The 144179-nt window shown below is 36.0% G+C and overlaps 1 protein-coding gene across 2 annotated transcripts; it reads right to left on the bottom strand.

Annotated features, from left to right (window-relative positions):
• Positions 1–28972: 28972 nt before the first annotated feature.
• PRKD1 (protein kinase D1) lies at positions 28973–133089 on the bottom strand. 2 transcript variants are annotated; one of them, XM_065753777.1, is made up of 19 exons: positions 132757–133089; positions 77285–77423; positions 63783–63914; positions 62855–63015; positions 59602–59625; positions 51231–51441; positions 49639–49716; positions 45909–46113; positions 44861–44984; positions 44020–44097; positions 42918–43197; positions 40545–40597; positions 39934–40006; positions 38823–38929; positions 38171–38332; positions 36774–36872; positions 35482–35749; positions 32869–32954; positions 28973–29953 (listed from the first exon to the last, which is right to left on the bottom strand). In XM_065753777.1, the coding sequence occupies exons 1-19, from the start codon at positions 132946–132948 to the stop codon at positions 29735–29737; spliced, it is 2691 nt and encodes an 896-aa protein (XP_065609849.1). In that variant the 5' UTR covers positions 132949–133089; the 3' UTR covers positions 28973–29734. The 2 variants fall into 2 exon arrangements, with proteins under 2 accessions (XP_065609849.1, XP_065609853.1); XM_065753781.1 differs by lacking the exon at positions 59602–59625.
• Between the last annotated feature and the right edge of the window lie 11090 nt (positions 133090–144179).

The following is a 144179-nucleotide window of genomic DNA, read 5'->3' as shown; positions in this document are numbered from 1 at the left end:
TAGAAAATTTCAAATCTAAACTTATTTTTCCTTCAATTATTAATAAAAACATCAAATAACATCAGATTGTAGATGAGTCCTAGAGAAAACTGGCAATCACTTAATTTAACAGTTCATTTTCAGTACCGCACTTTCTCTCTTTTAGGAATCCTGCAATCATGCTTCTCCAGTTAAGTTAAAATAACCAGTTAAAATAACCCAAGCTGTTTATGGTAATCAGCTACATTTTTACATTAGAACTAGTGTGATGTCATTCTATATTGTCTCTTTCACTGTTCCTGTATCCCAGGTTTAAATTCATTTTTTGAATTCCTTCTTTCGGATTCCATTCCCATTTCTGTTTCAAGCCAAACTTTACCTTTTCTTTCCAAACCACAAAGCCTTCCTTCTTTAGATACTTTCACTGGGGTTGTTCTGTTCTTGCCATGTCTTCTCTCAGAGTAAAAGCTTAGTTATGTCACAGACATCTCAGAGAAATAACTATGTGGCGAATAACACCAACTTACACTGGTGACACTTGAATTTTGTTTATGACATCTCTGACGACTGCATGTATTTAAAGTCTTTTAACAATATCTTTAGCTCCTCTTGGTAAAATATTCTAGAATCACAACAACCTCATTAATTTCAACCCATGATTTAAAGATTCACAAATGTTAGAAAAAAATCTAAAAGAAATCTGCCTATTTCTTAAGTTTGTAGATCTTCAGACTTTGATTTACATAGTGAAGAACAGAAACTACCAATTGAAAATTTTTTAGCATGTGAATAGAGAACAGCAATGCTTTCGTGTATAGGTCCATACATATATATGTATGTAAACCTATGATATTCTTTAACAAGTTACTCAGAAACAGTATGTATAATGTGTATTTCCTATGAGGTGTCATATAGCATTCAGGGAACTAGAGAGGAGACTATGCAAGATACTATAGAATTCACATCTCTGGAAGTTTTTGTGGGCAAAGAAAGGAAAGAGCAAATCTATCACACATTTTTTATTAAATTTGTTTTTATGTTGAAAATGGTTATAGTATTAAGACCTTAGTCACTATAAGAATGCTTTGATTCTGAGTACTTTAAATATAGTCCAAGTAAAACACCTATCAATAATGTATATTTATCTAGAAGACAGTTAAGAAATGGTTTCTATTTTCGGTTTCAGTAATGGAATTGTGGCAGTCAGTGAAGTAGGTCGTTTTATATATTACAAGAGGTATTTTTGATTCAGAACTCTGCAGATTATCTGGTCTGTAGTTATCCTGATGGCAACCTGCAAGATCTCCTTTCGTTAAATGAAACAACAGCTAAAAAGTCCTGAACCTGCCTCCTGAACCAGGGCACTGTCAACATTAATCCCTTATTCTCAGTCATATTTCATGAAATGGTTTATCAGGGTGACTCTCCTGAACTTCAAAGCAATTAATGCATTAACTCTAAACATCACAGAGAAATACAGATAAACTGTAATTTGAAGTTTCCTTGTGTATTATTTTTGATAATTTTGCCTTTCTGTTACGTAATCAATATATTTATTGTGAATACATTTGACTTGAAAAGACCTGGTTAATATTAACAAAATAATTTTAATTCATTCTGAACATTTTGGAGTAATATCTGGATTCACACTGAAGAGATGATTGTGGGAAATGAAAGGGTGACATGGTGACACTAGACTCCTGCAGCAGGTTTGTACCAAAGAAGGGTGTAACAAATGGAAGGTCTGGGAAAATTTTGAACTTCAACTGGAAGTTTACACACTACAGTGAGTAAACCTTATTTTAAATATGGGTATTAAAATTGTACATTGCAGTAAACAAAATATAAGCTTTTCCAAACAAAAAATTAATGTGGAAAATAAAAAGCATACAATATAACCATGTGTCAAAATAATAGTAATGATGATGATGATGATGGTAATAATAAAAATAAGAAGAAGCTTTTGGCCTTAAATATATTATTACCTACACCTCTGATCACTGTGGATCTGTTAAAGTTGTTTAAGCTATGTTTACCAGTATGAAATTTTAAATCCAAAATTTCTACTCTGGTATTCGATAAGTTCTACTCTGGTATTTGATAAGCACTCACATGAGACCATGGACATTTAAACAGAACTTTAGGTCTTTTCTGTTAATTTGGATAATGTTTTTCTCTCCACATTTTCTTTCAGTTCAACTCTCTTACTAAAAAATAAAAGTTAGAATTGCCTGGTTTTGGATCCTACTACCTCAGTATTTGATTATTACCACCAAGCCTAGTATTTATTTGTAAGATGTCCTAATTAATAGGTATCATTGCAGGATTTATGTTATAGTTCATGCAGTTCATGCAGACAAGGTCTCTATTTGGGGAAAGTCTTAACCAAAAAGGCATTCTCCTTGGTAAAAAAGAAAAAAAAAGAAAGACAAAAAAGTTATTTCATCTTGAACTATGGCTGTACATGAAATGCAGAAGTACTTCGGAAATCCACAGACATTAAAAAAACAATTGTTTAATTTTCTGAACCTAGCCTTGGAATATCACATCAGTATTTATTACCTGGTTGCTAACCATTTTGACAAAAATTTTATTTAATTAGATTATTTATTGTAATGTTCATTGAAAGACACTTATTTAATAATATCAATTAACATGACTCCAGCACAAAAGATGAAATATCCTTAAAAAAATACTTTTATTCACATTCTAGACTTAAAAAGAACTGGTTTATCCACCACCTATATATTAAATATTTATTTATAAAATTCAGAAGGAAATAAAACAGTGTTTACTCGTTTCTCTTTTTTTTCTTTTCTAGTTGCATTTTATTTCCCTGAGGTCATGTGAAAATTCATACTATCTGAACTATACAGAGGCCATAACATTTATTGCTCCTGTCTCTCTCTTCCCTCATTGTAAATAAAATCTTAATTTAAATCATTTTTTTCCTCTATTAAGTAGTGATTTAGTTTTCATATCATTATAATGTAATTCTTAGCATTCCCACAGTAAATGCAGAAATATGTCTTGAGTTAGTCCATAAATGCCCTCTGGTGACTGTCTCCATAAATGCAAGCAATTTTGACAATACTATTTTCAATATCCAATACATTATTTCAGTCAAATGATGTTGAAATCATAACAGAAAAGAAGGAGAAAGGAATTTTAGAGATCAAACCATTATGATTAGTGAGATTCTTATAAGAAGCTATTTTCTTTCTCCAACCTGAAGTTTCAGGGGGAGCAATTTCATTCCTGTGCTTATCCAACTATTAGTTGGATAAAATTCAAAGACATAGTATAAAATAGGTATGGTAGATTATTTTAATTTACATTAAGACACATTTAAAAATATAAACAAGGCCAACAGATCAAAGGTAAAGCAATGCTGATTCATTCAGAAAAAAATTACCTAAGCCATACAAACAATAAATAAAAACCACTATGGATCTTATACAGAGGTTAGATTTGTGAACTGAACAGAAATTGACTTCCTTAAAATTTTAGTTAAACTAAAATGTTTCTGTGTGATTAAAGCCTATTAGTTATTTCACTTAAAAATTCCAGTACATATTATAAATCATTGTTCATGAGGTTGTGACAAAATTACTGCATTTCTCTCTATTCATCACATGCACAGAAAAGAGTTAAGTTCCAGTTCATTCTTATAGACATGTTCACATGTCCTGTACTGTATTTCAAAAATTGAAAATAAAATAACTTGAAAATTTCTTTAGAAAAGTCAGTAGAATAGCTAGAAAACTCTCTATCTTGTACGTATGCACTTTGCTTCATCTGTATTACTCACACAATTCAAATTTTTCCTTAGAATGATTCCTCTAGTTTAAATCTTGTCTGAGTCTGCTCTAGCAACATTTCTGAAGGAGGATGAAGATCAGCATTCCTAGTTTAAAAAGTATGAAGCTATATGGGGTGATGGCAATAGCTCAGAACTGTCAGCTTGCAAGATAGCTATGAATCTTGGAACTTGGAAAGATAAGGGTAGCAAAATAAGTCATTACCCACTGAAATGAACATGATAGCCTAGTAGCGAAGAATGCAATTCATCACCTTAGTTCCCACAAGCTAGTAGGATGTTCAGCAGATACTGTATCAGGCCAATAAATGTGTTTCATGATCACATTTGAAATATTCTAACCAAACACTGCATGCACTAGTACAAAATAAATTATAGTCAGGTTTAGTTTATCCTCATTGAATACTTTTTCCTGGGAATATGAAGGATTTAATTGAAAACGATGTAAGAGACTTTAATTTATTTGAGAATTAAATAAGATTGCCTGAGCACATTCAGAAACATTCCAGCATTTATTTGAGGAAAGGATTTTGTAACAATGTTTTTGACCCAAAATTTCAGTATTGAAATAGAATGTCAAATTTGTGATAGTCTTTAACTATTTACAATAACATACACTATAGTGATAAAATAAATACATAGATTTATTTTTTACAACGCAAAAGCACACCTTGCATTTCATTTGAGGAATCAGTCCAAAACCAATAAAGTATTGACTTTCTGTGAGTTCACAAAAAAATGCCCATCTTTTAAAATGCCCTGATAATATATATACTAATATGAGCTTGCAATATTCACACTGAGAACTGATTTGATTTGTTTCATTACCTCAAATGCATCACTAAACAGTGAAAACTATGTCTTAATGAAGACACTCTAGCTGTGTTGACAACTTAAGAAAAAAAGAGTTTGATTTTTGCTGTGAGACAATGTACCAAATCATCAGGTTTCCTAGCCTTACAAGATTTACTACACTCAAAATGCTCTGGAAACAAAATTTGATCAAACTTTACTTCATCAAGCATAAGCAAGGCCATGGCAGATGAGTGCATTGATTCCAACAACAACATTCCAAACAAGTAAATGAATAAGCAAGACGTAAGTGAGCAGATAGATAAATTACTGTAATTACAAGTGATAACATAGATAGTTTATGTTCACTTTTATTCCTTTAGAAGTTAGCTAAATTAACAGAAGGACTCAATAGGAAGAAAATATATTAGCATTTTAAGTGCCCCATATGCTGGTCTTTGCTCTAAGAAATAAGATGCTTGCGGTAACTCTGACAGAAAGAAAGGGCTGGGATGGTTTCAGTGGTTGTGGAGGAAATAACTGCAATAGGCCAGTAGGTAGGTAGGTGGAACTGATCTCAGTGTCTTACTATTTGAAGTAAAGTAATTTAGGTAGTTGTAAGTTCTACAACTCCCATCCTCACCGTTCCCTAGTTTCTCACTATTTAGATGAATTCTAGTGATTTTATCAATTTCTTTATGTTTGTTGTTTCTGTTATTTCTGCCTTTAACACCTTAATGTGATGCTGAAACTGATTAACAATATTGTTTATTATACAGCAGGTGTATTGAAATGTACCATGGAGACTGTAGTCCCTGGAAATGGTCAGTTGTTTTCTTTTCACGTAGAGTATATTTTTGGTGTTGCTGGTGGCATTGTTATAGACAAAGGAACCCTGCCCAGTATGAATACCATACTTTTATAAAGATGAATCTGGAATGATTCCTAGGTTATACATCTGCTTGCTCCATCTAATTTACATATCAGAAAATATGCTGACCAGGGGATACAGAGAGTAATTATATGTATTACAAGTTGTTAGGCTACTATTTCTACAACTGCCAAAGACTCATCACCACCACCCCCTAAATCTAAACAAGCTTCTGGTTAGCTGGCTGTTGGAAGTGAGTTAAAATGCCTACGTGCCAGATATGACTAGCTGTACTATGCTTACATGCTATCATGGACATATTGCAACACTTGCCACAGGCTAAACTTTTTTTGCCACTGACTAGAGGACAGTTACAATGTGAACATTCTAACATTATATGTAGGTCACTATGAAAGTAAAGCCTCCCATTTATTTCTGTGGAAACTCCAACAGGCACCAAGAGCACAATAACACTGTGTGACAGAGCAAATTCTCATCTGCAAAACACTATTTTTTAACAGTCACCATCATTAGCTATGCATTTTTGCCAGCAATGAACAAGAGCCAGCATGTAACACTTGTAAAAGTCTGCACCAGTGGAAACAACCCACTGTCACCGTTGCCACTGCAGAAACATACCACTCACCACCTCACTGTGCTCACATCCAATATTTGGTCTCCATAAATGTTCAACAAGCATCATTGAGTGGCTCTGGGTGCCAATTTTGCTACATGGAGTAATTCAGTTCCACCTCTCTGCTTCATATGCACTTCTTGTCAGTCACCATTTTGTCAGACTGCCTCTCTGCTGCCACCTGTCACTCAGCAACAACATGTAATGAGATATTGGCAGGAATGTTTAGCCTCTACTGCCATACCACCACCACCTGCCTCTGACGCCTTGGGCCAACAGAATTAAATAGGAGGCATTACTTTTGATGCAGTACTTCTACATTCCACTAGATAATTTTTTTCCTTCTATAACAATTTCCCTTCTCTTTGACAGTTGTCATTATACATTCATCTTGTGAATGAGCTCTGAATAAAAGCAATATTAGTGGCATATTGAAAATAAATGACTTACCTTAAGGTGCAGAGACTCTTCTTACAATTGTCTCTATATTTGGTGCTCCTGTACAGCCTGACATGGAGCAGCAGTGTCAAGACAGTAAAGTGCCATTGTGTTTGTCGGTACTGTAATTGGCACGTGAAGTGGCCTATCAGAATGAAGTCAACACTGGAGCAAGCCATGTAATTTTTGCAACTGTGAATGTGATTTGATATACATGTAACAATGAAGAAAATATTTATGTCTTGGTAAAATGGATTGTATGTTTAGTTTTGGGAGCCTGGATTTTACCAACTGATCCGTATCCATCAGTATTCAAGTCAATTACTGGAGACTAACACGGTTTTGAATGTTTCCCTGGAGAATATGATAAAAATCTTGTTTGTCCATCCTGCCCCATCAGGAATAATGAAATGTTAGTCCGGGTCTTTTATACACACACATAATAAATGGAAAAGGAACACATAGGGAACACATGGTCTTAAGTAAGTGAGTGTATTGCTCAGCAGTGAATACATTTAAGAGGCAGCCAGTGCATCCAGTTAACCATGCATCTATATATAAACTTCTAATTGGAATGTGCACTGTAGTCCATACTTGGCAAAAATTCTGTTTGCTACTGGCTAAATGAGAAATGGAAAACTGAAATTCCCTTACGTAGATTTTCAAAAATGCCCAGGCAGCTAATTCATTTCTTAATGGAGATCCAATAGGTAATTTTAACATCAGCAGCTCAGCAGAAGGCTGTATTCCACCTACTTACTTGGACAGGTGTTGCAAATTGGCTTGTGAGCAGTAAGACATAAAATTGTCCTTACCATCCTTTTTAAAGAATTGGAGGAATGGTAAGAAATATGGGATCTCCAGCAGAAATGTAGATGAATTTTTATGTCTGTATTCTTGAAAAGATCAGGTTTACCCCAGGCCTAGGTCCAGGTGAATTTACCATTTGATTTTATAAAACCATGCTAAGACTTATTTGCCTGTGAATATGTATGTCGAATAACTTATGGAATACAGGATTTCACAAGGATTTTGTTAATATTGGTACCTAAATTTATGCCCTGAAGTTTAATAGTTTTTGAAAAATAATCCATCCTTTATTTCAGAAACATTTAGGTAAAACTGCAAAATTAGTAGTTTTGTCTTGTACAAAGTGGAAGAAAGCCCCACAACTATGATTTTTTATGAAACAGTAGCCAAATCCAAATTTACTAGCAGTGTTTACTAGCCAAATTTACTAGTGGTGATATGGTATAACTAGTAAAATTTCATTCATCTGATTCAGGCTATCAGTTACTTCAACTGAACATAATGACCCTTAGAAGAAAAGTTTGTGTTGGTGATTTATTATCATATATTCTGTTTCAAATCATACCTAATCAAATAAATTTTCCAGAATAATTGTGAAATACGCACAGACACATAAAGAGAGGACACAACACTATGTCTGATAATGAAAAAATGTTTTATCTACTTAGGCCAAAATAGAAATAGGCTAAGGAACAAATTGTTCTTAATTGATTACAGTAGTAGTTATGAAATCAATACTGAACTGTGAAAGTTTTCCAAAATTTCAGAGTCCTAAAGACATCAGAAATTGAGATTACATTATACACTATGTAAAAAACTCCTTTGTACATTCTGTATATCACTCTCTTATTCTCTTATTTCATCTTTTATTTTTTTTTATCTTGTTCCTTTACTTACAGAGATTGTGGCTCTGATCCTCCTGTCACTTATGCTGGTGATGTGATATGACTGATTATAATATGAAAGAAAATCTAGTGACTCAATACAGTCTCTGGATCAAATGTAGACATACAGCTCCCAAAAGAATTCTGTAACCATCTCCTTTTTGTTTTTCTATATTGAATGTATTCTTTAAAAAATATAAAATATTCAGTGTTGCCATGTGATCTTAGTATGATATCCAGGTCATTGTGAGGTTTCATATTTGAAACTAAGAAAATTAAGACTTAAATTTCTTCAGCCAGAATGTCTTTGAATTTAACTTAACCAAAATGTGGGTGTTCCCAGAACTCTATAAATTAAAAAATCTACCGGTAATGCAGTACTGTGATTGTAGTAGTACATCTAATGATCTTTTATGTATACTATTAGCGGTTTCCATTTATAGCTTTTTTATTAGCTATAAAGAGAGATTACCAAATGTACTACCTACATTATTTGAGATTCATCCAGTACAAGTAACTGCATTAATTAAACTTTGAATTGCACAGTATTAAGCTAAAAATATTACCATCTCAGTTAGAAAAGGAACTCAGTTTTACAGGTGTCAAATTTTAATAGGTAAAGTGCCTAGAGTTAAAAGAGGCCTTTTTGTAGACTTCAGAGATTTATCTTTATTCTTCAATAAATAGAATTGAAAATATACGAATAAAAAGATTAAGTAGATGCAGAATCATATAAACACTTCAGTGATATTTTCTGTGATCTGTTCTGTGACTGTATTCAAGGTGAAATTTATTATGTATTACTTTAAAGTATTTTTTCATTTTAATTTTTCTTTGCAGAGTTGATTATAAGATTTAATGGAAATGATTCCTAAGTTACATTTGGAAGCTCTACAGATGTATTTAAGTAAACCATTAAAAAAACCCACAAAACCACCAGCATTACAGAATTGTTAAGTATGGTCCCACTTCAACTGCAGAAAGATTTATTTCTTTTTGAGAGGGTAAACTGCCCCACTATCCATAGTATAACATCAAATCAAATTGCACTATACAGTATATGCACATCAGTGCAAATAACTAAAGAACTGTAGACAATGCTGATGACTTACTAAGAGTTTATTTAGGACATGTGCAAAAGAGACTAGTTGTACTAGAATAATATTTTTTCACGAGAGTGTAATGTAATGTTTATTTTGATTTAAAGTGCTAGATGTGCCTTACAGATTTATAGTATTGTTGTTAAAGCATGGATTTACAGGTTTAGAATGTCCTAAGAACAAGCAGGACTGATGTCATTCTGCAGGTGCAAATTTTAGTGCCTCCCTCCTTCTCTGCTTTTTTCCTTATCAAATCTTTGCAGCACCTTAATTCCTATTAAGTATCACTTCTGTCTAAAGCATATAATGCACGTTTATTTATATATATGTACCTATTTCTTCAATGAATAAAATTGAAGATATGATCACTTCAGAGAACAGAATACTTGAATTCCAGTATTTTAATAGGGTTAAAGTACTAAGAAACATCTGGAAGAAGAGATAAAAAAAGAGGTAAATGTTTAGCTTTGTTATGAGTAACACACTAACATACGATTAGGTTGTAATGGTTGTAATTTAACAGAACTGTTGTATGAAATATTTTGTTTAGCATTCATTAAAAACTGCTAATGTACTTGTGGTTTTTCATGGACTATATTTTTATGCATATTATTAGTGGAATACAAATATGCAAAAAAGCAAACAGTTTGGTGTTAAAATGTGAAAAGAAATTTTACACCAATCTTATTTTTAATTTGTATGGAAACAATTTTACCACAAATTCCATATTTTAATAATACTATCCCAACTCTATTTTTTAAGCTCATTTTGTCACTGTTTTGTAACAGAAACACTGTAAATATTATAGATGTGGTAAACTATTATACTTGTTTTCTTATAAATGAAATGATCTGTGCCAACACTGACAAAATGAATTAATGTGTTACTAAGGCAACAGTCACATTATATGCTTTCTCTTTCACAGTATGCGGTAGAGCATATGGTTTACTCTTAATGGAACACTAGCTTCTCATTAACATACCAGTAGCAATGTCAGAACTTACAAACCAGCATAACAGGGAAATGGAAAAACTTATAAATTAGACCCTTTCAGTATTATTGAGTAGGAAATGACTGATGTTGTAAGGTACAATATTTAGCTAATACAATGCCCTTTTCTGCACCTTTTATCTCCCCCCTCCCCCCTCCCCCACCAAAATAATAAAAAAACCTCCAACTTTTTCTTGTAAACACAAATACTGAGATACTTTTCTCTTTCTCCCTTAATGATTGGCATTCTTATTTAAAAAAAACATATTTCTGTATTTTTCTTTCTTATGCTGTGTTTTACATAAACTTCCTTTTCTTTGGAAGGTATTAACACACTACATTACTGGGAATAAGTAATTCTGATTTCTGTAAAGAAACTATGCCTTCAGAGAAACCAGTAAGAGTTGTAAAATAAACCACATGGATCATGTAAAATAAATGAATACACCAAACTGTTGGATTATCCTGAGGAGACAAAATAACTTATCAGAACTTTATCGCTGTTGTCTGGTGATGGTTGCCATATTAAATTTTTCCCATCTGCAAGAGTTACAACTGATTTATGCCCACTAAAGTATTTTCTTTTTCTGCTTAATGTCTTCTAGTTTAGAAGTATTCATATCAGGGCAATGATGTGTCAACACCTTTTCTTTCCCCTGAAACTGAAAAAAATAATGTTGTAATGATGAAAAATAAGCAGATCCTCTATATTTCCTTCACTTCTGTACTACCAATTTTAACACAGTAGTGATATCATCAGATGAGCCAGTCATAAATGCTTATCTGGTATCCAAGTCTTCACTCCAGTATAATTTGAATTATCTGAGACTGAGACAATCCTGAGTTCTTTAGGAGAGGAAATCTGGAGCTGAAATTCTGACCATTTGTTGTGATGAGTTGTTGAATCTCCAGTCCCTAAGTCTCATGGGAAGTAAAAGAAAGTGATACAGATACTGAGTTTTACTAGCAGTGAAATTCTCATTTCAGAAAAAGCTCTCTGTGATCCGGGGAAATTATATACTGTAACACTACCTAGCATATAGAAAATTACCACAATCTTATTTTTTATGCTGTAGTACTATAAAGCACATATCTAAAGGTAGCTAGAGAAGGTAGTGTCATTATGCAGTGATAAGGACATGAGAAAATACTGATTAAAAATCTATGTGCCACTAAATATACAAATTCATTTTCAGACTTGGACATTTTGGGTAGTGCAAGGCAGAAAGTTTGCTCAGCTTCAACTGCTGAGACTTTTTGTATCTGCTCTCTATTAATTTTTGGTTCTCCCTTCTCTTCCATTCTCATTCCTTCCATTTTTGTTTTTTTATTCTGCAACATGTTCTTCCATGGCTCTCATCACAGTTCATGAGATTCATACAACTGCCAATTAAGAACTGTGCATTAAGACATAAGCTAAATCCATCTCTGCTCCTGAGGGCTTTAGCAAATAGTAACAATATCCAACACAGGCTTAGGGCAGAGTGAGTTAACAGTGTTTCCTGCAAAGGCTCCGAAGTAAAAAAGTAAGAACTGTTTACATGTAGGTGTGTGTGCCTGTGTGTGTGTAAATAAACACAGTGAAGCACATTTCATTTGTGAAATCCTATTCTTTCATTTATAGGAAGTCTCAACAAAAAAGTGTAATTATGAATCTAGCTTAACTTCTCTTTTTTAATACTGTATTGTGCGTCTACACCTGAGTGAACCCTCATCTCACCTTTTCAGGGATACCTAAGCTGAGTATCAGTTTAACTTCAATAATAGAAACTTCTAGTGCTGTTAGTTCTATACTAATTCAGCGATGATTTTTGTCCTGTACATATATTTTACTGACTAGAGGTAGCATATCTGTGATAAACTGTAGAATGTAGGGTATGGAGGAGGAAGCACTGAAAACTCCTTTAACTTTATGAAGTACAAAGATAATTGCCCTAATCACAAACTGTAAGTACTTTGCAATACAGTACATGGTAATAAGTATTTCTGAATGATGTTCTTGATTCAAAGAGATAATTAAAATGTATGTCTATCTGATCCCAGTTCATGCCAGTTTTATGTAGCTAGTATGCTACTGTACAGACATCGAAACTCTATGTTGTATTAACAATAACATTTAATTGCTGAAGCAAGCATTTGATTCAAAACAGAGTTACAACACTACTGTAATTCTGTTGAGGCTCGCGTATGAAACAATGGTTGATTTTTTTTCCAGGAAAAGTGTAATTTCAGTGAATTTTCATTGACGTTAAACCTTCAGACTTTGCCTAGACTTCATGCAATTCTAGATATCTTCTTCAAGAGAGAAAAATAATTAGAGCGAAGGAAGTAAGCATCCTTATCATCTGATCTGGTCATTGACATAAGTGCTTCACACTTTTTTTTTAAGCCAGAAGTTGTCTTATACACCTGCACAGAGGTCTCATCAATTTTATCTAAGCAAAGCCATTTCTTCTAAGCTTGTCCATGGAAAAAGGTAGCAATTGTCACAGGAGAGAAAGAGAAAGATGTGTTGCAAGCCTTTATCTTGATCTGGTTGTTTGTTTTTGCGCTGACGTACCTAATGAAACAAAGAGGATTTAATCGTGGCAAACAGGAGCCTATTGACACCTAGAGGGATCTCATTTTCTCTCTTACAAGTCTCTTTCGTTTCAGGTTGCAACACCTTTTCAGCCTACCTACAAGACAGGGTTTCTTACCTGGGGCTTAAACTTGTGAGGCATGAAACTCTTCTTTTGTTTTGACAGGTGCTCTTTGCTACACATCATCCTCGTATTCGTGGTGCTAGTACACAGAACAAACTTCAGATATGCTAATGATGGTAGTTACCAAGCTTCTGTCTTTAATGAGTTTTATTGGCCTCTCACTTACAGTTCTTCGGATAAAGTGCTAAAAACAAATTGTATACAGGAATCAGGCCAGAACTTTTTGTATGGCATACCTGAACATAAAGTGTTTCAAAGATAAAGTACAGAGATATTTGAAATAGTCCTGTATCTCTATAGCATCCTACCTCCTACAAAAAGAGACACACTCCTTTTTTTCATCCATCTGCCCTGAGCCTAACATATTATTTTCAGATTTTAATACCTTTGCCTTGCCTTGCCTTCTCTCTTTTTTACCTTTGAGGATTCACCATCACTGAAATACATGAGAGGTATGTCCAAAGTACAAAGTAATTACATATATATTTATATTTTGACAATTAAGTAATGTGGAGGTGATGCTTGATTTATTTTATGTTCTCTTGTGGTTTAGATGGAACTTAAAGGCTAAAGGAAGAGAAAATTTTAACAAAAGATAGAAAAAAAGAAAACAGAACTCAACAATTTGCTGCAGATAGTGGATAGAAGTTAAATGCAAGGTTTAATGTGGCAAAATCAGTAGCAAATAATAATTCAGTTAAAATTTATTTCATTATTCTAATTATTTCAATTCGTTTTTAAAAGAAAATTTTTAACAGTGGCTTGACTTATTTATTCCATACTTGTCTTTATACTTTGGAAATAAAGAAATCACAGCTGTGGAATCATGTAAAAACAAGAACACAACTTCGTTTGGAACTATTCAGCTCTCAATGTATCTGAAGTGACTATGAGAGGTCAACAATGCTAGTAATTTAGATTCAGTGGGTGTTATTTTTCTCACCTCTGACTTTATCCTGTGAATAAACTTTGGGAAAAGTAGATGTTTCATTGGCCAAACTAAGATATAAAGTTATGTTTTCATGTAACAACAAAAGAACATGTCTTACTTAATCCTGTCATTTTGAATAAGCTGGCTTGCCTACTAAGATAAAACAACCATTCAAAATCTTTGCCAGCCTAAAACCAGAATGTACTGCTTCTCAGAAATAGAACCTCTTATTTTCCTTCTAAAAGCAAGTTGATTATCTGTCTGAGCAACCCAAAAGTCCAAGTCTCTGATTTTTTTACATTCTTTTTCCCCTGGAAGGGGCACTTGACAACTGAAGGTATATTTCTGCATATACAATTATGGAAAAACAGGCAAAACAGTTGATTAATTTTATGTATAGCTTCCACAGGTTATTTTCAAATGGAATCCCCTGTGGTGAGAAAGAGTTGTGAAATCTGGAAGAGAAATATTGTCCAGAACCACCAGCACAATACCTTACCAAAGACTGAAATCTTCAAGATATTTTAATGCAGTGTGGGAAGGTGTTCATCTCTCAAATTTTCATCCTGATGTTCCAAGCTTACTTCCATTAGGTACTTTGGGAGGCTGAAGAATTGAGTGAATTCTGCTTAGATTTGACCTGTGACTTCAGTGTCTAGACACTGTCAAAGTGGTGCTTCTGAAGAACTCATAATCTTCTCTTAGTGAACTAGAAGCCTTCCAAAGTTGCATTAAACTTGTTACTTTCTGATGGTTCTAATAGTGATAGATTTTTATAAACTTGTGTAGGCAGATGGACTTACCTGTCAACTTGCAATATAGCTTAAAATTTACGTAAAACATACTCAGAGAGGAGCAGAGAGCAGAGAGGAGCAATGATAAATGTGACAACATACCAGTAGTGAGTAGACATAAAATGAACTTATTACGTTTCTTAGAAATTGTCTGGAGTACAGGAAAATGTGCCTCAAAGTGTGTTACCTTTAAGCTTGGAATCGCTGAAGTACCTCCATTGTTTTTCAGTTCCAACTTGCTCTATGGCTGATAAATCTTTTCTGGCTGTTAGATTTGCCAGGACAACAAATACTAAGAAAAAGAAATACATACAGTATATGTGTGTGTATATATATATATATATATATATGTATATGTATGTATGCACACACGCATATATTTGTGGCACTTCAGATCTTGAATGTCAGTACTGTCAAATTGAGGGGTGTTGAGGAGGAATAGATGCATTTCTCTGCAGGAACTGAGGAGCAGGATCAGCAGACCACGTGAAACGTTTCCCTTTTTCATTCCTACCTTCAGTCAACTCTGAAATAAAAATACAAAAAAAAGGATAGAGAAAATGTATTAGAGGGAAGTTAATGGCTGATGTTTTGGTAACAGAGTTGTTTCACAGATCTTGTACAACACGTCTTCTCACTCCTTTATAGGCTTACTATGGAAAACCTTCCATAACTGCTCACTTGACACTATGCCTTGCAGTTTCTGTGATTCGAGCTTTCTGATAACAGATCAGGTATCTTTTACTGGAAATGAGGTTCACATTTCAAACACTCTCAGTCAGTAAGAAGAATTTGCTAAATAAAAGATTCGAACCTTTAATTTTTGAAGTATTTAATCAAGGCTTGAGCTCTTTCTTCAACATTCAATCAAAATTTCTTAGGCTTACAGGGAAGATAACTGGTATTAGGTTCTGGTCTATCTTGTGGAGTAAATTGGAGTAGCAATACATATGATTTCTTCTGGATTAATAAGAATTGTCTTTATTAGTCTTATATTTGTCCCATATTGCTGCTATTTTCTAGATTTGTAGCAGTTGTTTCAATGAGAAACTACTACCTTATGTTTGCACTACCTGTATGCAACCACCTTTCTGTTTTGTTTTATCTCAGACTGACATAAGACTTCCCATGAGATCTGTTCACAACAGGTATGTTCTAGTTGTTCCACAACACTTTCAGATTTCTTTAACGCGCTATAACATATTTAATTTGATTTGTGTAGTTATAATTATATGCTATTTATGGGGAATGTTTTATTCAGCACATATTCTCCTTGGAAAGACACAATCTATATGTGAATCCATCAGGGTACAGTTTCTGGAGTGTGAACATTACAGAATTCACATCAGATTACAAAGTGCACCTTAATTATAAATCTGTGGTACGTCTGCCTGCATTAACCCTCCATCTTTTGTGCTCAGGGACTGCTGGCATAAGACCTATAGCTATAACCTATAATTGCTCTCAGTAGCAGAGAGCCATCCTGGAAGCAAAACTTGCCTGCTAAATGTAGGATATGAAATTAAAACTTGCAGCTGATGGGGTGCCTTGCTGAAGGAAGACATCTTTCTTCTTAATCTTCCTGAAGATTTTCAAAAATTTAACAAATAAGGAGAGACACAGCATTGCATTTAGGATGGTTCTCTTTTTCCAGTGTTTCGTAATCTCTTAATTTTATTAAGTATAAAACAACATCTTGTTAAAAAAGCCAGGGGAGAAGTTTTGCTTCTGAGAGGTCTGATTACAACACTGATTTGGATCCTGAAGGGTTAAGACATAAACCGGATAGTTCACTTTTCAGGGAGATTCTATGAGTTTAAGTGACAATAGGAGTTTGGAATTGCTGCTGGGATAGGAAATGGATGGCAAGCTTCAGCTCTTATGAGGGAATCTAAGAGTAAGCCAAGAGGCCAGAAGGTTAAAGGGCAGTACTCAGGCTTCCCCTGGGTTCCCCAGACTCCAAACACTCAAGCATTCAACAGCCAGATCCTCTCATGACAATCAGATGAATAGCCAGTAGGGACGTGCAGCTACAGCGGATTCAGCTTTCATCTCAGTATAACTTGTTGCCTGCCCTCATTCATTTAAAGGGAGATACTAATTGATAAATAATTCTATTAAAAGTCATAGACAAGAAGAACTGAAGAGAAAAATGCCATTTCTTAACTGTCTTAAAATCTAATTCCCCATGTTTTAAACTGCATGTAGAAACATAGAAAAAATCAGTGCACATTCAGAGAACTCCAACTCTGTTGTACTGTTTTCCATGTCTGTAGTAAAATACATTTTGCGCTAAATATAATTTCATAGAAGACATGGCTTAGAAGGTGTACTAAAGCTTAAACCACAATAAGTGAGGCTTAGAGCATATACTTTAGTAAGTTCCAGTGGCAAGACTAGAAGTTAGGACAGATGAGAATTGCTGCAATAGCCATTCTGCAGAATAAAGACTGATTAATAGTGTAATTTATATTTATAAGCATCCCAAGCAGCTAGGCAGCATGTAATGTATTGTGTGTTGCTGTTGTTTAGGACAAGAGATGTACTCTGTATTCTAGTTTGTTACAAAGATCATATACAATGTTGTATTTCCTTTTCCCCTGTGTAACACAAAAGGTTGAGAGTACCTTTCTTCACAATTCCATGTGTTTTTCCACTTATAATTCTTCCCATTATTTCCTTTTTGACATTACACTATTTTTTCTTCATTTAAGCTGTTTGCACAATGAATAACATAGCATCATACTGCAGTCTTCTAGTTTCCTGATGATCTCCATATTGTTTTGCTTTCCATCCCTTGTGTTTGTTTTTAACCACTGTGCCCATATATAGTTAACCTCCTAACTGGTTTTACATGTTTTGAAAAACGTCCTCTATCCTTTCTATTTCAGTAAAGAAATGAAGGCTTCATACCTAGTTCCTCTACAAACGTTAGCATGCTTCAAGCAAATTTTATTAAATTTTAGAACAATATTTTCATCTGCTTTTTTGGTGCAAATTTGTTAAGTAACCCCTGCATGCTTTCATATCCTTGCTTGTTTTACTATCCTAACATGAACAGAAAGTAAATATTTGGAATTTCTATTGCTTTTCTTTATTCAGACATCTAAAAGTTCGCCATGAAGCTAATAAACAAATGAAGTACCCTTTCCTATATCTTTTACCCATGCCCAGGGTTGTTCAGTTTGACTGTCATACTTACTGCAATTCCTGTAAAAAAAAAATCCTTTTCAAGAGTTAGTAGGTTTTATTTGCAGAAGATGAAAGATTTATTCATAATTTCATATACTATGAAATATGAGAAATACAAGTTTGACAACTGATATGAGTAGCAAGGAAATTTTTGTTTGTTTGTTTGTTTGTTTGTTTATTGCAGGAAGTGACAGGGAAAAAAAAAAGAAAAAAAACCCTCTGTAAACGTCAGATCTATATAATGAATTTTTAAAACCATAATACAAGAACTGTATCTCCCTGGGTGCTGAAGCATTATATATGAGACTAGTTACTGTGATTTACAAAGAACCATCTTAACCATTTAAGTACACTTTCAGCTACAGCAGCTGTTTTGATTCATAATCTATGCTATAGCAAGGTTTATTTTAAAATACCAAGCAGGGGACAGGGCATTCAAACATCAATTACTTAACTGAGAGGATTCAAAAACGGAGGTGCTTGAAACTGAGATGAAACACATGGCAAATATTTTCCTTCCTGTCACACTAGGGATCCGATCCTGCAAGCTGTGTGCTGCATGCAGAGCTCCAGGCTGTCTGCAGTCAACAGGTGAAATTCTGATGTTATATCCATCAGCCTAAATCTTTTCTTCACCTTCCAGGGGAACAATTGTACCACAAGGATGATCTCTGAGCCAGGTAAAGATGAGATCTAAGATTCTTTTAGTTCCTGTCATATTCAATTGAATTCTCTACAAGCTTGTAAAAATAAAAGTGCTCAGTGTTTTTCTTTGGAGATACTGGAACAATGATGAAGGGTGTCATACCTTTAGACTCCAGAAAGAATTGTTTGGGTACTTACATTTCTGCTCTTTCAGCTTTAATCCAAGCAAGTCCACTTCAGTCATCAGTTTGCTGAGCATTTACATTCAGTTCTGTATGCAACTTAGTTGCAGCCTATGTAGGGTAAGATTTAGTAAATAACAAATAAGTATGTAAATAAGGCATATGTGGCCTCAGTCCTTTTTCCAAACAAGTATGTGCTAATCAGGGAGGAAAACACAGGCCAGTAATTGTTAGTCTCTTCCTTTACATGGTAAATCAGCACAATAGGTGATAAGACAACCCGAGCACGTAACTCACCAGTCATACCCGCAGTCTTTTCGCATGCTTGGGATCCCTCACGTGTGAGGGCTGCCTGGAGAAATGATTTGCAGGATCGGGCTCAGACAACACCTGGAATTGTCAAAGGAGTCAGACATACAGATGGTTGAGAGGAACTGCATGTGGCATTTAAATTATTTTGTTAATGGTGCCATCTCCTGGTAGCAATTTGCTAAGCTAAACTTTGCCCCCTTCAAACTTGTTAAATATTTGTACTTTTTATTTTAATACTATAATACAAGAGAGGAATAAACAGAATAATTTAGATTGATTTTTCTGCTAATTTTGTCTTCAGTATTTAATAAGGAATTCTCAAATAGAAGACAGGATTTTATTAAATAGCAGTGCATTTTAGAAAACGCAGCATATAGAGGCAGTGCTTTTTGAAAAGATTACACCTTTTTCCACTCAAATTGTTTTCACTTCTGGCTGACATAAGTATCAAACAATATAAAGCTGAGTAAGAGTAGATTATACTTACAGACAAAGATGTATCTGCATACCAGTGCAGATCCTAAACCAGCACACTCTGGGAAAAGGCACAGTTGAAAGTGCATTCAGCAACATTTGACCAATGAACAAAGAGGCTGTACAGTGGATGATACCTGTGGTGAGCTAAATCAGTGACAGATCTGTCATTCAGACTGGTGATGTCCGAATGCCATATCAAGAGGCCTGCACAGGCTCACTTTTAAGGTCTAAGAAACGAAGTGCTGTACTAAGACATCACAGCAAAGGAAGTAAAACATCCAATAAATGAACACAGTCACATGCAATTACACTGAGGAATTTATTTGACTGATTCAAAAGGATTAGTACATAGGTTGCTCCAAAAGCAATGCCTCCTATTTATTTCAATGGAAACTACAACAGATAGAAAGAACACAATAACACTATTTGATAGAGCAAATTCTCAGGTACTATATATATATATAGTATACATTTAAACATAGTTACCACCATTAGCTATGCATTTTTGCCCCCCATGAACAAGAACCTGCATACCACATTCATAGAAGTCTGAATGGCAGTCCAGAACGTGGATATCTTTCACAATACAGTGTCATAATTGTTGAAGCACCACCCACTGCCTCACTGTGCTCACATCCACTGTTTGGACTCCATAAACATGCAGCATGGAGGAATTCAGTGACACACCTTTGCTTCATACACACTTCCACATCAGACATCATTTTGACAGGTTGCCCCTCTGCTACCATCTGTCACACATCAACAAAATGTCATGGAATAGTGGTGGGAATGTTCAACCTCTAAAGCCATGTCATCACCATCTGCCTCTGAGGTTGTGGGCCAACATAATAAAATAGAAGGCATTACAATGATAAGATTATTGTATGTATATATATAACAGTTGTGAAGATAAATTTCTTAGTAAAGCTGAATGTGATTTTTAGTGCACAAATTTCTGTAGGATAACAGGGTGGCTTACTCTGCAAAATCATCTTAAATGTTTGGATTAATTTCACTTATAAACAGAGATGGCCATACAATTTGCCTGCAATTGATTTTGTTGTGGATTTCATTTTGATGCAGTATTTGTTTTTCTTCTATTTGATATGCTTGGAAACCAACATAAAATGTATTCTGCTCTGCACTTGAATACCCTAGGCTAACTTTAGGGTTATCATACCCTAAAGTTAATCAGCTAATATCTCTGTATCTTCCCAAGTGTGTCTTTTTGGCTAGTGGAAAGCAGCCTTGTATTTCCATTTGCTACCTATGTTCATGTATTTCCATGCTCATCTTGTAACATCTTAATCTTTCTAGCTAACAAGGAGATACAGAAGTAATCCAGTTCCAAACTGACTACCTATGTACTGCACATGTTTTGACTTCAGACATTTCAAATTTCCTGTTGCAGGAAGACTGATTTGGAAATAGGGTTTATTAAATAAATGTATGAAGGAGCCCTACCACAGCTGTTTTTGGCAGAGCTTGCACAAGATTCATCTACAATACTTCAGGGGAAGAGACCATTTCTATCCACATGTGATTTATGTGAAGACACACTGAAATGGTAGCAAGGAAAATAGGGAAAATATTACTACATGTAATGGGAGTGTGAGAGCTACAACACTGGATGGCTGGCTAGAATCCAATCAAGGCTAAGAAATAATTTTTTTTTACAAAGTTGGAAAATGAAATGTAATTACACTGTATTTAAAATAAAAATCATAAGAAGCTATACTTACAAGGAGATGGAGGTACACAGTTCTGAACTTCTACTGGAAAAGGCTGAATCATTTAAATGACAGAATATTTACTTGGTGCATTCTAATACTGAATAGACATGAGCTATGCACTGAATTGTTTAATTGAGTCAGGTATCTATTTGTATATATAAGCTTACCTGAAGACAGACTTTAAAATACAGAATTAGGAGGAAATAGCAAAATACACAAGGCCAGATACTGCACAAAGAGAGCTCTCTTAGAACCCCGAGAGTGATGTGGCAGAACAGAGGACTATCTAGAAGTAGACAGAAAAAAATCAAAGGTTGATAATCAACTCATACATTTTCAGGTGGTTTTATATCTTATCTTCCTTTTTCCTCTACAAGTGTATCTCGTTACAGTTTGGCTGTGGATTTTAACTCGTTTTTCATTTTGCCTATCCTTCAGGGAGAAATTACTTTGTTCTACATATAAAGAAATTGCAATTGTCTCCTGTGGGTGTAAGCAAACCACGTTCACTTTTTTCCTTTTCTCTTTAATCAAGCATTCTCGAGAATTTTCTGGACCTTGTATCCGAATTGCCAAAAGATTTTCATGCAAGCTAACCTTTCTACCTTTTAGACCTTCTTAGTGCAACGTGCAATCAAATTAAAGAAAGCTCATTTCAGTGTACGTTGCATGTTACACGCCTCACGGCTTTGTGAAACGGGAGCGACCGCCGGTTCATTTTGGCGGCGGCTTCGGGCCCACCCCGCGCAGCGCGCAGTACCACCGCCGGCCAGGAGGTGGCGCAGTCCGCCAGGGCACCGCGCTCTGCGCGCGCCTGGCCCAGCCCAGCAGAGGCGGGAAAAGCACCGCTCGTCCCGCCTGGGGCTGAGCTCCAGGAGCTCAGGGCTGACGGCAGCGCTGACGGTTTTCCCTAAGGGCGATCCCTTGCTGAATATTATATTCGATAGTTAAAGCTATACAGAGAATAAAGTCCGCACTGTGCTGGAAATATGAACCGGCTAATAAGTATCTTTGATAATAATAGTAAAAAGGTATGAAAAGAGCTGGAGAATTGAACACAGTCACACAGACCCTTATTTCACAGTTATCATGCAAATCAGACAGAACAAGGTCTGCTTCCTGGATGGCACAGAAAATTGGCAGTACCCTGACATTTTTGTCTTCGATGACTGGTTTGGGTTCAATCTGGGACGGTGACAGTTACTTGCTTGGCACAGATGAGAGTTGGGTGTTTTCAGGCCAAAGCACAATTGGCCACATCATAAACCAATGACAGTTCCTTGGCAAAGTGATTTGAAAAGGGAGGGCAAGGCTTTGTCTGAGCAGTGAACTTGTGCTACTTTTGTGGGTTTAGCTTAAGTGATGTTATTGTCTGGATCTGGTCACACTTTGGCGACTATTCCTGCATGAGCAGGGATTAACTTCTACAGCTGTAAGAGAACACTGTGCCCATATACAAATATATCTGCGCTAGAGGCTGGGCTGATATAGTTTTACTGGAAAAAAAACCCTACAGCTTAGCCACCAAAAGAGAAGAGATATTTAGAGATTAGTGTAGTAGATGACATGGAAATTAATAATGTTGCCACTGTTAAGGCTATGAATATATGAATAAGATAACGTAAAACAAATTAGACCTGAGGCATTTGGACCATGATTTTAAGTACTTGTGACAGCAAAGTTATTAAACATGAAAAAAATAATGCAGTATTCATGATACAGCAGCCTGATCCAGTGGTTGGAAACGTTTCCCATGGCAGAGCGTTTGGAGCTTGATGATCGTTAATGTACCTCCCAGTCTAAACCATTCTATGATTCTATGAATTTATATTAGTCCTGCATCTTCTGGATTGCTCAATCTTCCCACTCTGCTGTATCTTTCTCCCAAACCAAGTTTATTATTTTCATAAGCTCTCGGCTATCACGGTGGAAGAGTTGGTAGGCTGTCCTCTCCTTTTGTACAAAAGGAAATGGTGGAGGCCTGTGAGATTCAATAGGAACAGGACAAGTGCAAGGGGCTGTGGAATGGCAAGGGGCCCTGAGGCTTTTAAGGAAAAGACAGGAAGCGTCCCCTTGTAGCAGGCACTGGAGCTGCATACACAAGGTGCTTCCAGTGGCAGGAAAGGTCACCTTGGCTGGAAGGCTGCAGAAGAAACGATAGTCCTAGTACAGTCACTGACTCTTCTAATCCCTTGATCAAAAGAGTACGTTATGTCATGCAATCACACTTTTTCACATAGTACCATGAGGGGTGTAAGCAGGATCACCCATCTCTGACATGCTAGTCATTTCTTATTACGTTGAGCTGCAAAGTTGTTTTATCAATATTCATTGAGATCTGCTCCGTGCTTTGCAGACGGTTAGCCAATGTGCAGGTTCAGTTTAATCTCAAGTTCTGTGTGAATATATCCTACTTTATTTTGCCAGATTTTCAGCCACGCACTAATGGATTACTACTGAATGTGGCCCCAAACTCCAGATCTGTTGTAGCTTGCTAGTGATTGTTAGACCTTGAAGGGTTGTCTGTCAACTCAGCATCTTGCATGTGGACACTGTGATATCTGAGGTAACTAAGTTTGCAGCAGTGTGTTTGCAAGTTCTATAAATGCCTATTAAGGTTGATCTTCTTTGTATCTGGATTGTAATTCCCACTTCACTCCTATTGCATAGGTTAAGCCTCCCAGAAATATCTCATCTAAGGATGTGTCTTCTTTAGGTGAATTCAAGTTGACTAACGAGGGTAAAAAAACACAATTCAGTATGTTACCACCTGCCTTTTTCTGGCTTTAAGTTCCAGATTACTGCTCCCAAGTCATTCATCTACTTTCTTTGTCACTTTGCCATCTACAAATCAAGTTAAATATAGAAACATAATGAGGGGCTGACTGAGAATACTGTACATTCCTGCATATATTTGAATGTTGCATTTTCCTAGCAACATTATTACCATAAGAAAAAAACTGAGATATAAGTTGGGATAATGTTTGTAAAGGCAATCTTTATCTGATGCTGCTTTTAAGGCTGATCACCGTTTTACATGAATCTGTTTAAAGCAAGCCACTATTTTCCTTCAAACCTGTTACCCCTGTTGTGAGCAGTGGAATTTACCTAACTCCTCAGAGATCGGTGGCTAAATTTTTAGAAAATGCAAGAGTAGCTGCAAAAAGAGAAGGAGAATTCCAGATTTCTAGCAGTTTTGCTTTGTGCTCTATCCAATTTCTAAGCTAAGATTAATCATCCTAGTGCTACAACTTCCTCTCTGAATTTCCTGGAATGTTATGACCTTGAAAATCAACAGTCTGTGAAATTTTTCCTTGCTGTTTTACTGAGTTCTGGAACAAGAAGGAATATTTTGAGTTTCCAGCTTTTCATTAATGGGAATCCATACATACACACCTGTATGTTTTAGGATACAGAAGTTTCTTCAGGCCACTCTGGATACAAGAAAACGCATTACTAGACTCAGAGCAGTTAACCCTGAACTGGCCCATCTTCTAGAGAGAATTTTGATGTATAAAATTTACCATTAGGACCAGGATGGAGTTAAGTTCATCACAAAAATATAAAGCATGCTCCTCATTTATAGCTCCTTATTTCCTTTTGAAAGGCAGCAGCCATTATGTTTCCATTAGAAGGTGTATTACAGGTTTACCAGCCTGGTACATGACAAAAAACTGCTCCAGCTCGTCAGCATTCTGTGCCATGAATATACTTGACTGTACACATTTTGGCACATATTTTCTTCTCATATTACAGCATAAGGGCAGTAGACATATCATACTTTTACATAAGCAAGAGGCTTTAGCTTCAATTTAGTTATTGTTTTTATTAAGATTCTCATTCCTAACACCCATAGTCAGCTGCACTGAGAGCATATGAAAGTGCAATACCTTGATGGAAACTTCAGGGCTAGAATAATTAGCAGCCCTTGATTACTCATTAACTCACCTTACATCTTATTCCAGAAGAAATCAGGAAGTCTAAGACACCTAGAAAGCCCCAGAGATTCAGGATTGCTGCCTCCCAACTCACTTTTGAAAAATGCAGGACTCTGACAGATGATTTCTGGCCTATAACAAACAGCTGGGGAGTTAAGACAATAACATCTTGAACTGCTGCAGCTGCTTACTTGGTAAATGTGAGCCAGGTCCCTTAAGTGAGTTTTTACTTTTTCTTAAGTCAGTATAATTTGCATTTATTAAATTCAGTGACCTAACTGCTCGAAGTTAACTCATGCTTTTTTATGCCTAAGTCAACAATGGAACCAAACTGAACTACTCTCTTTTCAAAGGGTATTAGGTGGTAGGACTTTCTGAAAAGTCATTCTCCATTAAAAGTGTAAGAAGTCATCACTGCTAAGTCTCTGTTCATTTGGGGAGTTATACTGGAAACTATTTAATTTACATTTGGCAGCGTATCACAAATTCATATTGGAAAATAGTTTGTCTGGAATAGAAATACTTCAGAATCTGCCAATTTTTTTTTTCTTTTTAATCTTTGGCAGTATTCACGTGCTTGCAGATTTTGGTATTTGCCTTTAAGGCTTGTTTTCATCATGCCTGTTTTCTTTGTAGCTCCCCTGGTTGGCGTTCTGCCTGGTAGATGTTTGCATATGGAGCCTCAGGCCTTTCAGACTCACAGCACGGCTAGATACCCTCAGGTGAAGGACCATAGTGTGGATTCCCAAGCAAAACATCTTACTTCACGGGATCTTTCAAAACAGCAATTTTGCAGTCTGAAATGTAAGTATACTTTTCTTACATTCCTGTTTGTGATTAGCTGACGTTCAAGTTTGTAGATGTGGCTAGCAAGTGAGCAAAATAGCCTGTACCTCTTACGATGCAAGGTGCCTGTTTTTACTCAGACTAAGTAAAGTTTCTGTAAGGAGAGCAGATAAATTCCAGTTTCTCCAGCAGACCCTCACATGTCTGGTTGCACAATTCACTTGCTCCAGATGCTAGGAATAAGCTAAGCAAAAAGCAGAGAAAGTCCTGAATAAACATCTAATTGGGGTACCAAATTTTCTGTCACTTAAAAGGACCTGATCTACCAAGACAGTTCTTTTGGCTTGTAACTGATTTTCTCTGAGCCCTTTCTCATACAGCACATGCACTGTAAACAAATGAATATGAAACTTTCAGTTCAGTTGCCATAGTACAGTCATACTGTAGAAGGTGGCCAGTGCAGTATATGGATGCCTAGAATAAGCTACTAGAATAAATCACAGCAATCATTCTGGAAAAAAGTAATAGTCATTTACCTGGGAAAACGAGGTGCTGATAAGCTCCAAGGATAGGGTTCTGGTTTATCTGCATTATGCAGAGCTTATTCAGGAAGTCAGTATGTTTGGTAGTCCTATCTCAATAATAATAAATATGAACAATTTATAATTAATCAACTCTGATCTTCCTCTGTATACCCTGTGGGCTGAAGTAACATATAGGAGTATCTGGTGTCTCAAGGTTCACCCTTAAAATGATTGAGTTGAACTGTAGTGATTGCTGAAGTGTGTGCTTTCTGCTCACCTCATTTGCTGAGCTAGTTAAACTGCTTGGACAAGACATAGGATAGGGATCCAATCTGAATGAATAAAGATGGTTGAAGAGAAAATGGCCATTTACCATTTATCAGAAATTGTAGCTTCCAAGTAAAAGTTGGCTGCTTTGCTGTGCTCCACAACAAGCATCTATACATATGTGATGATCTGTACATATGTGCTTGATAAGTATATGATAATGCAGTAGCACAGCAGAAAAGGAAATACCACTAGTCAACTCTCAGACTGATGCTCATGTACAGAATAATCTTTGTTGACTTCTGCTTCTAAGATGCATGAGTAGGAATTGTCAGCCTAATGGAAAATCTAAAGGCCATGAAAAACTTACTGCGGAGCAGTCCAGTCTACCATTCCTTTTACCTAAGTGAGACAAGGAGGAAAATCACGTAGGGCAACAAAATCCCAGATTTGTTGTAGAACACTTAGATGCTGATGTATCTGGAAGAGCAAGTTTCCATTTACACTTTTGAGTCAGGAATCTGTGAATTCATCTGCATGGCTGGACTGCAAACAGTTCAAATTTCACAGTGTAACATTTTTGAACAGCAGCAGGGAAAAATTTCATTTATTACATTGGCTAATGGTAGGTTCTTTTCTGAAAAGCAATGAATATTGGTACAATAAAAAAGAGATCTCTAAAAGAGATGAAGCAAGAGGAATGGGAGAAAAAATATGATATGCCTCTAGTAATAAAACAGGAGTTCTTTTCAAATTGTGTTTACAAGTTAGCCAGAATGTGTCTTATAGTAGTAATTTATTTATAATGTTGCTCTGCTGTATTGCAAACTCTTTATCCTAAATGCTCCATGAGATTAAGCATACTTTTATCAGTTAAGGCTTGTGCTTAGTGAACTCTAGTCCATGATGGGCATTGTTATGGTAGAGGTCAGCAGAGAATAGGGTTTAGTGTAAGTATGCAATGTCTTTCCTTCATGAAAAGCAGTACCGGTTCTAGTTTGGCTACCTAACTTTTTAGAGATGCCACTGAAAGCTGTAAAATATGCTTTCTTTTTCAATCTCCTGACTAGCATCAATGCTGTGTGGTATTTTTGAGAATTTAACTCTTGTGTTCACTATTACCTTTGTTCCAATTTAGTACACTAATTGTAAACAAAAACAAAGCTGCTAATAAAATCTTGACTTACCTGTTTGATCAATATGAAAGTGAAGATCTACTTCTCTGATACTGTTTATCAAGAAAAATGAGACAACTAAATTAAATAACTTCTGAGATACCTCATGGTATAGGTAGCTGAACTAAGTCTATGATTCTGATAATTTCATTTCTCTTTTAGAAAATTTACTCAATGTGGATTGACTCATGGAATTATTATAAAACGTGGTCACAGAATCATGAATTCACCATTACACTTTTAGGTGGACTTGCTTTTAAATATACACAAACATTTGGAGCTTTTACTGAATATACCATAATCAGCCTGATTTTTATATTTATTTTACAGTTGACTTAACACTGACTCTTTTTGTATTCTTCTCCCTCACATCCCATTCTCTTCTCTTCTTTTTTTTTTTTAATATTTCTCTTCAATAGCTCTGTATCAACTGTTTTCTTTGTTTGCTTGTCTGTTTTGTGGTGGGCTTTTTTTTTTTGGAGAAAGCCTGTGGCATAGAATAATCTCCAGCTTGTCACTGTGTTACGCTAGTGTATGCTTCAAAGTACAGCCTGAACCACTTTTACAGTTAAAGCTAAATGTGTTAGAGCTGGAAGACGAAGTAATTTTTATAAACTAAAAGGAGTGTCTTAAAATCATTCAGGGGAAGGAGGATAGGAGAGATCCATATTAATTCCTCAGTTCAGAAAAACTCAATGTTGAACAGAACTCAGCAGAAACAGCATATTTCTCTAAAAACTAAATTCACATTAATTTCACTTGTGCAAAATCCATGTCTTCAACTGCCCCCTGTATGCTTCAAAACTGAACAAATTCATGTTATAAAGTTTGTCCAAACCAGTTCTTAGAAAATATGTTTTACAGGTCTGCAGGCTAGCTAGCTGTGTTTTTCTACCTATCTCCACATGGGCTTCTTAATGATAAGCTAACTTACTCAGCTACTTCTGATGCCATTCTGAGGATATTCTGAACAGAAAGGTTACTCAAGTGAATTATTTTAACAAGGCTTTTATTGAAAACATACACAAAGTCAACATGTTATTTAGCTTCTGAATGTACACATTACAGAATATTCCTATTAAAGAAGAATATTTTAAGAAAAAGGAAAATACAACTGGCTTATGCTGCAGTTTGCATTACTAAGGCATTTAGGCATAATAGCAGGTTGTACCTTGTGTGTATGTCTATTTATATACACAAACACATACACAAAGGTTAGGTGATTTGAAACTGTACAGTGCTATCTATGCTGTTATTTTTTTGCTATTTTTTCCCTACACTAAATAAAGCTTTTATCCAAATAGTAGTAGTTGTTCACAGAACAGCAGTAATAACCTACTCTTCAAGAGTTTGCTTACAATTACAAAACTAAAGATGCAAAAAACAACAAACAAAAAAAAACTGTAAAACAGATCTTCATGGGAAAGTTCTCTTACCAAATGAGGCTCAAGTAAGAAAAACACTAGTTTGAAAAGGCACCGTGGAGACAGGTTTTAATACATTAAATACAACATGAATCATTCACAATAACAAGTTTAGTGTTTCTGGGGAACTTTTGTAAATACAACACAGTTGGTCACACAAAAATGTTTCTGTTGATCTGTCTTGGCAACTCAGATTCATCAACAGTGTAACAGCATAACAGCTTTGTTCCCATCTGACAGAAAATAATGGCAGTTCTGCAAGGCAAACGTTAAACCTGACCGTATGTATTTATTAATTCCACAGTGTTTTGACAGATTATAGGGATGCAACTTAAAGGATGCTGACACGCTCACTGAGGGCTTTCATTTCTGTTTCTTGTAGCGTGGTGTTTTCATTATGGTTAGCACTTGCACTGATAAGGTATGCTGGATACTGCAATCCATGTTCTCCTGAATACTGTTCCCATCGAGAGTCATCACTTTCATGGGTGATGTAACGCTCCCCCATTTTGCATTCAAGCTCCCTTAAATCTAACCAGGTTTGATAGTCCTGAAATAAAGCAGTAGGATTTGTTTTAACATTTCTAAAATTAATGACATTCCCTTCTACTACCAATAATGTGCGAAGTGCTATTAACTTGTCAATCTGCATCCCTATTGCCCCAGAACAGAGAAATTTTACAATTAATAAATATGAAATCTGCCTGTAGAAATAGCTATATTCAGGTATGTTTGAATCATTAATTTTATTACACTCTGCTATTAGTATGGAGCTATTACAGGTTGTTTTGCTGAATGTATAAGTAGCCTTTCTGTGATGCAAGGCATGGGTGGTAAAACAATTCCTTGTCACCCTGCCTGGGGGAAAGATGATCCTATGGTGGGGTCTGGACATCGAGCAGAGGACAACAGGATGAAATTCAGCAAGATCAAGTGTCAGGTCCTGCATTTTTGTCACAACAACCCCAGGCAACCCTACAGGCTTGGGGCAGAGCAGCTGGAAAGCTGCATGGAAGAAAAGTCCTAGGGATCAACACTTGGCTGAATGTGAGCAAGGAATGGGCCCAGTTAACCAAGAAGGCCAATAGCATCTTGGTTTGTATCAGAATTAGTGTAGCCAGCAGGACTGGAGAGGTGATCATCCCCTTCAACTCAGCCCTGGTGAGGCCACAGCTCAAGTACTGTGTTCAGCTTTGGGCTTCACTACAAGAAAGAGAAGTATGTTGCGAGAAAGATAATGAAGCTGGTGATGGATGTGGAGCACAAGTATTGTGACCAATGAGATTGTTTAGTCTAGAGAAGTGGATGCTCAGGGGAGACCTTACCACACTTTACAGCTGCCTGAAAGGAGGTTATGGCCAAGTGGGGGTCAGCCTCTTCTCCCAGGTAGGACAAGAGAAAGAGCCATAATTTGCACCAGGGAAGGTTCAGGTTGGATATTAGGAAGATTTTCTTCTTATAAAAGAGTGGTTAGGCATTGGAACAAGTTGCCCAGCAAAGAGGTAGAGGCAGGCATTGTCCCTGGAGGTGTTTAAGGAAAAGGTAGGTATAATACTTAGGGACATGCTTTAGAGAGCAATATTGGTGGTTAGGTAGATGGTCATACTAGATGATCTTGGAGGTCTTTTCCAACCTTAATGGTTCTATGAAAATGAAAAGGGAAAAAACATCCTTAACCCAAATGTCTGCAATTGTAATAGAATAACTTTCTTGACTATATGATATATACCATCTCAGCATAAAGGTATACAATGTGAATTCAGCTTGAGTGAGAAATCTGTTCCATTCACCACTGCACAAGGGAAAAAAATGAATGAGAGTTGAAGTACATCATTCCATCATGTGCGTGAGCCAGCATCCACGCTGCAGGCTGCAGTTGAGATTGTATCTCTGGTCCCCAAAGGCTCTGACATATTTTTAATGACTGCATGGGAGGAAAAGGCTGAAAGGTGACAGGATATCTGGGAGGAAGAAAATAAATCTAGGAGGAATGTCCCTGGAAAAGGCAAAGGGTGTGGTTGCAGTTCTTTTCCTCCTATTCCAGCAGGTCACCCTCCACTCTGAGAAACACTGGTAAACTGTAAGGTACTGCAACAGGACCCAGATATCAGTTCAGTGAGTATTTCTTTGTGGACTACACATCTAATCTGTGCCATACCTCTGCATGATTACTTTCTTATGCATATACATGCATTCTTCAGAAGATCAGTGACTGAGGAAACTGAGGCTGTTTAGTCTGGGGAAGAGGAGGCTGAGGGGAGACGTTATTGCTCCCTTCAAATACTTGAAAAGTGATTGCAGTGAGAGTGGGGTTGTTCTCTTCTCACTGGTGACGGGACAAGAGGAAATGGCCTCAAGTTGTGCCAGGGGAAGTTTAGGTTAGATATAAGGAAAAACTTGTTTACAGAAAGGGTTGATATGTACTGGAACAGGCTCCCCAGGGAGGTGGTTGAGTCACCTTCCCTGAATGTATTTAAAAACCAATTGGATGTGGTGCTCAGGGACATGATTTAGCAGTGGGTTGTTAAGAGTTAGGGTAGTTTGTTTGGTTGCATTTGGACTTGATCTTGAAGGTCTTTTCCAGCCTGAGCAATTCTAAGTGTGTGATGCAATCAGTCCTGAGTCACAAATTACATCACTTTCTGAGCACAGAGTATCCTTGGAAACACAGGCATCTCAGAAGCACTGGATGCTTTATGAGAAGCTTCAGTGACTGAGTCAATAATAATTAAGACAAAAATAATATTTTCCATTCTCACATATTGCTAAGTTGTAAACTGTTCCTTAGATCTCATGGCTGATGTCCCAGTTTGAAATTGGCCTGTCCCATTCCCATGGAGGTGCACAGTGCCTGGGGCTGCCCGAGGTTGCCCTGCTCTCTGTACTAATTCTATTTTATATCTTATAATGTGTTGTGACTTCCCTGCTGCCTGAATAAAAATCTAACATATAAGAAGTAGAAGACAATGGCTGCTAACATGGCAGAATTTCATAACATTTTAGTTTCCATTTGAAGATTCCAAAAGAAAGTGGCTAATGCATTTTCCTGGAAAGCATGAAGCTTCACTATCTCTTCTGAAGAAGAGATCAGTCTACCCTGAAGTGAATAAGGGTACAGTCTAGGCAATTAGGTAATGCAAGTCAAATGACTATAAAGGTTTATTTCCACCATTATATATGTGTATATATATTTATGTTTCTGTGTCTATAATGTTTTTAGTGGACAAACAATGAAATATTCCTGTAGCATATTTTGAAAACACGGGAGTCTGTAGTATTGGAATCTTGTACTTCAAAATATTTAGAATCTATTGATAAATTGGTGAAGAAGTATGAGGTATGAGATCAGGAAGCACCTTCAGGTTTGTAGATTTTTTTTTAGATTCTATTGTACTTAAAGATAAAAATGTTTTATATACTGGGAGCCTAAACACATAGAAAGAAACATGGAATTTGTAGCAATACCTGTAACCATGGGTGGCTTAATGTTTTGTCCACACTGTAGCGCTTTCTCATTTTCACTTGCAACAAATTATTTATGAGATCAATAGCTGAAAAAAAATAATAATATTGGAGCATGTCAGATGAAACATATTTGTTTCAGCTATGGGATACGAACAGAGACAGACAAACATAGTAGTTGTAAAATTGAGGTAGTAATCCCTCCACACTTGTTTTTATGAATTGCAGGATTCTCTCTTACTTATAGCTGAGTAATTTCATATCTGTCAAACATGGAGCCTGTTTTCAACGGTGTTAGTGGTTGCTTCCAAATTTGACCTTTCAGTTCACCAAATCTGCATTATCTCAAAAGATGTAAACAGTATTTCAATATTGTTGAGTGTAAGGACAGAATTCCCTTAAAGATTTTGTTCCTCTGCCTGTTCGTATATTTTACCTAACGTGTTTTCTCTGTGCTGGCTGTTCTTTTGAACTTCATGGGCCTAAAATGTACTATGTCAGGTTTTCGATTACTCACGGCACGTTTCATGCTCTGGAATTTTTGTATATCATTTTTTTTTTTAATCAACTGCCAAAAAATACTGTTTAAATTTCACAGATGTGAAATTACTCAGGTGTAAGTAATAGTGAATCCTGCATGAACATTCTCGTGTACTAATATCTAGCAAAAATCCAGAGGGAGGCCTGAATGAAGCCAGAATTCTTATGTAGCAGATGAACAAATTCAGAAGCATAAAATGACTTGACAATACCTGAAGACAGAGAGAACACAAATAGCAGGATAGACAAAGATTACTACAAAAATTACCTCTATACCCTTATTTCTTCCTATTCTATTTTGATGTACAAATACATATAATTTTCAGCAAGAAGTCATTCAAAGATGAAATGCTATTGGAAAATGTGGGAAAATGCTACTGCATTTTAGGGATGGAGATTAGAGAAGATTTTTTTTAAGGATGAGTGCTCCACTTGGGAAATGGTGCTCATGGAAAAATTTCAAATGAATAAAAAACTGGGAAAAAATATTTGTCAGAGGCATAAAATTTGAAGTCTTAAATCTTATAGGCTAAGTTTTAATAGGGGAAGAGGACAGAAATTCTGTTCACCCATAATCCTAGCACGTTAAAATTCTGAAGTAGGTTGGCATGCATAAATTGAAATAAATTTTAATTCTCTTAGATGGTAGCCTAACTCTTGCAAGTTCTCTGAGTTTTCTGTTTATGCCTGCTATTACTAAGGCATATACCACTGTCTCTGAATGAAATTACCATTATTAGAATCTATTGGTAATGTAAAATTTATAGCCAATTGTTGGAGTGCCTGAATCCTTTTGAATGTATGAGAAAAAAAAACAGCAAGAAATGGAGAACAAACATTTACATTACTTTTACTCCAGTGGTTGGGGTCTGATTCTGGTGATCAGCATCTACTATGGGCCAGCTGACCAAGGGGAGCTTGGTGATGAGGCCTATCTTGCTTCAGCTATAAGAAGCATGATGCTCACAGGCTCTCATCCTGATGGGGGATTTCAACCACCTGGATGTCTGCTAGGAAAGCAACATGGTAGGCTGCAAGCAATAGAGGAGATTCCTAGAATCTCCTGAGGATAACTTTCCAGACCAGACATTATGGGACAGACCAACCAGCAGTGAAGCATTACTGGACCAAGTGTTCACTGATGCAGAGGATCTCATTACACATGGCCTGGGAATAATGCAGGGAAGCTTGGATTAAAAGCTTCTATGAATGATGTGGTCATTTAATACATGTTAAATTTCTCCTAGATAAACAGATTTATAGAGGTCGGTTGATACATGTTTATTTATGGTTATTAGATTTGAGATAATGTTTAACCTCACATTTTAGCTGCAGAAGTCATTTGTAATACTTGGATAGAGATCTAGTTCTGTTTTGAGAATTGTGGATCTGTTCAGATTTAGACTTGTGTTTACCACAATAGAATGGCTCATCAGTTAGCAACTTCAAGTATATGATGAAATGACAATGTCTAAGAAGATTTTAACATTATGATTTATTAAAGCATGTTCTTTCTCCTACATGCTTGCTGCCTGACTTCCATGTAGAAAAATAGATAACACTCTGGCAGGTGAGCTTTCTGTAGGTGCTCTACTCGATCTTCACCTCTGAGTTGATCTCGTGTCTACCACAGCAGAATTTGTAGAGATAATTTCTTGCAGCCTCTTCTGTGTTGACTGCTATTTGCTTATCTCTAGTGCCAGAAAAAGCATTGCTGCCAACAGATTCTGTCAGCTTACATATCAGGGGTGTGTGGAGGTTCATGAGGACATCAGTGTGCAATTGTGCAGATTTATAGTTGTTTTCTTTTTTTTTTAATATTTTCAACAGATATTATAAAACTTATACTGCTGAGATAAGATTACAGACAGCACAGAATTTTTCAGCTGAGAGTGTGGCTCAGTGTATGCTACAGTAAGGAGCAGGCACATTTCTCTTAAGTTACCACTAATGTGCAAGTAAAACATCAGCTGAAACCAAGGAAAAATGGTCATCTGTAACTGCCTGTAAAAATTTAAATAAAGCAAAATACAGCTTTTTGGCCTCTGTATACAAACAGCAACAAACAGATATTACCTTCATGAGAGATTTCTTTCCAAGGATTGGGTGGATACATAAAAGCAGCATTCTGGATTTGGTCATGTATGTCCTCATCTTCATTGAATGGAAAGGTACCACTGAGGCTTACATAAATGATAACACCCACAGACCACATATCCAGAGATCTGTTATAGCCTTTATTTCTCAGCACTTCTGGAGCCAGGTAGGCTGGTGTTCCTACAACTGAGCGCCTGAAGGATTTCTCCCCAATGATTCGAGCAAAGCCAAAATCACAAAGTTTTACCTGTTTAAAGAGAGTTGCTGTAGTAAATAAGATTTTTATTATTAAATACAGCTGATGTACTGTGGTTTAGTTGTACAATGTACTTCTACTGTTCCTTCAAGAAACTATTTATTTTCAACTTCTCTTCTTAGTCCACCAAGGAATGAGACTAGATTACCAATTCATTACATTAATTCATGTCATAAATAAATAGAGTGAAAGCAAAAACACAAGATAACTTAGAATTAAGGGAATTAAGTTTTAGAAGATTAGATTTCTTCCAAACAGAAGATCTGTTTTGCAAATGACTTTCTCCTGAATGAATCAAGCTGACAAAAGCTAGTTCTTAAATCATCACTTTTTAATTTACTGGGGATCTAGATACACCCTACCTCTCTGCCCACTTCCTTGCTGGTTTTTTTTTAGTCGGTCTCAATATAGGCTTTTTCTTCCAATTATTATATACAAAATTACAGGAAAATTAACAACAATTCTCCTGCAAAAGTAAACAGCTGAAGGAAATTATACCTGAATTTTGCAGATTAAAGGAAACAGGAGCTGATATATATCTCTTACTGAGAAATACAGCTACGAGCTAGAGAGTATGTTTATATATTTTGCAACTTATCTGGCATTTAAATTCATAAAATTAAAGCAGAAGCTGTTCTTCATGAACTCTCTTTACTTTGAAATACAATAAAAAAAAAGAAAAATAATTATACTTAAAAAAAAAACATTTTACCTGTATCTGTTTCCAAATTGTTACTTATCTTGCCCAAATTAACCTGTAAACTAATTTGTACTGTAATTGTGAGCAAATTAGAAACAACTGAAAAAGAAGCTACATTTCATGTGAAAACCTAGTTGAACATTTTAGGTGAATGACCAAAGAGTGATTTTTGTCAAGGAATTTTTTGGACATTCACATCTAATAATTTTGTGTAGTTTCTGCAGTCAATACAGATAGATGCTTTAGTTTCTACAATAATCACTGCTAGCACTCGTTAGTTAGAATAATTTATTTTAAAGGGAGTTTTCTACTTGCCTGTGGGAAAGGATCAGCTGATGCCAATAATACATTTTCTGGTTTGAGGTCACAATGAACTATATTTTTGAAATGAAGATGTCTTAAAGCAACAAGGATCTGTGAAGAAACAAATGAGAATGAAATTCAGTTTAAAATGTTGTAAATTTTGGGAGTTTACATTATTTTTGACAGCAACAGTGACTAGAGAATCTAAGACTGTAGTATAGAGAAACAGCCCAACAAGAATGTGCCTTTCTCAAGTGTCCACAGTAAAAAGAAAAAAAAAAGTCAGCTACGTTTCACTGTTTGAAATACAACTGTTCCCTCTCCAAAGACCTTATGCTATAAAAACCTTCTGAAAACCGAATTCTAAGTACTTTTCTTCGTTTGTTTTGTTGTTGCTGTTGTTGAAACTTTTAACACAGAAGCATCTGCAAAATGACCTTCCAGATATAAATCATTTACTGAAAAATTTTTGTGTGTGATCCAATTTAAGTATTTCCTTGACATGATAAAACAAAGAGCCTTGCATGCATTTTTATGGTATTACATGTAACAGAATGCCAAGGAAGTATAATAGACATCCATCCTATCCCTGTGGTTTTAACTTCATTCCTTCTGTCTGCTCAGGGGCTTCCAGAATTTCCTACCCTATCAGAATAGGCAATGGGTAGAGGCTGAATGAACCCATTTAAGGCAAGAAATGAAATTCTAAAGCTGGTGGCAGTTTTGCCTATGAAAGCCTGAAAGCTAGAGAACCTGTCATGTTCCATTTCTAATAATAAACTTCCACTGTAACACAACTGCTCCTGCTCATTCTTTTTCTTGCCTTAAAAGAAAAAACAGGCTGCTGTGACTCTGAGGTGGCTCATTTCTCAGTTGTGTATCTAAGTATAAACATATTACGGGCAGTCACAGAAACAATATGATTACCAGAAGGATAAAAAAACCCACATAGATCACATTGTTAACAGATGTCAAACAAGAACATGCTCATTTGATCAGAGGTAGTGCTGAGATCCAATCTCAACACAGAAAAGAGGCACAGAAGCTCATAGCATAAATTACAATGCATAGATGTGGGGAAGTTCAAATGGTTCAGATTTCTTTCCGCAGTTCTTTAACAGTTTGCTATTTGTGTTTTGAAGTTCTGTCTTCTGCTTAATCCTTCAAACATAAGAGAAGCTGTAACTTGATGGCTCTCCCATCCAGCAGCCAGGCAATTGCATATGTATCTATTATAGGTCCTCTTAATAGCTTTCTAGAAATCAGATAATGTACACAAAGATGTATGTACCATCCCTGATTCGGCTTTTATGAATGAAGGAGAAAAATTATGTTGAAATCAAAACATAAGAAACAGTGATAACAACTGACCTCAAATATCTTTATAGGTCTATGATCAAATTTCTTACCTGAGTAATTAAAAACTTTGTTATTCTCTCTGGCAGTCTGCCCTTTTCACTCGATAAGATCATCTCCAGCATGTCTCCATGGAGCTTTTCCATAACAACAAACACTCTTTCTGGTGTCTCAAACATGCACTCCAAATTTACAACACCAGGATGATGAAGATTCTAGGAAAAGTAAATGCAACGTTTGAACAACATAGATATCCTAATATGAGTAGTAGGTTTTATGATTGTATAACTAAGCTTCAGGCTCCCCCTAAACCAGAAAATATTTCAGTTTTTCTTAATTTAAATTGTATACTTCATCTGTAGGCAACAGGTGTGACATTTCTAGGGACAGTATAAGAGAATGCATTAACTTAAAATTAGTTTAACGTACATTACTGAGCCTGGTACTTCAGATTCCAGAGATTAAAAATCTGAACATAACATCCCAATACTGTTAGTCTTGACTATTTATGCAGATTAGGCTGCAAAAATACTATAATTTTCAGCAAAAATAGTAGCGATTATCAACTGGAATAATTACATTATCTGGGATTTATTCCCCATTCATTGCAGGGGAGTTGGACTACGTGACCTTTAAGAGTCTCTTCCAACTCAAAAGATTCTATGATTCTATGATTTATAGGAGTGAAAAATAACAGCAAAATACCTGTAAAATTGCAACCTCATTACGAAGTTGACTTTCTTGTTTAGTTGGAAATCTTAGTTTGTCAATTATTTTAATGGCAACATCTCTTCCTGTTTTGCGATGTTTTCCTGCATTAATAAAACAGAAGGCCTCCATCAATTAACAAGATTAATTCTGAGAAGAGTTCCACTTTCACTTGATTGTACAAATGACCACAGGTAAGTGGCAATTATGTACAACTATGCACAACAAAGTAATTCCCAGAGCAAGTCTGCTGCAAGTTAAGTAAGTCCTTAAAAGCTTTCTTCCATTTCCTTTTTCACTTCCCTTTTACAAGTGAACTTTTTCTCACCTGACAATGCTGTTGAAACACTTAAGGAATACAAGCATATAAGAAAGTTAGTTTTGTCTTTCAACAATATAGACGTAAAATTAACTTTCTCATGTACTTTTTCCTTTTTGTATTCTTAAGAGTTCTTTCCAACTGGCAGGTCATAAGCTTCACTGGTAGTTCCAGGGTAGTAAATAACGATATAGGTGATATAGGTAACGATATATGATATAGCCTTCAAGAATCTCAGTTCATGTCCCACTTTTATCAGAGACTCACAGAGACTTTTCAGTGAGAATGTGCAGTTAGTTATCACTTGTCTCAAACAACTGTACCTAAACACCCTCCTCAAAATTTCTGAATAGGAGGAAAAAATGGAGGAAAACCAGAACATTAAGAAAAGAAATAATCCAAACAAACTATTAAGAACAAAGAAAAAAAATCACAAAATCATGCCAAGAAAAATAGCAAGAAGATTTTTTTTTCCCTTCTTTCATTATATAAGAAATATGTATCAATTCTCTCAAAGGGAGACAGTTCTGTACTTTGGGGTCTGCATTACTACAGCTACATTACCACGATTAGAGTTATTTTATTATACTGACGCATTATTGGCAGAAATCTTCATAGCAAAAAAAGACCTTGTCAACAAGAAGTAGTGTCTATCTTTAATGAATTTTACTTATGTTAAACACTGGGTAGCTAATTTCTGTAATAAAGCATTTCACAGTCTAAATACTTTCAGTTTTGATTAACTTTTTCCAGCCATAAGCATAACTGTACAACTCACCAGAAACTTACCTCCATAAACAATTCCAAACTGTCCTGATCCCAAAACCTCATCTGGGAAGATCTGGTATACAGTGCTGATATCCTGTTATAAACACAGCAAACATTAATCACTGAAATGTGGAAACAAATTTTGTATTTTGTCTGCATGCATATTCTACAGTACATTTCAAAACACATCTGCCAGAACATCCATGTGAGTTTCCCTAAAAGAATCAATAACGGCAATTGGAATCTCATCGTAGTACAACAAAAAATATCAGATGTCTCAGTGATGACAAGACAAGGCTTGTGATAGCCTTAGTACATTCAAAAGAAGTGCTACGCATTAATGACTTCTGCTTGCTTTCCTTTAGGTAATTAACAACCTGAAAGGATACACTGTTAAATTCTGTCCTAAGCTACATTGCATCTATACAATTCTTGTGTCTCAAGGAAAAGATGCCATGAAATTGACTTTTTTTCAAAAGCTAATAATGTTGTTTATTAATTTCTACAGTGTAAGTAGAAAAAAAGAAAGGCTGATCGAAACTCTTCTCTAACATTTCTCTTAGTAAAACAGATCAATGACTTCACATACTTAATCATATCATTTCTAGCACAAGCATTCAGAGAACACTCACCACATTTTCTTGAACTTGGCAGTTTGACACAGAAATACTGATGGATATATCCCCTAGGGAAGAAAGTAAAATATACTTTAGACTGCTGTGCTTTTAGTTCAAACGTAATAATAACAAATGACATTTACATGACATCAATATTTTCTGATAACTGTAGAAATTGGACCAATTCAGTCAGCTTGTTCACCTACCAGACAAAATAAAATTACACCACCTCACAAATATGTGGCTTCAACAATAGGTTTCTGTAGTATATGGGAAAGAACAGAATTATGCATTTCATTACCAAATTTTATAGTTGACTCTTATATTGCCCATTTATAAGCTTCTTCCTGTTTTATTCCATTTTATTTCAGGGCTGTTTATCTTATGCAAATAATGTAACAGCAACCAGGGATAATTTTTTCACACAGTATACTTATTCAGTGTGTTGAACTGGATTATCTCTAAGGACCCTTTAAACCCAAGTTATTCTATGATGCTGTTCAGTCTAGGGCTCTTATTCATATTGCTATGTGTACTATTAAAAGTAATAGATGTTTCAACTGGAAAAAGAGATATTATTAAAGCACAACAGATATAAAAACTTGCACTTAGGCTTTAATATGACAATTATAAGCAGCAATATCTAGTAATTCAAAGCTTAGTACATTACCAGAAAATTTTTGATTTCCAAATCCATGGAGAAGCTCAGTAAAACTGGAGAATATGTTTACTGCAGACTGTACTACAAAAAGAAGTCATTTTAGGGGGTTTCTTTGGAGCACTGATGCCTCTATCTCCTACCTCTGCTTGGAATTCTGCTCAAGCTTTTCTTTTTTTTTTTATTATGTATTTCAGCCTCACTGAAATCAGTGTCCTATATTCTACAAGGCCTGTACTAATTACTACCATTTCCACCTCTCCTAGCAGCAGAAAGTAACATAAGCAACTTCTGCTCAAAATTATTTATACCCTTCTCCTTTCCTTAGGAATATATTCATTTTGGAATGGGATGTTTTGGTTTCACACAGGATTTTTAGCATTGCTAATTTGTTTTCAAATGTATGTGCAACTTCGTGTTTGCATTAAAATTAACATCAGCATTTAAGGGGGGGTGAGCAAGAAAGCTGGAGAGAGACTGTATCAGGGAGTGTAGTGGAAGGACAAGTGTTACCAGCTTTAAATTAAGAGGAGGGTAGATTTAGATTCAGATGAGATATTAGAAAGGAATTGTTTGCTAGGAAAGTGGTGAGGTAGTGGCATAAGCTCCCCAGGGAAGCAAAAATAAACAAAACAAAATTTTAAACTTCTCAGGAGGCAGAGAAGAGAGCTGTCATTCCCAGTCCAGCATTTTAGTTATGTTTAGCTACACTGTGATCAAACCAGGGGCACTAGGCAACTAACATGACTGGAATGACATCCAGAATTTGACAGTATTTTATGTAGAAACATAGTTGAGAAAGACAGAGATTATCTATTCTGATATGTGAGCTGTTGTGCCGGGAGATGTATGCCACAGTCTGTTGTATTACTTAGTTCCTGAAGGGCTTGCTGTCTCATTAGTATTTCACGCTGCATTAATAGCATCCAGATGTCAAGTGCTAAAGCACATCTATGTTGCAACACAAGGTCTAATCTAGTTTGTGTAGACATGTCTGAGTTTGCTTTACACTGAGTAGGCTAAGTACAATTAGCAAAGCAACTACAGCAGCACTTGGTAGTTGTGAATTGTTTGGTCTGTGGTACTTTATTATCAGTAACTCAGCAAGATTTTAGCCAGTTTCATGTTTGTTTACATAATATTCTAGCTTTGCTAGGGAATTACCCAAAGGTATATAAATCAGAGGCAAAGATATGTTTAGTCCTTTCAGTCCTGGGTAACATCCACGCCTTGCTGTGAACAGAACAGCTGTTTTTCACACTTGAGTTCATTTTGTCTCAGCATGGGACAATGTTTGCAGCAGTTGTACAAAAAAATGTGATGAAAAGAAACATATAATCTATGCTGTGGTGAGCTAAAGACAGAATGGATGCTTCTGCACAGATCTAGAAATATAAACTACAATAATTGATGGCAAACATCTATCAGTTCCCAACTGGAGCTCAGAAAACTTCATGCCACTTCACAAGGAAGCTATCAGTCATGTCAGCAACACAAATATGGATGAGATGACTTATGAGTAGAACAACTATTTGCTCTCTGTCAAACTGTATATTAACACAGATGACCTAGTATAAACTGAAAACACATGAATGAAAAATTGTGGCTTTTAAAATACACCGACAGTTGATAAGCCTTTAGTAGTTGTGCAATATTCCTGTGCAGAAGATTGAGCCACGCCATTTGTTAATGGCTGTATTCATCAGAATGGAGGAAATAAATAAACTTACTGTGTGGGCTGGGTCCTGACCCCATTGATGCCCCTTTAGGGATGACAGGCATCAGGGCATGCTGTATTGCCATCTCCCACATTCTTGCCACATCTATGCCAATACCACTAGTGAGAACACCGTTATTCAGTGGAACACTTGAGAGGTTTTCTATGCTTTCTCCAACATAATAGACTACATTTGCCGTGCTTATTTCAAAACAGTGAGGATTGGCTCCTTGAGGCAGTAAAGTGAAAGTTTTTGCAGGTTCCAGAGAGAAAATTTCAGACAACGGAATTTCCTAAAATGAAAAAAAATATATTATTTTCTGTGTAAAGAATATCAACATGAATAACTAATTTATAATATTAGCTGTTGCTTTTATCCACATGCTTCTTGTGCAAAGAAAAAGGTTCTTGTAACCTGGAACTCCTTGATACAGTGGACTGCTGATAGTAAAATAGCAAATGCTTTTCTTCCAATACCAAGCAGAAATTTCAGTATTTTATTTATTTATTTATTTGCATGCTTACTTGCAAATAACTCTGTAAATAAAAGCATAATAAATATATATTTAACATTAAGATTCCAAATCCACATTTCACATTGGCATGAACTTGGTTGTTTCATCTTGAATAAGACATTTTACTAACTTCCTCTGAGAGGAAGCCACATGAAAGAAATATTTTCCATTATCACAAGGAGTTTAACTGCTTCAGGTAAAAGGATATAAGCACTAAAATAACGTTTTACAATTGAAATCTCAACATAACATCCACAGGACAGAATTAAAATTATATGTACAACATGTTATCATTTGGAAAGTGTTTATGTATAAAGAACAACAGAATGTCAGGTGAGTTTATTGGCAAAATTTGTCACCGTTAGTCCCTATATAAAACCTTTTCATTTGCATAACATGTATTTTACTGGGCACTGTTTGCTCACATTTTTCTGATCTGACACTTGCTTGTGAAATGCAATAACCACATATGCAAGCGAGGTAATGAAAACATAGTTCCAAGTTGTACCACTAATTCAGTTTTAATGTTTACTTATTTAGCAGTTCACTCCAGTCATAACTTTTTGATAGCAGAAAAAGAAATTGAAAAAAATTCCATACCTTATAATATTTGCTTCCAGTATCGTTTTGAAAAAGAGTAATACATTTGCTGTCTAGTCTCCAGTAGTGTCGCTTCCTCTGCAAAGAAAAATAAGGGAAAAAATCTTTCTACCACTTTTCAGGAAAATTAAAGAAATGCTAATTTCTCAAATGCATCACTCCGTAACTTTTACCTTTTCATCTGAAGTTTAATTTGTTATTACAAGAACTTTATGAGGACTTTATGTTTGAGCTAGACTATTATTAGTTCACCTTTTGCTTTAATAATGTAGCTCTGTTCAACTAGTCCACGTTTTGAAAGTTTAGTCCCCATATTCTCTAGGTTACACTCAGCATAATTTCCTGCAGTTGTGTTAATAAAATAAATCAATTTTCTTATCTTATTGGAAGTAGCTCACTTTAGAAAGCCACATACCAACACTCTGATTCCAATTTTGCAGGTCTGAATGAAAATAACTTTTTTTTTTAAATTGACAGATTTATTTCACAAAAGTCTGAACTCACCCAACAGTAAGACATCTAGGAAACAACAGCTGGAAGGTAAAGGTATCTTCCAGAATGTCTAAGGTGTTAATACTTCTTACTTCCTTCACAATGTGCTCATAATTTGGCCTGTGACAATGCAACTGACAGATTCAGATACTACTGTGTGTTTTAAGTGTCTCCTGGTATGGTGGAATAACTTTCTTACAAGAACAGCCAGGGATTTAGGACTACAGGAAATGCAAATATTGTAAAAAAGCCATATGTGAGTGACTTTAAATCATTAATGTACTATTAGGACTGCAATTCTGAAATGTTGTACAGTATGTAGAGTAAGGTCTTCCTTAACATTTCTTACCAGTGTGTCCTTGCTGGTATAGTGAACCATCCAACCTTCCTTCATTACTGTGCTACTTCTCCTTTTTGTGTGCTTCACAGACTGCACCACTCTCATTAATGGAATATTGTTGCTGGTCGAAGGGCTTAAGAATAAATCAGTAAAGGTTTTTTAAAAGAGGACAATTTTAGACAAATAGAAAAAACTTCTTTTATACGCACATTTACATTTATAGCCATTAACAGACCTGGACTGGACACAATTTTGTTTTGTCAGTTCAAGCATCTTGAAAGTACAAAGGAAAAAAAAAAGGCTGTAATGCCACAACATGAGAAAGTCTGAGACCAACAGAAAGTTTACATATAAAACACACAAAAAATATTCCCCAAGATAGCTAAGATGATAGGCAAATGCCTAGGGCCTCAAGTAGGGTATGGAAGAAATAGTTCAAGCCTGTGCTATTCATGATTTAGAACATCACTAGATCTTGAATCTCTCATAAGCTAGGTAAGCATTTCCAATCAGATTACAGTCTCCTGATCTTTTTTAGGTTCACACACACTGTGGGGTTAGCTAAGCGTACACTGGCAGAGTAATTTTCTGGAAAACCCTGTTTGTTAAGAGTTCCTTCTTTCTGAGAATATCTAAAAATGTGAACAATACACCTAAAGCCAATTATATCATAGTAAATTACACAGGGGTATATTTTTATTTCTTTCATTTTGCTTTCATCTATATAGCCAAGTGTTTTACTTTCAGCTGGGTGGAAACGCCTGAAAAATAAATAAATTTTAAGAATTGTTCTCTTTTGCTTATTTACAAATGAAGTTTCTGAACATAATTTTCAGAAAAGAGCAGATCTGTAAAAAATACAATTTTTCAAATGAAAGCTCAACTTGACAATAATCAATTAAATTCGTAGTGCATGAAATAATCTCATCATAATTCCAGAACCATCACATATTGCTAACTCTCTCTACACTGAGTGAGTAAGAAAGCGGTCCATTTAGATTTCTCCTTGAGTCTTAGGCATGATATAACAAATAAATACAAAAGATGGAAGGTTCACCTGATCATCCTGTTCGACTCATCATGATCTGGATCAGCATCCTGCATTTCCCCATTGTCACTATGACATCCTGTCATTGATATCTCAGAATCATGAGCTATAGATTCTTCCATGTCATCTATAAAACTGCTGTTTCTTTCACTGTCATTGTCATCACTTCCTTCTTCCATGACCACATCAGACTCAGCCCCAGGACTAAGAAGATCTGTAATATTATTACTCAAATTATTATCTAAACACATGCAACACTCCAACCACACCACCTCAACACATTTTGAGCTTCAGGAAAACCCAGGTTCTCGTTGGAATTCTACTGCCTGAGACTGTTATGTATTCAGCACGTAATGGTGAAGGTAGTCTTTAATCATCCATTTGGAAAATCACTACAGAAAGCAGGATCCTAACACACTAAGCTGGATGATTTCCAGAATTACAAATTTCTGATAAAAATTTGCCAAAGTCAAGGCAGAATTTTTTATCCACAGTCTTCCATTCAAACATTCTATATCCATAAGTTTTATTTCTGAGATCTTCTGGCAGACCTTCCCGTGCAGCTTGAATGCACTGACTTGATGGTTGTTGACAGGCTACAGCTGCAAACTGATGCTAAAAGAGCAGAAATTTCAAAACTAGAAACTTTGTAATCTGATGATGACATGATGATGAACTACTGAAATAACTTCCAAAATGATTATTTGTAATGAGAATTATTTTTGGGGCAGAAAATATATTTCCTCTGCACCATTGCTCCCCATGAAGGCTGCACAATATGGCACAGTAATCCATTCTAATGAAATAACATTCCTTGCCTTTAAGAACAAAATATGTAATTGATATGAAATAGTTTTCTGTAATATAGTACTGAAAAAACAATAGTATTTTAAGCTTTAACTCATGGTGCATAGTATAATGGTATAAACAGACTATTTGAGTTTACATCCAGATAATGTTAAGCTTTCTAATTTGTTATTAGATATGCATAGGCAAGATCAAAGAATCAACTTTTCACTGTACTGCTGCTTGCAAATTGATTAATCCGGGAAAAAAAATGACTTAGCTAAAGGCTTAATTACAAAAAAACCCAAAACCCACAAAAACAAAGAAAAGAAAAAAACAAAGTCAAAATTATGAATTCTGTCAGTTATAAAAGCATTAGCTTTTCAGGGTAGTTTCTACTGCTTCAAGACCCACTCGAGAGACCCATGGACAGCCCTTTGATGCAAGGTCAAATCACATGGAAGACATCAAATACTCTCATTGAGAAATTTTCTCCAAATTTGGTGGAAGTTCTTGACAGTCAATACAGAGGATGCTCCAAAACAATAGGAACGTTGAGATGGCTGCTGGAAAAATGTTTTGAACTGATGGCGCTTCACTGGAACTGGAACTGCATGGCTAAAAAATTTGTTTCCATGAACAGTAGTCTCCAAATGTTTAGATATTAGTTACTGACGTATGACTAAAAGACACATTATACTTAATTTTTAGCTGAAACAGTCATCCAGTCATGAATGTTACTTCACAGTTCAGGACTCTCTTTTTGATATTCATACAGCATGGCTTTTATCCCTATTTTTAATAAGCCCACAACCAGTTAAAAATATCCTCCCACATTCAGTGTTTAATGTGTATATTAATTAGACCATACTTAGAATTTTATTGCTACAGCTCTTCCTTCACTTACTATTTCGGGGAAGACACATCACACAGCAGATGGACAGAGTGGCAGATACTCTATTTCATTTATTAAGATGGAAATTAATGTGAACCAAATTTCTGTAAGAATTGAAATGAGATACCAGAAATTGCCTATGACATGTCAGTCATTTAGACACAAAATTAAGAGTTATACCATGATGCTATGGATCCTATTTTATGAATACTGTTTGGTGGGAAAAAGCCAAGTTATTGAAATTTCAAGATGGAGAGCCCCACGGACCTAAGAACTAATTCTGCAGAGTTGCAGAATAAGAAGTTTAACACTTTCTAAAATACTGCATGGACTAAGAACTCTCACCCCAAGTGGCTTTGTACAAGCTTTCCTCACTCAGCTTTTCCTCAGAGAAACCATTACTTCTCATCAGTCTGCCATCAGATTCGTGGTAGGAGGCCAGCAAACAAAAAGCAGTGTGTTACTTGTCAGGCAAACGCATGGAGGGGATAAAGATTGTGTCGAAGGAATGAAGTACAGCTGTCTGAGACTTGGAATGGGAATCAAAGGAGTGACACAGAAACAAACGCAAATTTTGTTCATTTAGTCTAGCTGTCCAGAAATGTCTTGCTCTTGCACCTTCTTTTAACACTTTTGATGAAAACTGTTTTGCACTGCCCTCTAAAATCACACCTAAAATGTGTGCAGTAGAAATTTCATCCTCTATAAGCAGACTTAGTGATTTTCTCTGACTCTGCAAATCTCTGCTCACAACTATTTGTGAAGTTATAAAAGGAAGATGTATATAAGATTGGAAGATGCATAAAAAGGATTTTTTTAACCTACTCAGGATTTCTACAGGGTAAAGTCTATAGCATGTTTAGCATGGCATGGCACATTTTTAGCGCATTTTAAATCTATAAGATTTAAAAGCAAGTTTGCCTCCTTCCATAAGCCTCAGTTCTTGTACTTCTGAAGAAATGGTTATGTTATGGGACAAGTAATGGTTAAGAGAGGTATAAATGTTGCAAATTTAAGTTCCATACTTCTTCACAGTAAAGGTGATGGAGCACTGGAACAGGTTGCCCAGAGATGCTGTGGAGTCACTTTCTTGTAATATTAAAAAATACTGGAGACTCCAAGAGCTCAGTTTGAGGTGTACCACAGTACACATGCACTAGGAGTACTACATCAACCTTCTCAAAAGTCAGGATATTCGGCATCTAAATGTGCTTATGTTAATTGCCATTAAACAGAAAAGCTTTGCAATAATACACACACAAATATGAAATTCTGACTATCACTTCTAATTTTGGAAGTTACTGGTATGTTTTCACTAAAGAAAATCACTAGATAAAGTTTGAAAAAGGATATCTAATAAAGCAATACTTTCTTAACCTCAGATGCAGTTTAGGCTGACAATATGGTAATGTGCATTAGACACTGAACACTTTACCACACCTCTCATTCCTTTATCACATAGAAAAGTGATATTTTCAAGGCAATCAACAACTCATCTACAACTACCCTTTTTTTTTCCTACACTACCGTCTGTCAAGCCTAGCCATACATTTCTATACTTGACACAAAACCAACAGCACATGTATAGGAAATTCTGCTGATAATCAAACTATACAATTATTTTTTTTCCCAGATGGCCTTCCCAGTTCTCCCAGAATACAGTTCCTTCTCTGGAAAATGATCCTAAAGCAAACACTTCTTCCCTTCTCAAATTAAAAATCAATTTCAGGCTTTTATCTACCAGGTGAAAGCCTACTTCTGGCTTTTCAATTTATTTTGGCATTCTGTAAGCAATGATCACCCATAAGTTTTGCTGCTGAAGCCACCTCCATGGCTAAGTTGAATCTGCTCTTCAGCACAGTGTATTTTGAAGATATGTACGAACTCTTAATAGGGTTCCTCCCACACTTCATCTTCAATACACAACAGAAATATCTCAGAAGAAAGGCTACTCCCAAGCAGTAGAAAAGCATGTCTTTGTACAGATAAGTTTTGCACTTCTCTGTTATCTAACTAATGGTTTAAACAATGACAGAAACAATTGTTAAGGTAACTTACCTCCATTAATGGCAACTTCCCCCAGGCAGTTATTTGGTACTTTAGGAGCACAGCGTTTGTGACAATTGAACCGACAGTCTGGCAAGAGAAAAAGAACACAGTATAATTATTTCTCTTTTTCACTGCCACAGTTTCTTTTTTTTCCTGCTATCCAACCTGTAACTGTCAAGCTCAATCATTTCACTAGCACAAAGTTAACTTAACATGATCAGAGAACACTAGCCTGGCCAGATGCCATTTGCCAGTACAGCCTACAGGATGAACACACCAACAGCTTCCCACTAGGAAGGAATGCAGTGCTTACGGCAAAGGGAGGAGGCCTTCACTGCACTAAGCTTGTGCTATACTGGTCTTGGGTAGCAAGCTGAAGACCCGTGCATGCGGCTGAAAAATCAGAGCTGCTTTTCCACTACAAGAAGCAAATCAGGCTGCAGCATATCCACTGCAGCTTAGATGTTTGACTACATATCAAATACCAAAGAAAACTGAAGCAGTAGAAACTTAGCCTGCAATTTTACATGAGAAATACTTGCTCTTTGCATCACCAAGCAACTTCTGGACAGTTTTAAGTGGAGGGTCTCCTTCAATACCTCCCTCATTTTCATATATTTTTACTGTCCACTTTTACTTTCTTCGCATCTGTAAATGACATGTTATTAGATGCCATTTCAATTGTTTTCTTTTCGCTTATGGAACACAAAGAGCTGTAATTTATTAACAGAGCTGGAAAAGCAAAGTCGGGAAGGAAGAAATATATACTAGGGATGCCTATATCCTTGTAATTATTTAACTTCAGTTTGATTCAAAAACCAACCGAGGTACTGCAGTGCCAAACTGCAGGCAAGTCGTTTTAAAAATCAGCTTAATATATGCTTGTAACTGAGATGAATAGAAACAGGTGAGAGCTTTATACAGATTTTGCAAGAGTTAAATCACGTCAGAATTACTTAAATGAATGCAACATTTTTTCTGGGTATTACTTCAAGGAAATGAATGTAGTCGATACACCAAAGTATTTATGGGCGCTCTAGTTGGTTAAGGTGAGCCTAGGCTACACTCCAAATGGCCTGATTCAGTTCAACACCTGCTAAGGTACTATTACATGAGTCAGAATTCATTGAAAAAACATTTTTTTTTAATTCTCATATAAGATCACATTGTTTTACTTCCATTAGAATCTCCCCCAAACCTTTAACTGCTGAGACAAATGTACATGCTTCAATTCAAGCAGAAAAACTCGCAGAGTGAGAACAATGGAGATTAAGAATATGGTGCTGTTTGTTAACTATTCTGCTGTATCTGCCTATGAGCACACTATCACCCAGTGACAAACATAAAATAATCTACACCTGAGTGACACAGATGTGAGGTACCTCAGCTATACCACTGAGTAATAATAAATAGCATGCAGCCAGCTCTTGTAGAACTAGTGTACATCTGGTCCCAGCCTAAACCAGTGTAATTGCTCATGTGACTACATACAGACACTTTGGCAAAGAAATCCTGAGTAAAGCTACATATCAGTTACTCAAATGTTAACGTACTAATTTTATTATGCTTAGATTTTACGTACTTACAGAAAGTTTACTTACCTTTACACTGCAAACCCTGTCTAAAAATCCCTTTGAGAAGCTTCTTACAGTACTGGCAAACTGTTGGTCGTGTGTAAGAGTGGATGACGAAAGTGTGAGGCACTTTAACCTTAGAAAGTAGGATCTTGTCAAGCTGAATAGGTCGCCCAATGTAGGATTGTGAATTTGATCTCTTCTCTCGCCCAGTGAATGATTCTGATGGTGTTTTTTGCTGTGAAATACATAAAAGAACATTTGAAAAAATAATGATTTATTCATTTTTAATAGAATATCATACACATGCCTCAAGAATATTGTTATCTTTGTTATCTGTCATAAAAAGCAGTTATATTGCTTTTAAACACTAACAGGATATGCAACATAACCCCCTCTGAGATACTTTATAAAAAAATTAGAATAGTATCAAGCAATATGCTTGCTAACATTAGCATCACAGATTTTACAATGCGGATAAACCTGTGTTGTTGTTGATGGTTTTATTTTTAGTTAAAAATAGATTTTCATCAAAATGAAAAGGTTCATTAAAAATTTATCAGAAAAGTATTATGTGTCCTGAGTAAAACAACCACCATGTTTTCTTCCTCTCCTATTTCCTGTTTTGTACAAAGATAACTTTGAAAAACTGTACTTTCGTACAAACATTAAGGAAATTGTTATCTTGATCTATGCACATGTGGGCTTTTGACAGAAAGCAGATCAGTATCTTCCATCCCCTTTATTTGTAATTTTTGCTTACTGCATTCAGATTATGCACTACAGACCAGAATAAGTATTCATATTTCTCTCTATAAATACACATGAATTGAGACACACTGGGGCTAAGGAACAGAATCAAAAGAATTCCTGAAAGAAACAACTTACCTTATTTTTCTCCTAAATTTATTTAGATGTAAATTATGGACTCAGATAACTGCCTACTCCTAAGAACTGCCCTTGAGAAACAAACTACACCCACGGTTAACATGGAAAAGAAAAATACAGTTACAAGATGCAGCTTAGTATTTTAAAACTCAGCATCTTCTTGCTGTCACCCACAAATATTCAGGTAACTGAAGGCTACAAAATGAGTCATTCTCTGTTTGGCCTCCACTAGTCAAAGGCTACAGTAGCTGAAACTTCAGATCAGCCTTACTTGGAAAGTTATTTTGCCTGGAACTAAAAATGTCACAGGAAAGCCGGCATCCTTAGAGACCAATTATTTCCTGCTCACCAAAATATAAAAGTCAATTTCTGAATGCTTCTGTCTGAGAATCTTGGAGCAAGGGAAGATTTGTAGGCAATTCTGGTGGTAGGCAAACCTGAAGAGTTCTAGCCTTGCCTTCACAGTGTATTCCCCACAGTAATAGAAAGGCACTTCTTCCAAAAAACAGGTGGGTTTCTTACTGTAAAGGCCAATTTTTTTTTTCTCTTGACTATACTACATAACTCTTTCCAAATGAGCATATGAGCATAATGTATTTGCTGGATATCAGAGCTTCCCTACTGACAACAATGCCAGCTTCACACTTATTCAATGCATAAATGCAGGCCTGTCAAAAAAGTAGAATTACGCAAAATACATCATATGAGCCACGTACATATATTTAACATAAACAAGTTAGTTTGAAACAAGTGTAGGAAAGCATCTGTCTTTTCTTCACCACATATAATACCAGAAAATATATTACTCCATGCTTTGATGTTATATGTTTACTTTCTTCCTGAGCTTTACATCTCTAGACTCTGTAAAGCACCTATGCATATGAAAAAACTAACTTCATTTCAGGATTACAATTGTTTAATACTGATCAGTTAGTAATATTGTTTGCCTAACACTTTCAAGGCAGATTGCGCTGTCTTAGGAAGGCAGTATGAACCGGGCTTTGGGAGGGGGGGCAGAAGCTCAGCAGGAAGGAAACAGTGGGCTCACTTACACAGCACATCCTGCATTGCTCAGCTTGAACACACCACCTGCAAACAGCAGCCCTTACTACTGTGGATGGGATACAGGCCACAAGAGGTGCCAGAAATACTGTCTCAATCCTCTTAGTCTAAGGACAAATATGGACAGTTTTGGTCCTGATCTAATGCCACATCAGTCTTAGTGCAGTACCTTATACCAGTCACTCATCCTCAACCCAATGCCACAGTCAGACATCTAGCTCGGAATGTTATCTACAACACACTAGACAAAAACTGTTGTCCTGTCTGATATATTACATTTTTTATGGATGCTATTTTTTGAAGAAAATAATTATTTAAAGATTTGTCTGAATCCTAATCTCACAAAACCCATCCCTGCAGTTCCTCCAGTGACACTACAAACACTGCCACATAAACTCAACACAGCCATCTAAGGTATTAGTCACAAAATTTGATGGTTTTGTCTTCAAATGGACATTTGGTGGAATTTTGTCATGTGATGACATGTTTTTCTTAAAATGTGTTCTCATGGAAATGAAGAGGAGTAAAAATTTCTAAGGGAAAAGAGTTATGTTGTTTACTTTTTTGTCACTGTAACAAATTAATATTTCAGCTTAGTGTTCTTGCTGCTGGACCAATTTCTTGACAATCTTTTGCTGTTTGAAGTATAAGCAATCCAAATGTCTCCTAACATACTCTTGCTAAAACCACCATCTAATGCCATCTACATAAATTAAATCTACTTTGTATTGTCAAGCTTGGCTTTGTTTTCAACATTACTGTTGAATGAAAAATTATTTTGCCAATTGAATACTGCTAGAATCTTTCCTCAACAGACTTCATAAAGCTGGTTTGGCTCAGCTTTACTCACCAAATAGCTAGCAGGTTTTTAAAACTTCAGTAGTGCTGCTGAAATGTACTGAGACTAACTTTAGGCACTAGTATGATCAACAGAGAGGGCAATCTTTTTCCCTACTGGCCTGATCCGATAGACTGGAACTCTTTCCTCTTCCAGCCAGAGGCAACACGAACATCTGCTTCCGTGGGGTAGCAAGGGCAGGGAAGCTGAGTGGCACAAACCGCACAGATCACTCCACAACCCCAGGGACTGACTAGTGAGGAGGAACATCTAAATTTACAAGTCATTAGCTTCTACTCCCAGTACTTTCCAAAACTCCTTTCAACATCACTTTAATTTCTACCACATCCATCGTCAGGCAGATGCCATTAACTTAAAGATCCTAAAAAAGAAAGAAAACAGGAACTACACTATTTTCACTGTAAAAGCAAGAATCTCTTGCACAAAGCACCTTCTTTTTCACCGGTGTGCCTGGTTTGTTTGAAAGATAAATTAGTTTTTCCTGGTAGTGAGCCAGACTACTGACTCAGCAACTTTGGAAACTTCCCAGGAAATGATTGCTTAACTGGATTACACCATGGAAACTAACAGCCTGCACTGCTCCAAACACTAAACAGTCCTTCTAACAATCACGCTAGCAAGGTAATCTATATATTAACAGATTAGAATATTATTTTCCAAGTGACAACACACACAAAGGAACATGTGAAATTATTTAACTGTATAGATGTTCAATAAAGCCAGTGAAGTTGATCCAATATTGCCTTAAATCATGAGAATATCATAATGCAGTACTTGCTTATTTCTTATGTGGAAAAAATAAGATAAAATAAATAAATACATAAATAAGATTAAAAAAATAAAAAAGCAGGCAGGGTTTTTTCAAGAATAGAGAAGTACCAAACTGTTCCCCACCACTGGACATTCTGCATATTCCTTACTTTTATTAGCGGATGCCATGCCCCTCATTCTTGAACAATTTTTGGGGATTTCTGGAATGTTCTGAAACTATATGTCATTTATTTGTCAGACTTTGCTAAAAGCTATTCAAGAACAAAACTATTTGTCTATAGTAGGAAGGGTGCACTCATTCTGCAGAACCATGTATTTGCATAAGGAAGATAATCCTCCATATAACTCCTACTCCAAAAGTAAAAACACCTCAGCAAGCCTCCTGTCTCTTTACCGTGCCTAAATTTACTGCAGAATACAGTTAAGAAACTGGAATAAATATTGACTCTCTGACAACAGATCAAGCTGTTCTCATTACCTGGGCAAGTCCAACTGTCCTCTAGCACTTCTTCTATCACAGAAATCAAAGAAATATTATGGAGATGGGAAGGGACTAGTGGGAAGTAATAGAAGCTGACTGACTGGATGCAGAATTGGCTCTTGGGAACAAAGAAAGGGAACAGCCCTGCAATCCAACTGCAAAAAGCAAAAAATATAACACACTGATGATTGTCCAACTTTTTTAAAAAAGGTTTCAAAAGTAGTAATAAAAATGTCCCAGGGATTCTGGAAAAACTTTACTGGAGAGTTTTATGTGCTATAACAGTCAGAACATAAATTATTTAATTTTTACATTTGAACATCTTATTTTAAGTTGTGGAAACACATTCAAGATTATTGTCGTGGAAACACATTCAAGTTTACTTGTCCTGAACAAGTTATTTATCCTATGCTCTCCTAAATGAGTAATTTTTCATAACTGTTCACAGAGAAGTGCCTCTCGTTTCCAGGTTCAGTGTCTAAAAAGCATTGTGACATTATCCCTCTATATAACACTGAGACAGCCAACCAAAACACTATGGCATTCCTACATTTGAAGTGCTTGCCCTTGCGGCAGAAAAAAATATCTGGTTTGATTATTTATGTGGATGTAAATTAATTAATGCATACTACAAAACAAGCAAACAAACAAACAACAACAAAAAAACACCTGATCTCATGAAGTTTCATTTTCCATGTGGAAGTATATTTGCTGAAACATGAATTTCCTTCCTGTATTGAAGGAAAAAGATAAAGATTTCATATGTTCGCACAAATTTTTCACAGAAAACATATGCTGTCATAGATGAGGTGATATTTATCTGTCACCACTGAATCTACATTCTTTGCTGCAATGCAAATGCTGACTTTCTTTAATAAATTAAACTATGTGACTGTAATTAAGTGAATTCAAGGAAACAAATCTTCAATTAAATACACTGAAATACCACACTTAGAATCCAATCAACTGTGTTGTCTTTTGATGCTTCTTGCACTCATCTCTTTAATTCAAGTGTATGATTTAATCTCACAAGCACCTCAGTTAGATATCTATGGTCTGAAAAACACTCCAATGTTAAATGTGTAAACACATCAAAGAACTGACTTCAGTGCAAACTGTTACACTACCCGCAGATGGAAATTATTATGTACCCTGTTCCTCCTGCTCAGACATCAATGCCAGCAAATGGTAGTATGAATGCCCTGTCTGTAATCTGCCTTATTGTGCAAAGCAACAAAAAAAAGTTTAATACATTTCAGAGTAGTTGTGCAACTATGCTGTCTTCTCCAACAGCCAAAGATTTCACAAAACAAAAGCCCTTTGTTGACAAAGGATTTCCTAGTGCCTACAGGCCTATTAGGGCTTATTTGGAGTGAAACTTTCTTCCTCCCTCTTAAAGACAAAAGTTTCTTCAACAACACTAGCTTGTTATAGTTTTAAGTATAATAACTTAAAATAATAAATTTTAATGAAATTATCTTGCACTAGCAAAATGCCCATATTTTAAGCTAGATTCAGCAGTTCAGTAATGCATACAGCACAGAACTAGTAATAATAATAATAAAAAGGTACATATCTCTACAAGAAGTGGTATAGCAAGTTAAAACTTTCAGGGACTCTTTGTACAGTTCTGGTTCATACACCAGAATGTATTAATATTGGCAGTTTTTTTAATATCTGCGCAAACGTGTCCCATCTGTCACTCCGTTTGCACACCAGGACTCTGTGTTTAATGAACAACAACTAGTTCAGGAAAAAGATTCTGGTACTGGACAAAGGAGGTTCAGACAAACCAGCTTTGTGAGGTTTGTTTAAAGTGAAGTTTAGGGGCAGTGGGATGTTTCCAATGCAGGAAAACAAAGCTTTATATTAGAAAGAAAAGCATCAATGAACTTGTTTCAGACAGATAACTACAGCAAAAAGGTTGCATTAACTACCTCTATTTCTCTGATGACAATCCACATATAAAGATCTTATGTCAATTCCCAAGACCCAGTGCCAACATGTGGAATGCATCAGAGATTATGGGAAAGTACAATGTATGCTGCAGGGTTTGCCATTCTTTTTTTATTTTAGATATGCACGAATCCTCATGCTAGTACTTAGAAACTACAAAAATCTAGCTTTGAGTTATGTTTACTTACACATACATATGGTATGTGTAAGTATATCTATGTATGTAACTGTTCTCCCCAAGAATTCCTACTGCCACAGTCACAGAGCATTTATATAAATAATCAGTCCCCAGTCAAAACTATGGAGACTCATATGAAGGTTCACAAGCTGAAAACTACAAGTCTAAGCTCTCAGGACCAGGCCCTTATCTCAACCCTTAAGTTCTTGCACTTTTCAGTCTTCTCCTCCACCCCACTTCAAGGGGAGTGTGCAAACAGATGTGTAGTGTTCAGTTGTCTGCCAGGTTAAAGCACAACAGTACATTGCTGGAGGATAACCTGCGGGGCAACAAGAATAGAATGTATTTGTGAGTAGTATTCACACTTAACTTGAGCGTCTCTCCTCAGGAAGTAATATTAATTTTGCTCCTGGGGATCTCTGTCTTAACGAACCCAACCCTATTCATTAGAGAAGGACCCCTCCTGATTACAATCAGTATAAGGCACAGAACTGCTCTTAGCTGCAGCACCCTAGCTCTTCTTTACCCCCTCAAGGGTTCCTTCTTTCCAATTCAATGAGTTACTTGAGGCATTCAGGGACTAGAACTGAGAAAAGGAGATGTATCACCTGTCTAGCTGCGGAAAATGAAGGTTTTGTAGGGCAAATATTTTTTACTCACTAGATTTCCTTACTTGAAATGAATGAGAGAAAAGAGCAGCTGCATCAAGAGCTGAATATGAGGAAAGAAAGAGAAAATGGTTGTCCACAAATGCAGATTCCCAGGGACTCTAGTACTTAGTTGTTCTATCTCCGCAAAATCTCTCTTCTGTATATAGCTAAGAAGCTCCAAGTCAGTCCTGCTTATAATAAATACATATAGGCAGGCAACATTCCGTCAGTGATATACAAATAGTCCTTTTAACTAAAACTATTTTGTAAAAAATAATTCCTGTTTTTCCATTAAAAAGTAAGGATAATATATAAGTAAACTTTGTAACATTCCGTATGCCTGTGGCCCAAAGTCCTATTTCAAACTCAAACCTCAGCTAGGTTTTTTTGGAGAAATCACTGCTAATGCATCTAATAAAATTACCTTACACGTCAATGTTTCAACATTTCCAGAAGAATGAATAAAACGTACAAAATGATGGAAACATCAATAACATAGAAATAGCACTGGAGAAATCCAGTGCTGTATGGATGGCTGGATTCATCAATTTTCAGATAGCATATACGTGGAAGAAAATTGTTAGGTATTCAGAATACACTATATATGTTTGTTCATATTGTTTTGTGACTGTTTTGCAGAGTAGTACTTCTGGGGCACACTACATTACTTGGGCACACAAAAATTACAATACTTACATTTGAGGAAAAAAACAGCAATTTTTTTTTTTTAATTGGATGTGTTAATCTGTATTTCAACTACAACAAAAAAATTCTCAAATTAACTGTGTATTTTCCAACACCCAATCTTCTACTTCTGCATCTCAAATTTATGCTGCAAGGGAAAAATGTCATAATTTCATAGTTACAGAATCTTTTGAAGTTGATTAAATTTAAAAAGTTTATTTACGAAATCCATATTGAAATTTCATGAAGAATCCTTTCAATGTGAATTATGCATTAAAAAAAACTGAAGTAGATTTCTCACTAACATGCTGTTATTAATAGCTATAACTTAGTTGCACACCGTTAAAACAGGTTTTTAATTATTTTCAAATTATTATTTCAAGAGAAAAACAGAATCCTTGGCTGATTTTCGTAATCCAACTGTATTCTGAAAAAAGCTTCTGTGCTGAGTCATGGTATTAAAAGTTTGCTAGTGACCATCTTGAGGTCAGGTTTCTTCAGCTTAGGGTGTTTATTTTGCACATTATTCCAGTAAATTCCTAGTTTTCTGAGAGTGAAGCTTAGATATTCTTTCTGCCTATTACAAAATGTCACTTTCATATCAAAATACTTTAATATCAGGGGAGTATAATATAAGCAGAATTATCTTTAATATAAGCAGAATTATCACCTTCACTTTGAAACAGTGGCTTCGGAGTTTTACACCAGATATACTCTTTATGAAAGAAAAAATAAACGCTCTTGAGTTCTCAAGATCACATAAAATCATACTAATATCCTTAAATTCCTGCATTACTTCACATTGATGCTGATAACTAATAAAATAAAATGTTCCTGACAGTATGCTAGGGAGTAAATTTAGTACATACCTCATAGCCAGGGCTAACAGGAGACTGAGACAGGAAGTTGGAAAGAAGAAAAGAAAAAGCAGAACAAAGAAACAATGGAAAAAAGACAGAAATAATGTTACTTCAGAAGCGAGCACAAACATGCTATTATTTTATAGTTTAATTCTACGAAGGGTGCTCTGAAAGTAATGCCCCCTGTTTATTTCTTTGGAAAATACAACAGATATGAAGAACACAACTGCATTATTTGATATAGCAAATTCACAGCTACAAAACTTTAGTTTTCAACAGTCAGCATCATTAGCTATACATTTTTGCTAACAATTGTTAAGAGCCTGCATGCTGCACTGGTAAAACTCTACAACTGCAGACCCACCATCATCACTGCTGAAATGCTCCACTCACTGCCTCACTGTGCTCACATCCACTGTTCAGTTTCCGTAAACATTCAGCAAATGTCAATGAATGTCAGTGGGTGCCAATTTTTCCACACAGAGGGTTTCAATTCCATGTTTTTATGTCAGAGGTTTTTGTCATTCTGACAAAATCACCTCTGCTTCCACCTCTCTTATGGCAACAGAATGCAATACAATTCTGGTGGGAAGGTTCAGCCCACACTGCCATATTAACCCCCATCTTCCTTTGATGTTTTGCTCCAACCTAATAAAATAGGAGGCATTACTTTCAGAGCAACCTTCATACATTACAGAATGGAATGCAAATAATTGCATTTGATCTATGATAGGTAAAAACTTGTGTTGCAATACTTTTTCCTAGCTTTATTTCATTTTTGCATTTCCATTTGATGAGTTTACACTGTGAAGTTAAGAAGCAAAAAAGGATATTGCCCAGATTTCATTTTTAAAGTTGCATTTAAATATAGCCCCCAGTCAATTTTCAACTCAAATGAAACATTTTATTGGCTAATGAGGATAGATTTATACTCAAACTGTGCCTGCTGTAGCAGTTCCCTAGAAAAGTTTAAAGTAACCGTTGCACGATACCACATTTCCATGGTGGTTCCATGATACCACATTTTCAAAAGTTTTTCAAATGTCAAAATTTCAGTTTAGGGCAAAACTTCTCCACATATCATAATATATATACATATACACTGAAACTATTAATCATGACTCAGATAATTATTCCCCCTATGAAGAGTCTCTAGGAACTCATTCTCTAATGCTTTCACTTCACTTAATAAGTTAAAAATGAAAATAGTTTTAGTTCTATTTAAGTAACTGGTAGATCTCTGACTGAATTCACTGGCCTCAGATGGTGATTTTTTTTTCTGTCAGTGGTACCGTAAAAATAATGAATGATAAAATATTATGAATGAGGTTGAAGTCTCTTAGTCTATCCACAAAGATTCCAGACTAATGAAATACATTCCAAAGTGTATGCTTTGATTGATTCCACATTATAAATTGCCGTAAAACTTGTCTCAGAGTACAGCAGAGGAATTGAGTTCAAAGAAAAGATCTGATATAGGAAAAGTGAAAAAGCTTATGCATACTTAAAAAGGTGGAAAAAATCGTAACATTCAATGCAAAAACAAAAACACATGTACAAGTCTTACTTGAGATCACATCTGAAAATCTCGTGAATGATACCATTATTTCCTGAAGAAAAAGTGAAATTGGAAAACTGCCTATTTCATTTTTCTAGGCTTATGCGTATCTTTGTAACTTCCTGTAAATATACTTCCATAGTGCACATGTGTGAATGTGCACATGCATATGGGTTTATACAAATGCATGATGTTCCAAAGCTCAGTTACCCTGATGATTATGAAGTCTTTGAGAAGTGCATTTTTCAGTGTATACGAAACTTACCATATTCCTTTGTATTTTAACTCGATTTGATTTTTTGAGCAGATTTAAAATGTACAGCTTTGCAAAAAAAGATTTCATATAATAGATGCAACCAACAGAGCTATAAAATGAAAAGTATTTTCAAATTTAAATTGTTTTGCTTATCATGCAACTTACCATGTACTGATAGACAGTAAACTAGAACTCTCACTCATGCAATTATTTTAACCAGAATTCCAGAAACAGTACAGAATTAGGGTCAGCCTTTTCTCAACATTTCATTGGTATTGGTCTGGATAAGTCAGTGTTTTGAAATAACCTACTGAGAATCATGAATAATCTATGAAGATTTGTTGCTGCAGTTTTGTGCAGAACTTAAGCACCTTATTCATTTATGCAGCTTTTCAAGTAAAATACAGATTCATAATGTTAACCTTAATTTCCAAGTAGCTTTACGCTAATGATAATCAGCAGCATAAGTACATAATTATGGTTCATAGATGGCACTGCATATAACACCAGATCTGCACCATTTGCAATAGTGTCCTTTCAGTATGTCAAGTTTAATAAGTTTAATATTCTAATTGAGAGGAAAACATGATAATTGTTGTGTGTACTTATAAACTCCTTCCTCTCTTTCCAACCTTAAGGTTTTCAAAACTTTAACTTAGAAGTGGAGTCCATTTACACACAGTGTAAATTCTTAACTATTCTATTATTACCATGAGAAAAATACTGCAAACACAAAACCACATATTGTAACTTCTTCCAGTCACTGCATTTTGCTATCAGAAGAATTTTCATAACAGAAAACCATTGTATTGTTGAATAAACAAGTATGTTGTATACGTATGTTTGCACGTGAGTCCTGTAGCTCTCCATTTAAATGTATACATATATAAATACATATATTCCATATATATAACATTTACCACAATGTTTTCTTTAAGGAAATAATAAAGATTTCTTTCTCCAAACACTGAGAAATACTCTGTACATACAGGTTACTTAAAATACATTAACAATAGCCTTGACTGCTACAGAAACTATGCTTGATGCACTGTCTCAGTGTTCTCCTGAGGTCATTTCTTTCCTGTATCATGAACCAATGGACATGTTATTCGATGGAAAAAAAATGCCAACTTCTAAATCCAGTGAAGGCATCCAGATGCCTCAAGATGCAACTTGTAACATTAGCATGGGTGGCAGTTTCAGACTTTCAAAATAACCTAATTCTTCTATAAGGGAGGGGTCTACTGGGAATATCAGAAGGGACACATACCTTAAGCTGGTGACCTCCCTTTCACATCAAGATGCCATTTCTCGCAGAAAAGCCTTGTAATTTGCATACCCCCACCTCCCCTGAAGCCTTCAACAAGCAAAAACAGATCCTACAGCACTAAACATAATTGTTTCTTAACAGTAATATCCATGACCTTGATAGTTAAAGAACTGCATACCAGAAGGGCTTCATCCGGCACACTGGGTGATGTCTCTGAAGAAACTGTCCGAATAGTGCTGAGTCCTGTTAAGGAAACGTTTGACAGGCGCCTTTTACGGACACCACTGCAGTTGTTGGGAATTTTAAATGCACATCTCTTATGGTAATTTAGACCACATCCTGAAAAGAAAAATTTTAAACCATCTGATTACAGTTTATTACTGGAAAAGCAAAGAACATTTTCCTTTGGTGAATAAAAATGACAGCCTTTTCTTTTGATGAAACATTTTTCCTCTGCTCTGCTTGTTTAGTTCCTATATTCTACAAGTTTTTAGAGACATTATGAGCTCTTGAAAACTTAAATCTATAAAGGGTCGTATCTATCACGGAAATAATAGACACATGGAGGGAATGGCACAAAGCCACACCAGGGAAGATTCAGATAGGACATTAGGAAACATTTCTTAATCATCAAGATCAAACACTGTAACAGCTAACACCAAACACTGAGCAAGGTGATTGGTGCCCTAAACCTGTCAGTGTTCAAGAGACATTTGGATAATTTTCTCAATAGTATTTTTCAATTTCTGAATAGCCCTGAAGAGGTCAAGCAGTTGGACTTCATGGTGTTTGAAGGGCCCTTCCAATTGAACTATTCTGTCCTATTATGAATAAGATACATATAACATTTTTTTTTAAAGCAAACAGACAAATGAAAAAACCCACATATACACTGCTTGCTTTGTACTTCCATTTACAGAGCAATATCTAGGAGGCCTCAGAGTCAAAAGCATTGCCTCCTTAATCTGTTAATTATTTGATCATTAGGTCTAACTGTCTCTACCTACCTAGTTTGTTTAAAAGAAAGCTGCATCAGAAACAACAGGCATAAACGTAGGGAAAGATTTCTTTCCTAAGGTTGAACAGCCCATTTCACTGCAACTTACCTTCACATTTGAGTCCCTGACGCACCAATCCCCACAGCATTTCTCCGCAGTGGTCACAAAAGGCTGGAGCTCGGTAAGAATGAACAAAAAGAGCATGTGGCCGGATCTGAAAGTCTTCAAATGTAGCAGAAGCTGTAACAGCAAGATTATTCCAAAACAGAGTAAAATCAGTAACATAACATGCTTCATATCTCTCATCACAGAACAAAACAAAACACCTTTTTATCACTGTTGCTATGTCTTTCCTTGTTAACTCATGCAGAGCAAACTCTAGAAGATGAAAAACTGAATTTTATTTGGGTATACTATATATAGGTAAATATACCATATCTCAAAGGTAAAAAGATTGATGGCATTTAATCACATTACAAAAATCACTGGAAAAAGAAAAAAACGGCTTTTACATATATTCAGCACATCTTTATGATTTTATTTTGCATAACTCTGAAGAAAGCTAATAACTTGGTGAAGCTGTAAAAAGTATGTTCTCTAACTTGAACAGTTGATGCCTTTGTTAATAGAAATTCATACTCTACATTATCTGTTACTACTTAGTTAGCACCTAAAATCTAACTGAAGATGTAAAATGGTAGACAAATAAATACACAAGCAGAAAAACAGTTCAATTTTAAAGAGCTTGTAGACAGAGAACAAGGCGTAAAAAGGCTGTGTGAAAAGGAACTACAGGTGGGATTTCAGCGGACAGAAAAAGGAGAAAAGGTTTTCATCAAGTCTGAGCCCCTGCAGAGGGATTTTCTTCCTGGTTTCAAGAAAGAAAAAGACAAAATAAAATGTGAACATCTCTAAAACTCTACTTCAGATGACTGCTGAGGCATATGAGTTGGTGCAGTTGGCAGTCTTCCCAGAATACGGTAGCAACTAAAGCGCAAGCTCAACCTTCACTCCAAATTAATCTCAAAAAAAGGTGATTCCCTACCATGGAGTTTTCTTAATCATCACCCTTCCAATCACTCACCATAGAATAGCTCTTGTGGTTGCTGCTCCTGCCTTACTATACAAACAGGAAGGATCTGCTGACCTCAGCAGACTTATTTTTGTTGGATATATATATATATATATATATATATAAATAAATAACTTTCCTGAGAGTAATTTTCCAGTAAAAATATATGAGGATAATAACATATCAAACATTTATTAGAAATTGGCAGAGTCCAGTCAAATGTTGGAAATTCTTCAACATGCTGTTTTTCAGACTTGACTGTCTACATCGGAAGGTATACGTGTATAAGAGAAACTAACTATATCCAGTGAAGAAACATTTTTTTTTAGCTAAGCAAAAAAAAAAAAAAAAAAAAGGGTCATTTCAGCTGATCCAGTGCATATTACCTCTGTAATCTGTGTTGGTATCTGTGAATTGATCATTCAAGATGAAAATATTCATTAAAGTTTAAAAAGAAAACGTAATTATACACTCAGTCATCAATAAAGACAAAAACCTTGTAGAGAACTCTGAAAGACTGCAGCAGTTTTCTTGAAATACAAATCATTTCAAAGCTTGCTGTTATTTTAACAGTAGAGAAAGTTCTATGAAACAGTTAAGGGCAGTATCATGAATTACCCACAATGGCAATGTTTTAAGAGCTATTTAATACACAAAGACAGTCAGCACTATAATGCTTTTAAAAATGCACTTTCATTATTTTTTTTCTTTTTCCTACTAGGTATGTTAATCATATATCAGTCTAACGAAAAATATGTTATGTATCAAATGTCATTAAAAATTAAGCAAGTATGCAAACAATTTTATTTCGGACGTCATTTAAACAGGTGGTTTAGTAACTGCATGCTTCCATTTCATAGATACTGGTACAAAAGGACCAGGTCTGGAGTGAGTTAACAGAAATGCCTTATCCCTGAACAGAAATACATTTCTGATATGGAATCAAGTGAAAAAAAAAAAGATTCTTTATTGGTTCAGTTGAAAGAAATCCTAAAAGACTTATACACATTTAGTCCTTGGCTAATCCTTTATGTGTCAAGTCTGCAAGCCAATGAAAACTTGAAGTCAACCATCAAGTCCACCATCTTTTTTTGTGTATGTAACCATATGTTTTTCTATCAAATCAAAGAATAATATGTTGGAAAACTGAGCACTCAAAATTTAAAATATATACTGATATTAAAATATAAAATGTATCTTTGTTCTTCATCTGTAAACATCAGAACAAAATATAGTCCTATGAACTGATCATTTCGGATGTCGGTAATTCATACCTTATTCATAGGTTCGTAGATACATAAGGTTGGAAAGGACCTTGTAGATGATCTTGTAGATCATCTAGTCCAACCATCCTCCTATCACCATCCCTACCCAACAACTAAATCAAATCCCTTAGCACCTCATCTAAACGCTTCTTGAACAGCGCTAGGGATGGTGCCTCAACCACCTCCCTAGGCAGGCCATTCCAGTGCCTGACCACTCTTTCAGAAAAGAAATGCTTCCTCAGGTCTAATCTAAATCTTCCCCGGCGCAACTTGTGGCCATTCCCTCTCGTCCTGTCGTTATTTATCAGGGAGAAGAGGCCCACCCCCTCCTCACCACAACCCCCCTTCAGGAAGTGGTAGAGTGCAATAAGGTCTCCTCTGAGCCTCCTCTTCTCCAGACTGAACAATCCCAGCTCCCTCAGCCGCTCCTCATAAGACTTGTGCTCCAGATCCCTCACCAGTTTTGTTGCCCTTCTCTGAACATGCTCCAGGGCCTCAATGTCCTTCTTGTAGTGAGGGGCATACCTTCCTCTTCTCTCCACTTACCTGGTTTGTGCAACTGTAATACAGACATGAAAATGTGGTCATCTACATTTTGGGAACTTCAGTTATTCAGCCTAATATAACAAATACACCTCCTCAGAAAGGGGGCTTCAGATCTCTGCTTGTTTTCTTCAGAGGCTGAAAGTATGTTCTGAGCCTCAGCTCTTTCCATTCGAGAACTCTGATTCTGGAATTTTCACACCATGCCTACATACTGTTTTAGGAAGAATATAGCTACCAACTTATCCTCTATAGATAACAATGATCACAGAAAAGCTGTGAGCTTACTCAAAGATAAGCACATAAACTAGAACAACACGCCCAGTCTTTTTCCAACACGACTGCAAAGTGCACTGCCTCACTCTTGTTTCTGTACTTTAAATTCACACTTACCATAAAGATAAAAACATAAAGTTTACTTTAACAACAGTAAGACAGCAAGTTTACCCAGGGGAGACGAAAATGCATGAATTTTTATACCATATATGTGAATTTATATGTAAAAAATATGCATGCAATTATCAAAGCACTATTAAAATAGGAATGATGTTTAAAAACAAAAACAGTGTAAGACTCAATCTAGCAATGAATTTATGCATAGAAGTTTATATGTATTTTCCTGAATATTTACCCAAATCTATGCAAGTATTTAAATTCTATTCTGAGTAAAGGAACTGTACTATGTTGGAAGACTGGAGAGGAACTTTTTATGGATTTACTAGGTGGTTTTTCAAATAGTAGGAGCAGTGCAACAAAAACACAGTCAAACTTCGAAAAAGCAGTAGCTGTCATTTATCTTCATAATTTAGATAACAAATTGAAAATATTTTAATCTACCCTTAACATTAAACTACTACTGTCTATGAAAAGCAAATACCAATTCCTCTGTAGAATCCAATTTGAATTTAAAACCTCTAAGAGGCAGTTTTGCCTTAGGGATTTCACAATTTGTCTCTTAACAGGTTCAGATGGAACTGACTCTTAAGTGGATGGAAAACATTTTGTTGTTATTCCACCTTACCTTCTTTTGTATTGAACTACTCTCTTCTCTTCCCTTTTCCCAAATGGCAAATAATTGATGTCCTTTTCATTAAATCTATAACTGAACCTTCCGACCTCCCTTGCATTAATGAATGGTTCAAGCTGTTGTAATAAAAATTGTTTCTACTCCCAAGGCAAAAAACATGATTTAGAAATGACATAATTACACCTTTTGTTGAGTTTGGGTTACAAATAAGTGTAACACAAAATAAATAGCACATTTTTAACAGCAATAATGAAAGAGACAAATCTAATGTAAATAAACCTCTCAAAGCATAAAACTTGAAGTTGATGGAGAGCTGATTATGAACACAGATACAATATTGCATACAGATTTTTAAAATCTGAATGTTCTAAATGTTTTCCTTTATTGTACAATGAAACCAGCAAAACAAAGAAGATTAAGTTTAGAGAAACTATCTTTCAATTGAAGTTCAGTTTTTCTTGAGTGTTAAACTGATTACTGAACTAATATTGGGATTTTTCCTTGGCAGAAAAGTAAATTGTCTGTGTTGAATTATGGCTGGAATTAAATAGCTCTGTAGCAAGTTAGGCTGTCACTTTCACAGGTTACTCACCCTCGTGCAGCTGCAGTATCTGCTACAACACTAAGTACATACTAGAGTTTAATCTCAGCAGTGATGAGCTAACTGGCAAATCTGTCTACTTAACATGAACTCTAAGAGCAGATGGAACTACTGTGGCAATAAGAGACCATTAGTTAGTAATGAACGGCCCATCTGAATGCAAGGTACCAAAAAATAAAGACAAAGCATGGAAAGGCAGGAAAACATTTCAGGGAACGAAGAAAGACTGCTGTGTCCTCACCATGTACAAGGTTTTTATGCTGGCATACAAAGGAGTGCAGATCAGCATATCAACAAATTGCTACTAGGGAACTCACTCTCCAGCCTAGACTGTCAGGCATCACCACCAAAAGGTCAGCAAGAAACTGAAGCTAATGTCAAACTACTATGTTCAGAACAGCAGCCTTTCGGTTGAAAAGGTAAGTTCTGGGACACTTCCCATGTTCACTGAATCACAAAATTGTAAGGTTTGGAAGGGAACTCTAGAGATCATCTAGTCCAACCCCCTGCCAAAGCAGCTCCCTAGCCCAGGTTGCACAGGTAGGCGTCCAGGCGGGTCTGAAACGTCTCCAGAGAAGGAGACTCCACCACCTCTCTGTGCAGCTGTGCCACTGCTCCATCACTGCACTGTGAAGAAGTTCCCATGCACATTTGTGTGGAACTTCCTATGCTTCATTTTGTGGCCATTTCCCCTTGTCCTATCACCAGAAAACAGTCCAGCCTCTTCCTGTTGCTTCCCACTCCTTAGATATTTATAGACGTGGATCAGATCCCCTCTGAGTCATCTTTTTTCAAGGCTGAATAGACCAACGTCTCCCAGCATTTCCTTGTAAGAGAGGTGCTCCATGTCCTTTTTCATCTCTGTAGCCTTTCGCTGGACTCCTTAGAGGAGATCTCTGTCTTTTCTGTATTGTGGATGTTATCAAAAGAGGATGACTAGTGATAAATATCATTCTTACTCTTCATTAACCCTCTTGACTGACTAACAGGAATTTTAAAATATATCATTTTATACTGAAAATATGAATATTCAAAAATGAAAAGTGGGGAGGTTTAACAAGTATTGAAGAATCTAGAAATTAGAAGAAAACATACCAATATTTCTTCCCCTTAATTTGAACTTTTAACCAGGTTCTACTGCGTTTAAAGGCATGTAAATATTTTGGGTTTTAATCCTTCATGTAAAACAGTATCTTTCTAGGCTTTAGATGTATGTCTTCTCATCAGGCTCTGCAGAAAGCAATCTAGTTTTTTGCCTCTTGAAATGGTGTTATTTCAGAGCACTATTCATTGAAACTAATATGTGTGCAAACCTTACTTTAGAAGAACTATGTTAACTAGAATGTTGCCCACAATTTTATCTGTATAAATACATAATGTTCACAGAATCACAGAACAGTTCAAGTTGAAAGGGACCTTGCAGGTCATCTTCTCCAGCTTCTCTGTTCTAGCAAGGTCACTTACAGCCACATTCATGTTCTGTTGAAAAGCTCCAAAAAGGAGACTTCACAACCCCTCTGGGCAGCCTGTGCAATTGCTCCACCACCTGAACAGGAAAGAAGCCTTTGGGTGGAACATCTTCATTTGTCTCCATTTCAGTACTGGGCACCACTGATAAAAGCCTGGCCTTATCCTCTTTGCACTTTCCCTTATTGCCCTACAACATAGCTTTGTCAATTTTCTATGGTTTAAACTTAGCACTGCTTAGATTTTCAAAGCATGCAACACCAGAACTAGTAGTATATTAACTAGATTTTTTTTCCAATTATTTTTCAACTTGTAATTATTTAAATTTACACACGCTTTCAAATAAGTACGATCAAAGTTTTAACTTTCAGAATACTCTTGTGCTATGCACTGAAAAAACAAAAGCCCTGCTGACAAAGAGAACCATACATACATGTTTCAAATTAAATTGAGAACTTTCTTATTAACAAAAGAATGTTTCTTTCATGTTAGGGTACCTTCATTCTTTAACAGAATACTGTAGTAACTTTCTGAAGTTCTGCAACACTGTTACAACAATGAAGGCAACTTTCAGAGTGTACATAAAATTGCATACTATGAAAAGAGCAGGCTTCAAGCCTCTCTATTATTGTATGCTGAAAATGCAATTACTTTGTAGATACATTTGCAGTATTATGTCATTAAATGAAGTTGTTGTGCTATTAATTCTTAGAATAGCTTTTCATCATCTATTTAAGCATTGCTAGTATCAACAAAACACAGTCATTGTAACTAGAACAGTTTTGACAGGACAATTTCATCAAGTCTGTTAATGACTTGGCTGTTAGCGGCTAGTGTTCCCTGTTCAGGGCTCAGGAGCAGATCTATCAGTCATCACAATTGGAAATGAGACCAAGAAGCCATTGCAAGCCATAGATTCAAGTCCTGCTTTCAGAGAGGAGCACACTACTGATCACTTTGAGTGCCAAATCCATAAGGATTTGAACTATTAGCAGAGGTGACATCCTGCTATTTCAAGCAACACAGCTTCACGTAATAGGAACTTCTATCTAGTATCCACAATGCCTCTCACAGTCTAAGAAAATATCAACCATACTAGCAGTAATATCTTGCAAGTATGGAAAGTAGACATTCCCCTGGTACCCTCTTCCATTTGAAATGCCTTTAAAAGTAATGCATCCCATTGACCTCCCACAGGCACTCTTAGCTGAGTCTTTTGCTATGAGGACTGCTGACATTCACCACTTAAAAAATAAATAATACATGCCCTTGCACACTATTCAACTTCAAGCACTGCTTAAACCATAACAAGTAATGGATGTCTGTATGATTTCACTGGGCTAAGACACAGGAGAGCCTTTTAGTCTATCTGAAATTCCATTCTGGCAATCAATGAAGAGAGTTTCACCAAAGTCAGTAGACTGCTAGGAGTTCAAACATGCCAAAGATTTGACCTCTGATCTCTATCTTAATATCTGCTTTGAAAATAAAACTAAGATAACTGGACTTCAATATATGAAAATTAAAACTTCCTAAAACTGGACATATACAGATTGTTAATAAAAACATTGTTAAGAAAACAGAAACACCAAATATACCACTGTTCACATGTTGCATTCCTGCACGTGGACCAATAGGATTAGAAAAAAAATGTGAGCTTGGCGCAGTAAGGTGAGGTGGAAGAGCAAGGTCCCCCAGAAGAGGTACCTGGAGGTACCTCAGCACCTGGAAACAAGATGGTAAATATTCTGCCTACAAGTAAGAATGGGAATGACCCACGATCCCAGAGATCAGAAAGATGGAGGCCAAGGGATGTTAACACATTTTGGCCGGTGACAACAAAGACTGGGAGCTGCAAGCAGTGGCACAGCAGGAAACAAGAGAACTTTGTGTCCAACCTTCCCAGGCCAGAGGAAGTTATAAAAACAGTCAGGTATAAAAAACAAGCAGATTGCAATTTGTAGCAGCTCCTGAATCTGTTCGAACTGTTAATATTCCTCAAGGGAAGAATGTTTGCTTGTTTATGCTCAGACCTGCTTTAGCTACAAACGTCAAGATGTTCTTGTAAGAAGTCATAATATGTAACATAAAGGACTGCGGATATCATTCACTGGAAAGAAAAATAGACTGTGTATTTCTATTTGCCCTCTCAAAATACAAAGATGGTGGTCAGCCAAGTAAACTAAATTCAGTGAGTTTAGTAGTGATACTGAAAGATACATATTTTACATAAGCCATATTTAATTTGAAACCCAGTAGAGCAGTGATATAAGATCATGAATTCAGAGAGACTGAAAAAGTAAAGAGATTCTCCTAACAGCAGTTGTTTTTTTTTTCCTGATATACCTTCAAGCAGGTCAGAACACCCTGTTGATAGGTTAACAACAAAGCTCTTCTGATGGGCAAGTTATTCCAAGTGGGTTACCCTTAGATATTGTTCATTACACTCCTCGCAAAGATTTTTAGTGCTATTCACCCTCCAAAATTTGCTACTATTACTAATATATGCTACTTACTAGCATATATTGGTCAGTGTAAGTGTCAAGAAAATGTATGACATAAAAAAAAAACAACTCATGAGGAATCAAAGATTTTTTGCTTAGCATAAAAATCCCTGTTTCATGCTTTGACTAGTGGAAAAAAGTAGGAAATAAATATATATAAACACACTGGAAATAATTGCTTAGTTATCCGCCAATTTTATCCAGTTCTAAATACTTTATCATATACAAGATAGTATGAATTGTACTGAATCCAAATAAAATGTCAGCAAATAATGATCAGATGGTGCATCATCTATGGGATATTAAAATAGAAACAGCTTCTTACAAAAACAGTGGATCAATTCCTGCCCTCATCAGCTCATCAAGAGAACATTAAAGAGTTGCTATTTGATTTTATTACTTCAGGAATCCTGCCAAGTTGAGCATGACTGCTCACACCAAACAGATCACGTACATTCCACTAATTGTCACTAATATTTCATCATCTGCCTTCTACTCACTGGCAAAGACCTCTTAAAACCCAGTGTAATTTTGTCCCAGTAAAAAAAAAAAATTATAAGCAAATTCATATTAAAATTGTAAATAGATATTTTAAACTCTATATACCATATGAGTAAACACTAACAAATTAACACAGCTGTTTTTAACAAATCTTCCTGAACAAGGTATAGCATAGAACATAAACCATTCTGGTGTGACCATAAGTTTGAAGGCATCTAAAGTAACTGTTTCCTTTCAAGACCTTGAATAGTGGAACTAAGAGTCAATGCATGGTAGTAAAGCATCTCCCATTTGACAGCATCCTCTATAGAGGCATACTTCCATTTAAGGGACAAAAAGGCAAACACAGTTCATCTGAAAAAGGTCACAAATACAAAGATAAAGTGGTGGCAGTTGCACCTACAGAAATCTTGAAATAGTAACTGATGCATAAACTGCAACCTTCATTTCAAAAGCAAGTTAACTGATCTACAATTCAGATCTCTGGTATCAACTTTATGGAAAAACTTGATGCACCTTTTTAAGTGTTTAACATCTCCAGAAAGAAATGATATGAAAGTTTGTACCCCTAAAAAATTATTATCACTGTATTGGCATTAATGACAGTTGAAATATATAATTTTTAATGGCTAATCAGAAGAGCACCAAAGTGCTTCAACCAGGAGTAAAGCTAAAGAAGACAGTATAACAGAACAAGATATTGCACTCTATTCATATCTAAAGTGAATTTTATGTATGTTTTGATGATTCACATTTGCACCCTCTCTTTTGTCAGTGGAACATGAAATGTAGCTTTTTAATTCATCTGGTTCAAGCTTGTAGCCAATTCTGCTTAATCATACTAAGACTAAGAACTTTTGTCAACTGAAGAACACCCTACATTGAATTCACTTCCTTTTCTTGTGCAGACTGGAAGGGTGCATTTTAGAGAAAGAGACTGAAAATGCTGCAATGTGTGGTTTCTCTTCAGTATTTATGAATGAATGACTGCTCATTTACACCTACCTTTGATTATAACTTTGCAGCTCCTGTGTCTCGCTTCTTGGTTTGTGCTGCTTGTTAATTTTCTATAGTATTCTACTCAAAAGGATTCTTTCCTACAAATAAAGCTCAGTGAAAATCCTTTCTCCAAAGATTTTGACCCTTTTTCAGTCTGCAATGCATTTTAACAGTTAAGTAAACGTTGGGTTCAGTGAACACATCAGTGGAGATTTCCACAGCCCTAGCAAAGGACTTCTCCTTTTGTGAATGAGGAGACCAGGTGTACTTTTCTAACAGTTTGAAGAACCTGAATGGAAAATGTATATAGCTAGTATAATACCAACATGGCAAGAGATACATTACTGATAGAATGGCATTAGTGATACTGCTTAATGACCATAAATGACTCTAGCCTATTAAACCATCTGGGTTTAACAAACAAATCAGTGGTTTTAAGCAATCCATTTCTTATGTGCCCTCATATCTCCTACACAAACACTTCTGGAATCCTATACAGTTAAATGAAATAAAGCACTTAAACAGATAACACTTTTAAAATACATAAAACAAAAGGAAGAAAACCTTTTATAAGGTAAAAATAAAACTGTACTTATGAGGGCTACTAATGTTCATAATGAAAATTACATTTTTTTCCTTGAGTTTGTAACTCTTCCATCCCCTCTCATAACAATGTCTGACATTTTGGCTCCAAAATGCCAGAATTGATATTGGCACTGAACAGAGATCAGACAGCTGATCCTAGCACTGTGTTTTCCTCCTGTAGGTCAGTCTGCAGAAAGACACATACCATTTGATTAGTGAGCTGCATGATTTTTATACTCCATTAAAATCCCAACTGCATAATGCACCAATGTAAAATGCAAGTAATAATGTTCATCGTGAATATATAAAAGCGTAATAGGTGCTGCATTTTGAGATGATTAAATTTCATGTATTTCACCAGAAAATTCTAGCTCTTTCACAAACTGTTTCATTTATATTATTTGACATCTGCAGGTACAGCTTTCTTCCCTAAAATGGTCTGAAGTGCTCTGGCTACACTCTTCTCAACAGCCTATTTTTCTAAGTAACTTTTTGTCTCTCTCAAGAACTTGGAATGTAAGATCCAAATCAGAAGATGACCTTTCTTACTATTTCTTAAACTGTTATGAAAATAAACAGAGTATGAAAATTAAAACAAACAAACAAAAACAAATAAAGAAAAACCCATATGTAATAATCTCAGGTTGTCCAGCCTTGATAGAAGATTTTTTAATTACATAAAGTACTATGAAAACATTATGCAATCCAGTAGCATTAGGACTGACAGTTCAGCTTTTTCTCCCCTGACCAATATTGATTTGTGCAATAAAAAATGAATGCAGTGGATCAGTATAGTTTCTGACATCAGATATCAGTGCCTCAGGGGCTGTTTACCCACATCAGTTTTCAGCAGCAAAGCTGTAGCATTAACATTATATTCTATTGCCTTTTTCAGGGACACTATTCAAAAATAATTTCCCTAAAATCTTGAATTTACAGAACTTTGGTACGTATATTCTGTTCAGACATTTGGAATGTAAACTCAAAATAAAACATCTGACAACCAAATACAGGAGGAGGCAGTCAGATGCTGTGAAGTCTCTGTCTTTGGAGATACTCAAAGCCTGGGCTTTGAGTAGATGTCTTCTGAGCAACCTGATCTAGCTAACCCTGCTTGAGCAAAGGGGTTGGACCAGGTGATCTCCAGAGGTTTGTCCCTTCCAACAATAACCATTCTGTGATTCTATGATAAAGTGTTTTTTTAGACTAATACTGAGGAACAAATAAATGCCTTCTCAACATAAGCTGTGATTAATAATAATGTGGACTGATAACTAATCCATTGCATGTCAAATAGCATCAAGCTTCTTACTCAAAGAACTTTGAACACAGTCGCACACATTCTCTCCCCTTTTGAAATTCAGGCTATTACTTCCCAGTGCCAGAAAACTGTTGAAAGAGGCACATGACATGCCCAAGAGAGTAAAGGAAACACGTAGGAGATTGTTAAACTCGTTGCAGCTTTTGGACATCTTGGACTATCAATAATTTCAGTTGGTGCCTCTCATATGCTAAACTGTGCTTGCTAGCAGTTGTCTTGGCTTCTCTGAGACACCTTTTCTCCCTTAGTCCCTCTAATTAAACTTTACTATGGGAATTTCATCACCCTTATGCAACTCAAACTAAGTTCATGCAACACATTATGTACTAGTCTTCAAATATTTATCTAGCATATCTGCACACCAATAACTTTAAGATAGTATAATAAAAGAAGATAAAATGTTGCTGCTAATCAATACTGTCAACAGCTATGCAACAGTTATTAGGAGGCACGCAACAGTTGCTAGAAGGTATGCTGTTGCATATACTTTGGGGATTTGCCTTTATCTAAAATCAGATTACTAGAAGACATAACAACACTACGTTGTGATATTAAATTCAGTTTCAGCCAGCACTGTATATAACCTGTTTTTATAAAGCTTATACAAACTCCACACAATTGTAGGAACCACCCACATTTTCACACAGTGTTGTTTTAATTGCCTTCTAAATATCAAGATTTGCTTGTGCTTGACCCACTTCTTTGGAGAGCTGCATCACCCATAAAATAAAAGCATAAATCCCCTAATGACCTTAAGTAGTATAGTTCTCGTGGAGATTTCCAGAGCTACTTGACTAATTTTGGGAAACTGGAAGATATGTGGTCTCCATTTGAAACACATGAAAACAATGCATCAAGTGAAATATTAAATTCCTTGCTACTTCATTTGATTCATTGATCTGAAGTGGATATTTTAAATGGAATACCTGAAATAGAGACTCCAATACAGCCATCCACAAATAATCTATATTTACTACCACATCTACAATTAAAATTTTCCTCTTACTTTTCAAAATCATGTAATTATACAAAGAATCAGAGCATCCCTGAAAGACATTGCTATGAAAGGCTGTGGAAAAGCATTTGCTCTTCTTCCAATAGATATTTTATTGCATTTCATATAAGATAAAGGCTAAAACTCCTTATTTTAAAAGGAACCAAGGTCACTATTAGTTAAAATAGCACTGATAATTCCTACACAGGTAATTATGAACTAGCCATATCAATTAACAGGCTAAGAGAAAAATGTATAGTATACCCAATTACATATTAAATTGTTGATACATTATGCAAGACATCTTAAGATCAATTCTAATTTTCAAGTTACTGTGTTAATTAAGTAAACAATAAAATGTTGTTATATATATATAAATATTTTACTGTGCTTTTTTTGAAAAGGATTGTGTTTCTCTGCTGGATGACTTTCCTCTGAAAATGCAGACCCAACATTTTTCACATTGCTTTTTGAAATTAACCTGATGCTTAACTAATAATCTGGAAAAAATCAAGCTGTCAAAAAGTATACTACAAAATAAGAAAAGAAGTATTAAAAGATTGATAGGCATATGATAGTATATATGGCATATGTGGTCTATATATGGCATAGACACATCTGTGAAAATTTTGATCCAGTATAGGTGATCCATACATGCAAAATTTCTTTCATAAGCAAAAATTTTATTATCATAAGCAAGTATGACAATCACTTTCATTTCTTTTAGTTACCTGATAAGACAACTTCAACTAAGTCTCCTTCTTGGATATCTCCAGCTGATTTCACCAACTGGAGAATGTTTTCAGAGGTAGGGTCATGGCGGAAGAGAAGAATTTTGTCATACATCCCGTAGAAACCACATTCAGGAAACTGCAAATACAAACCTGAATGTTACTAAATTGTAAAAACACTTAACTGTAAAATGCAATTAATATGAATAATTTTCAGAGTAGAGCATTGTTCACACTAGCACAAAACAGAAGTGTTTTTTCGTATGTGGCAACATCTACCACTGTATTCTGAAAATGACTTTTCCCCTACGTGTGAAAGAACATTTATTTGCCTTTTTTTATCTGCAACTTATGTGGCATCCACTAGCATATGGGAGAAAAATGAGTCCATCCCTTACTTGATAACTCACAAGCAATTTGATTAGATCCAGGTGGAGAAAGTCATTGGACTGGAGAACCTCCATCAAACTACATTACTCCAATACCCTATGATCTTTACAAATATAAGTGGTAAAATGATGTCTGAAGGCCAGGAGAAATAATTTTCAGCTCTACCTTAGATATAACACCTAAGCAATATGTCATTATATAACAGTCATTTCTTGAGACTAAGTATGTCACCTAACACCTTCAAACAACTGTTCAGTTTCAGTGTTTAAAATAATTATTAATTTATCTCTATTTCTGAAATGAGAATTCTTTTTCATTCTTAAAAAAAGAAAAAAAAAAGCCTTCCCGATTGCATTGGTTCATTGGTTCTTTCAAATTTTTCTCCTTAATTTTTTTTATTATTTTTTAATGTCCAGTTCCATAGCAATATAATCCAAAGCTTACATAGCATCACACAGCATCAGTTCACTGAGATGTTGTCACTTGGGATTACTTGTTTATTCTTCGAATGTTAAATACTGGATAGTAAAATAATAATTTATATAATAAATAAGTTATGAACCTCATGATAAATTTAATTGCATTTATAAATTTTTTTCTTTTCCTATGCATTTACCAATTTGTTGTTTTACTATAATGAAGTTTAAAATCTAACTATTTCTAAATAAGAATACGTTATTAAGTTTTAAGCCAGCTACAGTCAGATAAGCATGTAAATTCTTGTAATCATACACATTCCTTATCATTGACATTTGGACAAAGCTCATCTAAAAAATATGCTCTCTTTTTGTTGTTGTTTTTTTGTTTTTTTTTTTTTTTGAACCTTTCAGAAATTTATTGCAGTGAAGCAGCTCAGGGTATGCTACGCCAGAGATTCTGAATCACTGCTAAGGTGTTGTAGCAGCAGAACCCAGACTTTTTCGTAATTACGTTTTCTTTATTTCACAGAAAATATATTCCCAAAAGCTAGACACTTAGGGAAGAAAAACTGAAAAGTGATCAACAGTTTTTCTTTCACACTCTACAGTATGTAGCAGCATTGAGTTGAAAGTAAAAGCCTGATGGAGCTGCTTCCTGTCAGAAGACTGAGGGCATTTTCTTATTTGGAAGCGCTGTAAAATGGAAAACAGCTTTCAAAACAACCACTTATGACCTCTTTCAAACACTGATAGAATTTTTGTACTTCTCTGTACTTCGGAGATAGGACAGGCATTTCCCTCTAAATCTTTTTTTTTCCCCTCTCTTTATATTTTCATTCCATTTGCTCTTTTAATGTTACTTCAATTTATATCTAATTATACGAATTATCTTCTGAACTGCATGTATTATATGTGTCTGTATAAATACGTACATTTTAAGGCACCATTTATTATATTCTTAAGAGAGATTAACTCACTGACTACCTGAAAATAATATTTATGCAAGAGTTATTTGCTGGTTTCAAGTTAGTTTTCCCAACATAAGCTACCCTATCTCCAAAAGCACCGTTCTGATGGTGCGGTTCTCCAAATAAAACATTTTGTAAGGACCAACTGTTGCAACAGTGACAAAAATATTCCCTCAGCTAAGTTTTTCCTGCCAACAATAATGTTGATAAGCAAAAACAAAAGTAAACAAAGAGCCAACACATTGCTTGGTAGTACAAGACTATAAATAGCATCTATTTTTGCCAAATACAGAGCAAAGTAGGAAATACATACACAACAAACACACATAAAAGCTAACTAGAGTTGAACTAACGAAAAGCTAAGTAAAAATGACATTATTAGATCATCTCAACACTGTTAAAACCCCTTTATTACTGTATTAGGTGCTTAAATGGAATTAAAGGGAAAAAAAATGGAATCACAGAAAATGCTATGAAGTAGAAACAGAGTATTTCCTCAAGAGTCAGGACACAGCAAAATTGTTTATATGGTGTGAGAAAATTGTGGATGCTTTTCAAGTCATCAGCAGAGATTAAGATATCACATCTACTCAAATACACATTGCTTACTTCCTCCAAGTGTGAAAAAAAATGCATCAGCTTAAACTGTTTTGATCTAGTTCATATTACTGTACAATGGAGGCAAGATAAATGAACTTAATAGCATAATAGCTTGTTAAATTGCCACACTTTAATGTAAAGTAACACATGACAAAAATACAAAATTTGTTTTATAGTGTTTAAAATAACATGGCAAAGAATAATGCTGCACTTCATGAAGGCCATGAAAACCTTATTTAGTATAAATGGCAGGTAGATTTATGAGTGAACGTACCAAAAATGTGTTCTGAAATTTAGAAAAACAGCAAAGATTTTTTGCAAATGAACATTTTAAAATGACAACTTTCATAATGCAAGAGCAAACAGAACTTGAGAGTTAATAAAACAAATACAGCTGATACAGTATATATATGTACACATATGTATACACTAGTGTATATATATGTGATGTACCAGATTTATGGTTTGCTGTAAGAGCAATTAATCTTGTCCAACCTTGCTACGTAGATGCTGTTAATTATTGCTAAAAATATGTCTGACAGTGCAGTAAATTTACAATAGAAGTGGTGTATCATTCTCTCATTCTATATTAGTGAGAACCAGTTTGCAGTGTACAGTTGCAAAGTTAATACTACAGACTAACATCAGATTACTGTAACACACTTCTGCAAAATAAATAAATAAATATACTGTTCTTCATAATGTTGCAAGTGACGTATCAAAAATAAATTGCTCTCATGAAGAAGCAACCCTGTGGCTGGAAATAAGCTGACCAGGCTTAAGAAAACTTGAATTCTGTGCCCTGTAAAGTTGCACTGAATTGACTTCCAGTATTAGCTACTGATCAATGTAACTACTTAGAAAGCACACACATGTAAGTTTGCAGGATAAAAGGTTTCAGGCATTGGACCAACATATGTTTGTTTGTCTCAATTAATACTGTCATAATTTGAATCTATTTGTGATAGTCATATTGATTTCAAACCGTCTGAGAAGGAAAACTTTGTAATTTATCAGTCATCTCCATCTAAGAGTCAGCTTGTGTGGACTGCAGAGGGCAACTGAAGTTTGGGCAATTCTGAGAACAAAATGTTCCTGAATCAATGAATGAGTTCTTTCTTACTAATCCATTATAAGTTGGAAAATATTCTATTAAGAACAGCATTTCATTATTGTAGTGATTACAAATGTATTCCAGTCCTGAATACAATATATTTAGTGTTGGATAGTGGGGATTTTAATACTGTTAGTTTATTAGCATTTGAATGATTAATACTTACTGAATGCAGATGGAGTAATCATTCATCGTCTGAGATACTTTAATCAATTACATACTTTTCAGAAAGTAAAATGTATATGCAAATATTGCACAACATCTCAAAATTTGTGATTACCCTAACAAAGTTTATTTTTAAAAATTTCAGCAACAAAAATGTAAATGTCAGTTTTCAACATTTCAATTCCTGACTATTCAACAATGCTTTTCTCATTTTTTCTGTAAAGATTTTATCCTTCCAGAAATGTTGTCATGACAGAAGCGCATGGACATTTATTCTGGATGTTTAGTCTCAAGAACTCATCTAAACATTTATATAATACTTGCTTTATGTCATATTGTGGCAGCTCCTTATGTAAAAAAAACAAAAACAAACAAACAATGGAAACCCAAAAGCAAACAAACAAAAAATAACCAGCATCTGAAGTCACTCATAAGCAAACTGAAGTTGTGTAGTTCTTTCTTTTCCTGAAAGTATCATTTCACTGTTCTCTAACCACGAGACTACAAAAAAAAATTGAATAGTCTTATCAGATGAACAAACTCTGCTGGTCAGTAATTTGATGTTGTTGTCTGTGGGTACTGCAGCTGCAGATTATCCAGAAAACACAGGACAAGATGCCCGCAACCAGTCCGTCCTCAGCACATATCCAAGTGAAAGTAGTCATAGAAGTGTTTTTAGACTTAGCAACAGAAAATACGTAAGAAAAAATCCACCAAAAAACTTTACCAGTAAGAAGTCACATGATTACACCAATTCCAGATTTTCATTTAAAGACTTCAAGTAATACTAAAAAAATAAATAAACTGCAGACATTAATTTTTAATGACTAATACCTCAAATTTGGAGCATTCAGTAATTTCTTAATTAATCTGTTGTATCAATCGATAACTTCAATGGCATACATCCATACACGTACAGACACAAGCTGAACTACTTATCTCCATGACTGTGTTCTGTTATTAATGACTGTTCTCAGTTTTCAAAGACAAACTTGAGAAAGACAACTGACTTTTAAAACTCTGCTCAACTACCATGTTAATGAAATTGTTTCATTGTTCAAGACAAAACTTTGGAAGACTTGATCTGTTATCTACATCTTAACATATTTCTAATATGAATTATGAAGCTTCCAATATTTATAATTATATTATATAATATATAATTATATATTATAATTCTGTTATATTCACCTATATAGTTATTTAAGTGAAAAATGTATTCATCATTCTTCTTTGCTTTAGTAAACGTAAACATTTAATAGTAATTATTTAAAAGGAAAGGTAAGACTGTATAATGGAAGTAAAACTCTCTTATCAGTTATTTTTAAAGAATTTCAAAGATTAGTACAGCAGGCACCTTAAATGAAAAACTCCTGAGAAATAAACTTTTTGGTATGAAGAACTGCATTTCAACAATCTGGAAAACATGCACTCTAAATATTGATGTATACTAATAGAATGAAATAGAAAAAAAATGTCAACTCTGATCGTTTTACTAAAATTTTACACACTTCTTATAAGGGCTAGTATGTGTCACTTTATTCTAGAAAGTAAAAAATCTTCTTCCAGTCTTGTAGCTCAGTAAATTGAGCTACATCAACATAGCTAATTTTCCCCTTTCTAATCAGATTTTTGCAGATGTTCCTTCTAGACAAGTCTTTAGTGAATACTACAAAACCAGCAAGAACCTTGCTAAAAGCTGGAAGTCTCTCACAGCACAAACATAGTGGCACAGAACACATAAGGGCTGTGGGCTGAACACTGTCTTCACAGCATGCAGAGAAGCTGAATCATGCTGAATGTTTGTTGACCTAACCTAACTTGCTATTTTAAATGTTAGAGTTAGGTCCTGACTTGCTTCTTATGTTGACCTAACCAGACCAAGGTTGTGGACCTAACTCTAACATTTAAAATAATAATAATATAATCTTATCTTTAGAGATTTTTACAAAAATAAAAAAATAATGTATCAAATTTTTGAAAGAGTCATATTAACCAAACTAAAACACTATTCTACATTGTAAAAATAACAATGCAATGTATTTTTAGAAGTCAGGACTTCCTTTTTCTACAGAGGTTACAACACTAAATAAGTGATCCTAAAAAGCAAAGAATTTTTGGTCAAGAGAACTGTCCGAATTCTCACTTAATTGTAGGAGTCACTGTTAACATACTTGAGAAACTCAAGAGATTTTTAAGAGGCTCTACTTCCCAAACTCATTACTATCATGAAAATATTAGTCTATTTTATGGAGATGGAAAACACCAAAAGAATTCATGGCTTTACTTTAAGAAACACCAGTCAGTACTTTTACTATAAAGACTTTCTTCACATACAGCACTGCAGTTACTACAAACATAAATAGATGTTCATACTACAGCCAGGCAACATATATGCACCAACACTCAAGTAAAGATGAGAGCTGGCGGATACTCCAGCAGCACTGGAACCCCCTCCACAGCCAGGGGACTCAAGGCTCCAGCTCTGAAATTCCTGAAGTGCTGAATCACTCTAGAACCCTCCAGAAATTACCTCTGCACCTGCCTTGTAGCCAAATAGCACGGATAAGCAATAACTGATGACGACTTCTCCTTTCTTCCCTTTTTTTCTTCTATTTCTCTACCGTCAAGCTTTCATTTGCACATAAAAGTACCAGAAAATACACACAGTAGAGCTGATATAGTGTTGACAGTGCCCACATTGTAGGTCTGTGCAACACAGGCTTAGGCCAAGCCTGCTTGTCAAAAGTGCAGAAAAGAAGACAAATGATTGAAGAGCAAAGAACTCACACTGAAAAGATAAAGAAACAAGAGAAACCCAGAAAGGTTAGGAAGCATTACAAAAAAGATTACCTCAACACACTTAGAATGGATGCACAGGAAAGACTCAAACAAAGTAAACATGTAAAGTTGACTCAATTAGGAGTGAGCCTTGAGAACAGAGGATAGCCACAAGGAGCTAGTTTTATGGGGGTTCAAGTGGTGAGAAGGAAAAGCACCATGAGTCCTTGCTTCCTTTTTGCCTCCATGACCCCCTAAAAAGTTCACCCCTGATGCAACTGCTCAGTTAAACAGAAATTTCTGAGATGACTCCCAGTCAGCAAAGGCAGGAATCATTCCCCAGTGATGAGTCTGGGTGAAAGGGTTCACTGCCATCAAGCTGAACTCTTTCCCCCAGAAGCAGGGAGGCTGCATTCCCACTGCTTATTTTCAACAAATCCTGTGCTAGGATGTAAATCATGTATGGGTGAAATCAGCACGGTTCAAACTGTATTGGAAAACATGCTATTAAACAACTAAAATGCTTACATGATTCGGGACCAGTACTTAAGCCTGTGTTTTCATTTTGGTTAATGTACAAACAAAGATATAAACTCAGAGAGCCACTGCCATTTAAGCCTTTCCTAAAAGCACTGAAGTTGCTTTACTAAACACTTCTATATGGAAAGCATAACTCCCTATTTACCATATAGATTTTATTTTTTCATTTCTTTTTTCTTTTAATCTACAATGTTTTTAGATGTTCTATAAAGTTCTAAGAAGCATAATGAGACACCTGCAGCATAGAAATTAATAAGCTTTTTCCGAGTGGAATTTCAGGAAGGAGTAAACTTGGTATCATTACATGATGTAAACAGTATTTTAGATAACACACACAAATATTTTGCTAACGCTGTTTGCTGCAGCAGTTTGCCGTGGTATTCAGATTTCTTCATATCACACAGATCAAGAAGAGAACACTTTGCTCACATGCACTGACTGGAATTGGCCCCAGACTCCAACTTTTTTCCCAGTTGCCATCAGTGGAATTGCCAGCAGTAACTACAGAGGAAAAACACAGCTGAGCTCCCTCACGGAAATATTTGCAAAACAAATGAAGCATAGCTTTGGAGAAACATAGAAGGGTGGCTGTTTTGTAGAGCCTGACCTCCAGGAGACCTTTTGGTCAGCCTCTTCCAGAACAGGTTGTTCCCTGTGGCCATCCAAGGAAGGGGTTGCTTCCTGCACAGTATTTCCAAACACTTCCCTGCTACCTATGCCTCCTGCTGCTGTGAGGCTGCCAGCCTTCCAGCACTCATACTGCTCCTTGCCAAAATACTCTGCACACACGTTTCTGAAGCTGCTTGTCTGCCGTCTTGAAAAACTCCCACTTCTCCTGATGGTGAGCAGATAGCCAAAATAAGAGCTTCCTACCAACACTATAAGGCTTTTATTGATTGTTTTTTGTCAAATCTAGATTATTTTACCTGAGAGCAAGTAGAAAGCAATGTTGACAAAACAGAAAAATGAATCAAAAAAGGTAGTTAAATTTTACTTGTGTGGTTCCAATTGAAAGCTTTGGTAAAATCACAGTGAGTTTGTAAATCTAGATGCCTGGCATTGTTGCTTTACTGAATTTAAGAAACGGGAAGAATTTTTTTTTTCTTTTTGCTCCTACACTCAGCTGGCAAGTATCAGCCCTCCACTCATTGCATGAAACATAAAAAGTCTTTAACAACAACCCTTCTCTCCAAAACAGAGATCTAACTAATGTAACTCTATTTGTGCTACCACAAGACACTCATCACTTTCTCCATTTCTGTTAAAAAGATTGGATTTATTTTTCACTGAATGAAAGTATTTCCTTCTGAATTACTGCATATGATACATTACCAAAAATATGTTTGCTATTTCTTGGAAATTGATTTTTACCAGTACCACTCAAGGACTACCAGCTGAGTCAAGTCAGTGTAGTGAAGCGCAAGTCCAAGAATAATTCAGGAAGCAGTCAAGTAATTGTCACAAAAATATTCTAAAAGGAATTAAATGTGCCAGGCAAATCAGAACATGCCTGTGTAGCTGATCTCACTATCAGGTACATTAAGGGATTAATTCAACACAAACATTTAGAAAAGTTATGATGATAAGCACAAAACAATGAGACATCCTGTTGTAGTAAAAAGTATTGTCACATGCACCACATCTGCATCTGCTGCATAATTTTCCTGAAAAACTGCACTGAGATAAAGCACCTGGGGCAAGCTCTAAGCAACAGTGCTTTCCACTTCTCTGTTATTTCCTATGGAGTTCAGGAGCGATGTTCTGTTAACACTGACCCACTAACGATTCCATGCCCTTTCCAGGGTAACATGGGGGCCTTCCTGTTGAGGTTCACACCATTCTTGTGTACATGCTCTGTATAGCCCAATAGTGCCCACCCTGGTACAAAACTATGGAGTTCCCTATGAAGCGTTGAAGCAGAACGTGACAGTATAAGTGTCACACCACTGACAGGCATCCACTTACAGAGCTGCTTCATGAACAGATTGCAGAAGTTCTCACCAAGAATGCTGAGAACTGGAGCAGAAACTTTCATGCCCTTTAGGGAATAGGCAGAAGCAGGGTGATGAATCACTAACAAAATAAAGTATTTCTCCCAGTTACTTTAAACAAGAAAGGCTTAAAGACAGTGACTAAAGAATCCCTTCCTCACAATCCACTTCTCATGAAGCTGCAGTGTTGCTAATTCTCTAACATACTATGCCTGGGAAAACAAAATCCTGATGTAAGAACAGAATATGAACAGAATGGCACATGAACTGAAACAGAAACCATTTTGAGAGTCACTTCTTTATATCCTTAAAAAAAATAAATCTGTAAGATTTACAACCAGATGTGTTTTAGGTTTATCTGAGCAACTAATACATCAGTTCAGGGGACTCATTCAGGTTTATAACTCATTAACCTGTTCAGATATAAAACAGCTGTCTTGAATCTTTTTAGAAACTGATCAACACATAAACTACTCAGATTCAGCCAAAGTTTCTGTGCATGAGGTAAGAGCTGTAATAAGGGAAATATCTAGTGTTCATTCTTTCTTATAACTCTACTCAGCTTCTAACCTACTCTTCACTTCCTTGAAAATGGCTGTCAGTTCACTTAATTGCTTACAGATAATTTATTGGTTGTTTCTTTTTTTTGCAAGAATCAGGAGACAAGCCACTTCTAAACAGTTACTTTTTCAATTAAAGCACCTCCAAATTTGCAGCTTCTTCCTTTAAAAGCTGAACTTCCTATTACTTTGAGTGAAGTTGTAAGAGATTTTTAAAATTATGTGATCTTTCATCCACTCACAAGATTAATTCTACATTACAGGAAATACAGTAAGTCCACTTGAACTGATTTTGATAGAAAATTGATTGTCTTTTTAGGTGTAAGAACTATTTTGGTTCAATTTTTAATACTAATTATTAGTTTGTTCCTTGGTCACTTGTCTATTTTACTTCAATTTACTAACAACTAGAATCCCTATTAGCAAAGGATAAAGAAACAAAACCATGTAACAGGATCAGTGGGATCCTTAATCCTATAATGAACATAATCTCTATAAAAAAATTAGAGAAAAAGCTGACAGTGGACATCCGTTCAGCATTCACATGCAGATCTAGAATCAGGTCCATATTGGGAGTCAAACTTCTGGATAAGAACTCATAATACTGTGTCACACACATTAAGTCACTGTGCAAGATGTGCCTTAGAAAAGCCATAGTAGTAAAAAGAAAACTGTTCAGAACAGACAATAAAGACAATTGGTAGAGATAAGTCTCTGAAACATTTTAGACAAATCTAGCATTTCTTTGCAGATCTGAGTAAGATACATGTCAGACATAATTCATTTTTACATCTCTTAGGGGGATAGGATAACTGCATGGTTTTTTAACATGACAAAAAACATGTCAGCTTTGTTGTAAAATACAGCAAATAAAATACAGCAAGGAAAACATCTCAGGACACTCAGACATAAAGAATAAATAAATGTTTAAGTCTTCTGTCAGTCTAGTAACATTTTCACAGAACCAAATGCATTTTAAAGGGAAAATCATTCAAACAGAAGCCCATGAACAAGCCTTTAGGTTAATTTCTCACGGGCTTCATAAAAAAAAAAGCACAATACAGGAAATGCCTTGTTGAGAAAGGAGCTATCTTGTATATACAGGCATATAATGTTCCAAACATAGCCTTGATAGTAACAGACATAAATATAAACTTAAGAGTTTTGTGAAACCGCTAAGGGAAGCTAGAAGATGCACAGAAATATCACTGTCAGCTTAGTGAGGTACGTTAATTTTTTCCTAATACTTCAGGAATATAAAAAGAATCACAGTAATTCCACTATCTATAAACATCCAGCACTTTCCTTTATTTGTTCAACCCATTGTGAAAATGCAGCACTATTTATTAATGTCTTGTAATGATCAAATAATGTCTATTCTAACATTTGTTGCTATGGATGTTGAGGAGAACACTGAAGCTGAACACTTGTATTGGCAAATCTAAAATACTTACAAGAAAAATTGGAACAGCTGTAAAGGTAATAGTTGTCTCCTGGAGCAACTGAGAGCACAAAAACTGATATGCTGGGTTTTAAAAAAGGAAACAACACACAGAACGGTAGCCTTCTCAAAACCATGAAACAAAAAAGTTCAACAAATAATAACTTGGAGGAAAGTACTATTGTTTGACTGTTGTTACCATCTTGGATTACAGATAAATTGGTAATGTAATGAGGAGACTGCATAAGCATAGATTAACAGAAACACAAAGTCAGACTTCACAAAATAATTCATCAGGCCTCTGAAAATGTGGGACATAGGCAGGCTGAACAGGGACTCTTTGAAAAGAAATCCTGAATTTTGTTCATGTATTGGGTAACCACATGAAGTCTCAGTAAATTGCTTATGCCATGATCCAGGGAATATCAAAGAAGCACATGTATTTATTACCCCTGCTTTTGGCACTGAAATAACTGCAACTGGAACTCTGTATTCATATCTAGCATTTACGATTCAAATCTAGACATTTGAGAACAAACTCAGGGAAGAATGGTGGAAAAATTGAAAGCCAAAAGACACACTTTCCTACATATGACAGTAGGAGCTAGACCAGATTCATTTCTAATGGAAGGTTAGGATTTGATTTGATCATTTTTGATAAGAATCAGTATGAGAAAGTGAAATCTGATTATCTATTGATTAATCTTCCTTGCAGACAAAGAAACAGCAAGTTCCAATCTCTGACAGCTGAGGCTACATAGAATTAGACTACACAGCAATTATTCTCCTGTTAACATTTCTTCTTTTGATTTTTGCTTTTTATTCTAAATAGCTAAAAGAAGTGCTTGCTGAAAAAACAAATATATGTATATATATTTATACGATCTTGGATATTGTTCCTAAAAGAGATGCTTGTTTTGAAAAGGAATTAATAAGACAAATCCTATGGCCTTTCTTACACCAGACTCAGGCTAGGTTACTAAAATGCCATACTCAGTCTATACAACAGTCATAGTCCATTTAGCTACAGTAAGCTAACACCTTTCCTAGGAGTCTACTCAGAATCACATATTCTTTTTAATCTCAGAATGAAAAAAAAAAAACCCCAAAAAAACCAGGTACCTAATACACTAGACATCTGACACAACCCTGCCACTCATTTTGGCACTGATAAGACTTCTAATGTAACACTGTCTGGGTGTTCTGGGTGAACAGAGAAAATTCAATGACAGCACGAAAGACAGTTCAATAAAATGTGATGTGAAAGAAAAGACCTCCAAAACTAAGCAATGATTAAGGAAAAGAGGACAGGATGAAAGGAACCTTTGACAGTTCTGTTCGGCAGTAAGGGATTTTCACAACATTTAAGTTATGTATTAAGAATACAGGATATATTAAAGCTGGCAATGACTTTTGAGGGAGGCTGTGGAATCTATCATTGGAGGCCATCAAAACAAGCAAGACTGACAAGAGCAGCACGAGTACAGCTGACCCTCATTCACAACAAGCCTTTTGGGTCTTACTATCCCTTTATCTATAGCTCTTCTAAAAGACATAAGAAAAAAATTACTTTAGTTCAGAGTAAGAAAAATAAACTGTGTAAGATCCACTTAACATTCTTTTCTGTAAATTGTTTTCCTGTGACTCTCCTTTCTGGTAATCTAAAATGCCCATCTGAAGTTCAACTAATTAAATACATCTTTTTTTTTTTTTTATCTTGTACTATTGTGTACAGCTCCTATGCAATTTTACATAGTTGCCACATTTCACAAGGGCAGACTTTGCATTTCCGTGTGGGTGAATACACGTCCACCCCCAGCTAACCAGTACTGACAGATTATTTGACAGTTTAATTTCAGTGAGACCTATCTGCCTTAAGAATATTTTTAAACATCAAGACAAGAGTTGTTTTAGGCTTTAGTATGTCTGTGACGTGTGTGTTAGAAATCACTTAACAGATGAAATGAACAACACACCATCATCCCTAATTTCCAGCACAGGTTTACCTACGTAGATAGCTAACTACTCTCATCTTCCAATACTTTGGTATTTAATACTTCCTGTCAGAGGATGTCACGCTCAATAAATCTTACTTGTCATACACTGACACTGATGTTTGCTCATATTGTTCTCAGAATCAGTAAGGGACTAAGTTTTTCATGGCTCTGTGCCTCTGATCATGGATTTTAGATAAGTTTCCGAGTGCTTTTTTGATTGGATTAAAACCTTCTTAGCATAAGAAAAATTAACAGTGTTTTTGTATCACATGAAGCAATCACGACTCAAAATATTTAACCGCAATTGCTGGACCCCCCCCCCCCCCCCCCCTTCTTGCAAAAACAGCATCATTTGTTGCATTTTATTTTTATTTTTTTATATTCTATTTCATTGCATGGAGCTATAATTTCCAACTGCAAAAATGAGTTCCACAATTGATGCTGGACTTTTTTTTTTTTTTTAAAACAGAGGTTATTTTAAAGTCCACTCCGTCACAGTGGTTTAAAGAGAATAACAAAATATTTTTCTTAATTAAAGTTGAAGATTAACTTTCAAAAACTGCAGAAAGTGATATTAAAAACAAATTAAAAAAATTGAATCAGTCACTGTTTCACTGTGTAATTTCATACAGGATACCTAAAATGAAGGTACATTATTTCATGCCTTTGCTAAAGAGACTGAAGACTTTGGCAAAAGTCACAATATTTTGAAGAGTGTTACAAGCAAAGCAGAAATTCTGCTCCTGCCAGGGGAAAGACAGCTTTCACACTGAACTAAGAAAACTTTACAGACCTTCATCTAACACGTAATGAAACCCTTCTCAGCTCCAATAACAAACAAGTCGTTGTAAAATAATCTCATTTGCTTAAAGTCTCAGCCATGTGGAACTTCACCAGCTGGGGGTGAGGAGCCAGACACTTAATGCAAGAAGCCCTTAGCAACAGAACTCTGCAGGGAGGACAAGATTGTATTACCAGAAGATGAGCAAAGACCTCAGATATTACAGAGAAAAAGGTTTTTGTGTTCCTTATCAGTCTTTTTGCAATGAACAGAAGCAAGAAGTTGGCAGGAAGGTTCATAACTAAAGGGGGCAGAAAAATAGGTATCACATAAGCTCTGTGAACCTACAAATCTGGACTAAAACTCTCAGGTGACTAATTTCCAGTGAAAGCAAAACAGAGGGAACAACATAGATAGCCTTGTTCAATTGAAGTGTTTGAATTTTCTGCTTATATATGACAGTCATCTTTTCTAGCAAAACAGAAAAATACACTTCCAAATTTCTTGGATGAGCTTTCAAAATTGTGGCAACTAAAATGGCAAGTAATTTAAAGTAGTATTTCAATTTTTGGTTCTAAAACCGTTGTGTTTAACCCATTTGGCTCAGACCAAATTCATTTTTCCTGAGTGCTCCAGAAGGCCACAAAATATCCCCTCCACAAGCAGCAGAGTTCAGGCTGGTGCAAAATGCAGAGAACGTCTGAGCCCAAAACAGAATAGCCACAGGCGGGTGCTTCTCTAAATCATTTGTGTGTGATCCTCAATCATTATTTCCCATGCCCAGTGCTGAACATCCAAGATGTACGTACACAAACGCTTGCCTCTGCATGCTCTCTAACCACATGCCACCTAAGAGGCCTTCATGGCTCCCAGTTCCTCACCTCCTCACCCATTCATGAAGTACTGAAGGGGGTCGTTGTGGTCATAAAAATAGTCATAATTTAAAAACAAAACTATTTTCTTTTCTTTATTCAGCTGCATTGATTCTCTGCAAGCAGCAGTGTTCTTATTACGACTTACATTAAGCCAGGAAATAGAGGGCAGAGTTGTAACCAAGACTATGACAAACAGTAGACCTTTCACTGTATCAGATCATATGCAAAGAAAAGGTGTTTTTTTTTTTCTTGCAAAGTTCTTTAAAGTATTTTATAGATACCACATTTGTTCTTGAGAAGCTTCTCTTTTTTTATAACGTGAGCAAATGTTTTACTCCATTAATGAAGCTTTATTACCAGGGTATACTTTCAACTTGATTAATTCTTGCCTCTAAAAGCAATGAATGCATAATTTTGTGAGAACAAAGTTATAGACATTTCTAATATACACTGATTTGAGTACAATAATCCAGCATATTATCCTGAACTGACAAGAAGTGTGGCTTTAATAATAACAAATGACAATTCAGAATACTTCATGGCTTATGTCACCTTTGATTTACTTAAACCAATGCTCACTAGAAGCATACGTTGATCATTAATTGCTATGCTTCAAGGTGGTAAATAAGCCTTTGAAAATGGATATAATGCACTGTCAGACTTGTCTGACCTGTGTGGATTTTCAACAGGGTAAAATGACACCAAGGACAGGATTTTCAAACGCAGTAATGATCTGTTCTACAAAAGCTAAAACTTTGGGGTTTTTTTTTTTTTTGGTTTTTTTTTTTTTTGTTTTTAAATCAAGTAGACTGTCTGCTCATATTCAGTGTGCTGATCATCTGTAATCAGGGTAAAACCTACAATGCAACAAGAAAGCTGAAAAATCTCAAATAGAAAGGGTCAAATCTGTAACCATCCATTAACATAACACATACACGAACAGAAGTTCCATTCTGCACAGTCAGTTGTATTTTCCTCACCAAATGATTCACCAGCAGCATCATTTCCACCACTGGTTCACCTATGCACTAGAGGAGAAAAGATTTTTTTTTAATTATTAAAAAAAACCACACCTTATTATCCAGTAAAATGAGAACAAAAATCACAGGTAACATAAATACAGCTCAATGATTTGGCACAAAAATGCATTATTTTGGAGAGTCAGATCTGAACACAGAGCAAATTACTGGGTGCAGAAGTAATCCTGCACGCATAGTGTGGATTTCATATCCACAGACAGGTGCACATTCAAATTATGTGCAAGTGTGCATTATGCTTACTGGTTACCTCTTTCCTGTCCCATGGTCTTTCTTTAGAAAAATCTGATTAGAGGCTACAGATCATCTTAGCCCACAAGTGCAAACTTGTTTGTAGCAAGAAGCTCTGTTTACCAGCCCATGGAAGTCCCTGCAATCTCTTCCAGAGAACCAACATACTCACTACCCAAAAAATGCTTCATTTAAGAAAAGTGATAACAAGTGATTATTTTTCACAATACAGCACCAACATCTATATATTGAAAGTGAGAATTGTAACTACTTAAAAGATAAATGAATCATCTAAATTTTTTTTTCAGTAATTTTTAGTTTTACTTTCTTTCACAGATGAGATAAAACATTAAATGCTCTAGTGAAGTCATAATACATATATTATTCCTCAACATCAATCAAAATCATTACAGCTTACAAACTGGTCTGTATTCCATTAAACACTCTGTCTTAAATACAAGCTCCTTTTTTGATTTTAGGTCTTTACAATCATGCAAGTGAAAGAAAATAACCACTTTGAAGAGATAGTCAGAAAAAAGTCTGACTGAGGACAAATCACCAGTGCGTTGGATACTCAGCCTCCTGGGCATAAGAGCAGAAGAGCCTTCATCACCCTCCCACACTACATCAGTCTCCTCCTTAACTACAGCTGCATTTGTCTGATTTCACCCAAAAGCCCATGCAACCAAAACAATGGAATCATCTCATCCTGAATAAAACTGGCTGTATTTATGAAAAAGCTTAAAGAAGAACCAACTCTACCGTTAAGAGGATTTTTTAAAAAGAAAGGCAAATAAAAAAATAAAATAAATCACTCTGCCAGTGAGCACTTCTGCCAAACTGGAGAAATCATTCTGGTTAAAATCAAATATGCATAAATACACAGGAGTTACAAAAGACTTTTTTTTTTTTTTTTTTTTTTTTTTGCTTTGAGAGCACTATAATTTTACTTAAATGGTAGGTGCTTTTTCTAAATAGAATAGCATTTCAAAGAGACATCCAATCCTATATTTCAAATGCAGCAGTCATCTCTGAAACACAGTCTTTAAGAAAATTTCAAAATAGGAAGATGCAAATTAGTAAAAAAAAACAAAACGAAATAAAACCTTATCAACTGGATTTTGAATAAAAACATAATAATCAGGAAACAAATGCACTTATAGTGCTTCCTCTCACTGCAGCCCTTCTCCTTCCTTCAGGGATGCTGCCTGCTGCACAAAGATACAAAAAGCCACTAAACCACAGAGCCCCATACCTGCCAACTCCAATGGCTAAATAACACACCAGGCATCAGCATTATTTTACATCAGTGCCTTCCTTTGACATTTGGAAACAAATATAAATAGTTACAGTGATCACTCAAATGAGAACATTTCAAAAAATCTAGATCTTTTATCAATTCTACATGGAAAAAGTTGAGTTTCTTCAAGCTAGCATACAGTGTATTCTTTACAGTAGGCTGAGTAGATTATCAGCCAGTGGCAGTGAGTAACTACACTGCGAAAAAATAGGGCACAATATTCCTTGAACATCATTTCTGGAATCACAATGAAGGAAGATCTGAGTCTCATGCCCAGCAAGTAATTCAGCGTCTCCTATCCACAGAGTAGATTGGAGAGTAGCACTATTGACTCCTCCCACCTAGGGTTCTTTGTGTGCCTTGAGTAAAAAAGGACATGTACTTCCTATTTATATCCAAAATTATAGTATGCAGCAAGAGCAATTCAAATTCAAATACTTCTCTGTTTGTTACTTCTATTTTGCTATCTCACCTCTGACATATGTTTTTAATACCATAAAGAAGTCTGCCCTAGCATGCTACATCTGATTAAGCAAAAGTACTTTAAGTAAGGGTTATAGCAACTATGAGGTGCTAAAAATAATCTAGGAATTAGTGAGGCAGAAAACCAGAGAACCATCTAGTGATGGCAGAGTATTGCTCAAAGGAAAACAATGGACTAGAAAACAGGACAAGTACAGGACTAAACCCAACAACTTCCCAAACCTGCACTGTGATGCCTGACAGGAGTCATCTGTAACTCTTTCTACCATTATGATTTTCCTTTTTTTTTTTTTTTAATAAAAATTGTTATGAAATGATGCAGAAAACTATGTTTTGCTAGGTTCTTGCTATCATCCAAACAGTTCATGTTTAGGCAACACGTACTGGTAATGTAGTACAACTACTACCCCTCAATCAAATGTTACAAAATATTGATGGCAAATATAGTTAGAATAGCAACTCAAGAAAAACAGGAGCTTATGTCATACTGAGCAACCCCTTTCAGTCTCTTTCAAACACTTTCAAAAACAACTTTTATGTTCACAGTTAACTATATTAGACAAACACTTATCATCATATCCTGCAGAAGCCATTTCAGAAGGTGATTTCTACTGAAATCAGAAGATTTTTGATAGTTTATATGAGACACCAAATAAAAACAGCTTCTTCAGACATGTCACATGAAGATCGAAGGTCAGATTGCAATTTTGAAATTGTATCTCACAGACTTTTACCAAAAAGCACATCACATTTAATCTTAACCACCTGTAAAATGTAAGCATAAAATGAATGAATCCTCAGAAATTTACACCCAAGGTTCTTGGCATATTCAATAGAAAAGGATTCTATTTGCGATATGGTACAAAGCACTGGTATAATGCACTCCACTGTTAGACAATAAACAAATTTTAAAAATGAGGTTGAAAGAAGATAACTAATATAATGAGGGAAATGTATACTGTATCTTATTGGAAGAGACTAGAAAGTAAAAACAGCACTCGCCTACATGTGACAAGATCCTGGACAAAGAAGAAAGAACAAGTAAAGCCAAGGAACAGCCCAGCAGAACCAAGCACTAGCTGCCTAGGAACTCAACCTGCATTCTTAACTCCTCAGCTTCAAGTAGATTTATCACTCGGATGGCTTTTACAACTGAAGTCCCAGGGGTTGAACATCAGGACTTTTTAAAGTCAAACTTGGCAATTTTATTACACAAGATGAATGAGAAACAACTGGTAATAGATCCTTTTCTGTCCCAGAAGCCTTTCTGAATGTAAAGGAAATACCATGTCCATTTTGCTCCTAATCTTGCCAAAATACTATTTTATTACTAATCTGTTAATCAGTTTTATCCTCTTAGAATTAGGCATAATGAATAAACTGCAGAGGCAATGCAAGAAGTCTTTTGAAAGTAGTCAACATTAAAGCTGAAATCTGCTAATATCTCCCACAGATACGTTTTCACAACTTTTCTTACTGTACATAGTGTATGTATCCATGCATAGTGTGCATTTGAGTGTATTTATATCTGTCTGCAGGTATACACACAATAAAAATAAACCAAAGCTTAACATTTGTAAGCAGTGAGGGACGATTTAAAGAGATTACAGTATCTAAGGCTTAATACTTGCCTTTGGTAAACCATCACACAAACAAAGAGTTAATTCATTACAGAACCAGATAGGTGCAGCAATGTGAAGAAGAAATTACATCTGTTACACCAGCTAGTACAAGTGCAAGTGAAACAGTTTTCCACACAAAAGAAACTGTACCTATAAACTTTCTTTAATAATCCATAGCATGTCAATACAACTGTGAATGGCACCTCTACACTGAGAGGAAAAACATGTTTCTAAGGCCAAATGAGCTTTGAAGACCCTAATAAACACAAAAGCACCTGGTATTTGCATCTGATTGAATAGCAGTACCAAAATACTGTTGGAAGATACTTTTCTATTTTGTCTCCTTGACAGCTGTAGTGAGACAGGACACTAAACAAGGATGGTGCACACCAGTTTCTGGGGTAATTGTGTTATGCTCTAACTAAACAGATATTCAATGTGGTTTTTTTTAAAGGTAAAACACTAACAATGGAAAGTGCAAATGCTCCACATACGTTCCCAGCTTCATCCCCAACGCCTCATATTAACTATACACCTGTTCCCATAATTTCACTCCCTAAACCCATCACTTCTACAACTGTTGTGCACATGAGAGGCATATTTAATTTTATAAAGAATTTATGTATAAACTTTAGACAAGACTAAATAGAAGCAGATTTCAATTAAGCAGTACTTCATTACTGACCTTTGTTTCAAATTTTAATACTGAATTAGAATTAATATTTTTAGGTTGTAATCCTTGGGAGTTTTCCTTTCTGTAGATTTAAAAAAAATCAGATTAGAATCATAGAATCACCAAGGTGAAGAATAAGAGAAATTATCTACTTCTACAGAAGAGGAAACAAATGGAGAACGTTACGGACATGACGGAAACTGCAAAAGTCTTTGATAACAAAAAGTAGTGGCCTATGATATCTTCTTATTGGACAACTTGGAAAGAAAGCCTGTCCCTCATGTAAGCCTGATCAAGCTGAGAGAGCTGGCACTGTTCATCCTGGAGAAGAGGAGGCTCTGAGAAGCCCTGGGAGTAGCCCTTCACTATCTAAAGGAAGACTGTAAGAAAGAAGGGAACAGACAGTTTAGCTGGGTCTGCTATGATAAGGCAAGAGGAAATGGTTTCAAACTAACAGAGGGGAGAGTTAGACTGTGTATAAGGAAGAAGTATTTTACAGTAAGAGTGGTGAAGCACTAGAACAGGTTGTCCAGAGAGGTGGTGGATTCTCCATCCCTGAAGACATTCAAGGTCAGGCTGGAGGGGGCTCTGAGCAACCCAACCTAGAGCTAGGTGCCCCTGTTCATTGCTGGGGGAGTTGGACTAGGTGACTTTTAAAGGTTCCTTCCAACTCAGAAGATTCTACAATTCCATGATCATAAATGCAAGAAGCACACAAACACATGAACACCAACACAGAATGACTCAGGTTAGAAGAGACCTTTGGAGCAGATCCAGTCCACACTCCTGCTGAAAGCATGATGGTGATGACACACCCTCAGAACTGTAATCTTTGGTCCAAAACAAATGCAATTAAAAATTACCATGCATTCATACCTTTAAACAAGTATTTTGTTAAGACAATGATGCATAATATTAGATTTCACTCTAAGTCACTGTTTCATTATTAAACATTTCTGTTTGCATATCTTATACATTTAAGTTTTATGTTGATTAAATATATTGTTTATCATTGCTATGGACAACGGTTGTTGAAAAAACAACAGTATGACAGTATGAAGTAGCTTGGAAACATAAAGCTGTATTAGCCAACAGTTCAGCACAAGTTATGCATTATATTGATTAACTTCCCTCTAATCTTTCCCACTGATTATTTCCTTGCAGATTTCTACCTAGTAGTCTAACTAAATGAAAACACTGGAAGTATCAGAAAGATCTTTAAGTGATATATCTTTAAGTGATATAAGTAACATTCATCTTTTCTGTGTACCATTCTTGAAAAAGCTATGTAATCTTGATAGGCATATTACACTAATTACTCAATATAGAACTAGCCTAAATTTTCAAGCTTTTTACAAAACAAAGTGATCATATGCTAACAGAAATTATTTATCATCAATCATTCTGCTCCTTAGACAGCTGTAAGGGAAAAATCAGCAGCCATCTTTTTGAGTGTTCTCACACAAAAACAGAATACAACTTAAGAATGCATACATTCAATACCCCAAGGAAAGCATATTTCATTAAATGGCTTTTAATGAAAAGGAGTGCAAATTCTAAAGTTAAACACTGCTAACTCAAAACTATGAATAAATGATGTATTACTTTTCAAATACATGAAAAAAAAATATCTGCTTTTGTGGTCCATGGTCTGATATCAGGCTTCTTAAAGACAAAAATAAACAAACAAAAACCCACACACCACTGTTTACCCAGATGCTCCTGGCTTTTTTTTTTTTTTCCTGAAGCAATGTTAGAATTTTAACAAAATTGTATTTCTGCTCTAACGTTGATAGGAAAAAAAAAGAAACAAACTGCTAAAATATTAACGAAGGAGCACTGCGGAAAATAACTAAGTATTTTCAAGCTAAGTAACTTGAAAAGTTTTAATAAATATTCATGTTGGACAATCCTCTGCCACAACAAAATGAAAAAAAACCAAAACACATAAATATGCTTTCAGCATAAAATAATCATTAATTTCAAGTGGTACTTAATTAGTGAGTCTGAAACAAATTTACATAAATTGTCATTAGAACACATAGCACATCTATCAACCTTTTAAGTAAAAATAATTGTGGGTAAATTCAAGGTCTGACCATCCTGCATTACTTTTCAGAAGACTAATACATGAATTAAGAAGAGCTTATTGCATTAGTCTTTATTTTGCAGTATATGTATTGCTCATTGCATATACTTCATTTATTATTGCGTAACAAAGAAAAACCAAGTTTCATCTTTAGTAAGGCTATCAGGTAACAGTTAAAAAAAAACAGTTAAATACACCCAGAGGGAAAAATAAAATAAAAAAAATAAAATACAAATTTGATCCTTATTTCATAAAACAGGGATTTGTACTTCATCTTTTTCTTCTTTTAATGTTTCAACAATTGTTTCAAGACAGGAAGGTGTAAAAATAAAACTAAAGCTTTGATAAAAAGCAGTGTACAACATGAAAAAAAGAAAAAAAAGGAAGTCTCTGAAGGAGACTGACAGTTCAGCAACATGTTCTGGGCGGAGATTAAAATCAATTTTCTAATTTAGTGTAAGCTCTCACTGAGTAAGCGGCTAGCTTATTGCCTGTACTTTGTCCTATAATAAACTGACTCAAAGTTTTGTCATTTGTTTCCTCATAACATTTTCCATTTCTCCAGTGGCACCAAGGACAGCCCAAAATTTGATGAACTGTTTTGCCAGATTTTGTACACAAAATCCCATCTTGACTGACATAGGTTTATATTGACTTATTTTCACCTCCTGTACAGCTATGCAGATTCTGCTATAAATGTAAATGTATCTTGTGACAGTTTTTACACTCTGGCAGATTGCAAATGCTGTCAGATTAAAGTTGGTGTTTTCAATAAATTAAATAAGCTATATGGAATAACTTCACTACAGGAAACAGTATTGGATATGAATGCGCACGTTAGTTCTTGATGGTGAAGTTTTTAACAGTTAAACATTCACACCAAAAAGCTAGGTTTTCCTGCTCTTCATATTATGGCTCTGTTTTGCACAGAGCAGTGACTTATCTGACTTTCACCTTTATCCTATTATTTAGTCCTTGTACAAAAACTTCAGTAGTTCCTTGTCAGATATGTGGAAAAACAACAACAAAAACCAGTATGAAAAATTCCATGTAAACAAGGGTAGGAATTGGTGCTACAGTCATAAACAAGCTACATACTAGGGCTCATTCTTCTTTCAATACTGAAGACATTGTTAGCCCATAGGGGAAACTGAGACTACTCATGTAAATTGTCCAATTCTGTATCAGTTCAGAGTCTAGTTAAAATTAAAAAGATTACAATGAATGTATGTAGCAACAGAGAGGCAGCAATGTAAGCTCCAGTAACAGGCCCAAAGTAGCAGCTCTTCAATTAAAACTTATTGCAACACAAAATTAATAGCAAATTGTGCAGTTTTTAAACAGTCGCCAAACAACAATGTACTTCACTGAAGAATAAACCAGTTATCATAATAGGGTCAGCTAACCTTAATACACAGCTCCCTATGAACTGGTGTTCTTTTCCATATCACAAATATTTAGTTACTGTCGCTCTCAAATGAGGAGCAATAGCCAAAATCTAATTTAAATATATATGGTTTAATATTCTGAGAAATCGTGAGATTATATCAAATCGGAGAAATTTATATTTGGCCCATACACTAGTTTTCAAGGTGCACACCTATGGAAAACCAGACATGATCTGTTTGAAAACAAGAAATTTCTAATACATTGAAATTAATGTCAGTGTTCTGATAGAACTACAACGATCACTAACATTAATTCAATCCAAGAGAAAGACTATGCAGAATGGAAGAACTGGATGAAAGCACTTAACAGAAGACTTAGTCACTGCTACAACTGAATGAGCTCTCCAGCAGTATCAGGTATCAGATTTGGCTCTCAGATATTCTCCCATTCTGTGGCAGAAAGGTTGACAACCTAGGATCCTACAAGGTTTCAAAATATGAAAAATATATTTAACATCTAACAGTTAACCTTCATCACACTTTCCTAGAGTAGAACAACTTGTTTTGGTCCCAGTGTCCCTCAACTCAAGTTGCAACTGTCAATTTATCACTATATTCCCACAGGTATTCTGTAGTGTCATTCCTTTCTTGTCATTCCAATTCCTGGCTTTCTGTTTTCTCCCGAACACAAACAAACCAAAAAAGCAAAAAACAAACAAACAAAAAACAACAACAAAACAACAAAAAACACTGCACACACAAAACCAAAAACCCACAACTCTGTCTAAATCAGTGTAAAAATATCCTTAAAAACAGATATTAGAGTGAAAAACCATCTGCCAATTATGGCACAATAACAGTTTGTATTGATAACTGTAAACAACAGTTCTGCTTTGGGGTCATTTTTCACACATTTTGATGGCTTCTATTACACACACTGGCAAGCTTGAAAGTTGAAAGGTATAACAGAGAACCTTCAAAGAAAGCAGAGACATCTTTCACTCTGCAATTCCAGGCCTTCTAGAAACAATAGTAAATATCCACTACGTTCATCTTCTAAGCACAAAACTACAATTTTAGTGAAGTCTGGCTAGTCTGGAACAAATTTTTAGGTACAGAATGTGAATTGGTAAGTGTGAATATGACGAGCTTGCATTTTGCTCTCATTGGTAACTTCATCTGCAGCCTAATTTCATTAAAAGCTTAAGCAGAAGACTTAACTCTTTTGCCAGCCATTTCCTAGCAAAAGGGTTAACACAACAATTCTAGAACTGAATGTAACATTAGTTTGGATATGAGGAAAAAGTGTTTCACAATGTGGGTGGTGAGGCACTGGAACAGGTTGCTTGGAGATGTGGTGGAAGCCCTGCCCCTGGAGACATTCGAGGCCAAGTTGGACCAGGATATGAGTGGCCTGATTTAACGGTAGATGTCCCTGTTCATTGCCAAACTAGATAACCTTTAAAGGTTACATCCAACACAAACAATTCTATGATTCCAACACTATTTGATAGAACAGTTCTCAGCTACAAAGCAGTCCTTTTCAGCAGCCTCCACCACTGCTCTGCATTTTCACTATCATTGAACAAGAGCCTTCACGTCACTCTCATAAAAATCTGCGACCCACTGTCGCTGTCACCATTGTACCACTCACTACTTCACTGTGCTCACATCCACCATTTGTCCTCACATCTCTCCATCGAGATTCAACCAGTGTCAATCAGTGTCAATAGGTGCCATTTTTTCTGCACATCTTTGCTTCAGATGCACTTCCATGTCAGATGCTATTTGATCAGACTACTCCCCTGCTGCTATCTGTCACAGGGCAACAACATGTAATGGAATATTGGCAGAAAGTTTCAGCCTCTACTGCCATACCAACATCTGCTACTGATGTGCTCCCAAATAATAAAAAAGGAGGCATTACTTTCAGAGTAGTCATTCTATTAGTGAAAATGGTCATGGAATAGCTGGCAGATTTTAGACTAAGTTTACTATTCATGCTGCAGTAACACTGAAAATCTTATTTAAATGAAAAATGGCAAGAAATCTTTCACACTTCGTAACTCTGACACTATTCGGCTTGCATAGAATCTCTCTCTGTGGTCTAAAATCATAAACATGTGCACTATAAAAATACATGACAAAAGGAAATCTTGAACTTCACACAAATTGCACAGAATAAATGAATAAATCTTCATGCTCTCCTCCCACAACACACATGAATTTAGTGTCATAATCCCTATTTGTCCCTATTTATATAAAATTGCGGTATTAGTAATCGGTAATTGTAAAGAAGTGCTAAAACCAACTCAGTGAACCCAACTGCTTCCATATTTAAGAATGAATGCTCTGACTCTAAACCTACAAGTGCCTAGCTCCTGAAATACACTGACATCCTCTTTTCTCCCATTACTACAGAAAGTGATCTTGTTTTCCAGATGAAAGATTTGAATAAATAATGCAGAGTTGTTTTACACAAAGTATTCATTACACTCAAGATGAGGAACTCAGTCAGCAGCAGATCAAATTTAGCAACTTCAACTACTAACACAATGGCTTTATTAGCAGTGCCTTTTTACCCTTGTAAATTTAAAAGTGCAATCTGATACTGTTTTCTGACAGACATATGTTCAACATAAATACCAGTCATGCATTTTGCACTTTAATGGGAAAATATTATAAACCATAATGTGACTTCTTCTGAAATTTTAAGTCTCACTGCAATCATTAATTTTAAAAATAGCTAATGCTTGTCCTTTAGCAACTGCTGTAAGATTGACAACCCTTCAATAAACAAATAAGAATGCAAACAATCTAACTCCAATGAAAATGAATACAGTAATGACTTTTCTTACAGAAATTTACCCTGAGTAGGCAAAACTTAGGAGAAAAAAATAGCAATGACAAGATTAGTACCGTCTAGATAGTGTTACATTTACATAGGTATTGCTATAGAAAAAGTACACAAAAAATTTCAACAGCAGTTACCTATGGCACTATTACCTACTTATGGCATATTTTCTCTTTTCCTTCAAAAAACGTTGGAATCTGAAAACAGTAAGCCCATTTTCTCTGCTATCGCTTTTGTTAAAAGATTAATATTGAGCAGTGCAATACCAAAGAGCTCACTCATTTGCCATGAGCAAACTTCCAAACATATCCCACAAGCAGCAATCAGAACACACACAGCTGGGAGTCAGTGCTCGAGGCACTTAAGCAGTTTAATCAATCCACGTGCATTTTAAGTGTTAGTTGCAACAGGAATGGTGGTGTATTCCCAGCAGCGGTTACAGTGTTGTTCTAAGCAAACAACAGAGAACAATAAATGTTTTCATATTAGGGGAATGCAAGGAATGGAAAAAATAATATAATCAATTATTTTATTAAAAAAAATATTATTTAGGTGAGTATGAATGTTCCAGTGACATTTTATTGCCTCCAATTTATCCGTGCACTTAACTCATGACCTAAGCTGAAGGTTTAGCCATAAGAAGCATGTAACTACTACCAGTTATTAAGATGTTTTGTTTATAAACTGACTGTTGCATTGGTTCTGATAACTGCAGCCATTACAATGCAATTACATAATGCAATTAACTGCAAAATAAATGGTGAACCTTAGCTTTCTAATAATACATGATCTAAATTTGAAAGGTGCAAAAAAAAAAAATCACATTCACCATGGTTTTTGCTCTGAGATTTTTTTTATATTTCGTAGAATCTCAGGCAGCCATGACAATCCTAAGAAACAGTTAAAAAAGTTAACAGTACTTAAAAGTTTTGTAATCATAAAAAAATTGCTACCATGAATAAAAACAATATACACAAACCTTATCAGAACCGATAACAAAAAAAGCAACACTGATTTTAAAATCATATGCTCAGTTAAATCAAATGAGCAAATAAAGCATTTTTTCATATTTTCTTTATCACTAGAGTAGGACAAAATTTAATGTATCAGTATTATATGATTACTCTTTCATACACTGATTCATTTCTGCCTGCAAGTCTGCTCTGAGACAAGCAGCAGAAAAGGTCAGTAGGCAGAAAAGTGCTGGCAGAAAAACAGTGGCAGGCTAAGACTGACAAATCTCTTAAGAGAATTCTCTTCTCTGGCAATGAAACTGATAGATATCCTGAACCTGATGTAACTCTCATATACCTTCTCTCTTGTTCATGTTAATGAACAAATATGGTACAATTTTCATAGTTCTCTATTGCAATTAAAAAAATCAGCTACAAATGGTCACCTGGAAGTCTTTGGAACTCATGATTTACAAAAATAAAAATAAAATTACATCCACTAAAAAGACAGAAGGAGCTTAAGGGAAGCCTTGTTCAAGGGCCTCCAAGAATCAGTTTTAGTACAGAACACAGGGCAATGTCTACCACAGGACACTTTATTCTCCCTTAGAAGAACATGAAGGGAATCCCTTAGCCAAAGGGAATTGTTTGTGACTGCTCCATTTCCAGGATTTCCTAAATCTACCAGTAAGCAGTAGTATTGCTAGGAATCCTGCATGCTACCTAAGTTAGAATCATAGAATCCTTAGAGACGGAACGGACCTCTGAAGACCATCTATAGCCCAACTCCTCTGCAATGAACAGGGACACTACATTTAGATCAGGTTACCAAGGCTCTTATTCAGACTTGCATTAAAAGTCCCCAAGGACAGGGCTTCCACCACATCTCCGGGCAGCGTGTTCCAGTGCCTCACCACCCGCACTGTAAAAGATTTTTTCCTTATATGTAACCTAAATCTACCCTCCCTGACCTTGAATCCATTTCCCCTTGTTCTATCACCACAGACCTTGCTAAAAAGTCTGCCCCCTTCTTTCCTGTAGCTCCCCTTCAGATACTGAAAGGCTGCTATCAGGTTACCTTGCAGCCTTCTCTTCTCCAGGCTGAACAGTCCCAGCTCCCTCAGCCTGTTCTCATAGGAGGGATGTTCCATTCCATGGATCATTTTTGTGGCCCTTCTCTGCACAAGCACAAACAGGTATGTCTATTCTGTACTGAGGACACCACATATGGATTCAGTACTCCAGGTGAGGCCTCACCAGCACAGAGTAGAGGAGCAGGATCACCTCCCTCAACCTCAGTCTTTTGATGCAGCCCAGAATAAGGTTGGCTATCTGGGCTGTGAGGGCACATTGCTGGCTCATGTCCAGCTTGCCATCAACCCAGGTGCAAGAACTTGCACTTAGATTTGTTGAACATTATGAGGTTCACCTGGGCCCACTGCTCAAGCCTGTCTAGGTCCCTATCATCATGTTCTGTAGGAGCCCTCTCAAAGTCTACTCTTACTCAAAAAGGCTGTAATAACGTAATAACATAATGCAGACTCCTTTGATCACATGCAATGGAGGAGATGTTCCCCAAGATAAACTTCCTATTAAACCAAACTAAATCCGAAAATTAAACTATTACTGAATGGTCTCTTACTCTTGATTTTTAAAAGTATTTTGTATCATATTCAACTGCATTACAGATTGGTCCTACAATAACAGAAGTCTGTATCACTTTGGATTATTAGTAACATCTTAGACATGCCACAGAAAAAAACCTGATTTGGGTTATCTTTACCCTGTGTATAGAAATAATTAGAACTCTTCTTTCATTTCTCATAGAAATATCTGTGCAGCTTGCTTATTTAGTTGGAAGCACATGCTTTTCATCGGAAAAGACAATTAATAAACCTAAGTACTCCTTTAACCTAAGTATTAGAAGGAGAAAAGCACATAGCTTAGAACTAGATTTGCTTGTTAGATAAATCATATAACATAGAAGATAAAGATCCAGTAACTGCTGTATATAAAATAAGAAAAAAAAGAAAAAATTGAAATTAAAATGAACACACTTTTTCATTTTAAAGATTAGTGATTATATATAACAAGTTATTCAATAAAATGGTATTTTTGTAAGAGTTACAATTCCTAATTAAATTATAAAACACTGTTCCAACTGATAGTGAACCAACCTATCTTCAAAATGGAAAAAATGTTGCATATATAAACAAACAGAAAGAAGTTCTACTTAAAAAGTAACTATACACATTATTGTCAAAATCTGATAATCAGCCCTTGGTGATAACAACTTGTACTGCCCTCCTTGATAAACAAATAAACAAAAAAAAGTCTCTGATTTAGATGCTTTTCGTTGACAGAACTCACACAGAGCTCTCATTTATAGACTCACATGTATATGCACATAAAATATCAATGGAGCAACAGTGTTACATGCAGACTTCTCTACTTTGTCTCTTTCACTTGTAAACACATTTTAAATGAGCTAATTGAGACAAGACATTCACAACTGCTGTTGCTTTTTCTACAGCTTTTATTCACAATTCAAATCTTAAAATAGCTAATCTAGAGCATTCTGGGGATAATCTATGTATACTGTACTTAAAGTGCATTGTTTGAGCATCTGGAAAGCTAAAAATCTACTAACAGCCAATCCTCTAAACATATGATTAGAGAATAAAAATTCATTTTAGATCTGTTCAAAGAAATGGCTTTAAACAACATGGAATATATCCCAAATTGTATTTAATTCTGCTAAATAAGTTTTTTAAAACTGTTGCTTTTACTTAGTCTTAATTGAAAACTGGTCTGGAAAAGGACACCTCATCAAATAAACTTCCTAAAATTTTAAATTACTCCTGAAAAGAACCTATTTACAAAGCATGATTTTTAAATATTAATTCAGTTCCTGGAGATTGCATGGTATCAGTCGGCTTTAGTAATGTCTTTTAGTGATACTTGAATTAGATGACATTTGAAGAGTACCAAAATATTAATTTCCAATTATTGTCCTACAGCCAAGACAAGTTTTAAACACTACTATTATAACAACATTTTCCAAATAAATATTTACCATTATTTGTTCCCCTATCCACAAAGGTTATAAAGCATAAAGAACACAGAGACTCTTATAAGTATTACTAGAAATGTATGTAATACTTAATTCAATAACTAAGTTCAACAATACACTCCATGCTGACTATATTTACTCACAGAAGATGAATGAAAAAGTTCAATTCCTACTGAGCTCTTCTAGTAATGAATCAGAAGAAGAATCCTCAATGTTCTACACTGTTATTGATGTTTTCATCCTCAAGTAAATCATACCAGTCAAATTTATAAATTCTAGAACTTCACTTGTGTCCACGTATATGTTTGTCTTTGCTTTAAAAAGAAGTAAATAAATAAATAAATAACCCAAGAGGTGTTCTGTCACTTGGATCATTTTTGTGGCCCTTAAGACTAAGGTTCCTTTCAAATTCAGTGGCAGCTGCTTATATTTCCTGTGGAGATGAAGCACCTGAATAAGGCATGATTTTCAGGTTGACCTGTAGTAGAATTGTGCAGTGCTTCAGCATAACTCATTTCTTTTTAAACATACAAATATCCTCATGATTAAGGTTATCTGCTAAGAAGTTGTGAAATTAGCATATTTAGTTCCCATTGAAAACATTAATATGCAAGTTGTTGAATATTAAATGAGAAAAATAACAGAGTTCACCTTTGTGTAATCAAACATTCTGGAAAGACGTTATTTTTCTCTTCAAAAATGGAAAAAAGGAAAGGCAACATGAAAAAGGGTATAATCATACTGCCAATATATGTTAAAAAGGGTAACAAAACAGATTTAATATATTATTTAACTAAAAGTTATCAATAATCAACTGTGAATAACAAGAATGTCCAAAATTTTAGTAACATTTTCAGGGTAAAATCCTAGAGGAGCTGAGAAAGCAGGTCAGATTTTCAGTGCAAGGAAGGGAAATCTGATAGTAAACAGTATATACCTGTTTGCTCCATGCTCAAATGTAGCAGGAGAAGTACTGACGGCTCATATCCTGAAATTCTCAAATAGCTCAAACCAGAATAGTACAAAAGGAAAAACAAAACATCCACAAGACAACCACACATAAAAACCTAGTAGAAGACAACAAACATCATGGAAAATTGTTTGATAGGAAAAATAATATACACTACGAAAGAAAAACTAGTATTCAAAATGAAAGTCAATTTTCTGAAAAATGATACTGGAGAAATGTCTCTGAACAGATGTATAATACCTCCCTTCTCAGTTTTGCCATTTGCGGAAGGTCAGCAAAAAAAAAGAAAAAAAAAAAGGCCTTTTACATTCGTTTTTCCATACAAACTCAATTGACTTCTGAGGTTCTCTCCAAGTTAAGGTGTGACCATTAGTGTACCTCCTCAAAAAAGACCTGCTGCTGCTGCTCTACCTTTGTTGAACTAAGCAGCTCTACATAGATCAGACAGGAAAATCACCCTGCACATTTACTTCACATATTTGAGCTTAAGAATTTCAATAGACAGGTTTTTGCACTGATACAGTAATTCCTGTTCTTAAATTCCTTAAGAGACCATGACTTCAGGACTTACAGAGACTCAGTCCTTTTCCTATTCCCCTCCCTCAAGTAAATTTACACCAGAGTTTAGCTTGTTGCATAAAAATGTAAAGAACATCATATGTTCTATATATTTCAGTTACAAGCAACATTCCGAATATATGTATGTATGAGTCTATGTATGTATATCATGTATCTACTTATGTATAATGCTCTACTACCATACTTTTCCACTTCAACAATCTACACAGTGACTTGATGGCTACAACTGAAATAGATAATCCATAGTTCACCACTGCTTTACAATACAGTACAATATAGTAGGCTTGTAAAACAAAAAAATATATAGTGCTCCCAGCCTATCTACCCAGGTGAGTATAGCCCAGGAGGTATAAAAACATACTAAAGAATCACTGTTTCAAAAAGGAAAAAAAAAACACACCAGTATTTTCCAAAATATAATAATAATAAAAAAATCTGGAAATGTCATAAATGTTTAAGCAATTAAACCAAAGAGCATCAAAAATCCTCACTACCTCCTGCATCTTTTATCGTTCATAGGGTATGAACTAAAAATACTGTTTTGCCTGACAAGCTAATACTCATCTTTCAAACTTGTGTCATTTGTTAGGGAAGAGTGGGACTGGAGGAGGACAGAATAGCAGAATGAAATGAAAGCAAACACTGTCATTCATACACATGTTGCTTAGCAATACACCATATGAATCTAGCAGAAATTGTGACATTAGCCCCCAGCTGAATTTTCATAAACACTGAACGTGCGTCACTAAAAGAGGTGTGAATGGAAAGTGTAAAGTATATAACCTATAGCGACAAGAGAGACAGTAGCACAGAGATACATGTTAACATTCTAAAATTTAAACAGAAATTTCACTTTTTTCATATGGAATAAGAATGTTTAAAGCAGCCTTTTCCTTTTATTATTATTTCGGGACTTATATACACTAACATTCAAAATAATTTTCTTTCCTTAATTAGCACTACAATAAAATAAATTCATTTTATTCCTGTAACAATGATACATCTTTAAAACATGCATTTCTCACAAATAAGCTTTGTCCTTTGGTACTGCATTTTGTATACATTTTATTAGTCACATATTCATATTCTGAACAGAAATAAAGCTTTAAACTAGTTACTATATAATCAAATACTACTATTACAAGTACTACTAATAATTGTATGAGTAATTTTGCCAACTGACTTAAAAGCAAAGAACCTGAGAAAGGGCTAAATATACTTGTCATCCCTTTTAAAGGTGAAAAAAATAAAGGCACACAGCAAGGCAATGACTCAATCACTTCTATGAAAGTGCCAAAGAGTAAAACTTTCACAGTAGAGACAAAACATTGTAAGTAGTAGTAAATTAACATCATCACTTTCACACCGCATTTCACACCACGGTCCACATATAAGAGGTCAATTCTATCTACACCAATATGCCAAAACACTGAGATCAAAGACTTAGAGAAGAATGGTTTTAAAATTTTTACAGGTTTTAGACACAACTTAAAAACCTTATCTGTACAGACATTTGCAGAAAATATTTTCAAAAATTCCATAAGCAATTTCCTAAAATATATACTCCCTGTCCAGTTTCCTAAAACATAGTGAACTGCATAGGGTAGTGATAAATATTGGTGAAATAAATACTTATTTACAATGAATAAACAAATATTATACCAAAGCAAAGAAAAATATAAAGAACCAAAGTTTTCTTTACAAATTCAGTATAAATAGTACACACTAATTCCAATAACATGCAAATCAAGAAGGATAGCAAAGGACCCAGTAACTTGATGTTATGTCTTATTGTCATGCCAAACTTGTTCTTAAGAACAGTTACTTTTCAAGAAAATAACTATTCAAAAGTTCAAAGCTCACCATATGACTCTAATTCTATGTTAAACATGCTATATAAGAATGTAATCTACACAATTCCATTCTTTATCTGTAGATAGGCATCAACTCTCTTTTACCTGTTTTCAGGAAGGGTTTGTATTTCATGAAGATTCATATTATCTACTTCCACTTACTGATTTTCACAAACATAGGAATTAGAGAAAAAGCTAAAAATTACACAACTTTTCAGTTTATCCTTTTTAGCATTGGTTCCATGTTTGCTACAGAGTATTCAGTCTGATAAAACAGATATTATAATTAATGGGGTGTGGGGACAAAGAAAAATAGAAAACCTTCCTGACATTCTACCCTGTGCCATTTCAAGTGAAGTACCTTACACTGACAGCGATCTCAACACCCTGAGTACAAACAATAGCCTCCTGCCTCCAGGAAGGCAACTACCTACCACTAATGCAGAGTATACCTACATTTATTCCTCACCTAAACAGTTGCAACTGTGAGTTACTGCCCTTTCAATACCTCATCAACTGAGCTGGAAAAATGCTGCAAACTTGAATACAATAAGATATAAAATTTTTCTGCAATTGTTGCATTCTAAAATTTTTCATTATAAACAATTCAGGCTCCAAATTTGAGTTTCCTTCTTTCCTCTGGTTAGAATTGAGTTTTTAAGTTTCAAAGAACAAATAGATATAAAATGCAAACCCAGACCATAGGTATGATGTTTCTAGCACAGAACATTAACAAGTGAACAGATCTTCAGGTATTTAATCCCAATATCTATAGGGAAGTATCTAAGAAAAGTAATGTAGATTTAAGCCTGATAAATTATAGAATGCAGGTCATTTTTAATGCAGACCGTCTGCTCTGGCCAAATGAATCTAAGGCACTTCTTGCTAGAATGCTTTCAGTAGCATGAAAAGATTTCTCTACCAGAAAAGATTTATGGTTGCAGCGTGCTAGGAGCACCATGTGCATACCTTGTACTGTCATCAAGGTTAGTTTTTGTTCATCTTCTGGCCATTTTGAGTCTTCTAGTGTGTGCTCTGAGAACACAGCAAAAGGTTTTGGATCTAGAAGCACTGAACACAACCGAACCAACTATTCTGGCAGACTAATTCTACCTTGCACACTTTTCCATGAGAGCTCTGCAGCTCTTCAACAGTCATATGTACGGTTTTCTCACAAGGAAAAACACAGACATCCTCTGCTTCAGGATGGACTCTACTAGATGTATGTACCTGAGTATGAAATGCCACATACTGCACATCCTCCTGTCCACATCAAAAAAGCATTGGACAAAAAAAAAAAAAAATGGACGACGTTTCTAAAATGGATCCTAATACATGAATGGATTTTCCTCTAAAATCCCTATTTAATGATTTGGAGATGGGGAATGCAGGGTGGGAAATAAGTTCATAAGTTTCTAGGCCTGAGTTGTCTGTGTGAAGAGTCTCTAACTACTACTGCTGAAGAGTACAGGAGACACAAAGAACTGGTCTGGCTTGTGAAAGTATTTTTGATGTGTTGAAGTCCTTAAGTCCAACAAACACTGATGCAGACTAGGAGGAAGAAAAAAAGCATTGTTTTATAAAATTGAAAAAAAAGTTTTTCATTGTTCACCACCAGCACTACAACTATTGTTGCCAATTTAATCTGTTTCTCACCTCCCTCCTTTAAGCAAAAACAAGTGTTTGCAACTCAGAAGAAAGAAAACAGAATTTGTACTCCAGGTGTTAAGTAGAAGAACGTCAGTAATGGCATGCACATTCTGTGCCCTTTGTAAGGCAGGTGACTTTTCAAGCTTTCCGCACTGTACAAAAAATAGTTGCCTCAGGGAATCCAAATAAAAGAAACATCAAGTCCTGCACATATTTGAAAAAGGGACAACACATTTAGATGCCTAGAATAAGTCAAGTTAATTGCACCTTTAAATTCCAGCTCATTGGATTGGAAGAGTACAGCATGGACAAGATGTGGGGTTGAATTCAATTTACCAGGCAGCTCATTAGCATTAGTTACCATATATCATTTATTCCCATATAAGAGATACATTTAAGATGTTAGTGCTCTTAAAACTAACGTATACAATCTAGTTTTTAAATTAGAAGATCTGACTATGAATTAGAACAATTTCTTAATATGATTGATTGGTGTGAAAACGCTAAAGTCTCATAAAACCTTAAGACAGCAATGTCTTTGCTCTGGCAGTGCTTTTCTTCTGCTATACTCTGCAACATGAGATCCAGGAAAACTGATACACAAACTTTGATTATCTGAACTACTTATCCAAAGCAAATTTGATGAAACTATTTAATCATAGCATTTCCTGAGAACATTTGAATAAGTGTTCAAGAAATGTTTCTAAACATACAATATTTCATCACTGAACATGGTGACACGACAAGAGGTAGAATGAAAACAAATGCTAAACAGATTTCTCTAGTTTGTTAGATTAACTGGGAAAACTTTAGGAAGGATTTAAGCTTTCCAGCCCTAGTGATAAAGCACATGTATCAGTACAAGTAATTTCCATTCCCTTCCTATGATTTAAAAGCAGTACATTATCTATATGAACATACACAGAAATTTTTAATTTTGCAAAGCCAGAGGTTTTAAAAATTCATCAGGGCCAAAGCTAAGACTGCCTCTGAAAACTTCATCTGCTCTGCTAGCACATAATACCGATAGGTGTTACACTTGTCATCATGCTGCTTCTGACCTCTCCAATATTCCATGCCAGGGTATCAACCACTTTCCTCCTAGCTCTTCAGCTACTGTGCAGAGCAACTTATTTTAAGGCGCTGATAATTTATTTAAATAATAATTGAAAAAAATGTATTCAAATTTTTTTTTATGATACTCATTGCTATAGTTCATTAACCTTTCAAAAAAATGTTACTGTGACAACAGTCATGGGCAACAAGAAACATTATTATGTCTCTTTGAATTACCAGAAACTTAACCAACGGAAGATTAAACACAAAGTTGTTGTCTGTGCTGAGTCTGTTTTTCTATTCTATTTCTACCCCTCAGTATGCCCCTTTGTAGGCAGCCAATACATAGAACACAAACCCATAAATAAAGATAACACACCCTCTGTGTCTAAAATATAAAGAGGGGCTGTGATTGGAGACATATAGCAAATAGCGTGAGAAAAAGCCTTACAGCACTGTGTTACAGGGATGAAGGGTGATGTAGGGCAACTGAGAATAGTAGTTTCTTCCCTTTTGCTCATTTTCTACAATCAAGATAAATCGGCAGTTGTTAGATGCTGTTCAGTTCATTAAAAATAAAGCACAGTGTAGTTTCAGCACTGAGCTCCTACATTTGTGAAACCAGGTGTCAGTCGTTTGAAACTGATTCACGGTGATGGTGCAGTTACTAGTGAGAAGTTACTTGTTTCCCAAGTTTAGCAAGCAGGTGTGAGGATGAATACAGCCCCCCAGGATGGCATCCAACTTTATAAACTGCACCACTATTCCTTCTCTTCCTCCCTCCCCACGCTTTTTTTTCCCTTGTCTCATCACATAATACATAAAAAGTTGCAGATCCTGTTGACAACAGCCTGCTTCACTACTCACTCCCAGTTCAGCCCTGCTACAGCCCAAGAGTTCAAAGGGGTATGTATTCTCCTGAAACCATCCTGAGATTTGGTGTAATTTAGTACTGAGGTATACAATACTTTTTTTATATTTTACCCATTGTTATAAACAAAGCAGAAAAAAAAAAAAAAAGGAAACGATTTATTTACCCATTTAGTTGGCATGGATCACTGCTTCAGATCTTCTAGGTGCCTGGCTGTTTGTGTGGTAAGATGCACTAATGGTGACTTCCTACTCAACTGTTAGAATCAGAGTATAGAGTTTACATGCTTCCAGACATGGAGGTTGCACAGAAAACCAGATATTGACAGTTTTAAGCTCCACTCATATTGTGATTTCTACTTTTGTCAAGGCCGGTCACAGTTTGTACATTTTACAGAATCTCCCATCCTCAGATTAAAAAAGAAAACACTTCCTACACTTATTACTTCTTTCAGTCAGTAAACTCCACTATGTTCTGGTTCCACAGGATTCCATCAATAAATGCTGGCCATTCGTTAGATTCTGTGGAATTATGAGGGTTCATTAGCAATGGAGCCAAACCCTGAAAACAGATTTCTTCCAATAGTTGTCTCTTGCAAGTGTAATATTACATGCAGTAACTAGTTAAAACTTATTCCCAAGTTGTTTGCGTCTCCTGAAACTGTCCACATATGTTTTCCAGCTCTGAAAAAAAACTGCAGGGCTTCCAGACAGAAATCTAAAGGTGAAAAAGTAAAAACATCAGGTTCCCCAGGAAACAGATTCCTTTTGTGGACACACAAAAGCTGAAGTGCCCTCAAGTGCTGGCTGACATTCAGAGTGCTAAACAAGAAGCATGCATGTGCAAACACAGCATATAGCCAATGGAAAAACAAACAGAATAATCTAACACTGGAAGCATGGAGCAAATTAAGAAGTTCACGGATAGCTGCCTCTGAGGTTTCAGAGATCAGATCTAAATGACCATTTCCATCGTGTTTCAAGTTTTTATTTTATTTTTGCTTAACTTATTCTAAGGAACTGGGAGACCACCCCTAACCTGACAGAAATGTAGAAAACGTTTGTCAGTTACATAGGGCAAAAAGGAAGTTAGTTAGCTTGTTCATAATCAATAAAAGAATTGTTCTAAAAAAATATTGATATTCTTAAGACCTACAGCCAAACAACAGAAAGGTTTTCGAGATTCTAACTCTAAAGTAGAAGCACAGTAATTTCTAAACTAGCCTCTATAGAAAAATGGAATGAAGATGAAAATGCAGCATATATTTTGAACTATAAGTCATACACAGGTGTCTTCTTACACAGTTCTTAACATTTCTAAGTTTAATTATATCTTGTATACTCCATAAAACAATATTTAGTCTTGTTTGTGCAAGTAAATTACATCAGCTTAAAAAACAGTTGTAAAGAAAAATTCAACTGATAATTCCATTGTTATGCTTCCCAGGCTGTTCTAAATGGATCTTGACCCAAACTAATCGAATAAAGCAATTCTAATTTCATTGCAGAATTTATCCTCTGTAGCCACTTCTTTATAAAGACTACAACGTAAGCAAACCATATGTTCCAAAACTGTGCGCCTAAACTAGGCCTTTTTTTTTTTAATGACAGAAATAAAACGGCCTTTGATCTCTGTTTTAAAATTAAGAATTTCACAAACAATACATAATTCCTAACTATTTTTTTCCCCATCGAGTTCCCTACATTTTCATGTAAGTTACCTATTTCAACCATATCAGTCACTGCTTATTCAAATTCAACACAGCGGTCTGCTTCACTATCACCACAACAGTCACAGCAAACTGTAATTTTATTTATTTAACCAGAGAGAGAAAAAAAAGGGTGCCGTTAGAAATTATTAGAACCGTAGCTCAGATTCACTCCACATTTCATAAGACAAAAACAAATTAGGTTTAGTATACAATGAGCAAAACCACACCCCTTCAGCTGCAGCTCTTTTTCACAGGCATTCACACATACTAATATCATGAAAAGGAAATGCTAGAGTTGAAGCAAACTTCTGAGTCCAGGGGTTTTTGTTCAAAGATTTATCTTTATGACAGCAGTAGTATGACAAAGACCTAAATTTACACTTCACTGTTGTAACTTAATGTGTCCCATATATTGAATCATCAACAAATTTGTTCTGGTAAAGCATGACAATTTCATGAACGTTTTTAGACATGTCAATCAATCTAGAAGGCACAAAGATACTAGAAAATTATTCCAACTTATTGCTTCAAGCTAAAAGTATTTTTAGAACTTTTTAAACAAGAAACCTCACAAATACAAATCCTTAATTTTTAACTGAAATTCAGTATATCTTCCAATTTGCAGCATCTCTGCTCCTGCTGCTTTATTGATTTTACAGTTATTTAAAAATATTTATCAGCTCAAACCAACAAGCCTTATTGTCCACCAATTAAAGAAAATCATGGCTGCACTTCTCTGACTTTTCTCTGATAGGAAAAGTAAGATCACTTAGGATCACACATTTGACAATTTAGGATGCAGATGTTTAGTTACTGAGTAGGAATTGTTCCACAATTATTCCCTTGTTAAGTAAACAGTTCCTATAGAGTTCATCATGGATGGGTTAGAAGTTGTCACTCAAACTTCTTCATGTGGTTTAGAAATGGACAGATTACTAAAAATGGTTTACACTTTTTAATTTGAGGGAGAAAGGATCACCTTTCAATTTTTATATAAAGATTATGCATATATACATGTTACTATGCAACTTTATAGAAACATTTAAAGTCACCATTTATACAAAAGGATCAGGGAAGAATCGTCAACTGAGACACAGAATTTAATGTCCCCTCCACCCCCAACCAGGAAAATAACACATATAGTTTTTCAATCTTAATTTCCACTGAACTCAAAGAAATGACACAATTTTAACTGTGGAATAAAATGCATTCCTTAACGTTGATGCAACTGGTACACCACCAAAAAGAGCTTGGCCCCCTTTTTTCTTTTTCTTTTTGACATTGCTTTCAGTTCATTATCATCAACTTACATGCATTGCTAAGATCCACCTGTACCTACTCTTCTGCAGACTGTAGGTCCTATCCCACTCCTGCAAGCGTTCAAAAGATATTTGGATGATGCCCTTAATAATATACTTCAACTTTTGGTTAGCCTTGAAGATGTCAGAGAGCTGGACCTTACATCTGTAGGTCCCTCCAACTGAGCTATTCCATTCTAAACAGTCCCAGCTCTCACAACATTTCTTCATGGAAGATGCACTCAGCAGCTCTTCACTGGATTCTCTCCAATAGCTCCACATCTCCCTTGTACTGAGGAGCCCAGAACTCGCAAGGCCACATCAGTGCTAAATAGAGAGAAAAGATTACCTCACTCAACCTCCTAATGCAGCCAAGTATGCCACAAGCTTTTTCTTCAGCAAGGACTGCACGTTGCTCATTTCCATTTAACAGAGTGAGGAGGTATGACAGCACCACAGTAAACATTGAACATACAGCAACATATACTAAACTCTAAGAAATAGGAACATTACAGGAGGAAAACAGTCTAAAGAACCCAGGAAACATTAATGCACAAAGTATGGAGAACAAACTGAAAAATGCAGATTATATAATGGGCAATTAACTTGCAAAATGGCTTGTATGACTACATCAGGTACAGAAGTGCCTTGCATCCATTGTTAACTACACAATACATACTGAAACACACGACTGTTATATTCAGCATAGTTTCCCCTCTGATGGAACCAAAGCTGAACCCGTGTACAGGAACACCTCATTTGCAAGGCAGACGAGCATCCGCCCAGGAAGGAAGTGCATCTCCCCAAAGCTCTCCAAGCAGCATGTTCCCTGTGCACGCACACAGATCTGTACAGAAGTTTCCTCTGCATCACTCATGTACATATGCCACACACTAAGGCCCAATACCTGGTGCACGTTTCCCACAATTGATAAATACACAATGTGAACGCATATTCCCAAAACTGTATGGAGCAGGCTGCACAAATAAAATCTCTATCCTTATCTCTTTGTCCCTCAAGTTCTTGGAATGCACTGGCAAACATTTTTCTAACATGAAGAAAGAAAAACAATAAAATAAAAGGCTCTTAATTCAGATCACAGTCAATACAAAGGGAAGTTACTGAGATCAAGGTGAAAGGTTTTTGGACTGAAAGCAAACACAGCAAAGAGTTCACATTCTTCAGAGTAGATAGGACTGAGAAGAGTAAAATGAAAGCAATGGCCTTTCAGTCCTCAATGATCTCAGGGTTTATGAAAGGTCTAAGAAGGAACCCAAATCAGAAGTAAGAACACCAAAAAACTGGACTAGGTAAAATTCTGTTTTTGACTGAATTCAAACATGAAAGCTGTACTCATACAATACTATTAACAAAACAAAAAGACCACTGTATTAGTAGAAAGTATGAATAGCAGGCAAAAATTAGACTACAATTGTAGTCTTATAAACACATAACAAAAGAGTTTGTTTGATAACATTATGCAGAGATCAAAAATATTTAACTTTGAAATGATTTTCTTTCATCAAGTTCCAAGCCTACCTGATGTAAAAATCAGGGGAGAAGAGAGAAATCTGGAAATTACAAGACTAGAGCTAACCTTTCATCCTGTATCATTTCTTAATGATTGGGCATTCTTCAAGGTAAAATTTGCATTATTTTGCTGAAATTGTTTTAAAAATGAGACAAAAATTATTGCAAAAGAATGCTCGGCACTGTCAGAAAGCAAGAACATGCGGAAGCTGAGAAGAGCATGTTCCAAATAGAAACTTGGTCTCAGCCCAGTTTCTTTACAATCATATCACTGAATACCTGGATTTAAAAAAAAATCTAAGAAAATTATTTTTAAAATTTCATTACTATATGAAACTGAGACAGAAAGCACATGCATGACAAACACGACTGAAATTCAAATACATCTCCAAAAAATGAAGCAAGACTTGAAGGAAAGAGGAAGCAGTTTTACAGGAATGTTTTAACGGAGACAGGAAAAAGTAGACGTAAAGAGTAAGTGGTTAACATTTCTTCAGGAAAAGTATTCAGGGATTGCATGCTAAATAAGAATGCTAAATAAGTACAAACACAAAGTTTGAAAAGATCAGGAATAGTGGTAGGAAAACTGATACTGCTTCTTTAAAGAAATCCCTTCTTGACATCTCATGCTACCTCTAAAAGACTCATGGAGAAACAGGTGCAGGCTCACATTTGAAGGGCAACTATCATGTTAGTTTATTTATATAGACTTGTTAAGATCTTAATTCCATAGTCAATGGCAGGTCAGTAAATTCAAATTACATAGATGGGAACTTTACACAGCAAGAAATCTATTAAGGATCTCTTAGCATCTCAGACCATTATGAAAGTCACTTGATTCCTTCTCAGTTTTGACCTTTGTTTTATTTAGCTGCAGAGTATGAGAGGTCACTTAGTTAGTTTGTTGACTGTGGCCTGTGGGGCATTGAGAGCATCACTGAGTCTGTAATATAAGTAAGCTGCTCCGAAAGTAATGTCTCCTACTTATTTCCATGGAAACTACAACAGACAAAGAGAACAATAACACTATCCGATAGAGCAAATTCACAGGTACAAGACACTATTTTTCAACACAACCACCATTAGCTATGCATTTTTGCCAACCATAAACCACAGCCTGAATGCTACCACAGCAATTTTCAAATGTTTAAGATTCTACACCTGGAGAAAGTAATGCTTTCTGTTAAAGTGCAAGATAGTTGCTCCATACTTCTAAAAAGTGTGCCTATATATATAAAACTTTATTTTTTTTTTTTAAAAGAAGAGTGCACAAATCATGATACCTATAGAACAGCTCTGCAAAAAGCTTGCTTAGCTTGACGATAAAAAATATTTGTTGATATACATTAAAACCTAGGAAGTTTTGACTTCGGTCACAACTTCTGATATTTAATAAAAAAAAATTATTTCATTTATGTTCAGCTAGAGTTTTTGCATTTTCAAAGCCAACTTCCCATTATATAAGAAAATTCAATTCCACACAGCACTGTATGTCTCTCACATCCCAGAGCAACAGTTCAATTTGACATCTGCTACAGTGCATATCAGTCCCCAGGAAGATGGCCAAAGCACTCACTTGCATGTGAAGCTGGGAATGATTACACGTCTAGCACAGAACAAACAAAAATGAATGAAGCTTTAACAATGCAAAAAATAACATCAGCTGTAAGTTACACACTTTATAATACTCCAGTACGTTTTTGACATGCACTTCAACCATTTTCTGCTCCTTGTCCTCTTTCTGAAAGCATTTAGCTAGTCTATATAAAAATATATATATGCTATGCAATGCAACTTTAGAAGAAAACTAGGAAGTCAATGGCAATTTGTTTTTAGCAATCTGAAATAACACAGTTGCTCATCTTCATTTACACAATATTGTTTACCTCAATCAAAATGTTTAAGAGGGTATTGTCATTAGTCATCTAAATTAACTACTCTGAAAAGTCACACTAACTTTGAAAAAATATGTACCAATAATCTTTTAGAAGTATAACTTCCTGGTGTATTTATCAACATAAGAGCTTTATATTAATGAATATTCTAATAGAAGAATACAGCAAGCCCAGCACATGCTCTAGACCATGGGTTTGTTATTGTAAGGATTCCAAGCAAAAATATATGTATGCAGATACTTTTGATCTCTGTTTTCATTAGCTGCCCCTCAGTTACTAATGTCCAGCTTTCTCAGCCTAAGTCACTGACAACCTTCAGTACTTGATTTCTAGAAAAACATTTACTTGCAGTTTTCCTTTGTCCACTCACTACTGTGTGATTAAAAACAAAACAGAAGAATATATACTAACATTCATGGTATCTTGACATGAAATTGGACTTTTCATTACAAATAATCTTCTGCCTGAAGAGGTGTTGTATAAAATATTAGGTTTCTTTTTCAAAACTGTGGTATCTGCCTACGTTCCCACTATCTAAACCACACTTTCCAAGCAATACAAGAAAATTAATTCCAGAATATAACCTGGAAAAAAATACCACTTAAACACTATTTCAAAAACATCTTGATTAATTTATCAGAAGAAAAAGAGAATAATTCACCTGGTTACTGTTTACATATCTGATATTTTTCCTATCATGATTTCAGTATACTTAAGAGGGTTTTTCAGCACAAAATCCAAAGTAGCCCAAAGCGTATAATGCAAGCACATAATTTTTTATAAACATTTGTCCTCATAACATAAATAACACTGTACAAAACACAAAATTCAATTCCACAAACATAATTAAAAATGACAAGTAGGAGTGCTCTACTGTTCTGCAGCTATAATTTATGAGCTTACACCAGCTGAAACGTCTTTCTCCTACATGAATTCTTTGAGATCCAGCAAAACATGAGCTTACAAGCAGCCTTACTCTATCCAGATCTCGGTCTCTGAATAATGTAAGAACTGTTCTTTGATATTTCTAGTCTTCCATCGAATGCAATTTGAATGAAGTCAGCAGAAAAATAATTTCAGATGATATAAGAACAAACATGTAAAGTCTTAGAGACAGAAATCAAAGATTTTGTTTCTTCCAAGTGAAGTCTTCTTCTGTATTTGTCTGTCACTTGTTCCTGTTCCCTCACTGATCCCTCATAGTAGCACTTCACTGGGTCTGATAGCTAACACAGGAAAAGTTAAATGCATACTTAAGTGCTACAGGCTTAATACTCCATTCAAAAGAGAAACCCAATGTTCTGAGCACCTAAACATTAACATGCTGAGCAAAAATTCGAATCATTTTTACATGAAATAATGAGAAACAGAATTAATCAGTTGAAAAGATTATCCAGATTTACATTATGTATAGCATATACAGTTAAGAAAAAACTCTCAGTGAACAGAGTAATCTTAGCTTTTGAATTTTTAAATACCAAGAAAAATTGCAAGTAGTACAGAATACTATAGTAAACTAAGGGAATGGAATTATATTACAAATACAAGATTACACTTAAGAAATTGGAAAATCTTTCTAATAACTATGATAACTGTATGTCTCCCTGTATTTACAGTATGGTTATTTCAACTAGCAAGTATCTAAGTAGTCACACATCACTTCAGAAACATTATAAGGATTTATTACATAAATATTCATCAACAATTCTAATTGTATACACACATATTTGTAATGTAAATTCAGAGTCATCAAAAAACAGGAGTTAACAATTTCATTAAAATGAGTTGCCATCAAAATCTTGCTTTATTCATACATAGTCTTCTTCACTATCAATATACCATTGAGAAAGGGAAACTTATGTATAAGGGAATGAGGTGACTTGCTCAACAGTATGGCCAGCAGGAATCAGATAAATGATCACACGCATTCCACAGACTCATTACTTTCTATAACCCTTAACATCACAACGTATTTAAAGACAGCTCAGAAATAGGATGTAAACTGAGCATTTTTTTCCTGTGGAACATCTCTTAACACACACGTTATCCCTGTGAAGACAGGGAAATCAAGCACATCCTCTGTCTGCTCACTTCTTAAGTGGTATATTCTTTTCCTTCCTTGAGATAAATCAGGTATTATTCCACTTAAAAAATTCTTTGCAGCAGATGGGTGCATTATTTGATCATATCATTCCTTCCTCTCATCTCTGTGTGGACAAACCTTATGTCTCTCCATAAAGACAGACAATCCAAGCACTGTTCTCCACTACATAGCAGTATGTTTGTTGTTGTTTCTGTTTCCAGTCCATAGGATTGAAGGTATTTATTATTAAAAGGCTGACATTTTACCAGCCATTTTTGCCAAGAGGAACTTCTGTGCTTTTGCTCACAACCTAAGATATATTTCTCATAGGGCCATCTTCAAAAGATACTGTGATAAACCGCTGCTTTTAATGTTAAGATATCATTCTGTGTGGTCTAAGATGTGGTGACCCTGCACTGAAGGCAGGAACTTTTTATCTGTGTACAATATGGCATATAATAAGGCTGTAGAATACCACAGGCTACTTAGCAGGTTATCAGTGCAAAAATGTACACAAGCATAAAGATTTAAAAGCACTGTTACAATGAACTTCTGGCTGTTTTCTACCTCCTCTTTAGCTGGTATATTTACTTATCAGACACAACAGACACAAATTCTAATTTTGTTCAATGCTTTCCTCTTTAAATGCATCACATGATTTCATACAAAGTATCATGATGCTTTCTTCAATGTATCTACTTAATACTTACCTGCTACTGCCTTTTACAAGCATATTACTATCAGGATTTATGTTTTCAATTTTTGAATACTCCAATCACAGACCAGGAAGAGATCACAGATATTGCACAAAGCATGAAGGAAAAACATGGACTGATTAAAGCCATAAACAACCCACATCAACCTCTGGATAAGGTTAGCTGTATCTTAAGCTGTGGCAGGGGAATGTTGCCACTTTAATTCAAATGTTAGTTTAATTATTGACTGTGGGGAATGACACATTCTCCACATCACAGAAACATATAAAACCTCAGGAGTCACCTAGCCTGACTTCTCACAGCAGGACTACTTTCAATGCCTAGAAGAGTTTAGCTTTATTACTTTTGTAACTCCCTTTACAGGATTTATGTAGCTCCCATCAAGAACATCGAGTCAACACTCAAAGCCCACTAGGTACTGTGACAGCTGCCAAATAAAAATCAAATAGAAGAAAGAAGGAGGAGGTGTACATGTAATGATCAATTAACTCAGATTAAGAACTGTAAGTCAAAACACTGGCATTAGTATATAGGTCTGAACCTGTGTCATTCTCTGGGTCAAGTTAAGATGGCATGAAAACAAAAATAATGAATATAAACACAGCTTAATGGCAACTAGACATATGTTTCTAGGTATAGAGCACAAATATTTACTTTCCAGATTGTTTGATTTTACCAGACTGAAAACAATGTCAACAACACATACTGTCCTCCTTACCAGTGGGATTTTCTTCATCCTTACGCACTACCATCCCACTGATCAAAACCACTGTTTAAGAAGCTTAAATCACAAACTACCCTTTACATACAATCACTGAAACTGCTGTATTTAAGACCGATTATCTTTTAGAGAAATTGCCTTATAGCCAAAATGCTGTTCCCAGTAGCTGCTGCGTCTCATCTGTGCATTTGCAACTGACAAAATGCTAACAAAAGCTATTCCTAATATTAAAAATAAAATTCTGAAGGTTTTTTTATCTTTTTATTATTTTTTTCTCTGTAAACCTGAAGAGATAAAATAGAACATGCTCTCAGATTACATAGAAAATCTTCAGATATCATTCCCTTAAAATATACAAGATAAAAGTTCTTAGCTGGCAACTTGCGCCATGGTTTGCACTTTCAATTCATGTCCCCTGTGTGTAAAAATGTACTGGAAAGATATTTTTATGCCAACCACAAAAAAAAAAAAAAATGCCTCTAGACACCTTAGGAACAGCCAGGAACTTGATGAGATGTCATTTCTTACTTTAAAAATAGAAAAGTTACTAATCAAAATAATCTACTATTCTCTCACTTTAATATAATTGCAATTTCTGAGCTGATCCTGACTGCAGCATAGGCATAGACAGCAAACAATGGCTATCAAGCTCTATGAGTCCCCATCACAATACCATCATACCACTGTGCACTAAGAGAAAGCTTACATCTTGCTCAACTTCTCAGCTGAAAAGGAAAACAGAACTACAGGGAACAAGCAATACAGGATACCACAAATGCACGGAAGAAGAGAAAGTAAATATATACACACACACACGAAATTGACTAACTCGCATATATATATCAGTGATATATATATCCGTGTAAGATGCTTACACGCTATTACTTCTGGATTATCATGTAATACACCACAATACCTTGCTATCTTTTACATTTTGTTCCAGCAGATAAAATGAAGATTTGAAAGCAGTAATGTGCTTCATGAAGTAACTGATTTGAAGCATATACTCCAGGTTTTAAACTTAAAAAAAGAATGACATATAGAAGCTGATTTAATCTTACAGAGAGTTTTTCTGAGCAGCGTCAAGTCCGACATAATTTTAGACTGCTGTGTGGATAGGAATATTTAAAAGAAAAGACCTAAAAAAGAAGAGATCTCTTAATGGTACTGAGAGTCTTGTACTAGGGAGCAGAGATTAAAAAAATTTCACAGGCTTTCAAGCTTCCAAAATCCTGGATGTTCACAGGGACTACAGAAGCCAGAAGAATATAAACAGAAGTGATGTTCAAGCAGAGCACTGACATCCAGGGGGGTGCCTGTGATGATCCTGGGGACTTTCATCAAGCATGAGAAAGCTCTGCATCCAAAGCTTCCTCACACAAAGTTGTACAGCACAATGAACAGATAATGTATGGAAAAGCAAATCACTTTCAAAGATGAGGTGAAAGGCATTTGATAGAAAAGGAGAGTTATTTTATTCTCATATAGCCCACATTCTTCTAGAGCAAATGAAACATGATAACAAAATTAGGTAGCTTTTATAGCAGAACATCTATTGGATGGATGAGACATTTGAGCTCAACATTGAAAAACAAAATCAATATTTTACTGGAACACATCCTAAAGTAGATTTCAGCTCCATCCCAAGAAGGACAAGTTGATCTTATCTTAGAAGCACATTGCAGCTCCTAGAAGCAAGAGCTGACACAAGACAAATGCTACCACAAAATCCTATATAAAGCCAGTATGACGAGGTTTAAGTTATTATCTCTAGAAAATAGATGTATGTCAAGCTATGACATACTTCTGTACAGAGGCAGAAACAAAATAAACCCTTGGGAAACAATTTTAATTTATATACTTAATTGCATCCATGCAACTCCAGTCACATTACATAACATCAACATAAACTTGCCAGATCTCAGGCAGAGAGCAAAGTCAAGAAGTTAAGGATGGCCTAGAATACTGACAGAAGTACAGATAACAGATCTACTTATCACAGGTTGCTTGAGATACACAAGTTAACTCTTGGTCTCTCTGTGCTCAACTTTGTCTTGCTAGCTGTGATTTTGATTTCATATAGTCCTATCTTAAAAATTCCAAGTATGTCCTTAAATTACTCCCTACCACAGAGACAATAATCATAGCTCAGCTAACGTAATTTGGCAAAAGTTTTTAATCAAAATAGTTTCACATATTAAAAACAAACAAACAAAACAGTGAAAACAAGAAACAAAAAGTAAGAGTCTGCTTGTTTCCTTGCAGGTAACCACAATATAGTACACGTGGTAACCACACAGTCAGACTTCTCCAAAAAGGAAAAAAAATTCTAGACAACAATAGCTTTGCATGTTTGTGAGAAATTTCCAGAAATTAAAGAAAAATATCCACGGACAATGCATACAAATCCAAGCATGATGTTGGCACACTCTAGATGTACCATACATAGACCCAGCACAGACTACCTGCATTCAAGCAACAAACCCCCCATGACTTCAGGATGCACCAGAGATTCTTGGCATTTTGACATTATCCATACAGCTCCTGTCCCATCAGTCCTCACCAGACAGACAGGCAACCTTCAGCACTTCACAACCACTGAGAATATCATACAGAGTATGCACCTCTGTCTGGCATGCACTGCAACTTCAGGGGTAAGTTCTGCTTCTCTCTATAGCAATTGAACTTCATCTCACCAACAGTAAGAGAAGCAATTCATTTGCTTACTCATCTCAACATAATTTCCATCATCATTTTGAATATATGTGTCATAATAGCAACACAAGATTCCTCTTATAATTCCTTTAAAAATTAAAATGTCAGATGCTTTGATTATGAGGCAGTCCTATGTCCAAAGCTTCATCTTACTTGTTATTCTATGAGAATTCATTTGATAGTCTTTAATCTTTGGCAAGGAATTTCTCAAATGCTCTAGATAAATCGGTGGCATTGCACCAACTTTCTTCATCTGAACCACAGACATGACAGATAACAAAGTCAGCATTTCTTTTAGAACTCCCAGTTTCTTTAAAAAAATTCAGACTGACTCCCTTTCATCAGTTATCCTTTTCCTGTTATATTCTCACACATTCTCCAAAGGTAGCTTGAACTAATCCTGCAAATTAACATTGTGCACGCTGACTTAAGAGTTTCCAGGGTGGAGAATAATAAACATAAAGTCAATAAAAAACTGAAAGGCAAACATCAGAAGTCACCCTTGAGTTTGTAAGAGTGAGAGTAGAAACATACTTTCACTTTGAAATATGTTTACATGCACGATGACCAGGCACCTCGCATTCCTGAAACAAAATACAACAACCTTCTGCTTTCACAACACAGGCAGAAGGAAGCATTCAGTTCAGAGAATTCACAAAAAGTCAAACATTTTGTTACAGGGGTATACCAGGTAAAGACTCCTACAGAATGCAGCTTTAACAGATACACACACTTTTCAACTTTTCCAGAACATAAGGATATGATTACAGCCAAATACATCGCTAGTACGTGAAATGTCTATACTTGCATGTTGAATTGATTATTTACAAGTTTTGCCTAGAGCATGGGGGAAAAAATAAAAATAAAAATGAAAGAAACAACACATTCACGTTTATCTGTTTATCCTGAGGGGAAAATCTTTCTATACTCTTCACTGAGTCCCCACCCCACTCCAAAGGGAAATCATTTTCTTACTACCAGGCTCTTGTTTATTTTACACAAGTTTGTAGATTTTAAGGGGAAGCAAACAAACAATTTCACCAATACAAACAAAATCCAAATGCTTTCCGTGGTTGCTTAAAAACCTTGCAGAAAAAGTTAAGCATTTTTTTAAAATGTGGATATGAAAATATCTTCCTTCACTAAGACCACAGGTTTAGACATTCTGGCCTGAAAGGAAAAAAACAACCCTAAGTTTATTTTTGTCTTCCTGTTTTATTTATTTAAGAATAAGTTGGATTTCCCTTATCAAGGATGACCAAGACACAAACAGTGTACCTGTTCCTAAATATGCTCGGGTGAACTCTTGAGAACAAATAAAATACATAAATACTTCTAAAGAACTCTCAGTTTGATTTGTAGCAATCTTTCCACTTTTACCACTGAATATCTTACATGAAGATGAATCTGGCTACAGTACTTCACTTGTTGTACGCAACTTGAAGCATCATTTTATTTTTGTCCTTCCTCATTCCTGTGATAGCCCATTTTCTGTTTTATTATTACTGGGCTTGGGGTATTTGTTTGTTTGTTTCAATTGTGAAGATTCAGAATTAACCAAACCAGAGAACCATCTACACCTCTACCTTCATAAATCAGTCTGAAAGACACAGAGACAATGCAGACCAAATCTTGTTTCTGTTTAGGATGAAATTTTGTTCTACTTTTCGTTAGTATGAAACTAAAAGATGCACACAAACACCATAATGCTTATCCATGGCTAGCTGCGTCCACATGCAAGCCACCTCAAGCTTACAAAGGTTATTACACCACAGTCCTATAGCTATACAGATATCAAGAAAAGATGGCACAGTATCCATGTTTACACCTCCTAGCAACTTCTCTGCTTTCATCCGCCAAGGCCCAGCCAAATCATGATCTTAGCAGTCAAACTGGGGGCTGTTTGTTAAAACCATATTCTTACACCAAATACCATCTACCATCTGTTTACATATTTCTATCAAAGTCTGCAAAACTTGGCAATGACAATAGGTAACTCAACACGTTGTATATGAGGTAATAAAGGTTGCTGATGTTCATTGCCAACAGAAAATAGAGCTTTCCCCTTTGTATTAACACTGTAAGAATTTGTAGCAAAAGGCAAAATTAATTTTTGTAATAATTGTTAAAACAAAAAAGTCTTTGATAACACAATCATTCCATACAACTACAAATATGCTGTGTTCCTATTTAGAGTGCTCTACATTTATATTCATGCCCTGGATAAGCGGTCCTACTGTAAGCAGCTAACTCAAAAAGGGCAATAATTCAAACTATTTATCTTCAGAAAACAAAGATTATATTTTACAGTATTCTGCCGATCTCATGAGGGGATCAGCCTAAAAGTCAAATATGATGCACAATTTTCAGTTTTTTCTCATTTCTTGTAAACCACACAGTTTAAATGCTAACATTCCCTTTCAGTTGAAGACCCCACATAAGCACATCTCAACACCACTGGTTCTAAGAAAGACAAGCAAACAGACTTAGAGAAACCAAATGTAGCCATCTTCAGTACAGATCTTAACAGATTTAAATGCATTTGAGTTTATACCCTAAACTAGCACAAACTATTTCATCTTCAGGTTTGAAAATTCATTTAGAACTATATCAGGATGATATTCCTGAAAGAATGCTTCTCATGGATGATGGAAAAATAAAATGCTCATTCCATTTCTCACATCATATATATTAGGTCAATACTGCAATTACATTCTCTAACAGAAGTAGAAAACCTAACCTTTGTGCTTCAGGTGCCATTTAAAGTCCACTAGTATAAATGTATGCAAATTCATGTTTATTTACAAACGTTTATACATAGCAAGACTTTGCATACATAAATATATTAGTTATATATAAAACCTCAGCAAAGACATAACTGCATACTGTGGTTTCATATTTACAAAGATACACAGACAGATATGCATGTACAGATATACATACACACATCCTCCGTATTCATACCCTACTCAGGCCTACATACACACTGCACTCTGAGAACCTCAGTTCCATTTAATCTAAGTTCTGTGCACTAAGCACTAAGTTCAGCCAATAAATCTGTGCAGAGTAAAGGCCATAAATGTCTTCAACCAGGTATACCCACATCAGCATGGGAGAGACTCTCTGTAAACAGATCATCTGACACTGAGGAGAAAATGCCACAATCGTAAAAAATAAAGTTGCATGCTTGAATACTTAACAGTATCACCACAGAGTTGATATAAGCAATCTAATAGGGAAGCTGAAGGAAAAAATAAAATAAAATTATAATTTTCATCCTGATATGCTGCTTAAACATTCCAGACCAAACTGTGGCCTTAGGACAACAGTCACCTGGCAGACACCACCCATCTCCTATACAAACTCAAGGAACCTTGGAAGTAGCATGCGATTTTAATAAGGTATTTGTTACAGTATCACCTCCTGCACCATGGCAGTAAACAAATGGATCTCTTGCATTAAATTGTGAGTAAGAAGTGCTTTAGATTACTTCAGAGAGAGAAAACATCATCAATCTCTGGCACACAGGAGGTGTTAACCTCAGAGCTGTCTGATCCCAGGCCATTTTTGAAACAAGTTTCTGCCAGGATGCAGAGTAACTCTGCACATGCAAACTGTCTCCCTGCAACAGTGAAACAGTGAGTGGCAGAACTCATGTCAGCAAACGTGCTTGCAGATTTAAAAGAAAAATTCTCAGGACTAAATATCATACAAATTAACCTGAAAGATCAAGAGCTGCAGGCCACCATCCAAAGACCAAAAAACCAAAAACCCTCTCTACCTCCTCATTATCCTTTTATTTCAGCCACATGCTTCTTGCCAGCCCTGGGAAAGCAGGAATAGGGGCAATGAGAAATTGTGCTGAGAAGAAAGCTCCTCACTGGGGAGTGCTGTGAGGAAAAGCTGGTACATGCCTTTCTCTTTTATACTGTCCAACAAGTTAAAGCATTTGACACTGTTGTGTCAGTTCTGACTTCAGCCTAACTCTGGGAGGAAAAGCCAACACATTTGGTTTTCTTTAGACAATACCGCATTGTTATGAAATTCGGAAACTGTTAGGAAGTATGAAAGATTAGACCAGATCTTATTATAATGCCATGAAATTAGTACTTTCCTCTAGCACAAACACATTAACAATGCATGCAATGATCTTAACATCCATCCCTGCAAGCACAGTAACATGTGACTGACGAAGCCCTATGCATCAGTTAAGCTGTGTCCGACCTCTGTGACCAAGCAACAAGTTTCAGTCTAACTCTGATAGCCAATATGGCAATGTTAAAAAACGACTGTGTCTTCTTTCAGTTTGGTTTAGCAGCGCAGGTCACCAGGCACTTCTTAAAACTACAGGAGATATAAAATTCAGAAGTGAAGTTGTGGGTTTAACACTTCTTTGATAACATTTAATTAGGCGCTCTTCAAAAAAAGGGAAATTCTGCTTTCATAGAAGTCAACCAAAACAAAACAAAAAACAAAGGCATGCTGCTGGAAAATATTTTACCTCAGTAAAAACAAGGAAAAAAGCACAGCTTTTGGCACCGTAACAATCCTGGACGTCCAAGTTTTGGTTGGTTGAATTTGTTTTTGTAGCGTCTTTTCGTCTTATCGGTATGAAACAGTCCCTCTGGTCCTTCACTCAAGCACCGGGACACTGCAGTGCAACATTTTATACAAGGCAGAAAGAGGAAACGGCGCCGGGCAGCAGAGGGGGCACGCAGACGCTGGCAGAGAGGTGCCCCAAGCGTTCCGCGACTCCTGCAGCTTTCTGCCCGACGGCATTCCGCTCCGGGCCGCTGCCTGCAGCCAGGCCGAGCTCGGCTGCTCCCCTGGACTCGGCCTCCTCCCGCGCCGGGGCCACCTGCCAGCTCCGGGCTCGCCCTCGGCGCCGGCGCTATCGGAGCCCCCCACCCGCCGCCGGAGGAGCAGCACTGGGGCGCTGCCCGAGCCCCGCCGCGCGTCACCGGCCCGAGCGGCGCCCCCGGCCCCGCCTTAGGCGGCGACGGGACGCGGGAGCCGGGCTGCCCTGCCCGGGTATCGAGCGGGCGCTGTGCCGCTGTGAATGCTGGGCTGCGGGCTGGGCTTTCCTTGTTGATGTTTGCCTTTTTTTTTTCTTCCAGTGGAAAGTTTCTCTCTCCCGGCCTCGGGACAAGAGCTGCCCCGGGCGCCGCGGTGACAGGTTTCTCCCCCTCCCACCCCCCCCGGTAACACCGGGAGCAGCTGCAGCCACCCGTGTACCGGTTCCGACGCAGGTCTTCGCGCAGCGAACGCTGGCCAACAAACAGAGCCGAGGCGGCGGGCGAGCATCCCACCCGCAGCTGGGAAACCCGAGGAGATGCGGAATAGGGGAAGGGAGGGAGGGAGTCAGGACGGGCGGAGGAGGAGGAGGGCCGGAAAGTTGCGCTCGGTGCTCCAGCACCGGGCCGAGCTGCCGGCAGGCCGGGACAGAAAAGTTCGCCGACACAGCGGACGTGGGATGGCGGGGGGGACACCGTTCCTCACCTTCTGGTCGACGATGGAACAAGCCATCTCCCGGACGTGGGCCAGGCTGAAGTCCCCCGAAGAGTCCTGCAACAACAGCACGGGCTCCCGGCTCAGCCCGATCTGGAGGTGGAAGGCGACGCCGCCGCCAGCAGCAGCAGCCCCGGGCGGCGGCAGCGGGCTAGGCGGGCGGAGCAGCGGAGTAGCGCTCATCGGGAGCAGCCTGCCGGGGCGCCGCGGGGCCGGCGAAGGAGGCAGAGCCGCGGTGAAAAGTTCGCGGCCGCCCCGGAGGCGTCGGGAGACTTTCCCTTCAAAGTTTCAGGGAAGTCCCGGTCGAGTTGCTCCTGGGTGAAAATGGCGAGGGGGGGAGAGGAAGGGGGGCGGAGGAGCGGAGAGGATGCAGACAGGAAAAGGCGGCGAGAGAGGCGCGAAGGGGGAGCGGGGCCCGGCGCCGCCGAGGTGCTGCCGCCGCTCCGGCTGTTGGCGCTGTGCGCGGGGGCGGGACGGGCCGCGCCCTCAGCTGAGCCGCGCAGTGCCGCGCCGCTTCGCTGCCGCACGGCGGCCGCGGCCACACGGGCGGTGTGGGCTGAGCTCGGCTCCGCGGCCGCGGGGGTGTCCTCGTGACGTGAGCTGGGGACCCGCGGGGATCAGAGCTGAAGCGGGACAGAGCATCCTCTTCCCCGCTCGCCCCTCTTGGATAAAACCGTCCAAGCAGCCTTCATGCCTCCTGCCAGGCGCCTTTCAGGGCCGCAGGAGCCGGAGCCCGAGGAAGCTCCCGTTTAGAGGCAGCGCAGAGAGCTCTCAGTGCAGGGTAGGAGGAACGGCCTGCTCCATCGCTGCGATAATCGGTGCTGAGGAGCTGCCGGCCGCCTCAGCGCAGGACAGATTATACCTCCTGACTTTCAGAATCCATGCAAGTCTACAGAAGTAGCACCGACGGCAGGCAGCATTTAAACTTAATAAACAAACAGCGTAATCTCTGCTTGGAGATCCGTTAAGTCAACGGGGACGAGAACTGTAAATGTTTTAGGTACCAAAGGTACTTAGAGCAGCCCATTCTGCGCTCGTGAAGATGGCAGCACTGAGTGAATATGTGAAGGTGACCAAGGTTGATGGAATTGGCTACTTGTTTCTTTACAAACTGCTTTTCTGACCAGACGTACGCTGCAGTACTATTTCATTTTGATGAGCTGGTTTTTGAGGGCACATTTTTTTTCTGTGGTCACCTTACTTCCCAGCTGAGCTTTGCACACACACGGCACCTCGCTGTCAGTATTCATTTATTTTTAAGCAGATTTTCTGACTAAAACAGTTACATTTTGATCTGTATCTTCTACAAACTACCAAACCTAATGAAATTGACAGCACTGTACATTAAGATGATTCTTATTTCCCCCGGTGACTTTTTCTTATTGTGTTAGGAGTAATAATCATCTTACCACATCCATTACGTTTACTATTATAAACCTTACTTACTGCTGTCACTGCCTGCAGTATTTCTGTAGCAACGGGTCAGTTGTGGCACAGCATATACCCCAGCTGGTGTAAGTTCCCATTATGATGAGCTGTTTCCTAACAGTTTCCAATGTACTGGACATTTTTTATTTGGATTACACACACTTGCACTCCCATGTCAAAGCCTGCTGAGGACAACTACTACAAGCTTCTCACAAACCTGTGGCCTAGCCGACTGCCTTGTATAGGAATCAGCACAGGAGGAGTGTGAGGTCTGTATGTGCATCCACAAAAGGAAGAGCGTATGACTTCAAAATGCCATCCCTGAAGGACTGTCAGAAGTTCATATGCAAAGGTAAGACCAGTGGCTGTAAGATTATTCTGAGCACTTGAGTTCCTGCTTCTCAGTCTACTTATCCAATGTTGAAAACAGCATATTATAATTTCCTGCATCATTGCTTCCTTGTCCAGGTGATCCTTGAATGCAGTATTGTAAGTATCATCAACTGCTATCAGAGTGCTTCTTCCTTACAGCTCACTGTGGCAAAAAGCAGATGTGTTCAGATGTGTTCTGATGGCAATGGAGGTGTTGAGTTCTCCTTTCTCCTGGCCTTGCAGTGTTTAATTATAGGGTCTTTGCCTTTCACAATTAGTCGCATGATAGTATTGACTTTCAAGGAAGGAGTGGAAAAAATGACAGCTGTACATGTACTTAGCTACTGTGCAGTGATACAACTCTTCTGCATCTCAACATAACTGAAAAGAAGTACTGCTGAGCAGCCCCATAGTGGGCAGGGCAACAGTATTGTAATTTGTATGAGGAAATTATTACACAGTAGCAATGCTGAGAATTATACATCCATATTTTTGTCCCATCTGGATATCTAGCAAGGTGGCTATTAGGTCATGGCACACAGATCCACATACTCTGCGCAGACTTAGTTGCAATGCTTTCTTCAAGGGGAAAGATTGTGGTGGTTTGTTTCAAAAGTTCTAGGTTTGTGACTTGCTTGATTGGCCTATCTGCCCTGCAGAGTACACCTTGGTAGTCAGGGTGAGGACAGGACTTTCCTAGTACTGTCAGGCAGTCTTATTGAAATACTATTTATAAAAGGATTTAGTTAAATCATATGATGTGATCCTGAGTACAACCTGGCCTATTGTACTGGCTGAAATATCATGTATTTTTGTGAGCCTTCCATATGGGAGAATTACTGCACTGATGTTGGGAGGCAGGGGGGAGGAAAGACTGCAACATTCTGTGCTCTTCCATGTTACCTGATGTGGTGTGCATACCTGGCTAAGCTCATCTATACTGGCAGATTTGGAAAAACCTCTGGGTGTTCAGATTTCACTGTAAGTGTACCAACTGACTAAGCAGTACAAATTCATTTGCTTCACATGGCTACACAGCCTATGCATCTAGCAGTATACAGGAAGAGAGCAGTCAGTAGTGGATTATCACAGTAAAATCAAATTATGAAAACCTTTCCCACTTGTCCCCAAGGTACAGTCTCATCTGTTTGTAGCACATGCTGGACAAGATTTCAGCAGTTCTTAAGACAGGACTGCTTTTATTGCACATGTCTATTGTACTGCTTATAGAGTTAATTCCAAGCTGTTGTAAATATTATTTCTAATTATTCTGAATTGCTACAGTAAGAAGGATGGATAATGATTTTTGTATACTCTCAGGGTGTACACTTGACCCTCCACTTAAATCCCTTTCTGAAACTTTCTTCTTTCATTATCCGACATTGTATGGGTAGAATTTTGTTCAATCCACTGCAAATAAAAATCATCCCCTCCTTTGTTTTTCTCTACCTTTGATGTGACTGTCCCTTTTTGAACAGTGGATTACTCATGTATCTTTCTGCTCTTTAACACAATAATTTGGTGCATTTGTTTTAATATTTACATTTAAAAAAAACATCTAAACTCAAACACATATGAGAAAATAATGCAGGATATGCCTCAAAAATAAAGGGTAGGACATTGAGCATTGACAGTGCTCAAGTTTAGCAAAATATATCTGAATTAAAATCTGATGTGTTTACCCAGAGAGTAGAACACAGGTGATTACTATCAGATGATTACTACTGGTTTTGTTAGACTAATAATAGAAGACCATTTCCAGTTCTAGGACTGGTACTATGAAATGTTGTTTGACAGTATAGCCAATAGCATAGTGCATCTTGGCAATGAAAAAAAGAGTAAGACTAAAGCAGAGAAGGGTGTATGAAGAAACAATAAATGGAAGCTGGAAGGTAAGTGATACAGGAAATAAAGTGTTTAAAATTTTTAACTGTGAAAGTTATTACGAGAGACAAAAGGAAGCAGTAAATAATCTTTTAAAATTTGTTAAAATTCAGATGTTTTTTTCAAACAAAAACTTTTGAGCTCAGTACAGTGGTAGCTTCTCTGTTTCATAAGATCTGAGTGAAAGGCCTTTGGCCTTGTGTTTTGCACTTAGCAGTATCCAAAAATTGTTGGCATGTTTCGGTTCCTGTGACAGCACACGTGAATTCAAAGATGTAAAGATGGCCATCTTTCGTCCTCTCTTATAATGTGTCCCTCTTCCAACTCAGAAGACATCATCTATCTATGATGAAAGTGAGTTCTCTTAAACCCTTTCTTCCTTACGCCACTTCCAATTGCTTTCCCCTTTCAAGCAGGAGCCTGTGGGACAGCTTGTTCTTCAGGGCATTGTGAGGATAACAATGTTTTTCTTATCACTGACAGTTTACCTTCTCAACCTCCAACCTGCAACATCAAGTGTCAAACTGGGCAAAGGTATTTTTGTTGCTGCATGAGGTCAATTCACATTTTTGCATTCTGCTACTACAGCGTTTCTGTTTCCTGGCCTTTCCTTCTCTTACATGCTCCTGGACCACTCCTGTGGGCTTACAGCTTTCATTTGGCATTTCAATGCTATTTTTTTCAACAGTCCATCTTGATCTTCTAGACTTGCATCCAGATGATGGTCCGTTAAAATCTCAAGATCTGTCCAGTTTAATGTTAAAATAGGATCCGGAAGACTGCAGTATAGAGCTCTCACTTACATACTCTCATTCTTTTGATTAAGAAAATAGTGTACTGATATAGAAGGTTAGACATTTTTTGTTGCTTTTTTTAGTTTTTAATTTTTCCTATATATGCTCCAAACTGCCCTAACTATACTCAAAAAATGCTGGACAGGACAGGCTCCATTTATCCCAGAGTATGCTTTGAGGGTGTTTTTTACAGCTTGGTAATAGGAATAACTGGAATGTTCAGATAAACATGAGTATCTTGGCATTGCTTTTGCATATTTGTGCAAATTGTCCTCACTAGATCTCTGGTTTCAGGAGCTCAGGACTTCTGGAACAAGGCAGCAGTTGCTATTTAAAACTGCCATCTCAGAACCATGCTTCCAGTTCTGAGGATACGGAAGTTGAGGTATGCAGTGTACCTTAAAAGAAGGCAGAGCTTGAGTTTTATTCAGAAGTTTCTTATTGCTACCTTGCAGATGATTTTGGAATAGAGTCAATGTCAGTGCAATATAGTTCTACAGATTTCTGGGCTGCAGTGATCTCAGGTTTCTAGGTCTGAGAGTCAGAATTTGTCCACAAATAGAATTTCTTCCTCTTTAGAAATGATTATATGATGTTCACTTTCTAGCTGAGAATGATTTTCAGCATGGAGCTAGCCTGTTTTGTGTATTTTGATAATTCTGTTGGTAAAATATGTATGTTACTGAAAACCAGTTGTATTATATTTCAGTTAAATGTATTTTTTATTAAAGTTCTTGAAGTACTGTTCATTTATTAATACATATGAACATAACCAATTTACCAAACCTTGGTCTTTTCCACATCAGGAACTTGTTATATTGTTACTTAACACTTATTTTTTTTTTTGTGGCTGCTGTCCAGGCCTGCGTGTCTTTTCCACTGACACTTTTTGTCAGTTCAATAAATAATCCAGATCCTGGGAATGAGAGTACTGTCCGTGCAGAGTCAGATATGTATGTTGTGATTTATGCATGATTTTGACCTGTAGGAATGGGTGACATGCTATTTCTGTGAGCAGATAGAGCCCAAAGGAAGAGGTAAAAGCTGCTAACTATCCATCAACAGTTCTCACCACAGCTTATGGAACATGTCAAAGTAGAGGACATGCAGAGTGGAAGATGATAAGTAAGGATGGCAGAGTCCTATTTATGATCTAAGGGACGTCTGGTAGTATGGAAAGTGTACAAGGTTACAGGCAATTTTAAAATTGAGCTAGAAATTTATCCAGGAGCTAGAAATTTCTGTAATGACTGCTGACTTTCTGCTCTGGTTTTTAAAGCGATGCTAATTGAGCTTGTCAGATTGGCTAGTCTCACTACAGTTGGTATTACCGTACTTTTATGTGGTTTAATTTTGATGTACAGTATAATTTGAATAAATTAAACTATGTTTAACCTAAATTATTAAGGACTGCTGCATGAATACAAGGACTACAAACAGGCCTAGATAAAATCTGCGTGGGATTATTGAGACAGTAGCAATAAAACAATTGATAAACACTGTTCCTTAATTCTTCTGTGCAAGTTTTCCTGCTTGTAATGATTTAATGAGATGAAAAAAACTACACATTGGAACAGAGAATTCAACAGATTTCTTGCCTAAATTGTCACTGATCTTTTACTGTTCATTGGAATTGGTTACTACCGCTGCTCTGGTTTCTCTGCATGAAATTGTGAGAGCTAAGAATAATGGGGGAACCTAATATTTTACATGGGAGGGGAGAGGATAAAGAAAGGGAATGGTGCAGAGGATCCCAAGGAACCTGCCTGATAGTGAAAGGTTAAAATGGAAAGAGGAAAGATTCACAGGAAAGAAGAAAGAGCTTTCTATTCATTGCAGGGAGTTCTGCAATTGCATATAACTTTTTTTTAACTGAAAATGTTTAGATTTTTTGTCCTTAACTCATCACTTCAGCAGGTTGGATTTTCAGATAATTAGGACTGTATTTTTCTTTCATTTGCAGTTAATTTTTTGCACATAAAGAGGACTTACTTAAAGAAATTTTCAGCAATTAATAAAAGAAAGTACCTTTCATTTAAACCACAATTGAGGCTTAATCCAGAAAACAGAAGTGTATCTTTTTCTTGCCTTAGAAGACAAATATTTCAACATGAAACCCTATACAATGCTGCAGCTTTGTCATCCTTAGTTATATAAACAACGAAACTGTAAGACAGAGCAGAAAGACAGATTAGCTGTGTTTGATTCTACTTAAATTTAATGGATCTTGACACAGTGAAGCATGCTAAAAGAGTCTTAAAAATAACTTCATTAGAATAATGTCTTTCAGCAATATGAGAATATAAAAATATGATATTAGACAGAAACAGATAGACAGCTAAGAGATTGTAAATATTACACTTGATCTGCTCTTAAGCATGCTAAATATTATTAAAAATAAATGATATTTTTGAAAAAAAAAGAAGACATAAAAATAATCCAGAAATTTTAAATCAAATTTAAAGATATAACATACATTTTTTAATCTTGTCCCTTGGAATGTTTCAAAATGGAAAACTTCATATGAGGCTGTCTTCCAACCACAAGTGTATGAGTTGTTGAAATAAGTACATTTTTACAACATCATTAGGTTCAGCATAAAAATATCAGCTAACATTCTGAGTCTGTGCTGTAAACATATGAAAATACATTTGTCTCTGAAATCTTCCTTCTAGGTCTAATCGTTGATTTGTTTCTCGTTTGTTAACTAATGTTTGATCAACCATTTTCTATGAAATCCTGAACTAGGAGAGAAAAAGAGATGATTTAAAACTGTCTTCTTTGCGACTATCTAGCTGCTAACAGTACATATCTTCTTTTGTTGCTTATGTTTCTTAAATACCATGTATGTATATAAATATTAGTATTCCAAATTTTGAATACAATCTCTAACTGTCTTTCTGTATGTATTGAGAGTAGTGAATAACTCTGCTGGATTCTTTGTGAGGACAAAGACCCAGCTGTAGAATAAGATTCCTAATATCAAAGACATCAGGAGACAATGCTGTACTTTCAGAAAATTGATGCTGTGGAGAATAAGGCTCCTTTGCACTGACACAAGAATACACTGTTTATTTATGAAATATTATTTGTTTCAAATGGCAAATTGTAGCAACCTTTGGGCATGAAGTGCAAAGGAAGACTTCACTTCTTCCTGGATTATTTATTCTAACTAATGAGAGTCTCCAATAATCTTTGTGACATTATAGTTAGTTTTCATGCCTTATGAATACAAAACACATTGTAGCTTAAAAATGCTACTCTGAAACTTCCTAAGAGAAGCCACTTTCTATTTCATTTAAGTTCAGCAACTGCTAAATTATTTGAATCGCATGGCTGAAAAATGGATTTTGCTTTCAAAAGGACTGTGAAGGGAAAATCCGTATACATGTGTTTAAGCTTTTCCGTGGCCGGATAATATATCTTTGTGATTCATTCCAGCTATGTGCTCTACATTTTTAAAATATGTTTTGCCCTTTTGCCAACACATTATTTTCATATTGTAGTTATGGCTCAGGGTAAGGACTCATTTTCAATAATCCTTAAAAAGTAATATATATATTTATATCCACATTCTGCATGTTATTCAGGTATGCTTTGAAGACAAACCTTTGCTAAGGACTAGCCAGTGTCTTTCCTCTGCCTAACCTGCAGGTATCAGAATACCAATGTATTTTAGACTTTTTTTTTCAAGTGTTCATCCCATGCTATCTGAATACCTTGCTGTTTTCTAAGTATTTTTATACAGAAGCTTTGCAAAACAGCAGAAATATTGAGGGTCATAGAATAAAGTAAAAGTGTAATTCCTAGTACTTTGTGAAAACAAATATATCATGGAATCACAGAATGGTTTGAGTTCAAAGGGACCTTAGAGATCACCTTGTCACATCCCTCTGCCATAGGCAAGGAAACCTGCTACCATACCAGGTTGCTCAAAGCCCGATCCAGCCTGGCTCTGAGAGGAAGCACCCACTACTTCACTGGGTAACCTGTTCCTGTGTCTCACCACTCCCCCACAGTATAGAATTTCTCCCTTATATATAGCCAAAATCTATCCTTTTCCAGTTTATAGCCATTATCCCTTGTCCTATCACTACATGCTTTTGAAAAATGTCCTTCCCTATCTTGCCTGTAGGCCCCTACCAGTTACGGATCTAGGCTGAACAATCCCAGCTCTCTCAGCATGTCCTCACAGGGGAGGTGCTTCAGCTCTCTAATAATCTTCAAGCCCCTCCTCTATTCCCATTCCAGAACTGGATGCCATACTCGAAGTGGCTTGTGATGAAAGCAAAATAGAGGGAGAGAGTCACCTCAGTCAACCTACTAATCACGTTTCTTTTGATACAGTCCAGGATATGCAGCTTTGCTGTAAAAAGGTGTGCATATAAGCTTTCTACTTCACAGCCAGCTAGGTACAAGGATATTAATTTATTTAGTTTAATTTCATACACTGCGGGCACCATGATTTACAGCTGAGACATAATAATTTGTAAATTACACGTTGTACTGGATAGAGCAGGGAACTGATTTAAGGTGCTCTTAGTTCTAAATTAGCTCAATGACCACTGCCCCCCAACCTGACAAAAAAGCATGGGTGTGCTCTCCATAGAGGAGACTGAGCATGTTTCTGTGACTGCGTATATATGTCGGAGGAAAACTTCAGCTGCCTCTTTCAATTCAGACTTCAGCACGTGTTATTGTGGAGAGTTCTTTATAAATAGCCAGATAAGTGTATTCCAAGTCTTTCATAAATCTGATATATTGGCTGAAATTTGATGAAATAATAGGCTTACAGAGTTTCATACGTTCTTCTTTTAAGACACAGAGATACGAAAATCCTCCCAGATGCAGAAAAGAGCGGGCATTTATGTAAATCTTGGTTCATTAAAATCCTAGGTGGTCTTGTGTGGCTGATCAGTATTAATTACAGTAGTGACAGTTGAGGTCAGAAGATCGTGGAACAGCTGGTCTGTATTACTTTGACCTAATTTCAGGTGATGTGGTCTAGGAAATAGTTAATTATATTTATCTGCACTCCAGTTACTCACATCTTTAATATTAGGATGATTGATCTTTACGCTTTGTAGACCATTGCAGCTGGTTCTCATCATGTTCTTCCTTTTCAATATTCACCAGAATAGTCAAATATGTTCAGTTAAGTTTCACAACTCGTGTAACTCATCAACAAGAAAATGATATCTCAGTGTAAACAATTGAAAATCTTACTGGTAGAAAACAGTACTGGAATCATACCAGAGACTGTGGAAGGAAAAGAGCAGAGCGAACGATCAGAAAATGCTTTCTTATGCTTTCAGCTGATCTCATCCTCAAGGGTTTTTGGGTAAAGTTTTGAACATGTTACCTTTTTAGATGCTTTGAAATAGGCAAAACGTACAAATCATGAACTGAAAATATCACATATATGTTATAGGTATCTTTATAGATTTTAAATGTCAAAAGCACTTCATTAAACTGAATCAGTAGTTAATAGCTTACATACACAATTTCAAATGAAAAATCATCTGTTTTTCCAAAAGCCAAAACAATTCAGCATGGAATGCCAAATATTATATTCATTGCAAATATTTATGTTGAATCAAGAGGATGTGGACAGTCTGCAGAAGTTAGGAAATTATTTTTTTTATTTTTCACAGCAGCTGTCAATTAACTACAACACAGCCAAAGCAGCATATTCACGCAGCATTGTTCTAATACACTTTCTGCATTTCTAAAAGGGAACTCAATACCAGTGACTGTGAGAATCTGCATTTTGGATTTCCTGACTCTGGCATATTTGAATTTTCATCCATAACACTAGATTAGATTAAATCTTTATGTTGAATATATGGTAAAAAAGTGATTAAGCTCTGAATTCTACAGTTAACACTCACAAAGTGCTTCTTGAAATAAGATCACTTAGATTGTTTTTCCTATAGACTGTTCATAAAGAGAGATGTTCAACATTTCCTCAAGAACTCTGTCAGAAGTTTATTCTGCCTGGGATAAAGTTCAGCTGTTGTAACTGCAGTGTTTCCCAGCAAAGCTCTGCTCCTACTTTACTTGTCTGAGACTGTTTTACTTCTTTCAGGAATACAGTAACACTTACTTGTAGGGATAGGAATCCCCTGATATTAATGAGTATTATCCCATAAAATGCTATTTGCAGAAGAGAGGGATTTATAATATTTTGAAAAAACATTTTCACTGTAGCTGAATCTACAGGATTACACTGATTTTTACAGTATTTTTCACATGAATTCAGATATTTTTACAATGGATTCATGGTAGTATATCTTTGAATGTTCTATATAAATATTTGAACGAGATTTCAAAAGTACTCCTTACATATATTTGAAATTTTGAATAAATGAATTTTCACTCATATGTATATATATTCTGCTCTTTTACACAGTGCTATATATTTTACTGCAAAATTTTTAACAAGAATTCATTAGACTTCAAAAATCACAGTCATATAAATGTTCATGTAGCATAAATTACAATAAATTATCATAATTAGGGCTCAAATTATATCTTATACCTAAGCAATAAGGTTAGATAGTATATTTTAGTATCTGTTTGTGATAAATAGTCATTGAAAACAAGTAAAAAAATGTTAAAAGTTAAAAAAAATATTTTGAAAACAATTACTGGGCAAAGAATGGATTGGAGTTAACTGTCACCTTAAAGATATTTCCAAAGACTGAAATCCTTCTGTAAAAGGAAATAAACAAAGCAAAACAAAACAAAAGGAAGAATTCATACATTTCAGCTTATCCTTCTGTAATCATAAGAAATAAGAGCTTTGAGGCCTTGTAAATATGTATGTCACTCCAAAAGTAATGCTATCTATTTCCACAGAAACTACGTAGGTCACTCTGAAAGTAATGACTCCTACTTATTTCCATGGAAAATAAAACAGATACAAAGAGTAAA

The sequence above is a fragment of the Cyrtonyx montezumae genome, unplaced genomic scaffold (genome assembly GCF_038088225.1).
Source record: "Cyrtonyx montezumae isolate F1298 unplaced genomic scaffold, pur_monq_1.0 scaffold_10, whole genome shotgun sequence".
NCBI classification, from domain to species: Eukaryota; Metazoa; Chordata; class Aves; order Galliformes; family Odontophoridae; genus Cyrtonyx; species Cyrtonyx montezumae.
This window is presented reverse-complemented; position numbering and strand designations above follow the sequence as displayed.

Coding starts and splice junctions, on each gene's coding strand:
- PRKD1 (XM_065753777.1), bottom strand. CDS start 132,948: ATGAGCGCTACTCCGCTGCTCCGCCCGCCTAGCCCGCTGCCGCCGCCC. Junction 63,915..77,284: donor AGTTGAAGTTGTCTTATCAG/GTAACTAAAAGA, acceptor TTGCTGTTACAG/CTTCTGCTACATTTGAAGAC. Junction 43,198..44,019: donor CTGGAAGCAAATATTATAAG/GTATGGAATTTT, acceptor TTTTCATTTTAG/GAAATTCCGTTGTCTGAAAT.